This window comes from Chiloscyllium plagiosum, unplaced genomic scaffold (assembly GCF_037043375.1).
Source record: "Chiloscyllium plagiosum isolate Xiang-an unplaced genomic scaffold, Cpla_swu_hap1 HiC_scaffold_37, whole genome shotgun sequence".
Taxonomy (NCBI): Eukaryota; Metazoa; Chordata; class Chondrichthyes; order Orectolobiformes; family Hemiscylliidae; genus Chiloscyllium; species Chiloscyllium plagiosum.
In genome coordinates this window covers 30,743,332-30,887,510 of record NW_028270175.1, presented here as the reverse complement: position 1 = coordinate 30,887,510, position 144,179 = coordinate 30,743,332, and the positions used below count along the sequence as shown (strand labels likewise).

At 43.8% G+C, this 144,179-nt stretch overlaps 2 protein-coding genes across 3 annotated transcripts; one reads left to right on the top strand and one right to left on the bottom strand.

Annotated features, from left to right (window-relative positions):
• The first annotated feature begins 23,763 nt into the window (after positions 1-23,763).
• Positions 23,764-39,303, top strand: svbp (small vasohibin binding protein). 2 transcript variants are annotated; one of them, XM_043675629.2, is made up of 3 exons: positions 23,764-23,872; positions 29,873-29,989; positions 35,071-39,303. In XM_043675629.2, the coding sequence occupies exons 2-3, from the start codon at positions 29,876-29,878 to the stop codon at positions 35,167-35,169; spliced, it is 213 nt and encodes a 70-aa protein (XP_043531564.1). In that variant the 5' UTR covers positions 23,764-23,872; positions 29,873-29,875; the 3' UTR covers positions 35,170-39,303. The 2 variants fall into 2 exon arrangements, with proteins under 2 accessions (XP_043531564.1, XP_087836691.1); XM_087980565.1 differs by lacking the exon at positions 23,764-23,872 and adding an exon at positions 28,501-28,717.
• An 11,267-nt stretch (positions 39,304-50,570) lies between these two features.
• On the bottom strand, positions 50,571-136,776 carry trim62.1 (tripartite motif containing 62, tandem duplicate 1). The gene is made up of 5 exons (XM_043675619.2): positions 136,062-136,776; positions 75,765-75,860; positions 67,041-67,297; positions 58,804-58,919; positions 50,571-57,205 (listed from the first exon to the last, which is right to left on the bottom strand). Exons 1-5 carry the CDS (start codon positions 136,464-136,466, stop codon positions 56,655-56,657), a joined length of 1,425 nt encoding a protein of 474 aa, XP_043531554.1. The 5' UTR covers positions 136,467-136,776; the 3' UTR covers positions 50,571-56,654.
• Positions 136,777-144,179: the final 7,403 nt, after the last annotated feature.

Genomic DNA, 144,179 nt, shown 5'->3' with positions numbered 1-144,179 from the left:
TTGTAGGTGGTACACATTATTTCACCATTTATAACAAGCACAACATTGGATGCTAAAGGAATGGTCACTTTCTCCTTTACTATAACTTATTTTCAGGAGTAAATATTATCTTTAAAAGAACATGAAGCTTTTCTTGGTAGACCTTTCTTTCACCTTCCAACGGTACACGTTGTGGGAACTAACTGGCACAGCACATTGAGAATGTTTATGTTGAATCAGATATAGCAATGCACAAGATTCTTAGAATAAGCTATAATATTGTTGTTCTTGGAACTGCTTTGAAAATTGACTGGAAGGTAGTAAAGGTGCATTTAGCGCAGTTATATATCAATGTTTAACCCAACTTAACAGAAAACAACAGCCGATAGAAATGCTGATAAAAAAAACAGTTATAAATGGGACCATTTGTCTTCCTAGTCTTCCTAATTGGAGATATTTAGTAATGGTGACTATTTAACCAGTCTGAATAAATCACATTGTTCCTAATACTTAGGACTGGTTAGCTCAGTTGGCTGGATGGTTAGTGCATGGTTCAGCATACTGCCAACAGCATTGGATTAAATTCCAGTTCAGGACAAAGTAAAATGGACAATGACCTAAGGTCATAACTTCAAACAGAAGTCACATTACAATAACTCACTCGTCAATGCACACACTGGAGGCACGATGTGTTGAGAAAGCAGACATGTAACCTATCCCAAAACCTCAAACCCAAAATCTTGGTCTTCATTTTTAATTCCTCCAATTCTGTGACTTCCTCACCCATCTCGTCTCCTCCTCTGACTCTCATCTATTCTGTATCCCTTTCTCCAATGGCAGAAAGGTCTTAAGCTGTTTAAAGATTATCTTCTGTAGCTCCTTCATTTTGCCAACTTTTATGTATCCTTCATTAAAATGGACTCCTCAAAATGCATTTGTCAACTCAGCTTTTAGTTACCACTGTTAACATTTCCTTATCTGGCCAGCATCTACGTTCTATGTATTTGCCTGTGCAACTCACTGCACTGTTTTTGTTGGGGGTCTTCCTTCAGTGACACGGTGGCTGAGTGGTTAGCACTGCTGCCTCAGAGCATCAGGGACCTGGATTCAATCCTACCCTTGTGCAACTGTCTGTGTGAAGCTTGCACATTCTCCTTGTGTCTGTGCAGGTTTCCTCCCACAGTCCAAGGATGTGCAGGTTAAGTGGACTGGCCATGCTAAATTGCCCAGGAATGTGTAGGTTAGCTGGATTAGCCACAGGATATGCAGGTTTGGATCTAGGGTTGGATGCTCTTCGGAGAGTAGACTTGATGGCCCGAACGGCCTGCTTTCACACCGTAGGGATTCTGTAAAAAGGGATTTTATTTTTAATCCTCCAAAGCTTTTGGGGGATTGTGTTATAGAGTAAGTTACTGTCACTTTAATTACTGTGTATTAACCAACAGATTCTCTAACGTCAGTGAGGATGCAGGAGGATGTGTTTAATCTAATGACGGTGCTAATTTGCAATGTGGATCAAGCTAGGAAAAATCAATGTGTTTTGAATTCCATACCTTGTCATGAATACTTATGTTCCAGTCAGTTGTTAGACCTGCCATGGCAGATGTTGGAATTTGAATCGACTGGAAGTTTGACATTAAGCGTTTAATTATGACCGAAAACAGAAATTGCTGGAAAAGCTCAGTGGGGCTGGCAGCATCTGTGGAGAGAAATCAGAGTTAACGTTTCGGTCCAGTGACCCTTTCTCAGAACTTTCGGTCTTTATTTAAGAGTTTAATAATGACCATGAAACCATTGTTGATTAAATATCCATTGGGTTCACTAACGCCCATTAAGGAAGGAAGCTGCTGTCCTTACCCAATCAGACTTACATGTAATTCCAGACCCACCAACTCTGGGCAATTAGGGATGGGTTTTAAATGCAGGTTCATCCAGCACTGCTCACTCACTGTAAATGAATAAATTAGGGAAAAACGCAGAAATGTGGGCAATCAACAATGGTCAGTTTTTTTTAAACTTTCCTCCTCCTAATTTTCTGAAGAAATAATTGCCTTGCATAATGTGGCACTGACTACTATAGCTCCCACTCTTAATCTTGATCTGTATTCAATTACAGTAGATCATCTCAACAGCCTCAGTATCTTGGATCAGTAAAGATCGAGTAAGTTGGAAGTTTCCTTTCTAATCATTGTCAGTCATCCTTGTTGGAAAGTGTATATGCAGATGTGGCAGATGGAGTTTAATTTAGATAATGCGAGGTTCTGCATTTTGGGAAAGCAAATCTTAGCAGGACATATACACTTAATGGTAGTGTCCTAGGGAGTGTTGCTGAACATAGAGATCTTGGAGTGCAGGTTCATAGCTCCTTGAAAGTGGAGTCGCAGGTAGATAGGATAGTGAAGAAGGCGTTTGCTATGCTTTCCTTTATTGGTCAGAGTATTGAGTACAGGAGTTGGGAGGTCATGTTACGGCTGTACAGAACATTGGTTAGGCGACTGTTGAAATATTGCATGCAATTCTGGTCTCCTTCCTATCGGAAAGATGTTGTGAAACTTGAAAGGGTTCATAAAAGATTTACAAGGATGTTGCCAGGGTTGGAGGATTTGAGCTATGGGGAGAGGCTGAACAGGCTGGGGCTGTTTTCCCTGGAACGTTGGAGGCTGAGAGGTGACCTTATAGAGGTTTACAAAATCATGAGGGGCATGGATAGGATAAATAGACAAAGTCTTTTCCCTGGGGATGGGGGAGTCCAGAACTAGAGGGCATAGGTTTCGGGTGAGAGGGGAAAGATATAAAAGAGACCTAAGGGGCAATTCTTTCATGTAAAGGGTGGTACGTGTATGGAATGAGCTTCCTGAGGAAGTGGTGGAGGCTGGTACAATTGCAACATTTAAAAGGCATCTGGATGGGTATATGAATAGGAAGGGTTTGGAGGGATCTGGGCCTGGTGCTGGCAGGTGGGACTCGATTGGGTTGGGATATCTGGTCGGCAGACCGAAGGGTCTGTTTCCATGCTGTACATCTCTATGACTGTATGAGGTGTCAGCATTGTATCTGATCAGACCTGGTGTGATACATTCTCTGGTTGAGTGGCCTTCTGACACTCATTTTACAGGTTCACATTGATAAAGTTGACAAAATGTCTACCAATGCCAATGCAATGGAATGTCAGAAGCCGTCCACATCTTCAGGAAAGGTGGGCAAATGAGACGGCATACCTCACCTCTGCTCTCAAAGCTTCTGGAGGACCGCTGCAAAGGTTCGGCCCATTCCAACAATTAGATTCCCTACAGTGTGGAAACAGGCCATTTGGCCCAACAAGTCCACACTGACCCTCTGAAGATCCACCCACCCAGACCCATTTCCCCCGACCAATACCCTAACACTATGGGCAATTTAGCACAGCCAATTCATCTGACCTGCACATCTTTGGATTGTAGGAGGTAATCAGAGCACCTGGAGGAAACCCACACAGACACGGGGAGAATGTGCAAACTCCACACAGATAGTCGCTCAAGATTGGAATCGAACCCAGGTCCCTAGCGCTGTGAGGCAGCAGTGCTAACCACTGAACCACCATGCCCCCCCAATGAGCAAGTTTATTTCAGAATCAGCTCTGGAACTTGGGTCTCAAGAGGTTTCCAGTCAAATTACCAACCACACAGTCAACTGCCTTCAGAGATGCAAGGAAACTACAGCTTATGACAGTGTTAATCAAGGAAATTTGCGTGGGCTGAAGCTACGAATCCTGAAAACCAGCTGGCAATCCAGCAAAAGTACAACTTCATAGAGACAGATTAAAAAGGTGGATTTTCGACAAATTCCCTGTGCTTGCTGTTGCTTGCATTCTTTGGGGTTATTAAGTAGAAAATGTTAGCATTATTTGACATTGTTGTGACAGTATGTACTGAACACTCTGGGTTTCCAGGTGGATGGAAGAATTTCAGCAATTTTACAATTTGTAGAATTAACAGCTTTCAGCAGCTATTTACTCCAAGTACTTGTTGACAAGTGATACTCACGAATAATACAGCGTGTCAGGATCTGCATGGGGGTTAGGTATTCTGCTACAATCTCCAGTCAACTAGACACAAAACTGACAAGGTGATGTGAGAACTGTATAGTATCTCATAAACAAACTGTAAATCAAACTCACTTGGTGCACCAGTAACAGAATTGCCGAAAGCAGAAATAAGACACTGAAGAGTCGTGGCAGTGCCATTCCTGGTATGTGCTAAATTACCTAACTGCAACCACGTACTAGGGAACAAGGAGTGTGTGAGTGTGTATAGGCAGAAGTGGGTACTGCGGATGCTGGACATTAGAGTCAAGCTTAGAGTGGTGCTGGAAAAGCACAGCAGGTCAGGCAGCATCCGAGGAGCAGGAAAATCGACCTTTCAGGCAAAAGCTCTTCATTAGGAATGACAATGTATGTGTCTGTCTGTCCTAAACCATACCCTCGCTCAAAGTACATGTCTGTGGACACTGTCCCAGAGACAAGCTGGCTCCTTGCTTGCATTCTTATAGAATCCCTACAATGTGGAAGCAGGGCATTCAGCCCATTGAGTCTGCACCAACTCTCCAAACAGCATCCCACCCAGAACCCACCTCCCTACTCTGTCTGTGTAACCCTGCATTTCCCATGGCTAATCCTCCTAGCCCCTATATCCATGAACACTATGGGCAATTTCACATGGCCAATCCACCTAATCTTCACATCTTTGGACTGTGGAAGAAAACCACAGCACCCAGAGGAAACCCACACAGACATGGGGAGAATGGGCGAACTCCACACAAATAGTCACCCAAGGGTAGAATCAAACCCAGGTCCTTGGTGCTGTCAGGCAGCAGTGCTAACCACAGAGTCACCGTGCTTACAGTCGAAGGAATGGCCACTTGGTATCTGAGGATTTCTACTGTAGTGGGACCAACTGGGGAGTGGAGGTGGTAAACAATACGTCATCTAGGATTTATCGATGGGCTCAATTACAGCAGTACTACTGCACATGATTTGATTTCTGTAATTGTCCTCCACAGAGCAGGTGGGGGCTATATCTTCTTAATATTATGTGTTGTCTCAGTTTTTCCCCTTTAAGGAACTGAACCTGCTGATTACTGACAGACCATATCCATTTTTCTGTGTTAAATGCACCAAATCAAAATTTGTCTTGTTGTCACATCCTTCCCAGCAACCTTCCATACTTGAGTCAAACCTTTATGCTTACCCAGAGAACAGTAGTGGGTTATAGGACATAGACCACAAGTGTTCTCCTTTGGGTAAAGCATATTGGACTGCAATGAGGCAGAGACTCTGACTGAGGTTTACCTCCCTGGCCAATAGAGGGTCTTTGTAGTCCCTTGGATGAAATGAACGAACATATCACAGCTCAAGACTAGTTTAGATCTGTACAGCTCAATACCAGGCAGAGTAGTGCATTCACTCTCCAGGCCATTGGGAAATTACTTATTCTGGACATTTTCCATATTTCATCAAACAAGGCAGTCCAGCATCCCACCAGCACCAAATTACAACCCATTTCGCTGGTGATTTATTGCTGCAATATCAATATTTCTTCAATTTCCAAAATACTCATAAAACGAGGTGTGAATGAATTAACAGAAAGTTTAAGCCATGGAGTAATACTATAAAGAATTTAAGTGCTGGCAAAAAAAATCTTGGCCAGGAATCAAACTGAGGGGTTTGATGGTACTGTAAACAGAGAGAGCTCCTTGATTCAATTGCATTTACTGCTGGCTATTGAGGATACTTCCAAGAAATATTATTATGAGTGAAACTGGCACTTTCATTACAGTGTTTAGACAGCATGTGGTACATGTAGCTATTTGTGAGATTTGTTGCATGATTTCGCTATACTTATAAAACTCGTAAATTCATGAGCTGCAGATTCAGCTGAGGCCGTATTGAACAAAAGTGACAAAAGGCACTTCTTTTCTTAAAACAAAGTTTTGCTGAGGCGTGCAACTTCTAGTGAGGCAGGGCTCTGTACAGATCGCATAACGCTCAGTCATAGGAGAGACATAAAGAGAGAATTACAACTGCTGTAAGATTGAAATTAGGCTGAACAGACTTGGTCATTCTCATCTCTCACTTCTGGTAAAGAGTCACTATTCAAATTGTATGGATTTTCTGATGTTCACAAAGTTGCTATACCTTTTGTGTTTGAGGTTTTTTTGAAGCATTTATGTATATTTGAATAGCACTGCGATTTGGTTGACCGTGTGTGTGTGTGTGGAGAAGCAGGCTGTCTGTACGGTTGGAGTGGTACCTGCTATATGGAGTTCTTGGAAAAGCAACAAGTTACTGGGGCCTCAATATTCTCTTTATTCCACCCTCCCACAGATGTGGACAATTTGGAGTTTCTCCAGCTTCAGGTGCACTCCATATGTTGCTCATTCAAACTGGCATCTACCACCACACAGCTGTGCTGTTGAGTTTTGGCACGGAGGGGAATGAGCATCAATAACAGGGATATACCTTCCCATATACACAAACAGATTCTGTGCCAACTTTGAGCAGGATTTACATTCCATCATTGGCACAAAAGCCAGGGCTTGGGTCGAGGGAAATACTGAAGTCCCCAGAGTTCTTTCGACCTCTCCAACAACTGTGACCTACACAGCATGTTTAACATCACAAAGCATTCCGAGATGATTTACAAAGGTGTAATCAGAGAGGACAGCTTTCTAGATGGAATTTGTCTGAGAATGATTTTAATAAGCTCTGTCCTTGGGTAGTTATTCTAAATATAGTTTGCTCAGTCCAAAACCAGAGTGTGCGCTCACCCACATTGTTACGACTAGGTGACGAACGGTGACTTTTAAAAGCCTCTCGGTCGATAACAAATGTTTAAAATTGCGTTTTCTTTTAGCCCACGGCTCTCACACTTCAATTAAAGCTCAGTTTGTATCTATCTATCTATCAAACCTGAGTAATGTAAGAAAATGTGACATCAAATGCATACAAACAAATAATAAACTTAGAAAGAAATGGAAGAGTTTATCTGTATAGACAGTAAGGTAAGGGTAATTACCTTACCCTTACCCTACAAAATCTTTGTAGGTGTTGGGTCAAGAGTGAAAATGCTGAATCCCAATGTTTTAGTGGTTATCCTGGGATTTTAGTCTCCTTACTTAAAGATGGAGGCAAATGCATTGGGAATTGTTCAGAGTGGGTTTCTAGATTGATACCTGGAATGAGTGGGCTGTCTTATGGAGGTAAGTTGGACAACAAAACAAAGCCCACAGTCTGTGTTCACTCTCTTTGTCTTAACCTGGGTTCAAACCCTGCTTTGGGACTAAGAAATAGACATTCTCTGCGCTGTACCACATTCTTAAAAATCTTAACCCTTTATGTCCCACTTCTATAATCCATGTACCAGAGGTAGGCAGTTTTTTACAAATTTGATTTTTGGAAGGTTGGTCGATGATAACCTGAGACTTGTCTCCTGCAGTGTGTCAGGACTGCCACAGCACCTGATGCTATATCAACCTGATTTGACTGACTGAACTCTGAGACCTGGCCGTGTTCGTTTGATCTCCCAATGGATAATTCTGCATTTAACCCACTGGTAAGCCCTGGTGAATTCTGCTGTCTGCTGTGTGCTGTGTTCCCTCCCCTTTTACTTGGTTTCGGGAATAGCTTTACCCCTAACATGCCCTGGCATACTATTACCATCAGGTGGATGTTCAACTTCTGCTATACTCCTCTCTATCTCTTCCACTAAGTGAGGCATCACCTTCATGTTCCTCTGACCTTTTCTGCCTTCCATTATGGCTGTGGGCTGGCTCTGACACTGTTAAAGCTCTCCAGATCTGTCTGATCCTTTCTCACTCCTCTGGCTAGACGTTGGCCATGTTTAAATCAAGTGACCGTTTCTTGGTGATTCCACATCTAACCGGTTGTACTGACCCTATAGGGTTTCTGAACCTTTTCCACTTCCTGACTTTTCTACCACTTGCTTCTGGCTTTCACCATTCTCTTCTCACTCTCTGGGAAACCCTTCTCAATTTGAGAGGTACTTTTTGCCACCAACCAAATCATTCCCCCGGTAAAATCACAAATTCACTGCTCAAGGAAACACTAACCAATGGCAGTTCTATGCCCTTTTCTGAGCCCCTCTATCAGCACACTGGAAATTAATTTGTTTGCAGGTGAAAAATTAGTTATTTTCCACACTGACAAGGCCTATGAATACGCAGAACACTGATATTTTTCTCTCTCTCTCTCTCTGAGAGCACTTAAAATAGATCCGACCAACAAAATACTTTTTGAGCTAAATCTGCTTGAGGAGTTAAAAGGCTTTGAATTTGGATTGATCTTGAGGAACAGTATGTAGCAGGGTTTAAACAAGCAGCAACTCCGGCTGCTCACAGACCAGCGAGAGACAGAGCTAGTTCAATACCTCAGAGTCAGGCTATAGAGAATAGGGAGGCCTCTCTCTGAGAGAGAGAGAGTGGTGCTGGAAAAGCACAGCAGGTCACAGTAGGTTAAAATGATGAAAGGCTTATGCCCAAAACAATCGATTCTCCTGCTCCTCGGATGCTGCCTGACTTGCTATGCTTTTCTAACACCACCCTCTTGACTCTGACTCCAGCATCTGCAGTCCTTTCTCCTAGTTGATTTCTCTCTCTGCCTGATTAAAGCAGTCAGTGGTCACTGCTTGTTTTGGTGTGAACTCCTGACAGCTCTCCTGGTCAACAGAGCAATGCAACAGAAACTAGCTTTGGAGCTTTTGGGAAACATGAATCCAAAGATTTTTGTCCTGGTTTCCTGGAGGCAAAGCACTTGGGACAGTTTCCCACCTTTTATCCAGCCAGTTCCAACCTTTTAATGGCCAGAGAGAGTTATGTCCTCTTTCTGGCCTCCCTATTCTGTATAGCCTGACTCTGAGGTATTGAACTAGCTCTGATCCTCTCTGATCTGTGAGCAGCCGGAGTTGCTGCTTGTTTAAACCCTGCTACATACTGTTCCTCAAGATCGATCCAAATTTAAAGCTTTTTAACTCCTCAAGCAGATTTAGCTCAAAAAGGATTTTGTTGGTCGGATCTATATTAAGTGCTCCTGCCCTCGAATCAAACGCCACTTCAGCCGAATATATTCTACTGTTCTGAGGAGGGGGTCATCTGACCCGAAACGTTAACTCTGATTTCTCTCCACAGATGCTGCCAGACCTGCTGAGGTTTTCCAGCAACTTCAGTTTTTGTTTTTGTAGGTTTGTCTGGTCAGGCTGTTTCTGAAGAGTATCGATGCTTGTCTATGTGCCTGATGAGTCCTTAAAATTGCCACGTTTGCTGCTTTATAATCAATGGCACAAAGGATGAGGTGCCTCAGGTTTGGGTAGAGTCATCTCATGAGCTTTCTTGGGCAGTTTGTTCTGACCACTTAGTCTGCTGTGCTCATCTTTAAAAAGGTCAGAAATCACTCGAAACCAGGTTATAGTCCAAAACGTTTATTTGAAAACATAAGCTTTCAGAACGCTGCTCCTTTGTCAGGTACTTCCCTGATGAAGGGCCACTGCTCCGAAAGCTTGTGATTTCAAATAGACCTGTTGGACTATAACCTGGTGTCGTGTGTGATTTCTGGCCTTGTCCATCCCGGTGTGACACTGGCACCTCCACACCATCTTTCAAAAGGAATTGAAAAGGTACCCACTTCTTCCTCATTTAACTTAGGGATTAATGGGCAGAGCTGAATGTTTCAGCCGTTAAGTCTGAGTTAGCTTTCAGTCTCCTTTCTAAGCTCACACTGTTTCTGTGGGACCTCTCCCTTTCACTTTCTTGGAATTCTCTGTCTTCCGTCCTTTCCTGCCTCCCCCACTCTTCTTTCCGTTCCTGGAATTCTCTCGCCTCTTTTTCTCTGTCGGAATTCCAATTCTCATCTCCAGGATTAATTTAGTATTCGAGTACCACCCATGTTCCAATTTCTGCTTTCCAGGTTTTGGGTGGGATTCTAAATGCTTCACTATTGCTTGCAATTCTTCCGAGGATAAAGCCAACATTTTTTCATTGATTATTTCACTCTGTTCTCTGAAAATATGAACATTAAATGTGGGCATTGTAGCTCTTTTAGCCTTAATGACGAAAGACAATCTTCCAGTAGTTTCTTATTTTTAAACAGCTTTTGAAGTAACAATTCACTTCCCCCACTCTAATTCTGTTATTCGTCTGTAGCAAGTCACATTCAGAGCCCTTGAATCGTTATAATCAGTTGAGGAGGGGTAATCAGCTGCCTCATTTTAACCCCCTCTCGCTCAGCAGCAATAATAGTTTATTTTAAAACTCAGTTGATTAGATCAGAATAAAGGAGATACATTTCCAAGATTTTCTTGGAGGTAGGGCGCGTGCGGAAAGGTAGCATTTTACTACCTCATGCATCTGAGAAAAATGGAAAACGTGACATTACCCTCACAAACAGAACATAAAGAATGAGCTGAAACATAAGGGGAACACTGTCTGTGCAGAAAGTAAGGTAAAGGCAGTTCATTTTAAAATGTTTAGAATCACTGAGTTGTGAGACTGAAACCAGAGTCTCAACTGTTTAGCTGCTTCCTTCATTAGTAGCAAAACTTACTGCTAACATTGATTTCTCAGTGAACGGTGGTTTTTCAAGTTGCTTTTTAATTGTCGTTAGTTTCTAAGCTTGAAGTGGGGGTGGGGGGGGAGAGTTTTCAGTGTCTCTACTGTTGTCAGTGTATGTTGCTTTCTCCCTCTTTTGTTACGCAAAGCCAACTACTGCAATATATATTTTTTTAAGTACTCCAAATCTAGCTCCATGATTTTTTGAATGCTCCATGGGTAATCTTCCATCTTAAATGCGTGAATTTATCACACAAGTGTGAGAAGAAAAAATAATGCAAATTTCTTGATCCTCACTTCTTGATGAAAATGGTGGTTCCAATGCAGCCCGTTTTGTATTTCCCATGTGGGTGTCTGGTCAGGTGATCAATGCAGTCATTTGAAGTCAGTAGTATCTATTTAACCACATCCCTGAGATTTATGAATGAGAAGCTGTGAGCATCGTTCGTGACACATAGACTCCTGGAAGTATTGGTCATGGACAATGGGACGTCATTCACCAGCAGGGAATCTGAGTATCTTCAAAAGTCAAATAGCATTCGGCATGTTTGGACAGCTCTATACAATCCATTGTCCAATGGTCTAGCAGAAAAAGTGGTCCAAACTTTAAAGGCAGGCTTAAAGAAACAGCTTACAGCTTCACTCAATACTAAACAGTCCCAGTTCCTGTTACTACCCCTCACACAACTACTGGGATAGCTCCAGCAGAGTTCCTTATGGGGAAGAAGACTCCCCATCAGTTTAAACCTAATCATCAGGAATACCAATGGCAGACACAAGACTCCTCTAAACAAGACAGACAATTTACTTCAGGAGCATACTGTTTTCTCTCGTTGCCACTGAAGTAACTGCACAGAGACTGGCATCCCATCACTAAGTCACCCTTAATTTACATGTGTACAGTACATGGAGTCTGACATGCTAGCTCAGAGCCAGCCCCTTGAGTGAAGACATTCTCTAAGACTCCTGTTTATTTATTTTTAATTTTATGAATTTATTTTAACTTGAATACAATAAAAATAGTCTGTACTTTTGTGCAAGAGTTCCTGTGGGACAACAGCGTGTATAAAGACATAAATTTACTTGAGTTAAAGCAGTTGCATAAATGTTGACCGGTGACTATAATATCAACACTGCATGGCATAAATGCCGTTCCATGAGAATGTCACATTTCATGAGTCATTTGCACGTGCTCGCTTCTCATAATGTTGCAAGAAACATTAAAGTGCAATAGCTTTTAGCACAATTGTGGCCTAAGTGCTTCTTGAGCCCCAATTCTGAATACAAGCCTCGAGTTTTATGGCAACTTTAGTTGGCTAAAACACCACAAAGTAAATTTGGGAGTATCCCTGCTACATATACTAATTCTCCCACCGTTTGCAAATAAAGTTAATTGAATTAAAATTGTGCAATATAGTGAGTGATACAAATCATGTATAACAGCAGTTATACAGAACTTTAAACTTTACACATTTACAATATTAAAAACAGACATCGTTATATACCTACTTTTTTCTCCCTTACCTTAGCACCACAGGATTTTAGTACAAAGTTTTCAAGCCTAAAGCTATATTTACCTGAAATAACCTTTGACTGAACTTTGGAAGAATAAATATTATGGCCATTTACAACACACAATCATTTTAGAAAAGTCAGAAAGATTGAATGCTTTGATTTACAACACTAAATATCAGCCATTTATATAAAAAGCAAACTATACTTATTTAGACTCCTGTTTATATCTATCAGCCAGGTCTCCCTAATTGGCCCAGGTAAACAGCCCCAATCAGGGATCTCATTCTCAACAAGATTTACTTGGCCAACCTCATTCCAATCACTGCACAATGAAAGCCTTAGCACTGCTGCTTCACAGCGCCAGAGACCCGGGTTCAATTCCCACCTCAGGCCACTGACTGTGGAGTTTGTACATTCTCCCCGTGTCTGCGTGGGTTTCCTCCGGGTGCTCCGGTTTCCTCCCACAGTCCAAAAATGTGCAGGTTAGGTAAATTAGCCATGCTAAATTGCCCGTAGTGTTAGTAGAAGGGGTAAATGTGGGGGAGTGGGTCTGGGTGGGTGGTGGGTTGGTGTGGACTTGTTGGGCTGAAGGGCCTGTTTCCACACTGTAAGTAATCTCAATCTAAATCTAAATTCAATGATGGAAGGTGAATATTGATAGTCCATTTTCACTGTGGTCATCACAATATTGATGGTCATATTTATTTCTCATACAGAAAACAGCTTTTTGCCAGCTCGCTTTCAGATTCCAAACATAGAGTACTAAGTGGCTGTTCAAAAAAGGGTTTTGTATTCCAAAAGACCTGCTCATTTCCGCATGGTCTCTTACCATTAGGTAGAAAGCAGACTGGCACAAACCCCTGGAAAAGGGCAGAGATTTGATTACCATGAGAACTAAGTGCTTCCTAGGGTCTGCAATGGACATCAGCAGAATTTCCTTCCATCTCATACAGGACATTCACTCACTGCATCTAGAGCTCCTATAAGAACATAAGAACACAGGGAATAGGAGCAGGAGTAGGTTATCTGGTCCATCCAGCCGGCTCCGCCATTCAATAAGATCATGGCTGGTCTTTTCATGGACTCAGCTGCACTCGTTCTCCTGCTTACCATAAGCCTTAATTCCTTTACTGTTCAAAAATCTTTCTATCTTTACCTTAAAAACATTCAACGAGGTAGGTGCAGCTACTTCACTGGGCAGAGAATTCCACAATTCACAACCCTTTGGGTGAAGATGTTGCTCCTCAACTCAGTCCTAAATCTGGTCCCCCTTATTTTCAGACTATGCCTCTGGGTCTAGTTTCACCCACCAGTGGAAACAACCTCCCTGCTCCTATCTTACCTATTCCCTTCATACTTTTCTATGTTTCTTTAAGATCCCCAGGTCTACTCAACGTCTCCTCATAAGCCAACCCTCTTAACTCCAGAACCTCCCCAGGAGGTTGGCACAGTAGGGATGGGGTGTATTTCTGGAGAATGTAAGACCAAGTCATTTTAGGAGCATGGTCCTCCATGGTGTCCATGGACCCCACAGGTTCTCAGAGACATGGTATTTTTCTTCAACCTGAGGCAGATGACCACCCATTGTGCCACTTGTGCCCAAATGTCTTCTGCAAATTAGCTGCTCTTTCCCAGACCCCACTGTCCCATGGATGAATATACGTATGTTTAGAAAGCAGAACTTGTACAGGCTACCCAATGTGACACTTGGATCATGTCCCATGCATTTTCTTTTGTCCCTAATTCATGTTGTACCTTGCATTAAAGCAAAGCTGCCAATGCAAACTTCCGTTCCATTTTAAATCTCTAGTGTGGGGCCCAGATCTGTGTAAAACCAGGGATTCATGGTGCAACACTGCCACACGCTGGTAACAAAGCAGTATTACTGCAACCAGCAGCAACTGGTGGGAAGAATAGTTTGAAATTCCAACGTCAATGGATTGAGCCAAAAAAAACCTTGGTCTCCTTACGACCAGAAAATTGTACCATCAGGAGAAATTCCACCCTCAAGGTGCTGTTTTGCTTTCTCTCGATTATTCCCAACGTCTTTGTCTATAAGAAAACCAACCAACACAAAAACAGACATTGCTGGAAAAGTTCAGCAGGTTTGGCAGCATCTGTGAAGAGAAATCAAAGTTAATGTTTCAGATCCGGTGATCCTTGCTCCCAACTGATGGTAGTTAGGAAAATGTCATTTTTAATGCAGAAGATTGGGTGGTGGATGGGTCAAGGATAGGTAGGGATAGAGACCAAGGAGAGAGAAGAACAATTGAACAGACAAAAGAATGGATGGCTGGGAGGCTGAACAGCTGTTAACGGAGACTGTTAATGGCTAACAATAGTGTGTAACAGCAGACTACGTGATAGCAAGGCCTGGTGTGTGGGGTAGAGGGTAGGACATGGGGGAGTTCAAGCCCTAAATTTATTGAATTCGTTACGGAGTCCAGAGGACTGCAGGGTCCCCAAGTGGAAAATGAGATGCTGTTCTTCCAGTTTGCACTGAGCTTCACTGGAGCACTGCAGCATGCCTGAGACGGAGATGTTGGCCAGGGAACAAGGTGGGGTGTTAAAGTGGTAGGCAACTGGAAGCTCAGAGTCTTTTTTGTGGGCAGAATGGAAATGTTCTATGAAGTGCTTCATTTCGCCAACGTAGAGGAGACCACACTGTGAGCAGCAAATGCAGTAGGCGAGGATGTAGGAACTACACAATGCGGGCAATCTGAAATAGGAAGAGACAATGATGCAAATACTTAGCAGCTACAGCAGTATCAACAGAGTAGGAATCAGTGTTAATACTTCAGGACAAAGACCTTTCACTGTACTGCTACATGGAGAAAGTGAGGACTGCAGATGCTGGAGATCAGAGCTGAAAAATGTGTTGCTGGAAAAACGCAGCAGGTCAGGCAGCATCCAAGGAGCAGAAGAATCGACGTTTTGGGCATAAGCCCTTCTTCAGGAATGAGGAAGGTGTGCCAAGCAGGCTAAGATAAAAGGTAGGGACGAGGGACTTGAGGGAGGAGCTTTGGGAATGCGATAGGTGGAAGGAGGTTAAGGTGAGGGTGTGGGGGCGGAGAGGTCGGGAAGAAGATTGCAGGTCAAGAAGGCGGTGCTGAGTCCGAGGTTTGGGGCTGAGATAAGGTGACGGGAGGGGAAATGAGGAAGCTGGAGAAATCTGCATTCATCCCTTGTGGTTGGAGGGTTCCTAGGCGGAAGATGAGGCGCTCTTCCTCCAGGCGTCGTGTTGCCATGGTCTGGCGATGGAGGAGTCCAAGGACCTGCATGTCCTTGGTGGAGTGGGAGGGGGAGTTGAAGTGTTGAGCCACGGGGTGGTTGGGTTGGTTGGTCCGGGTGTCCCAAAGGTGTTCTCTGAAACGTTCCGCAAGTAGGCGGCCTGTCTCCCCAATGTAGAGGAGGCCACATCGGGTCCTCACCTACCACCCACCTCCAGATACATTGTATCATCCGTCATCATTTCCGCCAACTCCAAACAGACCCTGCCATCAAGGATATATTTCCCTCCCCTCCCCTATCAGCGTTCTGGAAAGACCACTCCCTCCGCGACTCCCTCGTCAGGTCCACAACCCCCACCAACCCAAACTCCACTCCCGGCACCTTCCCCTGCAACCGCAAGAAATGCAAAACTTGCGCCCACACCTCCCCCCTCACTTCCCTCCAAGGCCCCAAGGGATCCTTCCATATCCATCACAAATTCACCTGCACCTCCAACACACATCATTTACTGCATCCGCTGCACCTGATGTGGCCTCCCCTACATTGGGGAGACAGGCCGCCTACTTGTGGAACGTTTCAGAGAACACCTCTGGGACACCCGCACCAACCAACCCAACCGCCCCGTGGCTGAACACTTTAACTCCCCCTCCCACTGCCAAGGACATGCAGGTCCTTGGCCTCCTCCATCGCCAGACCATGGCCACACGACATCTGGAGGAAGAGGGCCTCATCTTCCGCCTAGGAACCCTCCAACCACAAGGGATGATTGCAGATTTCTCCAGCTTCCTCATTTCCCCTCCTCCCACCTTAACTCAGCCCCAAACCTCGGACTCAGCACCGCCTTCTTGACCTGCAATCTTCTTCCCGACCGCTCCGCCCCCACCCCCTCTCCGGCCTATCGCCCTCACCTCAACCTCCTTCCACCTATTGCATTCCCAACACCCCCTCCCCCAAGTCCCTCCTCCATATCTTTTATCTTAGTCTGCTTGGCACACCTTCCTCATTCCTGAAGAAGGGCTTATGCCCAAAACATCGATTCTCCTGCTCCTTGGATGCTGCCTGACCTGTTGTGCTTTTCCAGCAACACATTTTTCAGCGCTGTACTGCTACATGACTAGTAAAGAGACTATGCTGGGTGCATATCACTTCATAAGACCAGCAGCATTACTGTGAAGTACAGCAAGCCAAGCAAATGCAATGTATTTCTTCTTAATGCAGTTACAACACTGGCATCTATCCAACAATGTGGAAATAGCCTAGGTGTGCCCTGTCCACAAAAAACAGGACAAAACTACCCATCGAATTTGTTTTAATTTGCTGGTGGGGCATGTGCCTAGCTGGCTGGGCCAACATTCATTGCTAATCCCTAGTTGGTGGTGAGTTTCCCTCTTGAACTGCGACAGTCTAATTTTGCCCTATCAGTCTATTCTCGATGGCGAGCAAAGTGCTGGAAGGGATCATGAACAGGGCTATCAGGAGGCACTTGCAAAGTAAAGAGCTCCTCACAGATGCTCACCTGCAGGTCCAACAGAACCACTTGGCTCCTGATCTAATTATACCCTTGGTCCAAACATGGAGTTATAAAGTCATACAGCATGGAAACAGACCCTTCAGTCCAACAAGTCCACATCAACCAAGATCCCAAACTAAACTAGTCCCACCTGCCTGCACTTGACCCATATCCCTCCAAACCTTTTCCATCCAAAAAGCTCAACACCATCCAGGCCAAAGCTGATGGCTTGCTAGGCACCACATCCACCATATTCAAACATTCATCTCTTCACCTTTGATGTACAATGCAACAGTGTGTACTATCCCAAAGATGCACTGCCATAACTCACTTCAACAGCACCTACTAAATCTGTGACGTTCACCATCTCGAAGAGCCAGGGCAGCAGACGCATGGGAACTCCATCACCCGCAAGTTAGGGCGGCACGGTGGCACAGTGGTTAGCACTGCTGCCTCACAGCGCCGGAGACCCGGGTTCAATTCCCGCCTCAGGCAACTGACTGTGTGGAGTTTGCACATTCTCCCCGTGTCTGCGTGGGTTTCCTCCGGGTGCTCCGGTTTCCTCCCACAGTCCAAAAATGTGCAGGTTAGGTGAACTGGCCACGCTAAATTGCGCATAGTGTTAGATGCAGGGGTAAATGTAGGGGAATGGGTATGGGTGGGTGCGCTTCGGCGGGTCGGTGTGGACTTGTTGGGCCGAAGGGCTTGTTTCCACACTGTAAGTAATCTAATCTAATCTAATCTTCCTTCCAAAATACTCACCATCCTACCTTGGAAATATCTCACTGTTCTTAACTGTTATAGAGTCAAAATCATGGAAATCCCTTCTTAAAAGTATTTTGAGAGACTCCACATCCCAAGGAGCCAGCTCACAATCAACTTGCCTAAGGCAATTAGATTTGGGCAATGAATGCTAGCCAAGCCAGTGACATCCACATCCCAAATACCATCGAAACAGAATACTTACATGCAAAAGCCAGTCAAACAAATATTAATGTAATAATATAAATAGTTATTTAAATTAGCTGTTGGTCTTAAATGTATTTTGAAAACATTTTCTGAGCTTCATTAATGATTAAGTTGGTATCATATATAAAATGAACCACACAGACAAGGAGATCTCACATGTGTCACAAGCTGTGTGCATGTGTCACTGGAAAAAGATGACTGGCAGAAGATGGTAAATAAGAAGTTTAATTTTTAATTTTAACCGTAACTTGCATTCGATGTCCACCCTAATTGCTTTTAAACTAAGTTGCTTACCAGACCATTCAGAGTTGACTACACTGCTGTGACTGTGTAGATGAGACTAGACTAGACTGAAGTAATGATGGCATTTTCGTTCTCTGAAAGGCACTAGATTTAAGCCTATGTCCCCAAATAATCAGCCTGCACCTTTGGATTACTAATCCAGTGATACCAACAAAATGCTACCAGCTTCCTCAACTGATGGAAAAAAATCCCTTGTCATTTTCATTTCAAATCCCACTCCATAAAGTAAGCACAAAAATCAAAGATGACAGTGTGAAGGGAGTGCTGCATTGTTGGAGGTGACAACTTTTAAGACCATAAGACATAGGAGTGAAAGTAAGGCCATTCGGCCCATTGAGTCCACTCTGCCATTTAATTATGGTTGATGGGCATTTCAACTCCACCTACCCACACTCTCCCGTATCCCTTAATTCCTTGCGAGATCAAGAATTTATCAATCTCTGCCTTGATGACATTTAATGTCCCAGCCTCCACTGCACTCCTTGGCAAGGAATTCCACAGGCCCACCACTCTCTGGCTGAAGAAATGGCTCCTCAATTCCATTCTAAATTGAAGCCCTCTAATTCTAAGGCTGTGCCCACAGGTCTTAGTCTCCCCGCCTAATAGAAACAAATTCCTAGCGTCCACCCTTTCTAAGTCATGCATTATCTTTTAAGTTTCTATTAGATCTCCCCTCAACCTTCTAAACTCTAATGAATACAATCCCAGGATCCTCAGCTGTTCATCGTATGTTAGGCCTACCATTCCAGAGATCATCCATGTGAATCTCTGCTCCAGTGCCAGTATGTTCTTCCTGAAGTGTGGGGCCCACAATTGGACACAGTACTCTAAATGTGGTGTAACTAGAGCTTTATAAAGTCTCAGAACCACATCACTGCTTTTATATTCCAACCCTCTTGAGATAAATAACAACATTACATTGCTTTCTTAATCACGGACTCAACCTGCAAGTCAATCTTTAAAGAATCCTCACTCCCAGATCCCTTTGTACTTTGGCTTTATGAATTTTCTCACCGTTTAGAAAGTAGTCCATGCCTGTATTCTTTTTTCCAAGGTGCAAGAGCTCGCATTTGCTCACGTTGAATTTCATCAGCCATTTCCTGGACCACTCCCCTAAACTGTCTAAGTCTTTCTACAGCCTCTCCACCTCCTCAGTACTACCTGCCTGTCTGTCTAACTTCGTATCATCGGCAAACGTTGCCAGAATGCCCTCAGTCCCTTCATCCAGATCATTTAAATATAAAGTGAACAGCTGTGGCCCCAACACTGAACCCTGAGTGACCCCCACTTGTCACCAGCTGCCATTCCAACGAAGAACCTTTTATCCTAACTCTCTGCCTTCTGTCAGACAGCCATTACTCAATCCATACCAGTAGCTCACCTTGAACACCATGGGCCCTCACCTTACTCAGATCCTCCCCGTGAGGCACCTTATGAAAGGCCTTTTGGAAGTCTAGATAAATAACATCCACTGGGTATCCCTGGTCTAACCTACTTGTTAGCTCTTCAAAGAATTCTAACAGGTTTGTCAGGCACAACCTCCCCTTACTAAATCCATGCTGACTTATTCTAATCCTTGACGATGGATTCCATAATTTTACCTACAACCGATGTTAGGCTAATCCGCCTATAATTTTCCACGTTTTGTCTTAATCCGTTCTTAAACAAGGGGATTACAACAATGATTTTCTAATCATCTGAGACTTGCCCTGACTCCAGTGATTTTTGGAAGATTACAACCTCAGCCTCCGATATTTCCTCAGCCACCTCCCTCAGAACTCTAGGATGTAGCCCATCGGGACCAGGAGATTTATCAATTTATAGACCTTTTAGCTTTTCTAGCGCTTTCTCTTTTGTAATGGCTACCATACTCAACTCTGCCCCCTGACTCTCCTTCATTGTTGGGATATTACTCATGTCTTCCACTGTGAAGACTGACACAAAGTATTTATTAAGTTCTTCAGCTATTTCCTTATCCCAGCACTAGCCTTCCTGCATCAAATTGGAGCCATCCAATTTCTACTTTTGCCTCTCGTTTGTTACTTATGTATTGAAAAAACTTTTAGTATAATTTGTAAATTTACTGGCCAGCTTACCTTCATATTCAATCCTCTCCTTCCTTATTTCTCTCTTTGTTATCCTCTGTTTGTTTTTTGTAGTCTTCCCAATCTTCTGATTTCCCAGTGATCTTGGCCACTTTATAGGCTCTCTCTTTTTTCTTGATACATTTCCTGACTTCCTTTGTCAACCATGGCTGCCTAATCCCCTCTCCCCTGGATAATCTTTCTTTGAGATGAACCTTTGTGCTGTGTTCTTAATTACGCCCAGAAACTCCTGCCATTGTTGCTCTACTGTTTTCCCCACTAGGCTCTGCTTCTAGTCGATTTTCATCAGTTCCTCTTTCATGCCCATGTAATTACCTTTATTTAACTGTAACACATCCGATTTTGCCTTCTTTTTTTCAAACTGCCTCCTAAGTGTTCCCTTACTTTAAGATCTTTTTATAAAGTCTGTTTCATTACATAGCACTAATCCAGAATAGCCTGCTCCCTTGTGGGTTCCAAAAAGCCATCCTGTAAACATTCCATGAATTCCCTTTCTTTGGATCCACCGGCAACATTATTCACCCAGTCCACCTACATATTGAAGTCCCCCCGTTCACCATGACCTTGCCTTTCTGACATGCCCTATCTACTTCCTTGCATCCCTGGTCCTGACCACTGCTGCGAGGTCTGCACATAGCTCCTATTATGGGTTTTTTGCCTTTGTGCTTCCTCAACTCCACCCACACAGACTCCACACCATCTGACTCTATGTCATTCAGTGCCATAGATTTAATTTCATTCTTAACTAACAAGGCAACCCCGCCCCCTCTGCCCACCTCCCTGTCTTTTCGATAAGTTGTAAATCCTTGGATGTTTAGCTGCCAGTCCTGAACCCCCCGCAACCACGTCTCTGTGATGCTTACCACATCATAATCATTCATGATGATTTATGCCATTAATTCATCTACTTTGTTGTGAATATTACGAGCATTCAGGTAAACCTTAATGCTAATTTTCTTATCCTCATGATTTCCAACATCTCTAGTAATATGTCCTAAGTTATCCTTCCTTTTTGCTTTATTCTTAGTCTGCCTCCAACTTAACCCCTGCACACATGCTAACCTGCTGTTTATCTTTCTACTTGACTCCATACTCCCTGTCACTTTCCCTTTCCCTTCCCCCCGATTCACAAGTTTAAAGTCCTAGTGTCCACCCTATTTATCCTTTTCGCCAGAACACTAGTTCCAGATTGGTTCAGGTGGAGACTGTCCCATTGGTACAGATCGCCCCGGTTCCAAACCTGATGCCAATGTCCTTCTTTCCCACAGCAATCTTTTAGCCATGTGCTTACTTCCCTAATTTTCTTATTCCTATGCCAATTAGCAGGTGGCTCTGGCAGTAATCCGGAGATTATGACCCTCGAAGATCTGTTCTTCAATTTCCTTCCTAGTGCTTGATACTTCCCAAACATTTCCCCCTTCTTCGCCTTGTCTATGTTGTTTGTGCCAACATGGACCACAACAACTGGATCTTCTCCCTCCCGCTCCAATATCCTTTTAAGCCAGTCGGAGATGTCCTGCACTGTTTTAAAAAATTCTCAAGGTCAAGGACCAGGCTCGCAGGAAAGTAGTCTGACACAGAACAAACAGCCAAGAGGCGAGTCTGCTAGAATATAGTTTTATTCCCCGCAGTGTCCCCACAACCAGTCTCGTACTTACAACGGGTCTGGCTTATACTCACTCTACATGTTACCAAAACTGGGAGCCGTCAGTTCTCGTAGAGCGGTTGCCAACAACCCACGCTCGGCGGTTAAACGTAACCCCGGAGCAGACTCTACCGAACTGGAGACTTCTCCAGCTGATATACCCTTTTCCAGATATAAACATTCATGTGAACAGCAGAGCAAGGCTAAAAAACACATTCCATTCTGGTTACATACAGATAAGAAGATTCACACGGGAAGGTGTATAACAAGATTCACACGGGACCAAGCGACACCTTCCATTTTCGGTTAGATTCACACATGTATTGGGACACAATTTTAACCCTTTCACCACATTCCACTGCTTGGCCCAATACATGTGTTGCATAATGATTCACACATGTATTGGGACATAATTTTACACCACATGCACCCTGGCACCTGACAGGCAACACACCATGTGGGACTCCTGATCCGGCTCGCAAAGGACACTATCTGTCCCCCTAATTATAGAATCCCCTATAACAACCACTTGTCTTTTTGCTCCCCCCTCTTGAATGGCCTTCTGCACCATTCTGTGGCTCATCCTGTCCACAGCCCTTTTCCTCATCCATACAGGGAGCAAGAATCTCATACCTGTTGGACAAGGTCAAGGGCTGAGGCTCCTCCACTCCTTAACTCAGAATCCCCCTACCTCCCTCACTTACAGTCACACCCTGTTGTTCCTGATCACTGACTGAATTTGAATTACTTAATATGCCGGGTGTGACTGCCTCCTGAAACAAAGCGTCCAGGTAACTCTCCCTCTCCCGGATGTGCCGCAGCGTTCGAAGCTCAGATTCCAGATCATCAACTCTGATCCGGAGTTCTTCCAGCAACCAACACTTGCTGTAGATGTGGTCACTGCCGTTCACAATGGGATCAGCCAGCTCCCACACCATATAGCTACAACAGATCACCTGTCCTGCCATCTCTACTTATTTAATTAATTTATACAAATTTGTGAGTTAAATGATTTCTAATACTCCTCCTTTTCAACTAACCAACTAATAGTAAATGTTTAATCAATTACATGATACACAAGAAATATCAATTGAAATGCCTTACCTTAGCAACACACGAGTCCTTTTCTTGGTTAGAGGAGGAGGGCAGGTAGGAGACACAACACGTGTAGTGTCTTGGGATTCAGTCGCTTCCCAAATATATACCCAGCAGTCCTTTTCAATATCAACCCTAAACTCCTGTCCACTTTCTCAGTCTAGTGGGCGTTGAAGAACCCTTACCTCTGTCCTATCCTGCCTGAAATCTGTCCCACAATCAACACCACAAGACAGTGTTAACTGACAGTTGACACTTCTGAGATCTTACTATGTAAAAGTTGGCTGCTGTGTTTTTAGTAACCCTTTGAAAATAAATCACCTCCTTGGTCTGGAGCAATGTGAGATCTCTTTTGGTTGTGAAAGGTGCTATATTAATGCAAATTTATTTTATAGGGGGGTTGAACTTGTGATTCCTAAACTTTCACACATAATTGATTTATGTTTTTCAATATGGTGTGATATTTTTGTTTTAAAATAAGGGTCCCTTTTCCCCAGTTCTCTCTCTAAGGGTAAAATCTGAGAGAATTGCAGACACCCTCCCTGCAGTGAATTATCTAACCACACCAGGCTGCTGCCACTATTCCTCCCAGCCGCTGGTGTCGCTGCAATGAATGAGGAACAGCTCCCCTCTCCCCAACCACCCATTTGTCATAACTCCTCCTAGCTCCTGGTGTCGCTGCAGACACACTCCTGCGGTGACAAGCTGCCACTCAGACCCCCTTTCCATTGTCATGACTCTTCCCGGCCGCTAGCGTCGCTACAGCTCCGTCTCCATGGAAACCATCCACCCAACCCTCCCGGATGATTATAAGTGGTTGCGTCGCTGTGTCCGCCGATAAATTGGGCTCGGCCGCTGTCAACGGCACGGAGTGACGAGTGAAGGTTCCGCCGGGTTAATCGCTGCTGTTTATCTCGGTTTCGGGTGAGTGTGTTAGGCGCTGCCGCGGGGCGGAGGCGGAGCAAAAGGTTTTGCTTTTGTATCAAGAGTGTGTCAGACGCCCTGTTCTTTTTAAATGTAGATGCAGGAGGTGGCTGAAGCTGTTGTCTACGTTAAATGTCTCCACCCCATGCCCACTCCCATTCAGCTCCTAGTCTGGGCAAGGCCCTCAGTTTCCAGCCTTCATTCACTCCTGAGTAGACAGACAGACAGGCAGGAGGCTGGAAGATCACAGCAAGCCAGGTGGCATCAGGAGGTGGAGAAGTCGACGTTTTGGGGAGCTGCAGGTAAAGGAGGTGGCGGGGGCAGGGTGGTGAAGTGGGGATAGGTAGAGGGTATGGTTGAAACTTTATTGCTGGAACAGCACAGCAGGTCAGGCAGCATCCAGGGAACAGGAGATTCGACGTTTCGGGCACAGGCCCTTCTTCAGGAATGAGCAGAGAGTGTTCAGCAGGAGAAGATAAAAGGTAGGGAGGAGGGACTTGGAGGAGGGGCGTTGGAAATGTGATAGGTGGAAAGAGGTCAAGGTGAGGGTGATAGGTCGGAGTAGGATGGAGGTGGAGAGGTCAAGAAGAAGACTGCAGGTCAGGAAGGCGGTGCCGGGCTGGAGGGATCCGGCTGAGACAAGGTGGGGGGAGGGGGGATGAAGAAACTGGTGAAGTCCAAGTTCATCCCCTGCGGTTGGAGGGTTCCCAGTCGGAAGATAAGACGCTCCTCCTCCGACTGTTGGGTTGTTGTGGTTTGGCGGTGGATGAGTCCAATGACCTGCATATCCTCGGTGGAGTGGGAGGGGGAGTTGAAATGCTGTGCTACAGGTTGGTTGGGTTGGTTCGTCCGGGTGGCCCAGAGGTGCTCTCTGAATCGCTCCGCAAGTAGGCGGCCTGTCTCCCCAATATAGAGGAGGCCACACCGGCTGCAGCGGATGCAGTAGATGATGTGGGTGGAGGTGCAGGTGAATCTGTGGCGGATATGGAAGTTTCCTTTGGGGCCTTGGAGAGAAGTGAGGGGGGAGGTGTGGGCGCAAGTGTTGCACCTCCTGCGGTTGCAAGGGAAGGTGCTGGGAGTGGAGGTTGGGTCGGTGGGGGGTGTGGATCTGACAAGGGAGTCGCGGAGGGAGTGGTCTCTACGGAAAGCTGATAGGGGAGGGGAGGGAAATATATCCTTGGTGCTGGGGTCTGTTTGGAGGTGGCGGAAGTGACGGCGGATGATGCGCTGTACATGGAGATTGGTGGGGTGGTAGGTGAGGACCAGTGGGGTTCTGTCCTGGTGGTGGTTGGAGGGGCGGGGCTCAAGGGCGGAGGAGCGGGAAGTGGAGGAGATGCGGTGGAGGGCACCGTCGACCACGTCGGGGGGGAAATTGCGGTCCTTGAAGAAGGAGGCCATCTGTGTTGTACGTATTTTGAACTGGTCCTCCTGGGAGCAGATGCGGCGGAGACGAAGGAGACGCATTCTCCCAATTCCTTCGTCTCCGCCGCATCTGCTACATTCTCCCAATTCCTTCGTCTCCGCCGCATCTGCTCCCAGGAAGACCAGTTCAAAATACGTACAACACAGATGGCCTCCTTCTTCAAGGACCGCAATTTCCCCCCCGACGTGGTCGACGGTGCCCTCCACCGCATCTCCTCCACTTCCCGCTCCTCCGCCCTTGAGCCCCGCCCCTCCAACCGCCACCAGGACAGAACCCCACTGGTCCTCACCTACCACCCCACCAATCTCCATGTACAGCGCATCATCCGCCGTCACTTCCGTCACCTCCAAACAGACCCCAGCACCAAGGATATATTTCCCTCCCCTCCCCTATCAGCTTTCCGTAGAGACCACTCTCTCCGCGACTCCCTTGTCAGATCCACACCCCCACCGACCCAACCTCCACTCCCGGCACCTTCCCTTGCAACCGCAGGAGGTGCAACACTTGCGCCCACACCTCCCCCCTCACTTCTCTCCAAGGCCCCAAAGGAAACTTCCATATCCGCCACAGATTCACCTGCACCTCCACCCACATCATCTACTGCATCCGCTGCAGCCGGTGTGGCCTCCTCTATATTGGGGAGACAGGCCGCCTACTTGCGGAGCGATTCAGAGAGCACCTCTGGGCCACCCGGACGAACCAACCCAACCAACCTGTAGCACAGCATTTCAACTCCCCCTCCCACTCCACCGAGGATATGCAGGTCATTGGACTCATCCACCGCCAAACCACAACAACCCAACGGTCGGAGGAGGAGCGTCTTATCTTCCGACTGGGAACCCTCCAACTGCAGGGGATGAACTTGGACTTCACCAGTTTCTTCATCCCCCCCCCCCTCCCCCCACCTTGTCTCAGCCGGATCCCTCCAGCCCGGCACCGCCTTCCTGACCTGCAGTCTTCTTCTTGACCTCTCCGCCTCCATCCTACTCCGACCTATCACCCTCACCTTGACCTCTTTCCACCTATTACATTTCCAACGCCCCTCCTCCAAGTCCCTCCTCCCTACCTTTTATCTTCTCCTGCTGAACACTCTCTGCTCATTCCTGAAGAAGGGCCTGTGCCCGAAACGTCGAATCTCCTGTTCCCTGGATGCTGCCTGACCTGCTGTGCTGTTCCAGCAATAAAGTTTCAACTTTGATCTCCAGCATCTGCAGACCTCACTTTCTCCCCATAGGTAGAGGGTATGACCTGGTTGGTCAATGGGGTGGTGGGGGAATTAATCTAGTTAGTGTCTGGGAGGATTGGTGGGGAGGGGCTGGGTAGGGAGTCAGGGAATGGGGAGGGAAGTTATTTGAAATTGGAGAACTCAATGTTGAGTCCTTGGGCTGTCGGCTGCCCAGGGGCAAGATGAGGTGTTCCTCCAATTTGGGACTTGATTCATTGTGGCAATGGAGGAGGCCAAAGCTGGCCCTGTTGGAAAGGGAGTGGTTGGGCAGAATTAAAATGGGTGGTGACTGGGAGGTCTGGTCAGTCTCTGTGGGCCCAGGTGAGATGCTCGGCAAAATGTTCCCTAAGTTTATGTCTGGTCTGCCTGATATAGAGAATACCACGTTGGGAGCACTGGATACAGTAAGTTAGGTTGGAAGAGAGACAGATTGCACCTGGAAGGATTGTTTGGGGCCCTGCATGGAGGGGGGGGGGGGGGGGGGGGGAGAGGGGAAGGTCGTGTGCCAGTAGGTTTTGTATTTTCTCTTGATGCAGGGGAAAGGTACCTGGAGCTTGGGGAGATTGGTGGGGAGAATGGTGCAAACCAAGGACTGTTGAAGGGAATGGTTTTTGTGGAAGGCAGAGAGGGGTGGGGAGGAGATGATGTTCTTGTTAGTTGGGTCTAGTTGGAATTGGTGGAAGTGTTTGAGGATGATGTGTTGGATGTGGAGACTGGTGGGGTGGTAGGGGAGGACAACAAGGGGTATTCTGTCTTTATTGTATTTGGAGGGGGCTTTAGAGCTGTAGAACGGGGAATGGAGGTGGTGTGGTGGAAGGCTATCTGGATGACCGAGGGAGGAAAAGCATGTTGTTTGAAATAGGTGGACATCTGGGATGCTTGAGTGGAATGTGAGCAGATGTGGCAGAGGAGGTGGAATTGGGAGAATGGAATGGATTTGGGTGACATATTCTTCGAAGGGTCGGTGTGGACTTTTTGGGCCAAAGGGCCTGTTTCCACACTGTAGGGATTCTAGGATTCTTGCAGGAAACTGGGTGAGAGGAGGTATAGTCTGGGTAGATATGGGAGTTTGTAGTAAAAATCTGTCTGGAGCCTGTCACCAGGGATGGAAATGGAGAGGTCAAGAAAGGGGACAGTGGTGTCTGAGATGGACTAAGAGAATTTGAGGGAAGGGTGAAAGTTGTGGGTGAAGCCGATTGAACTGCTCCGGTAAGAGACAGGCATAGCTCTGATCAATCCAGGTGCCCATGGCCACCCCTGGGATTTGGAGAAAATGGGAGGAATTGAAGGAAAACGTTTTGAGTGAGGAACAGTCTGGCAAGGTGGAGGAGGGTATTGGTGGAGGGGGATTGGATGGGTCTTTTGAAGAGGAAGAAATGGAGAGCCTGGAGGCCATACTTGTGGAGTATGGACATGTAGAAGGACTGCACATCCATAGTGAAAATAAAGCGCTTTGGGCTGGAGAACTGGAAGTTTCTGAAGAGGTAGAAGATATGGTTGATGTCACAGATATAGGTGGGAAGTGCCTAAACCAAGGGGGAGAGGATGGATTTGACGTAGTACGAGATGAGAGACAATGGATCGGCCGGGGTAGTTGGGCTTGTGGATCTTGGGAGTAGGTAGAACCGGACAGTACAGGGGGCATATGAGTTTGGAGGCAGCGGAGGTGCGATCACAAATGCAATAAAGGCATGCACAGTGTGAGTAACTTTTGGTATGGTGGTCATGGGCAAGGGGGAGGTAGGACATGATGTTGGAGAGTTGTTCCTGAGCAGTGAAAGCTGTTTCTCTGCCACAGCAGCATCTCAATTGACCCCCTCAGTTTCTGTAGAAGGGACAACAAAGAACAAAGAAAATTTACAGCCCAGGAGCAGGTCCTTTGGCCCTCCAAGCCTGAGCCGATCCAAATCTACTGTTTAAACCTGTTGCCCAACTCCTAAACATCTGTATCCCTCTGCTCCCCATCTACTTGTGCATCTATCCAGGTGCATACTAATATCACAGCAGGTTTCCACCCCCTCCGCTCTCTCCATTGTGTGTGGTTTTTAAGGCTGGACAGAGTGAGGAATGGCTGCAATGTCACATGCTCAAATAGCCTTGTGAACGCTTGTTGCTCAGCCCCACACAAGAGGATACTCGCATGGAATGGCGACCTCTCATGAAATTGTTCCCCTGTAAGAAAACACTGCTGTCACAGGTAGAGAACAATTTAGCATTTTACAAATGGATTGTAGCTCACTGGGGTCTTGTATCCCAGAGTTCTGTGTTTTAGCATTGAAATAATTTTCTTTCTTCATTTTCTGCCATTATAGATGAGGTGACGGCCTATTGGTGTTATCGCTGAACTATCAAGCCAGAGACCCAGATAATGTTCTGGGGTCCTGGGTTTGAATCCTGCCATGGCAGATGGCAGAATTTGAATTTAATTAAAAAGGAAATCTGGAATTAAGAGTTTAATGATGGCCATGAATCCATTGTTGATTAGCAGGTTTTGAGAAGATTTGTAGCTCAGGTTGAGGTTCTCTATGAAGGTTTACTCGCTGAGCTGGAAGGTTCATGTTCAGACGTTTTGTCACCATACTAGGTAACATCTTCAGTGAGCCTCTGGATGAAGCATTGCTGATGATTCCTGCTTTCTATTCATATGTTGTGGTTCCTTTGGGTTGGTGATGTCCTTTCCTGTTCTTTTTCTCAGTGGGTGGTAAATTGGGTCCAAGTAAAGAGAATTCCTAGAAGCATGGTATTCCAACCTGAACTCTGTCAACAAACACATTGACTTGGACCCCATTTACCACCCTCTGAGAAAAAGAACAGAAAATGACATTACCAACCCAAATAAACCCCAACATATAAATAGAAAGCAGGAATCATCAGCAATGTTTCGTCCAGAGGCTCACTGAAGATGGTGATGGAATGTCAGAACACGAACCTTCCAGCTCAGTGAGCAAACCTACATCCAGATCCATTGTTGATTGTTGGACTAACCCATCTGATACACTAATGACCTTTAGGGAAGCAAACTGCCATCCTTGCCTCGTCTGACCTATATGTGACTCCAGACCCACAGCAATGTGTTTGACTTTCAGGCAATTAGGGATGAACAATAGATACTGCCTAGCCATCCATGAATGAATAAAGAAAAATTTTTTTTTTGTGTGTTTTATGATTATACTGGAGAATGATGATAGTATACAACACTTTTCACTATATTTTTGTAACAGGATACACCTGACAATAAATAAATTAAATCAAATATAAGCACTCATTGTATGACCACTGAGGGCTTGGTTGTATCAATCCATTTCAAACTGCATTTGGATCTATCTTCCCTTTCAAATTGTTACCTTTGCAGGACATGGAACCATCCTGTCGTAAAGAGAAGCCAAAGCCAAAGGAGCCACCCTACCGAGGGGATAAAGCCAAACAGAAATCTGCTTTGCAAGAACTCAAACAGAGGCAACGGGCTGAGGTATAGGTTCTGCTGATACCTGAATTAAGCATTGTGAACTATAAAGCAAGAACATAAATGCAAGAATCTGTAGATGTCCAATCTTCTCCAGTGTCTGTTGGCGAGGTTTTAAGCTAGTATAGGAGGATTGGGAACCAAAGCATAGGTTTAGATGGGTCAGATTCAGTTCAGGAAACAAAAAGTTGAGCATTAGTTAGTGATGGAGTCTGCACGTGAGGAAGTCAAAAATCAGGATTTAAAAAGCATGAAGAATGTGGTTCTGTTTGAAAAAGAACAAAGAGGGCAGACCATGGACGTGATTTATATGAATTTCAGAAAGATTTTCGACCAGGTTCCTCATGGTAGACCGGTTAACAAGGTTAAATCATGTGGAATACAGGGACAACTAGCCATTTGGATTCTGAACTGGCTCAAAGGTAGAAGACAGAGTGGTGGTGGTGGAGGGTTACTTTTCAGACTGGAGGCCTGTGACCGGTGGTGTGTCACAAGGATCGGTATTGGGTCCACTGCTTTTCATTATTTATATAAATGATTTGGATGTGAACATATGATGTATAGTTAGTAAGCTTGCAGATGACATCAAAATTAGCGGTGTAGTGGATAACGAAGAAGGTTACCTCTGAGTACAACAGGATCAGATGGGCCAATGGGCCGAGGAGTGGCAGATGGAGTTTAAATTTGATAAATGTCAGGTGCTGCAATTTAGAAAGGCAAATAGGGTAGGGTTTATATATTTAATGGTAAGATCCTGGGGAGTGTTGCTGAGCAAAAAGCCTTGGAGTGCAGGTTCATGGTTCCTTGAAAGTGGAATTGCAGATAGATAGGATAGTGAAGAAGGCATTTGGTATGCCTTCCATTATTGGTCAGAGCATTGAGTAAAGATTGGCAGGTCATGTTGTGGCTGTACAGGACATTGGTTAGGCCATGTTTGGAATATTGTGTGCAATTCTGGTCTCCTTCCTATAGGAAGGCTGTTGAGAAACTTGATAGGGTTCGGAAAATATTTCCAAGGATGTTGCTAGGGTTGGAGGGTTTGAGCTTGTACGGAGAGGCTGAATAGGCTGGGGCTATTTTCCCTGGATCATTGGAGGTTGAGGGGTGTCCATACAAAGGATTATAACATCATGAGGGCATGGATAGGGTAAATAGACAAGGTTTTTACCCTGGGGTAGGGGAGTCCAGAACTAGAGGACATAGGTTTTGGGTGAGAGGGGAAAGATATAAAAGGGACCTAAAGGGCAACTTTTTCATGCAGAAAGTGGTGTGTGTATGGAATGAGCTGCCAGAGGAAGTGGTGGAGGCTGGTACAATTACAACATTTAATAGGCATCTGGATGGGTATATGAATAGGAAGGGTTTAGAGGGATATGGGCCAAGTGCTACAAATGGGACCAGATTAATTTAGGATATCTGGTCGGCATGGACGAGAAGGATCTGTTTGTGTGCTGTACATCTCTCTGACTCTGTTGTTTAAAACAGTACAAAGGAAATGCCAAGCAATTATTGGCCAGTTAATCTTTCTTCACTCATGGGCAAATAGTTAGAATCAATCCTGAGGGATCGGATAAATTGTCACTTAAAGGCATGGAATTGTCAGGGATAGTTAGCGTGGCATTTTTAAGGGAAGGTCACACCTTAGAAATTCTTTGAGGAAGTGACGAGGAAGATTGATAGTAGTGCAATGGATGTTGTTTATGTGGAAATAAGACATTTGACAAGGTCCCAAATGCAGACTGTTCAAAAAATAAAAGCCCATGGGATACAGGGTTATGTCGAATTGGATGCAAAGGTGACTTAGTAACAAAAGGTAATGGTCATTGGCAGTCCTTTCAACTGGAAAGCTGTTTCAAGTGGAGTACCCTCGGGGTTAGTGTTGGGACCCGTGCTGTTTGTTTTTTTACAATTGTTTCCCATTTACAATTGGGACTTGAATGTGAGGGGCACAATTGAGAAATTTATGGATGAGAAAAAAATTGGCTGTATAGTAGATAGTGTAGAGGATAGCTGTAAGCTCCAAAATGATAGAGATGGGTTGGTGGAGTGGGCAGGAGAATGGCAGATGGAGTTCAACTGTAAGGTAATGCATTTAGGGAGATCAAACAGTAAACTGGAATACACACTAAACAGGAATATACTGAGAGGGGTGAAGTGAGAGATCTTGGCATGTGAGTGCACAGGTTCCTGAAGGTAGCAGTACAGGTAGATAAGATTTTAAAGAAGGCGTATGGAATTCCCTCCTTTGTTAACAGAGGTAACAAATACAAAAAGTAGGGATATAATGATGAAACTGTGTAAGACACTGATAAGGCCCACAACTGGAGGTTTCTATGCAGTACTGGTCCCCACATTACAGGAAAGGTATAATTGCTCAATAAAGGGTGTAGGGAAGATTTACTAGAATTTTGCCAAGGCTGGAGAACTGTAGCTATGAGGAGAGATTGGATTTGTGTTCCTTGGAACAGAGAAGGCCAAGGGGTGACTTGATTTGTGGTACACAAAATTGAGGGGGACAGATAGAGTAGACCTGTTTCCTTTGGCAGACAGTTCAAAAACCAGGAATCATAGATTCAAACTAAATGGCAAAAGAATGAGAGGAGGTGTGAAGAAAGTTTTTTTTTGTGTAGAGAGTGGTGAGTACCTGGAAGTTGCAGCCTGATTTGGTGATGGAGGCGGAGACCATAAACCTTTTTTTTAAAAAAGATACCTGGATCTGCACCTTAAGTGCTGTAGAGTCAGAGTTGTATAGCACAATAAACAGAACCTTTGGCCCAACGTATCCATGCTGAACAGATATCCTTAATTAATCTAGTCCCATTTGCCAGCATTTGGCTTCTATCGTTCTCAACCTTTCCTATTCATATACCCATCCAGGTGTCTTTTAAATGTTGTAATTGTATCCACCTCTACCACTTTGTCTGGCAGCTCATTCCACACACACGCCACCCTCTGTGTGAAAAAGTTGCCCATTAGGTCCCTTTTATATTTTCCCCTCTCACCTTAAACCTATGCCCTGTAGTTTTGGGCTCCCCTAAGCTGCAGGACAATGGGCTGTGTTCAGGAAAGTGGGATTGGAAAGGACATTTGGGCGTCTTTGGGTTGACTTGGAGAAGGTGAGCCGACTGTGCACACGCATACTCCATGCTGTATCATTTCTATGGTTCTACTGCAAGAATGGAGCTCAGTAGTTTATGGTCTGTCATCAAATGCATAATTGAATTACCATCTTTGGTAATGGTTATCCTTGCAGCTTGACCACAACTAACAGAGTAACTGATTATATTAAAACAAAATATTGTGGTTACTGCTGCAATTAAAAAATAAAGACAGAAATTGCAAGAATTTTGCTGCAGATAAGGCAGCTATGGTGGAGAGAAAAAATGTTGATGTTTCAGATGTGGAACAGTTCAGAGACACATGCACTAAACAACCTCACCGCCCTGTGGCTGAGCACTTCAACTCCCCCTCCCAAGAATATGCATGTCCTGGGCCACCTCCACCACCAAACTCTCTAGTCACCCGATTCCTGGAGGAAGAACACCACCTCTTCCACCTTGGGACCCTCTGACCACATAGTTTCAATGTGGATTTCACTAGTTTTCCCCATTTCCCCTCCCACCCCCAATTATCGCCGATCCAACCTTCCAACTCGGCACCCCCTCTTGAACTGTCTACCTGTCCATCTTCTTCCCATCTAACTTCTCCGCCCTCCTAACCTATCACCTTCATCAACCTATCGCATTCCCAGCTACCTTCCCCGTGCACCCCCTCTCATTTACCTCTCAGTTCCCTTGGGCCCCCCCCCCCCCCACCCATTCCTGATGAAGAGCTTCTGCTCAAAACGTTGATGCTCCTACTCCTCGGATACTGCCTGACTGTGCTGCTCCAGCACCACACTGTTTGACTCTGATCTCCAGCTTCTTTGGTCCTCACTTTCTCAGAGTATTTTCAGTAATTTGTCTTCCCAGATTTTGACAGCTTGGCTGTGGATTATCCTCTCATTGTCATAGGAGAGTCTTCTCCCAGTTAGTAATTGTTGATGGGTTTGCCAGTTTGGATAGGAGCATCTGGTTTCTCAAAATGTGAAAGAAATTGAGTCAGGCTGTTAATTTTCACGTTGTCCTTTAACCACCTTTTCTACCCGGGTAAACTCCAGTGATTTATTGGAATTTTAAACCAGATGGAGTGAGACAATCTTTCCAAGACAGTGTGTCTCAGACCCACCACACTCCTGAGTCACATCAGAATTGCATTACCTTTTTGTAACAAAAACTAAAATTGCTGGAGAAACTCAAGGTCTGGCAACATCTGTGGAGAGAGAAACAGAGTTATTGTTTTGGGTCCAATAACCCTTCTTCAGAACTCCATTTTTCTGTTGCTTTGGAAACTGTTTCCCAACACAAGTCAGTAGTGATCAAATCTTGGATACTCAGTGAGAGTTATAGCATATTTAGAATCCCTTTTGGAAGATGGCATTTTCATTTGAAATGCCTGTGCATTTTTAGCTAGTGCCAATTACTAATGAAGTTACACAAGTTTAGCTTTATCTCAGTCAACATTCATTATGAGATCTGGCAAAATATAAATGCTGAAACAGATAGGATGAAATTCTCTCCCGTGTGCTGGTGTATGGCCATAACTTTCTAACTATTTTCAAAGTCTTGACCCACTTCTCCCTAGCATTTATGTACCCTAGTTTGTAAATTCCTGCATGGGTTTCCTCCCACAGTGCAGGTCAGGTGAATTGGCCATGCCAAATTGCCCATAGTGCTAAGTGCATTAGTCAGAGGGAAATGGGTCTGGGTGGGTTACTCTTTGGAGGGTCAGTGTGGACTTGGGCCAAAGGGCATGTTTCCGCACAGTAGGGAATCTAAAAAAAAATTTGACAAAGGATTTGTTTGATCAGTTCTTTGCTCTCCGTGGAGAGCCTATAATAACATCCAAACATGTCAGAAGTGGTGCTACAGTATCATTATCTCCAAGAGGTCTGCAGAATTTCTGAAGTTACTCTTGTCTGCCTAGTATTGCGTTGTTTTCATTGATACAGTGTTGAACTTGGTGCTGTTTCCACCTCTCCAAAACAGATTTATGCCTTAAACAAAGTAATGACCGAGCTGGAACAACAACAGTTTGAAGCTTTCTGCAAACAAATGCAGTCGCAGAATGACTGTGGACAACACTGACAACGTGACACTACGGCTTGGAACAGGGAGATTTTATTTTGAAAACACTAAATGCTTATGCAGAGCAACGCATTTCCAAAAAAAAAGTCCTGGTCTTTGCCTGGAAATCAACTTCAATATATAAGGCAAAAAAAATTAACTCCTCTCAGATTGCAATTTATTTTGGAAAGAGAATAGAAACACATTGTTACTTTGTCTCCACATACAATTGTTCATCCTGGAAGAGAATTTCATAGAAAGCAGTGGAAGCAAGGTTATTGATTATTTTTAAGGCAAAACTAGATAGATTGGCTCTCAATTGAAAGAGTATATAGTTTGGTAGGACAGTAGAGTTGACCCCTCAATGAGAGCAGCCATGATCTTGTTGAATGGGTCAAATAGCCTTTGCCTACTCCTAATTGACATTCCCTCAAGTTAAAACTTTTCCGGTTAATACAAAGCTTCGGTCAACATGGGTGCTGGTGTAAACATAAGCACTACTGCCTAACTGCAGTAGTGTGGGGGTTTAGAAGAAAAAAATATATAAAGTTCAGGCAGCAATCAATCGAGGTTGTGCACCTGGTGTCTGGTGTCTTGCTTTGCTTCTGTATGGACATGCCAATACTGGATGAGGACCAGATGGACGTCAGCTGCCATGTCCTACTGAAATAGCCTTCCATTGGCTTGGTACTCAAGCTGAATGAAGAATGAATGGCCTCTGAGAGAGGTACCAAGGAAATGTGGTCCTCTCTTGAATCTAGATTTTAAACGGAGCCTCAATACTGATCATCTTCTAGCTCTGTGAGAGTGATGCCAACATTTGCCATTTTATCAAGTGAGCTGAGATGAATAGTCCTTACATGCTCTCCCTCTATTTAAATATCTTGCTGTAGACATTTTGTATAGAAGAATAAGAGGCCATTTAAACTATTGAGGCTGCTGCGCTCAGTATCCAATTAATATTTTAATATATTATGGACTTTGTCCTACACTGCTATTTCCTGCTGACTCCTCAATAACTAACAAAAAAATTCATCCCTCTCTCCCCTGAAATGTACCAAGCAATGCTTAATCCTTCTAACCCACAAGCTCCCTCCCCTATGACAGAAAACTCAACAGAGCACTGTCTTAGTCAGCACTTGAATGTCCTTCATTCAGGAATCTCTTCCAGTTATGCAATTACCTGTAGGGGGAGAAAATGCTTTCTCTGATCTGTGAAGTTTACAATTGTGTCCTTGTATTTTATACTTGTTTTCAACAAAAGTATCTTGCTCTTGTTCTCTGTCTCTCGCTCTGTCTCGCTCTCGGCTCTAACTAAAAGAAATAACAACAAACTTCAGCTTGCACCCAAAATTGGGAAACTTCTGAGCCTAGCAGGGAGACTACATTCTCCACCTTTACAGTGCCAATCAAATTAGCTTTTAAATCCATCTTTTTGAGTTTCTGGGGTCATTAAATTTAAAGAATGTTTGTTTGAAATCTCTATTTGAATGTTTCCATTATCAATGAATTGGTTTAGAAGAGAGGAGTTTTATTTAGCTTAAATGTTGATAGAATACGATCCCTGGATGCTATCATTCAGTCTAGCTTAACTGCCAATTGAGAAAGCCAGGAATGTCCTCCCCCAGCCCTCTCCCTTTGCTTTGGACAGAGTCTTGAAGCAATGTATTCAGGATAAGTACCTGTTATAACGAGAGCTGGGATCAGTACAATTTTACTGGATAGATCTCAAGAAATGTAAGCTGTAACAATTAGAGTCTTCCTTGGAAACTGCCATTCAGAATTATAGTGCAGAAATAATGAGCTGTTGGGATAAATACTTGCATGGTGCTAATGTCACTGGACTAGTAATCCACAGGCCCAGTCTAATGGATTGGGGAACAAGGGTTCAAAACATAACACAGCAGCTGATGGGGTTTGAATTTGATAATAAATATAAAAAGAGTCTTGGTTAAGAGAGATACATGAATAGAAAAGGTATGGAGGGGTATGAGCCAAATACTGGCAGGCATACTAGTTTTGTTTGGAATTATAGTCTGCATTATGGTTAGACGTATGTGACCTTGACAACCATCATCAACTCTTACAAAGTCCCATCTGGTTCACTAATATCATTTTGGGAAGAGAATCTGCCATCCTTGTCCCTGTATGTGACTCTAGAATGTGATTAACTCTTAACTGCCTTTTGTCTAGAAGGCCACTTGGTTCAAGGGCAATTAGGGATGGGTAAGGAAATACTGGAATTGCCAGCAAAGCTTGTATCCCAAGAAAGCATTTTTTAAAATCACCTTTTACCTTCATACTTCAACTAACAAGATTTTTTCATTGTGCATCATTCAAAAAAATGTGTATTTATAAATATTTTTAGTCACCTCATTCAGACATTTTATAACATATCTCTGGAGCAGGTGGATCTTGAACCCAGGTCTCCTGGCCAAGAGATAGAGACACTACCATTGCACCATGAGAACTGATGTGTATTTATGTACTGGTATTTATGTGTTTGATTTATTTATTGTGATTATATTGTGTAATTTGTACATTGTGAAGTTTCAACACACTGGAGAGAAAGGACAGCTTCCACTTTAAATGACCATGAAGAAAGAACTTCAGCTGGGAGTGAAAGCCTGGGGTGGGATATTTAATTCATAAATTGCCCATTTTTAAAAAACATTATGAAGTACTGTGAAAATGATTGTGGAATTTTAATACAATTATGTTCAGTGCATTTTGAGTTGCACCAGTTTGAAGAGGCACTCTTCCAGGAGCTGGCCCTATTCACAAAACTAAACCATGTGTCCAAGGTGAAAGAATCATTGGCAAGTTCAGCTAAAGCAGCAGATACTTAACTAGTTCTCTCAGGTGCAAAGGCGCCAACTGAAAAGCATTTCAACACTTTTTTAAAGTCACTTTTTAAAAAAGAAAATCTGTGAAACAGACTACTTTATCTCAAAATAAATGGTTCATTCGTTTTTTTAATGTTATTTTTAGAATTTGTTGGCTACATAGATATGCTGTTGGGGGTGGGGGGAGGTTTGAACTGAGTTACTCTTGCTGGTACAGACATAATAAGCCAGATAGCCTCTTAATGTGTTCTAACAGCTCATGTGTGCTAATTTTAAAATCAGCAAATGCAAGAGGTGGATTGACACTAATTAAAGCCTTTTTCTTTTGTGATTAAATAATTTCAACAGTGTTGATCAAGCTACTAAAGAGGTTTTTAAAATAATATCTTAAATACTGCCTAATGTCACTAGCCCGAAGCAGATTTTGTTGGGAATTGCAATTGCGTAGAAAATCAAGAAATAAAACCACCTTTTTCAAAACTTAGGTCACAGTCTGTGCCTGGATCACCAATGCATTCAAAGCAGAAACTCTATCCTATCATGTTTAAACCAGTTATGATTCATGCTTAATGGAAACCAGCTGTCATTCCAGAGCCATGTTACTGATGATCATGTGCTTTATGCATCCCACTGTAGCTTCATTTATTTTGACAAGAACAAAGGTTTTCTTCCATTTCCCACCTTGCAAAAACACTCCATTTGATAGATAATACTTTCACGCTTGCTGTATTTCCTTAGTACTGCCCTGGAGTGGCAGTGTAGATTATGTGCTGAACTCTCTCAAATGAGTCTTGAACCTACCAGTGCCTGAGTAGAGGCAAGGAGCATTTTCAGCGTCTCTGTGCCCAGTCCAGAAAGCATGAAATCGAAAAAGACTCATCTCAGCATGTCTTCCCTTGAAAACGGAAGTCTTTTGACTTGTTGTTTCATTCAGACTTTTATTTTCCCCTGTTCCTCTCTTCAGTGCTTCTCAAACACTGCTCTAGCTCCAGCGACATGCTAGGGTTGCTGCGTCTAGCTGATGTGTTGTACTGGAATCAGGAGTGTGTACTGCAGCACAACAAAAACAACTTGTCGCTATTGGTTCCTCATTTTTGGTTGAAACAGAACTGGTGCTTGCATTGATGAATTTGTTGAAGAAAGAAGTCAGACGGTTTACAGATGATGCTGAATATTCAGCTGGAGCCTGCTATCATTCAATGTGGTTATTTATAGAATCTATTAAGTAGTATCATGTAACATGCTGTAAAATGTATTGTCACACGTCTTTGTGAGCCTCTACTTATTAAAGATTGCCTGTGAATGTTGACACAGTGTTTGTGTAATCATTTCTGCCACTAACATACTGTCACCATTGACTTTGGTTCCCCACCACAAATTCTGTTCCCTAGTTACTGACTCTGTTTGCCCTCCCTACTTACTGTTTGAGACTGAACCAGATGGTTTGCAACCCCATGCTCACATTTGCTCCTGAGCTGAACCCATTTTCATCAACAACTGCCTACTTCCACCTGTCTCAGCTGATCTGCTGCTGAAATTCTTGTTCATGGCTTAGTTCCTTCTAGACCGGACAATTCCCACATCTCCTGCTGGCTTCTCAGCATTCCATAACTTTCACTAAGTCTGACCACCTATCACTCTTCTCCTTAATGGTCTACATTAACTAGTTCATCAACTTCTTTTATTCTAAAATGTTTCGCGATTCACTGACATGCCAAACCAGCACAATTCAAATTCACAGCTTGCTGTAAAATAAATTGGAGACATCAAATCATCACTTTGTGTTGTGATACATGTCTGAGGACCAGGTTGTCAATTATAGGCTGAAAGTACTAACTGTCTAAACCTTGGAAGACATTAATTTCACAAACTTGATATTTCATTTGTTTACCTTCTTAAAAAAAAGTTTTGTGTGCAGCAAGTATGTGATATCAGGATTGTTGTGAATACATACTTATAGTTGAGGACTATCTGAAATTAACTGCAAGATAGCCTGCAGCCTTTTTTTTTCTCCCCTGGAACATCGGAGGCTGAGGGGTGCCCTTGTAGAGGTTTATAAAATTATGAGGGGCATGGGTAGGGTAAATAGACAAGGAGAAAGTGAGGTCTGCAGATGCTGGAGATCAAAGTTGAAACTTTATTGCTGGAACAGCACAGCAGGTTAGGCAGCATCCAGGGAACAGGAGATTCGACGTTTCGGGCACAGGCCCTTCTTCAGGAATGAGCAGAGAGTGTTCAGCAGGAGAAGATAAAAGGTAGGGAGGAGGGACTTGGAGGAGGGGCGTTGGAAATGTGATAGGTGGAAAGAGGTCAAGGTGAGGGTGATAGGTCGGAGTAGGATGGAGGCGGAGAGGTCAAGAAGAAGACTGCAGGTCAGGAAGGCGGTGCCGGGCTGGAGGGATCCGGCTGAGACAAGGTGGGGGGAGGGGGGATGAAGAAACTGGTGAAGTCCAAGTTCATCCCCTGCGGTTGGAGGGTTCCCAGTCGGAAGATAAGACGCTCCTCCTCCGACCGTCGGGTTGTTGTGGTTTGGCGGTGGATGAGTCCAATGACCTGCATATCCTCGGTGGAGTGGGAGGGGGAGTTGAAATGCTGTGCTACAGGTTGGTTGGGTTGGTTCGTCCGGGTGGCCCAGAGGTGCTCTCTGAATCGCTCCGCAAGTAGGCGGCCTGTTTCCCCAATATAGAGGAGGCCACACCGGCTGCAGCGGATGCAGTAGATGATGTGGGTGGAGGTGCAGGTGAATCTGTGGCGGATATGGAAGTTTCAACTTCCATATATAGACAAGGTCTTTTTCCCAGGGGAAGGGAGTCCAAAACTAGAGAGCATAGGTTTAAGATGAGAAGGGAAAGAATTAAAAAGGGCCTGAGGGGGCAATACTTTCACACAGAGGGTGGTGTGTGATTGGATCGAGCTGCTAGAAGAAGTGGAGGAGGCAGATACAACATTGAAAAGGCATCTGGATGGGTATATGAATAGGAGAGGGTTTAGAGGGATATGGGCCAAATGCTGGCAAATGAGACTAGGCCAGATTGGGATGTCAGGTTGCCATGGATGAGTTGGACGGAAGGGATTGTTTCTGTGTTCTGTATTCAACTATTAGGATATTGGCTGGAAAATTGATTTTTAAAATTCGCTCTTGGGAGTTAATGGCTGGTCAGCATTAGTTGCCCTTGAGATAATGGTGGTAGATGCCTTCTTGAATTGCTGCAGTTCATGTGCTGTAGGTTGACCCACAATGCCTTTAGGGAGGGAATTCTAGGATTTTTTACCACGTGATGACTTGGAAATTAAACTGATAATTTAATGTAGGCTGTGGTTAATCTTTCTACTGGAAATCCAGTGACTTTGGAGAAACAGCTAAACAAAGCCTTGAAGGTGGTAAGAAATAGGGTTTATTGTCATAATTACGCATGAGATCTGGCTTTGAGAGAACTAGTGGCCCCCATACTAATGATTGCCTCCCTGAATGTAAAGTTCTGATCTATAGTTCTAGCAAGGATATTTCTGCAACACCCAAGTCCCTCTCCTGAAATCCTGTACTCAGTACCAGTCCCTGGGAACTAGTTTCCAATTACTCAAATCCAGGTTGATTGGAATCTGAGCTAGAAATTGGTGTGCAGCTGTCAAAATTCAGATTCATCAACAGGAAAAGCTGGACATGAGAAGCCTTCATATTTGATCCTTTGTTTCTAGACTTTTGGCTTGCAGGGTATTTCACCCACCTCCCACCACATCCCCTGCCTTTTTGCTTCTTTATAAAAACATCTCGGCAGAGCCTTGTCTTTTTTGTGTTGTGCACTTGATCCCAGGTATGGAGGGATGAGGGGTGAGTCGGTTGGGTCTGTACGCATTAGAGTTTAAAAGAATGAGAGACAATCTTTTTGAAGCATATTTGGGGATTACAGTCAGTTCTGCTATAATGTGTTTCTTCAATGTGAATTGGCTTCAAGGTGATTAAACAATTTAGACTATTATTTGTAGAACACAAACTTTCCTTACTTACATTGGCTATAATGCCATTCCAGTCCCATGGGTTGAAATGGTGCTGTTATTATGCAATTTTCTTATAATGCGGGATCACATGGGAATGGAATGATCACTTTATATCAGAAAAGACTATTTCCTCTTGTGGACGAGACCAAAACCAAAGGACATAATCTCAAGAGTGAGGGATTACCCAGTACCTGACAGAGGAGCAGTGCTCCGAAAGTTTGTGATTTAAAATCTGTCAAGCCTGATGAAGGGCTTATCCCCGAAACATCGATTCTCTTGCTCCTCAGATGCTGCCTGACCTGCTGTGCTTTTCCAGCACCACACTCTCGATTCTATTCTTGACCAGATGGGCCAATGGGCTGAAAAGTGACAGATGGAGTTTAATTCAGATAAATGCGAGGTGCTGCATTTTGGGAAAGCATTTCTTAGCAGGACTTATACACTTAATGGTAAGGTGCTAGGGTGTGTTGCTGAACAAAGAGACCTTGGAGTGCAGGTTCATTGCTCCTTGAAAGTGGAGGGTAATGAGAGGTAGATAGGATAGTGAAGGAGGCATTTGGTATGCTTTCCTTTATTGCTGAAAAATGTGTTGCTGGAAAAGCGCAGCAGGTCAGGCAGCATCCAAGGAGCAGGAGAATCGACGTTTCGGGCATAAGCCCTTCTTAAGGAATGATCAGGCAGAAGGGCTTATGCCCGAAACGTCGATTCTCCTGCTCCTTGGATGCTGCCTGACCTGCTGCGCTTTTTCAGCAACACATTTTTCAGCTCTGATCGCCAGCATCTGCAGTCCTCACTTTCTCCTGCTTTCCTTTATTGGTCAGAGTGTTGAGTACAGGAGTTGGGAGGTCATGTTGCGGCTGTACAAGACATTGGTTAGGCCACTGTTGGAATATTGCCTGCAATTCTGGTCTCCTTCCTATCGGAAAGATGTTGTAAAACTTTAAAAGCGTTCTTAAAAAATTTACAAGGATGTTGCCAGGGTAGGAGGATTTGAGCTATAGGGAGAGGCTGAACAGGCTGGGGCTGTTTTCTCAGAGGCTGAGGGGTGACCTTATAAAGGTTTACAAAATTATGAGGGGCATGGATAGGCTAAATAGGCAAAGTCTTTTCCCTGGGGTTGGGGAGTCCAGAACTAGAGGGCATAGATTTAGGGTGAGAGGGGAAAGATATAAAAGAGATATAAGGGGAAACTTTTTCACGCAGAGGGTGGTACATGTATGGAATGAGCTGCCAGCGGAAGTGGTGGAGGCTGGTACAGTTGCAACATTTAAGAGGCATTTGGATGGGTATATGAATAGGAAGGGTTTGAAGGGATATGGCCCAGGTGCTGGCAAGTGGGACTAGATTGGGTTGGGATATCTGGTCGGCATGGACGGGTTGGACCGAAGGGTCTGTTTCTGCTATACGTCTCTATGACTCTATCTGCAGTCCTCACTTTCTCCTATAGGGCAAATCAGGGCAGGACTTATAGACTTAATGGTAAGATCCTGGGGAGCATTGCTGAATAAAGAGGCCTTGGAGTGCAGATTTATAGTTCTTTGAAAATGGAGTTGCAGGTAGATAGGATAGTGAAGAAGGCTTGGTTTGTTTGCCTTTATTGGCCAGTGCATTAAATAAGGAGTGGGAGGTTGTGTTGTGGCTGTACAGGGCATTGGTTAAGTCACTGTGCTCAGTTCAGGTCTCCATGCTACAAAAAGGATGTTGTGAAACTTGAAAGGATTCAGAAAAGATTTACAAGAATGTTGCCAAGGTTAGAGAATTTGAGCTACAAAGGGAGAGGCTGAACAGGCTGGGGCTGTTTTCCCTGGAGCGTCAGAGGCTGAGGGGTGACCTTATACAGGTTTATAACATCATGAGGGGCATGGATAGGAAAAATAGACAAGGTCTTTTCTCCAGGGTGGGGGGAGTCCAGAACTAGAGGGTGTAAGTTTAAAGTAAGAGGGTAAAGATTTAAAAGAGACCTAAGGACAATGCAAGGGTGGTGCGTGTATGGAATGAGCTGCCAGAGGAAATGATGGAGGCTGTTATAATTACAACATTTAAAAGGCATCTATCTGAATAGGAAGAGTTTAGAGGAATATGGACCAAATGCTGGCAAATGGGACTAGATTATTTTAGGATGTCTGGTTGACATGGACAAGTTGGACCAAATGGTCTGTTTCCATACTGTACAGCTCTATGACTCTATAACCGGTATTGTGTGACTTCTGACTTTGCCTGGTTAAGACAAAAAATGAGAAAGGATTTCTCATGAGAGGGTAATGAATCCAGGTGTTGTTTTAATTGCAGATGGCTGTAGAGGCTGGTCATAAACTATATACATGGCTCATAGATTTTTAATCAGTTAAGGAATCGAGTTGTGAGAAAAGGCAGGAAAGTGGAGTTGAGGATTATTTGAGCAAGCATGATCTCATTGAATGATGGAACAGACTCGATGGGCAGAGTGGCCTATTTTTGCTGCTACATCTTATGATCCTAAGGAGAAATAGTTTTAATTCAGGGTCATTGCTTAGGTTTTAACTAGAGTTTCCCACTTGCTTTAAGCATTTATTTTTCATAATGTACAGATAATTTTGTGTTCATTAAGGAGGGGTGGACGATGTTTCTATTATGGACAGTAATAGCAGTAAAGAAAAGCAATTGGCCTTGTTTGGTAATTGAATCAAGAAATTGGAGACACTGGTGGAATAATGGGCCTTGATTATAAATGCATTCTTCCCTTTGCAATCATAATATTAAAAAATACATTTATTTCAAATGCCTGGTATCATCAAACACTGTGAGAAATGTCGCAGTGCGGTCCGTAAAAGAACATTCCAAACTTCAGAAAGCTGTTAGTTTACCATTTCCTACAGCCTGCAGCTTCAATAAGTGACAATCGGAGAATCTCTATAGTATGGAAGCAGGCCATTTGGCCCATCAAGTCCACACCAACCCTCCAAGGAGTACTCCACCTATACCCGCCACTCCTATCCCTGTAATCCTGCATTTCCCATGGCTAATCCATCCAGCCTGCAAACCCCTGGACACTACAGGCAATTTAGCATAGCCAATCAACCTAAACTGCACATCTTTGGACTGAGGGAGGACACCGCAATACCCAGAGGAAACCCATGCAGACACGGGGAGAACATGCAAACCCCACACTGACAGTCACCCAAGGGTGGAATCAAACCTGTGTCCCTGCCACAGTAAGGCAGTGCTAACCACTGAGCCCCTGTGCCACCCTACTGCCAGTCTAATTTGTCACTGTGGACCCATATCTCACTAACATTTGGGTTGCAACTACTCAAACTAATTTCAACTTTACAACCCAAGAGATAGTTGGGTCATCCCATCAGACTAGACACCACCCACACCCTCCACCTCCTCCATGATTTTCGCTTCCCCGGTCCCCAACGCCTTATCTTCACCATGGACATCCAGTCCCTGTACACCCCATCCCCCATCACGAAGGACTCTTAGCCCTCCGCTTCTTCCTTTCCCGCCGTACCGACCAGTACCCTTCCACTGACACCCTCCTTCGACTGACTGAACTGGTCCTCACACTGAACAACTTCTCTTTCCAATCCTCCCACTTCCTCCAAACCAAAGGAGTAGCCATGGGCACCCGCATGGGCCCCAGCTATGCCTGCCTCTTCGTAGGATATGTGGAACAGTCCATTTTCCGCAGTTACACTGGCACCAACCCCACCTTTTCCTCCGCTACATCGATGCCTGTATCGGCGCTGCCTCGTGCTCCCACGAGGAAGTTGAACAGTTCATCCACTTTACCAACACCTTCCACCCCGACCTCAAATTCACCTGGACCGTCTCAGACTCCTCCCTCCCTTTCCTAGACCTTTCCATTTCTATCTCGGGCGACCGAATCAACACGGACATTTACTATAAACCGACCGACTCCCACAGCTACCTAGACTACACCTCCTCCCACCCTGACCCCTGTAAAAACGCCATCCCATATTCCCAATTCCTTCGTCTCCGCCGCATCTGCTCCCAGGAGGACCAGTTCCAAATCCGTACAACCCAGATGGCCTCCTTCTTCAAGGACCGCAATTTACCCCCAGACGTGGTCGACGATGCCCTCCACCGCATCTCTTCCACTTCCCGCTCCTCCGCCCTTGAGCCCCGCCCCTCCAACCGCCACCAGGAGAGAACCCCACTGGTCCTCACCTACCACCCCACCAACCTCCACTTACAGCGGATCATCCGCCGTCATTTCCGCCACCTCCAAACGGACCCCACCACCAGGGATATATTTCCCTCCCCTTCCCTATCAGCGTTCCAAAAAGACCACTCCCTCCATGACTCCCTCATCAGGTCCACACCCCCCACCAACCCAACCTCCACTCCAGGCACCTTCCCCTGCAACCGCAAGAAATGCAAAACTTGCGCCCACACCTCCCCCCCTTACTTCCCTCCAAGGCACCAAGGGATACTTCCATATCTGCCACAAATTCACCTGCACCTCCACACACATCATCTATTGCATCCGCTGCACCCGATGTGGCCTCCTCTATATTGGGGAGACAGGCCGCCTTCTTGCGGAATGGTTCAGAGAACACCTCTGGGACACCCGGACAAACCAACCCAACCACCCCGTGGCTCAACACTTCAACTCCCCCTCCCACTCCACCAAGGACATGCAGGTCCTTGGACTCCTCCATCGCCAGACCATAGCAACACGACGGTTGGAGGAAGAATGCCTCATCTTCTGCCTAGGAACCCTCCAAACACAAGGGATGAACTCAGATTTCTCCAGTTTCCTCATTTCCCCTCCCCCCACCTTGTCTCAGTCAAATCCCTCGAACTCAGCACCGCCTTCCTAACCTGCAATCTTCTTCCTGACCTCTCCGCCCCCACCCCACCCGGCCTATCACCCTCACCTTGACCTCCTTCCTCCTATCGCATTTCCGACGCCCCTCCCCCAAGTCCCTCCTCCCTACCTTTTATCTTAGCCCGCTGGGCACACTTTCCTCATTCCTGAAGAAGGGCTTATGCCCGAAACGTCGATTCTCCTGTTCCTTGGATGCTGCCTGACCTGCTGCGCTTTTCCAGCAACACATTTTCAGCTAGTCTAAATTTAATGCCAGCGTCCTGAAGAGAATGTCAAGTGCCAAGCTCACTATAATAAATTGACCTCCCCTCACTCTACTAAGATCCATCCCACCCTGGCAATGTTTCTCTACAACCTCTACTATCGGGGAGAAGGTACAGAAGCCTGAACACACGCAGCAGCTGGTTTTGAAACAGTTTTTACCCTATTGTTGTTAAAATACTGAATAGACTTACAAACTCTTAGCATTTGCCAGCACCTGTGGTTTTATTTTTGTTTTTGCCGCTGTTTACCTACTATTTACTTATCTATGCTATTTAACTCTGTGGTCTGCCTGTATTGCTCTCAAGACAAAGTTTTTCACTGTGCCTTGGCACACATGACAATCAATTCAATTCAATTCAATTCAATAAAGTTTATCCTCTTCCCATCTTCCTCACTTGGAATCATTTATACCCAAGTCATTTCAAGTTCTGCGGTTTTTGAAACATACCGTAATCAAAGTACAAGTATTAACATTGAAGTGTTAATTATAAAAGAAAGCTAGTTGAATGGTGACCGTATTACCATTTTTGATTATCCTAAAATCCCATCTGGAAGGAAATCTGCCATCTTTATCTGGTCTGGCCCACAAACCCACGTCAATGAAGGTGACTCTTACTACACCCTAGGCAATTAGGGATGGGTAGTAAATGCTGGTCTAGCCAATGACGCCCATACACTATGAATCTTAACTATTGGTGAAGATGTTTGTGGGCACTGATAGTGCAATCCATTCCACATCATTTTGTTTTTCCTTTTGAAAGCAAAAGCCAAGATCTATTATTTTACCTCTGCAATTTTTTTTGGCCTTCTGGCCAGAATGTGCTGGACGGAGTCATAGAGTTGCAGCCTCCATTCCTGCCCAAGTGGTCCTTTTGTGTGTCTCACCAGCTGCAGGTGTGTCATTGCTGAGCCCCATTGTGTTCTCACCAGTCTCTCACACACACACACTTTCTCCAGTAAAGGTCACTAGATAGTAACCAAAAGCACAATTCATTTCTTTTTAACATCTTCATAAACACACACGTCCACACTCTCCAATTACTAGACCAGAGACACTCTAGTCTCAACTAGCTAACTTGGCACAAATCATTCTTCAGTCATAGAAATCTGTCAATGAAGCCTTATCGTTTTAATCGAAATCCTTACTTGCTCTAGTTATCTAGTTACAAATCACAGAAAATCAGGTTATAGTCCAACAGGTTTATTTGGAAGCATGAGCCTTTGGAGCGTTGTTCCTTCATCAGGTGGTTGTAGAGAAAAACCACCTGCTGAAGGAGCAGTGCCCTGAAAGCTAGTGCTTACAAATAAACCTGTTGGACTCTAACCTGGTGTTCTGTGATTTTTAACTTTGTACATCCCAGTCCAATACTGGTGTCTCTAAATCCAGTTATCTATGCATTCCCAAGTGCCTCAATCATAAGGATTTAGGTTTCTCCAAGTCCTTCAGTTGACAGTTTTTAGTTGCTTCAATTCTGCTCTCTGGAATTCCCACCTTAAAATCTCTCTCCACCTTTACAAACCTTCCTAAGATCCACTTATTGAACAAAATCCGTGGTCAGCCTTCTCAATTTCTCTCTTCCTGGCTCTCCATCAGTTTTCCTCAGAATTTTCTTAAATATTTCATGTTAAAGCTCCATATAAGTGCAAGCGAGTTCCACTACGGAACCTATATGCTATTGCTGAAGATTGCCACACTGTTTCAAATCACTAAGATTAAAATGCTGGTTTCAGCTCACCCTGGGTATTCTGTTATTAATCAATGTCAGTAAAGCAATTCACAGCAAGTAAATGTACAATGGTATTTTTAAATGGTGCAATGTTTTTTTAAATAAAAGACAAGTGCTGATGCTGAACTCCCACAATTAATTGGAAATATATAGCGAAAAAGAATGAACGAGGATATATAAGCATTCCTCCCCTACCCGACCCTGAATGCACTAAATTATACCGGGTACAATTTCACAAGTGTCATCAAACTCCTTGGACTGTTGTGGAGAGAATAATCTCCGGGCTTTTCAGTATTAGGCCACAAACATCACAGAAAATGGTAGCCATTCCTGTAATGGCCAAATACAAATTTAGAATTCCTACAGTGTTGAAGCAGACCATTTGGCCCATCGAGTCCACACTGACCCTAGACACTACAGGGCAATTTAGCATGGCCAATCTGCCTAACCTTTCGACTGTGGGAGGAAAGTGGAACACATGAAGGAAGCCCACGCAGACACAGGGAGAATGTGCAGACTCCAAACAGACAATCGCCCGAGGCTGGAATCGAACCTGATCCCTGGTGCTGTGAGTCAGCTGTGCTAATGGCATTTTCCTAAAACTTAGCATTAATTGGCAAAGATTAGCACCAATAATGTGGCTGGATTTGCCTATTTTCTTTGGATTCATGGATCGGAGTCTAAGCATAGCACTTTTATACAGTAGATCTCCTGTATTCGCAAAATCACAAATACGCTAATCTGCACTAAAAGAAATGAACAAAATTACATCCAGGGGCAAAAAATCACACATCTGTGACTTTTTTTAAACAAGCTCCACACTCACCAATTTCAACCTTTGCAGGAAATCTCAGGAATTATTGCAATTCCGGGGAAATTACTTGGAGATATTTTTAATAAAGCTGTCAGACATGTCTGAGATAGGCAGGACTTGAACCTAGACCTTCTGACCCAGAGTTAAGGATGTTATCACTGTGCCAAAACAGTCCTATAGAACTGGTGAAGTCTTGATGAGAATTTAGACACCATCATCTTTCAAATTTCATTGAAGGATAATTTAGAAGCTTGGCTGGTATCAAATGATTTATCTAGATTATCACTGGAAATCAGAGTGATAGAGTTCTCTTTGAAAGTTTTATTATTCAGGAGGCCAGTATTTGCACCACACGTTGAACATATGGGGCCAAAAAAGACAAGGAAGACTTCAGCCCAGACCCCATTTTAAGTGGAGTTTCTCTATCTCAACTCTGATACAATGGGAGTAACATTTTACCCTTGGCTCCCTTTGAGCTGTTTCTTCGCTACCGTGTGACACTTGCTGGGTGGTGTGTCTCTGCCATATTAGGCAAGGTCAACCGTGATACCTCACATGGTTGAATATACAGGTGACTCTCACTGTTTAAACAGCTTTTCTCTCAGGAGCCAAAAGACGGTTAGCCACCAGAAACAGTACCTTAACAAGCAACATGTTTTGGGTGGGAAGGACAGAACATTAAAGAGGACGGGCTGTGAGTTTCATTGTCTTTAAGGTCTTCTGTTTTAAATTGTCCATAGAGTTAGGTGCATTAGTCAGAGGGAATGGGTCTGGGTGGGTTACTCTTCAGAGGGTCAGTGTGGACTAGTTGGGTCGAAGGGCCTGCTTCCACACTGTAGGGAATCTAGTCTAATCCTGTGCAGGCATTTTAAACCCAAAGAGCTCAAACAAAACAAATTGGTATTAATGCCTCGCATTAAAAAAAAGTACCACAAATGTAAGCAGCATCCCACAATTTTATTAAAGGTATAATCAAGGAAGAAACAAATTATTTATGTTACATTTTGGAGGTTTGAAACCAACATGGCAGGATTCTTATTAAACATCTCCCAATGCCCAACAATCCCACCAGAACCAACCTGAAAACTTTCAAAAGTCCTTGAGGCAGCCTGAATATTTCAAGGGCCGAATGATTTTTTTTTAATGCAAAGTTTGAGAAAGAAGGACCTTTGAAAGGATATCTCTTGGCTAGACTGGTTGTATAGGTTGTAATGATGTGGGCTAGCATGGTATCCAACTTCACAACAATGTAAACCATCACACCTTTAGGACACAGTATCACAATGCTTAGATTGCACGCAGGCTGCAGGAGAGTGGGAACCTCAAATTTTAGAAGTTCCTTTGGGTGGAATGGGAACTTTTTGAAACATTTCATTTGCTTTCATTCCAGTAGAGAGCTCACATCGTCACAAACATCAAAAAGGTGGTGGAATGCTTCAATCAGCTCATCCCGGAGAGGGGGGTGGGGGGGGGTTGGAGCTGCCTGTCCCTAAGTGACTGAGTGGGATCATTGCACCCAATTCTACAACATTCACTACTGCAAGCACAGCCTTAATAACCACTCAGGGACTGAAGGACAGAACATACTGAGAAGGCTATACAAATTCTAGAGTAGAATCTCAGCATAGAAGGACTTTCTCAGCCAGTCTTGTCCATGCTGGCTCTCTGAGGGACCAATCTCACCCAGTGCCCCATCTCCCACCTTTTCCCTGCCATCCTGCACAGTCTTCCTTCTCTGAAAATCAGCCAACCCTCTTCTAAAGGCCATGATGGAACCTGCCTCCACCACACTCAGGCTGTGCATGCCAGAAACTGGCCACTCAGTGTGGAAGCACATATCCTCATTATGCCTCTCTATATAATGAAGTTAATAAAATAATATACCAATATAAGAAATCCTTACGCTCCAATTAGACGTGTTTTTAAGAGCTGCTTTAATCACCCAAATCGCCCATTTTGTGGTGTTACTTAGGAGATCTCTACTCATGGACATGAATTTTCTGTATTTGCATAACACTTGCTCTTCAGCAAACCTCAATGGACATAAAATGTTTCTCTTTAATTCGACTGAAGAGCTGTTTGGCTCAGATGGGGTCTAGAACAAGAACTGCCATTGGTCCCTCAAGTGGTGGCATCACCCAGTGGAGGACCATGCCAGAGGGACTGAAAGGTGCAGGATTCAATATCTGATTTGTGCTGAGTCCATCAATAGGACACTCAATGTAACATGCTGAGGGAGTAGAGGTTGTAGTGGTTTGAGAGATTTCATTTTTATTTATTCATTAAATGTGGATGACACTGGCTAGACCAGCATTTATTGACCGTCCCTAATTGCCAAGAGGGCAGTTAAGAATCAACCACGTTGCGATGTGTCTGAAGTCAAATGTACTGCAGACCAGTTAAAGGTTTCTTTCCCTAAAGAGCATTAGTGGCCCATTTGGCTATTATTTGACTCTTAATTCTGGACATTTATTAAATTCAGATTCTAGCACCTGGGATTTGAATCCAGGTCCCTAGAACATTACTCGAGTCTCTGGATTAATACTCTCGTGATAATGCCACTAGGTTATCAGCTCCCCACTACTGGTCTGATCAGTGGATGATGCATCCTTTTGGTTAAGTGTGTGTGTGTGTGTGTGTGGTCCAAGGTCCATTTGCAATGCACCCTGCAGTCTAAATAGCCTTCCAGCTTTCATTGTCTGGGTTCACAGAACATTGAGTGAGGTACTGGATTGCAACGGGCACCCATAGGGAAAAAAGGAGCAGGGAGCCAAAACCATTAGGGGGAATGAGTAAACCAACAAGATACATATCGACAGGCATTACAAACTGAGCCAAGTTTCAAAATTCGATGAACAGGCAGGAAACTGCAGGAAAAGGGTCAGCATCCAGTATGGGAAGGCTCTCAGATTCTCAGGTTTTAATACCATTTTGCCCTTAGCAGCAGTGAAATGAGCAGTTAAACATGCTTTGCCAGCTCTAAAATGAGGAGATGTCCGTCAGTAGAGAAAAAAAATCCACCTTGCATCAGCGAAACAACCTGACAAGGAACAAATAAAAGACTCCAGATTAATGAACCCTGAATTGTCCTCAGAGTGTAACGCTTAAAAGGAGTCGACACATCATTAGCTGCATCTCCAGCTGCTTCTGTTCCATCGAGTCAGGTCCTGCTGTCTTTGTGTGGCACATCTGATTGAAGACACTGTCTCTGTACCAACACACAGAACATGAGGCACACCCTGCACTAAGCAGGGATCTCACATCACCCTGGAACTGCAACGTGCCGGAACTAAGCATTGCGGGATTGAGGAAGAGTAATCCCCAGATACACCAGGACAAATCAGAGTTTTAAAATTAAACATAACTCCAAGAAAAAGTCAATTTAATGTCACATAGCAGCTAACATTTTAAGTTCCAGCTTCCTTTGAGCCAGCAGTGTAGAAGTCAAAGCAATAACATGTATAATTGTACCTTTTAAAAATAAATACTCAAGTGAAAAAGGGAAGAAGGTGAATGATGGGCCTAATAAATCATGGTAACCCCAGGTTACAAGAACAAAGCCGACTGTTAAATTGGATAAAACAAAACTTGACAGCAAGCTTCCCCAATGGTTCAGTCAGTTTGTTCATTAGATGACTGAACCAAACCAACCAGCAAGGTCTCCGATCTAATCTCGGTTTGTGCTGAATGTGGAACTTTTATTCTTGACGTGTTTCAGTGAGCGTAGGTGTTAGGGGCAGAAAACCAAAAGAAACCGCTCATGGTGCCTCTATCATATGACCATCCAAGAACCTCTGCTGCAATTGGGCATAGGCGGAAAGTGAAGCCTTCCGCAATTAAATAACCCAATACCCACAGCTGGAGTTCATGCCGGAAGGTGTCACAAGGGAGCGGACTGGGTTTAGAATCTGTGCAACTCTCCCCAATTAGGACTCAGCTCCTGGAAAGAATTCTTTTTAAAAAACAAAAATCATTCATGGGATGAGGGCATCGCTGGCTAGGCCAGCATTTATGGCCCATCTCCAATCATCCAAAGAGCAGCACAGAGTCAACAGCATTGCTGTGGGTCTGGAATCATATAGAAGCCAGAACAGGTAAGGAGAGCAGTTTCCTTCCGAAAAGGGGCAAAGTGAACCAGATGGGTTTTTGTAACAACCAATTCATGATCATCATTAGACTCTTCATTCCAGATTTATTTGTAAATTGAATTGCAAATTTCACCATCTGCCATGGCAAGATTCAAACCCAGGTCCCCAGAACAGAACTAGAGTTTCTGGATTAACAATAATACCACTAGACCATATTCCCCCCTATAGAATTGACTAGAAAAGGACTGATTTGGGGGGGGGGGGGGGGGGCGCAGAATTGGAAGTGGTTAATCTATTCAAAAGAAGTAATGTTTATGATGGGGAGAACTTCTCCCAATGCCCGTTCTTGACCTTCTACTTTGGAAAATACCGTGCAGATATACAGCACGGTGAAAGACAAAAAGCAGAACAGGAAGACTGAAAGGAATTGGCTTGTTGCAGCTGTTTCACGCAGGGAGCTCAGTGGCGAGTCTCACTCTGCCGTAACCCTGCAAACTCCATTCCACAGTCTCCATAACAACTGCAACACATCGCACCATTTTCTTTCTCTACATAATTGCTTATGGTGGATGATGTCAGTGCTGAAGGGGAGAGGGGACAAAGCACAGTCTGTCTTACAGGACCAAGCCCTCCCCAGGGCAGGAACTGCACGTGCTGAAGGCACCTTGGCTCTGTCCCAGCTTTAGAACTGAGACCTTGCTGTGTTGATGCACATTTGCATGCCCCATTCTTGTCAAAACACTTGGCCCAAATTCACACCATTTCGGGACCGTTTTGCAATTTCTCACCATGTCCAAGTGAAAATGTGGACCAAGACCACTCAAAATCACTCAGAGGGAGAAAAGACCCTCACCACCGCCCCCCCCCCCCCCCCCCCCCGAGGCCCATTTGGATTTGAACCAGTCTCGGGTGCTGGTTTATGTGTCAACATTCTGACGCGGGTCAATGATTATAGACTGAAATTCCAAAGTCAAAGCTCAATCAGACTCCAAAGCAGTTCCAGCACAAGGTAACTGCTTCACATCTGCATTAAAACCGAGTCTAAAATAATTCCTGGCAGATAAGAGCAGTCCGCATTCACCACCTAATCCCGAGGCAAAATAAAACATTCATAAATAATGTGTTTCATTAAAGACGCACTGAACAGGTATTGAAGCAGTATCCCAAAGCCTTTTTACAAATGTCCCTCAGAAGCCATGGCCCCTTGCCTTCACTGCTTCATCCATCAAGCAAGATTCATATTCGAAAACAACAATGCAAAACTCGAGAAACAGAGTCCCAAATCATCCTCTAATGTATGTGCTGAGACGCTGTAGTCATTGTGAAAACCCCTCCCCAGGTTTGTTGCTTCACAAAGTTCTATTTCTCAGTTCAGCTGAAATTTCCCAAATCAGTTTGGAGTCCATTTCACCTTCAATTGCTTTCCCATCAATTTGTGTCCATTTTAAACTTCCATTAATGCATCCTGGCACAGACAGCTAACCTGGAAGAAAGTACGAAGGTGCAGGGCGTGCGCATGCACACACACACACATACACACACAAAAAACAGAATCTGGGTAAAAGCCATCTGCTGCGCTTTCTACATGGTTTAACCTCATGCTGGTGACTGGACTGTTCAGTCGAGATGCAACAAGTTTCAGGCACAGTGCCCAATAGGAATGGGGCAGGATAGAAAAAGACAGAGAGACAGAGAAATAGGGAGATGGGAGTAGTGGTGGTGGTGGGGGAAGAAAGAAAGAGAAAAAAAGGTAGTGAAGAGGGGAGGGCTGGGGAATGCCAGAGACAAAGTGAGGGAAAAGGAGATGGGAAGAGACAGAGAGATAGAGGGAGCGTGAGAGAGAGCGAGCAAGAAATACAGCGCGAGGGGGAGAGAGAGCGCGAGTGAAAGAGCACGAGAGAGAGAGAGTGTGTGAGAGTGTGTGAGAGTGTGTGAGAGTGTGTGAGAGTGTGTGAGAGTGTGTGAGAGTGTGAGAGAGTGTGAGAGAGTGTGAGAGAGTGTGAGAGAGTGTGAGAGAGTGTGAGAGAGTGTGAGAGAGTGTGAGAGAGTGTGAGAGAGTGTGAGAGAGTGTGAGAGAGTGTGTGAGAGTGTGTGAGAGTGTGTGAGAGTGTGTGAGAGTGTGTGTGAGTGTGTGTGAGACAGACAGAGAGAGACACAGAGAGACACAGAGAGAGACAGAGAGACAGAGAGACAGAGAGACAGAGAGACAGAGACACAGACAGAGAGAGAGAGACAGAGAGAGAGACAGAGAGAGAGACAGAGAGAGAGACAGAGACAGAGAGAGAGACAGAGAGAGAGACAGAGAGAGAGAGACAGAGAGAGAGAGACAGAGAGAGAGAGACAGAGAGAGAGAGACAGAGAGAGACAGTGTGAGAGAGAGAGAGACAGTGTGAGAGAGAGAGAGACAGTGAGACAGAGAGAGAGACAGAGACAGAGACAGAGACAGAGACAGAGACAGAGACAGAGACAGAGACAGAGAAAGAAAGAAAATACATAAGTATTCAAATATAAAATCAAATGAGGTGGCACAATGCAATGGAAAGAAATGGACACTTCTGCCCATCCCAATAAGTTTCTGATCACCATCCTGTCATTCTAAGGAAGGAGGGAGGGAGAGGGAGAGAGAGAGAGGGGAATCTATTTTTCCCCAATAAATTTGGAAGAGGAGGGGTAAGGGAATTAGAGGGGGAGACTCCACAGGACCATAATGATGTCATCCCTGGAGGGCCAATGGGAATGGTGCAGTGATAAACACTGACAGCAGGTGGCACTCCTGTGCCCTCTTGACAGTTTCTGTCATGACCTAAGATGACCAGAGGCTGAGAAGACAAATGATGGGCTCAGTCATAAATTAAAATCAGGGAAGCAGGTTGGATAAGAGAAAAGAATCAATAAGGGAGCTCTGATTTCTTCCCAGAAGATTTCCTCGCGTGTTTAGATCCGGACGGTGTTGATTCGCAGTGGCTGAACATTTTTCCCATTTGCGTGACTTTGCCCTGGGCTGAAGTATGGGAAAAACTTGCCAGTGAATTTCTCTCGGAAAGTGTAAAGCCAGGACATGTCATCAGCATTGTAGAAGGTCAGGAGGCTTTTATCGTAGTCAAAATAGACGCCGACCTTCTCCAACTTGGACTTGACGTTCAGCCGGGTCCAGGGCTCGGTGCAGGCGCTGTACTGGTTCCCATCATGCATCACAATGCAATAGAAGCCTCTTGAAGGCTGGATTTGGATGCTTCCTTTCCGGTTGACAGACTCCAGTGCCACGCCAATCATCCACTGCGTTTTCTCGGACACCATCACCTCCCAGTAGTGGACACCACTGTCGAAGCCGTCCGAACCTAGAACGGACACCTCCACATCGAAGCGCTTGGGCGAGTCTTGCAAAGGCTGCGGGTGGAGATTCCCATAAGCCACAATGGTGCAGTCATCGGACAGGATGAGGCGCTGGTGAGCCGTTATCGGATCCAGAGTCAGGGCTGCTGGCACTGCAAAGAGGAGGAATTAAAATCGTCAAATCCTTTCAAAATGCCAGAGCACCGACTACAAAATCACTGGACTCTGTGAAGTAACCCTCATCTTATATTCATTGGGTACGTGCTCATCTCCACTGTGTTCTGCCCTTTCTTCAAAAAGAGCAGAAAGAAGCTTGCATTCGCATTGCGCCCTTCACAACACCCCCAAAGTTTCTTTTCAGTGAATTAAGTCCTTTTGAAGTGTGCTCACTGTTGTGATGTAGGAAGCACACCAAACAATTTGAACATAGCAAGCTCCCACAAACAGCAAAGTGCTGACAAACAGATATCTTAAAAAGAATGCTCGCTGGGGAATAAGGTTTGATCAGGGCAACCGGAACACCTCCCCTCTCCTCTTTGAAGTAAGTGAAGCCAGTTCACGATGGCTTCAGTTTAGCATCTCAGCTGAAAACCAGCCCATCAGTGCTGCACTCCCTCAGTACTACAATAGAGATTTAGCTTTGATCATGTGCCCAGCATGGAGACTTTGACCTAGAGCTTTCTTGATTAAAAGGAGAGAGTCCGACCTCTGAATCGTGGCTGACAGTTTGGTATTTTGACAGTATTCAATCCTACAGCTACTTCTGACCACTCTCCGCTTGTAAGCATATAAACTGTTACAAGGATGTGATGATACCATCATCAGATAGTTTATAGTACAGGCCTGAGCTCATCGTCTCTGTGTTAGCTCTTCAAAAGGAACATTTCACTAAGTTCTGATTCCCCACTTTCTCCCAGTGAACCTATACCTTCTTCATTTTCAGATTATGATCCAATTCTCTTTGAATGCCTCTTTTGACTCTGCCTCCACCACACCCTCAGACCCTATTCACTCAGTGTAAAAACTTTTGTCCTCATGTTACTAGTTCCTCTTTTGTCAATTGCCTTAAATCGGCGTCCACTTCTTCCCAAACCTCTCACCAATAGAAACAGCTTTCCCCCTTTCTGGTTCTGCCTGTAGACGCCTGCCCTGCTGCCTCTCTTGTGACCGTCAAGTCTTCACACGACTATGTTGACCATTCCTCGCCGAGCTCTAAGATTTGGTGGCTAACTGCCTCCAGTTTCCCCCGTAAAACAATGCAGGAGGCTTTGCGGCATTAAAAGCACCAGGTAACAGTGCACTGGGTCAGGAATACCATTTAAGGTTGATAGTGACTACCTTATATGGGAGTTTGTAGCTGTGGGGTTTTGAGTTTGCTTAGCATGGAGGTTTAAAAAAACTAAATGCATGGTGGAATTTAGCTTGTCCAAACATCCATTAAATAAAACAAAAACTCTCAAAGGCCCAATTGTGAAAAGGCACTACACTACCAGCCAGGAAAGTCTTTGGTTCAATCCCGATATCTCAACCAGTGGCTGGCTAAAGCATTATTCCTCTCTGTTCTGAGTGAAATAGCCCTGTCACATTCCACATCTTGGCTTAGACTTGCAAAGAGAGTCACGTGGAACAGGTACTGGACTGTCACTACCTAATAACCTCCATCCTACCAAGGAGTTTGGCATTTTTCAGGATTGAGCACACAAAGAGATATCACCCAGAGTTGGGCAAACCTCATTTATCAGTAACTCACCTGGCTGAATGTCCTGAAACAAGGATTTCCAAATGGTGTACTGCAGGGGACCCATATACTTGGAGGTTGGGAAATCCTCGTAAGTTAAATTGGTCTCATGGATCTTTCCCTTTAACCTGGAAGAGAAAGGTTTTGTTTAGCAGACAGTAAATAAATATCTCATAAAACTGAACCAAAGCAGACATAACCCAACAGATAGCAAAAAAACTGCTTCTCGGTCGTGCATTATTCTATATCCAGAAAAGTATGAAGAGGTTTTGTAGGCCATATACTGCACAGACATTAACAATCCCTTTATGTATAACTGGATATGTTCATGCTACTGCAGAATTCATTAAATGCTAACTTTGAGTAAAGCATTGTGAAATGGTTATCATAGCTCCTTTGCTGAGATCTCAACATTTTTGGTCTCTGCACTTAGTAAGTGCACTTGTGTGATATTGAGTGAAATAATCTTTGACGAAGAAGAGAAGGAAAGGAAAACCTGCTCAAATGAACAGAAATAGATGATGCCAAATCAGGTCACTTTAGATTTCAGTTCAGATGAATCAGGATAAACTCTGACCTTGTGCCTATCAGATATGGCATGGATTATTGAGCACTATGTGAAAACGTGCTCCAACAACATCCAAGCAGCGGTCGCTCAAATTGAACTTTAACTTCAGAACATGCAGTCTAGGGAAATAATGTACAAAACTGAGGCACCGTTGACTCTGTGGAAAGTCTTGTCAACACTCATTGATTAGAGCTCTCTAGTTCTTATAAAGCGAGGTCCTGTTGAGTCAGACCTACTGACCTACAAGTGTACACGCAAAGCAGAAAGTCATGGGTTTTAAACTTCCCCCTGAAAGGAAGTGGAATTCGCAGCAGCACTGATCTCCAACTCTAACCAGACACCAGTGTCTGAAGACAATGATCATGACAGCACAGAAAATGCTGTGTGCTATAGCCGGGGTCTCGTGTCGTAGCCCTCACGCTCCCCCTCCCCACCTCAAATCTCACTGGTTATTGTCTGCTGCTCTTAATCCAGTCAGTTTTAGACACCCATATTTTGTTTAGGCTTCCTGCCTCTATTTCTGAAGGGCTTTTGCCCGAAACATTGATTTTCCTTCTCCTCAGATGCTGCCTGGCCTGCTGTGCTTTTCCAGCACCACTCTGATCTAAACCCATATTTTGTTTGTTGACTAATAATTTGAATCAAGTGATGTGACGCACATAGCAAAGCGGGACAGGTTTTGCTAAATTATTGAATGAAACGACTTTGAACTTGAAGGAGTGGGCAACCCTGAAGGTCACTGAGGGCTGGCACGTCCCAAGAAGCACTGAATGGGAGCTAGTAGGAATTGGAACAATGGAAGGAGGCACCAGAGAGTCTTCATCAAATACAGTGACAAATCTCTGGAGGTGTTCCTAGAGTCCCTACACTGCTGTTAGCAGCCATTTGACCCATCAAGTCCACATCGATACTCTGAAGAGCATCCCACCCTATCCTCGCAGCCCTACCATGGCAAATCCACTTCACGTGCACATCCCTGGAGCAATTTAGCATGGAAAATCCACCTAAGCTGAACTGCGGGAGGAAACCAGAACACGCGGCAGAAACCCACAAGGGCAATGTGCAAGCTCCACCCGCACAGTCACCCAAGGCTGAAATCGAACCCAGGTCCCTGAGGCTGTGAGGCAGCAGTGCTACCTTCTCCATCACCATGCTACCTCTAAAACATTACACCATTAGACTGTCTCTGAACTGGACTGGTGGGTCAGCAACCTCAGGAAGTGAGGAAGCAATGGTCCTTTGAAAATAAAAATCCATTTATCACTGAGGATTAATTCTAATTAGATGGGCGTAAATGAAGGAGGATGAATAATGTTTTCAGGGCAAAATTCTACCTTTCCAGGTATTGTTTATTTGGACCTTGAGAAATGTACCACCAATTTTCCAACTGGTACATCTGGATTCCCGCCTTCCAACTTTCATGGACTTAAAACATTTTTTTTAGATTAGAATCCCTACAGTCTGGAAACAGCCCCTTCAGCCCAAACTGTCCACACCAACCCTCCGAAGAGAACCCACCCAGACCCATTTCCCTCTGACTAATGCACCTAACACTATGGGCAATTTGGCATGGCCAATTCACCTGACTTGCACATCTTTGGACTGTGGGAGGAAACCAGAGCACCTGGAGGAAACCCACGCAGATACGGGGAGAATGTGCAAACTCCACACAGACAGTAGCCTGAGGTTGGAATCGAACCTGGGATCCTGGTGCTGTGAGGCAGCAGTGCTAACCACTGAGCCACCATTTTCTCTCATTTCAGTTACAGGTGAAGAAATAGTGTGAAAACTGACAGAGTGTTATTATCATTTCTATACTTCACTGTCAAGTTTTGGGCTTTTTGTAAGCAGTTAGTCAAATTATTGCCCGTTTTCTGAGTTAGCAAATGTTTTATGTAAAAGAGTTCACTTTAGGACTCTATGGGCTGTGTATACAATGTTAAGACTCTGCCTGACAGTTAGTCGGATGTGGGTGTGCAAGCTGCACACATAGAAACAGGTTAGTTTGCTGTCATTGCCGTTTCATGATTTGTAATTTTTTTTTATTGTGTTTAACAAACTAAATCAACCACCCTTCTTCATTCCTGAAGAAGGGCTAATGCCTGAAACGTCGATTCTCCTGTTCCCTAGATGCTGCCTGACCTGCTGCGCTTTTCCAGCAACACATTTCCATCTCTAAATCAACCACCAACAAGCCATTGATTATTCAACCATTAACATTTACATGAGCAGATGAATAGCCATGGAAAACATTGTGCTGATGAGGCCTTTCATGCTTCAACAGTAAACAAGTCAATCAACAAATGAAACATATGGACAGTATTAAATCATGTTAAAGAGACAGGTGGCCCCCAATATCTTTATTCATTACATCATTGGACAGCATTGAAAACACAGCTTGTTGTCAAGAGGCCCATTTAATTCACTTGAGAAAGGCAAGTGACCAGAGTGTGACTGGACTAATAACAAACGAGGAAAGGTCAAAGGTAAATTGTCAGAATGTCCACAAAATTCCTTATTTTAAATTGGTCACAGCAGACTTCCTATCAGAATGTAAAGCTTTAAATAGCATTCAGAGCAATTGTTTCTAGATTCAGCTGTGTCCAGTGCAGAAAAGCAAGCCATTCAGATCTGCTTAGTAATTGGGAACTAAGGTCTATACAGGTTTAACATGTCAGGATTAACAATTGAAGAGCTAAAGGTCCCCAAAAGTTATGGATCGCATTAGAATACCAATTCAGAATCACATTGAACCCTTCTGTTCACCGACTATAATTTATGTAGTGTACAGAACCTTTATAGACTGCAAAGACGACATTGTAAGCAGGTACGGTGAAGAGGCCGTATGATGGGATTTTTCAGATGGGATGCACAAAAACAATGGTTGAGTTAGTGGCTGCATCTGCCCCTTGCAAGCTTTCCAGAAAGACTCCCTACACAAATGGAAGACTTAGTACATCAAAGAACTACTGAGGAATTGAAGTAATTACAAAGCGATCCTCGCAGATCAACAAAAAACTTAAAGTCCCCAAGTACAAAGTCAACAATTGACACAATCATTGGAACCAAGAGTGTGGTGCTGGAAAAGTACAGCAGGTCTGGCAGCATCTGAGGAGCAGGAGAATCGATGTTTCAGGCATAAGCTCTTCTGATCTCCAGCATCTGCAGTCCTCACTTTCTCCTACAATCATTGGAATGCCTAAACATAGCAAAACATGTGGAAGGGGAGGCTTTCTGCATGCCCACCTCTCAATCAATTTTTCAAGGAATGTTGCAGTAAAGGCCATCGGCAGAGGCAGTACTCTATAGAATAAAGTAGGATGCAGCTATCAAAAGCCATGCACTGACCCAAACAGACAATGCACAATGATACCTTTAAACTACAATAAAGGCAATTTGTCATCCTGACAGAGGTTGTTTATGAAGTGATTCACAAACCAGAACCTGGTGATATATGCTAATGATCTAAAGAGTGGTGAATATAACTAACACTGGCAGACTGTTCACAATAAATTCCTGATTCACAATTCCTGATGAAGGGCTTCTGCCTAAAACGTCGATTATCCTGCTCCTTGGATGCTGCCTGACCGGATATGTTAGGTATAGACGACTGGGATCAACTGAATCTCTTAAAGAGTATTCAAGGTCGAGGGGCATTCTTAAGGGGGAAATCAAGAGGGGGAAAAAAAAAAGGGATAGAAGATAGTCTTGGCAGATAAGGTTAAGGATAATCCAAAAAGAGATTTTAAAAGTACATTAAGGGCAAAAGAGCAACTAGGGAGAGAATAGGGCCCCTTAAAGATCAACAAGATGGTCTGTGTGTGTGGAACCTCAGGAGATGAGAGATACTAAATGAATATTTGTGTAAGTATTCATTGTGGAGAAAGACATGGGGCTAGGGAACTCTGGGAAATAAATCTCGGATGTCTTGAAACAGTCCATGTTAGAGAGAGGAGGTGCTGGAGGCCTTAAAAACATAAAAGGTGAATTAATCTCTGGGATCAAATTAAGTGTATCCCAGGACACTGTGGAAAGTTAGGGAGGAAATTGGGAGGCCCCTGGCAGAGATATTTGTATCATCTACAGTCTTGGGTGAGGTGCTAGAGGAATGGAGGGTGGCTAATATTGTGCCTTTATTTAAGAAAGGCTGTAAGGAGAAGCCGAGGAACTACAGACTGATGAGTCTGACATCAGTAGGGGGGGTAAGTTGTTGGAGTAAACTCAGAGATAGTATTTACGTGCATTTGGAACAACAAAGACTGATTAGAGATAGTCAGCATGGTTTTGTGCGTGGTAAATCATATCTCACAAATTTGATTGAGTTTCTTGAGAATGTAGCTAATAACATAGATGAGGGCAAGGGGTTGGCGTTGTCAACATGGACTTTAGTAAAGCGTTTGACAAGCTTCCACATAGTAGACTAATTAGTAAAGCTAGATGACATGGGATTCACGGAGAGCTTGGCAATTGGATACAACATTGGGTTGACGGTAGGAGACAGAGGGTAGTGGTGGAGGGCTGTTTGTCAGACTGGAGGCCTCTGACCAGCAGTGTTCTTTAGGGATCGGTGTTAGGTCCACTGTTGTTTGTCATTTATACAAACAATTTGGTGAAAATTTAAGAGGCACGATTGGTAAGTTTGCGGATTACGCCAAAATTGGTTGTATACTCGACAATGGAGAAAGTAATCAAAGATTACCAAGGGATCTTGATCAATTGGACCAATTGGGCTGAGGGGTGGCAGATGAGTTTAATTGGGATAAACGTGAGGTATTGTGTTTTGGTAAAATGGATAAGGGCAGGACTTTACAGTTAATGGTAAGACCCTGGGTAATGTGTCGAACAGAAAGACCAAGAGGTTCCGGTATATAGTTCCTTGAAAGTTCAACGCTACTTAAGAAACACTTGCAGGTCTAAATATAAAGGAAGAAAACACTCTCTTCTGAATTAGTGGAGATAAAACCATGGCTCTCTGCTGTGGAGAGAAAAGTGAAATTCAAGAGGGACAGGCCGGAAAATCAGCACAAGCCAAATTCAAATTTAAGAACAATCACTGAGTTGAACTCTTTAGTGATAACCTCCATTCAGCTGAAAAAGATAAATTAAAAGCAGCAGGAAAGAACAGATGCAGAAAGAACTTCAGGCTCAGTGCAAATCAATTCAATGAAAAGGTTGCCAGTTTATAGGAAAATATGAAAAAATAAATGCCCAACAGGGGGAACTACAAGCACATCAGCTCGGGCTCACAGCAATGCTAGAGAAAATGACTAGACCTTCAAAACAGGTGAAGATACACAGCACACACACACACAACAATGACGTGCAAATTTCTCATGAGACAGGCCGCTCAGAAATAAACTCCCGCAATAATGCTTTAGGGAAAGAACTTGAACAGCAGACCGGAGAAAACCAAACAACCACTGAAGCAGAAAGTGGAAGAGATCCACACTTCAAAGAAAATAAAAAGAAACAAATACTGGGGAGACTGGACAGTTATTCAAGCAGATTGCGAAGACTGGACTAATAGAAGGCTCAAGTTTTGACTGAAATTAGAAAAATCCAGGGAATAAAACCAGAAGATTCAAACTGAGTCACTGAACGAAACAGTAAATGCCAGGAAGGTTTGATGTATTTGGAATTAGACCTGTTCGTGGCTAACCTGGGAGTAAACATAACTGCAATGCAGCAAGATAAACAAATTCTGGGACAGTAACTGCAGCCCATGAAAGAAAAACTTGACAATGTAAATTGAAATGACAGGCCATATCAATGATGACCAGAAGTCAAAGGGACTGCCAAACAAAGTCACCATTATGAGGTCTAGACAGATCAGCAAATTAACAATTTACAGGCTCACTTGTAATTGTAAATATTTAAGTTTTCAATGGGAAAGAAGGGCATTGTATAAGTGTACCTTGCCTTTAAAAGAATTCACCTTTGAGGTCTCCTTGTGCTGTATATTTGCAACTCTGCCTGGCAGTTAATATTACATAGGCCCAAATCAAGTGGTTTGCTGCTACAAGCTTCATAAACTTGTAATTTTGTTTACATGCTTTAAGTAAACTACTGCACAGAGTTAACCGACCTCAATGACTGATGGATTATAAGAGCAATATCATTAACATAATGGTAAACAAGGTTTTCTCAGTGTCTACAGATAGAGTCATAGAATCCATACAATGTGGAAGCAGGCCATTTGGCCCATTGAGTCCACACTGAACTGCTGGCACAGTAATAATATCACTAGACCAGTAATCACAAGGCCCAGGTTAATGCCCTAAAAGCATGCCTTTGTGACAATGCTGTTCCTTTAACAAGGTTATTCTGTCCTTGGTTTTGTTTCATATGGGGTCATAAAGGCAGAGGTTCCGATATGTCTGGTTCCGATATATATACACACGAGAAGGCTTTTAAGCCTTTCTTTTAAAACACTTGTACAATGAAAGAGGAGTGGCCAGTTCTCCCAGTTCAGAGTTTGGTTTGGTTTTAGCAAGCAGTCTGTTTGAAGATTCAACAGAGGTTTTCTGGCTGACTCTCTCTCTGCAATCGCTCTCCTACAAGAACCTGCGTTTGGTTTTACCTTTTGTTTTGCCAAGGGGGTGTTTCTGGGGATGTTTCAAGTATTTGAAACAGCTCTTGGTGAAGTCACGTTTTCAGGTGGGTTGAGTCTTCAAATAATTATGTTATTTAAATTTGGTTTTCTTTTATCCGTGCGTAAATAAATTCTGTTTTGTTTGAAACCAAGTGGTTTAACCAGCTGCATTGCTGCTGGAATATTCACCTTACATCTGCTTCAAACAACTAGAAAATGTAGGGTCTGGGCTATCTTCTTAAAATGTTTGGGGGCGTGGGGGCAGGGTGTCTGGCCAGGTCCATAACTGGGATTAAATCCCAGTTTGGCATTTAGAATCTAAATTCAATTAATCACCCATACATATTGCTAGCTAGGCTAGGACCTTCTTCACTGGAGCATAGGAGGTTGAGAGGTGACCTTGTAGAGGTTTATAAAATAGTGAGGGGTATGGATAAAGGTGAATGGCAGGTGTATTTTCCCTAGAGTAGGGGATTTCAAGACTAGGGGGCACACTTTTAAGGCAAGAGGAGAAAGATTTTAAAAAGACATGTTGGGCAACTATTTTTTTGAGAAAACACAGTGTGTTTCATGTCTGAACTGAACTTCCAGAGGAAGTGGTGAATGCTGGTACTGTTATAAAATCTAAAAGACATTTAGGCAAGTACATGAATGAGAAATGTTTGGAGGGATATGGGCCAAGCACAGGCAAGTGGGATGAGTTTAGTTTGGGATGATGGTCCGCATGAACTGGTTGAACTGAAGGGTCTGTTTCCGTGCTGCATGACCTCGACAATGCAATGGGAGTGTAAGCAACAAGCAGCTGAAAATGTGTTGCTGGAAAAGTGCAGCAGGTCAGGCAGCATCCAGGGAACAGGAGAATCGACATTTCGGGCATAAGCCCTTCTTCAGGAATGAGGAAAGTTTGTCCAGCAGGCTAAGATAAAAGGTAGGGAGGAGGGACTTGGGGGAGGGGCGTCGGAAATGTGATAGGTGGAAAGAGGTCAAGGTGAGGGTGATAGGTCAGACTGGAGTGGGGGCGGAGAAATTCTTTAGTAGATCAAGTAAACACAAATATGCCACACAATAAATGGTTAGTGTATGCTCTACCTCTCCAAAGTGGTGTTGATTCCTTCCAGGAAAATCAGCTTGTCTGCCTCAACAAGTTTCTCTTGCAGGATCTGCATCCCCTCCTGCACCTCACGCAATTGGTGGCTGTATCTCTGGATCTTCTGCTCGATGTCATTCAGGGTGCGGGCTGTGTCGGTCTCCAACTCTTCCAGCATAGACTTCTGTTTCTCCTTCAAGAAACGGTGCAGGCGGTCAAAGGCTTCTGCAATGGTTGCTCGAAGACTCTTCGCAGAAGACTGAGCAAAATAGGAGCAAACAGAAGAGAAGTCTGAAGCAAGGAAACATCACCAACTCTTCACACTCACAAAACAGAATATAATTGGTTCTCTCATTTTGCTATCATTTGAGTGATTCTTTGGGGGAAGTCTAACAATTATTTCTGTTGGCTTTTAAAAAAAGTTAATTCCTAGGATATAGGGTGTCACTGGCTAAGTTGACATTTTATTCACCAACTGTAATTATCCCAGGAATGTGGGTCTGGAGTCACATGGTGACCTGACCAGTAAAGGTCAACAGATTCACTTCCTTAAAAAGGATATTAGGGAACCAGATGGGTTTTTACAACAATGGTCACATTAGGCCCAGTTTTTAAATCTGGGTCTTTTATTATTGAATTCAAATTCACCTTCTGCCATAGTGGGATTCGAACCCTTGCCCCTAGAAATTAGCCTGGGGTTTGGATCATTCGTCCAATTATGTTACCACTCCACCTCCTCCCTGATATTTCCTGAAAGTGCCTATCCACAATTTCCTTGTGAAATCCTTTTCATCTTCTCCACTTTGACCACCCTCGTAGGCATTGAGCTCCTAATCATTCACTGCATTAAAAAAAAGTTTTCCCTATACATCCACGGTCTCCTATACATTTGTGTCCCCTAACTCTTGTGCCATCACCCGATAGCAGTTTTATTTTCTTTACCTTACCTAAACCAGATAGAATCTTGTACACTTATCAAATCTCCCCTCAACCTCCTGTGCCCCAAGGAGAAACAATACCTGTTATTTATGACATGACACACTCAAAAACTGCTCAACTACTGCACAATTGCCAATCTGGTGAGAGACAGGAACAGAGTCAGATTCCTTCTTTTGACAAATGGCAATCTGAACAGTAAGGGTCTGCCAAGCAAAACCCATTATCTGTTCCAGTGGGATTGTGAGTGAAAGAAAATAACAGGCCAATTTCCTTTAAACTCCTAGCAACCAGTTTCAGGAGACATCTGCAACAGTTTTGTGTCGGTCAAACAAAGAAACCAACTTTCTGTGGATAGCTATGGTGAAAATATTACACGCTCACTCACACACACACACACACACACACGCACGCACGCACACGAGCTTAAAAGGTGTTAAACTGTTAAAATGTGTAGGAATCCAACCTGCTATTCCAAGTCTCTGCGACCACTTACAAAGACTTGTCCCAACAAGAGGTAGACAGCAGTGGCACAAAAAGACGCAGAACTCTTACTGGCTCATCTACAAAACCAGACATCCTGGTTCAGCCAACTGCATGTGAGTCACAGACACCTGGAAATCCCAACTTTAATCCCTGGTTTGTACAGAGTCAGCCGATTTCAGCTGGAGCTGGCGGAACACTACAACTAGCCTCCGTTCACCTACACTAGGAAGTAAAGGGCCAGCAGTGGAAGCCCACACAGGCTTCTGATTGCTATGCAGCGATTCCCACTGGACAGTAGGTGTTGCAATCTTTGGTTAAAGATATGAGGATTCATTTGTGATTAGTCTGCTCTATCAACTGGCCATTAGGCAAAGGTGACACGAATTACTCATTCAACTACGTTCAGGAAAGTAATAAATTGAAAGGCCAGGAAGACACAAAAAAAGTAACTCTAGAATTAAAAAAAACCTGTTCCCAGAACTCCATTTCTCTTTCAGTTGAATCCGTACCATACTATCCAAATTGCTTAAAATCCAATTCAACTTCTACTGACTGATGTTTTGAATTAAACATATGTTGCACTTGGTGTACTATCGCAGACAAACTCTGTATAGTCACCATTTCCTCATTGCTACATTTTTTTCTAGTCATTTTCGCGACAGCACTGAATCAGAATATAACAGTGGTCCATTGTAGTAAATCAAGTCTGATTGTACCTCATCTCCAGTAACCACCCTTTGCTCCATATGACTCATTTAATGAGAATCTATCAACTCTTGTAGCGATCCACAAACACTAATCATCTTGCACGACTGCATTCTTCATGTACAAGGTTGGTTGGTTATTTTAGACAAGAATTTTTGACAGAACAAGCAGGTTGTCTTATGAGGAAAGATTGGACAGGCTAAGCTCATATCCACTGGGGGTTAGATGTGTAAGAGGTGAGATGTGGCCCAGTGGTCAAGATTACTGCCTCGCAGCACCACGGACCTAGGTTCGATTCTCCCTGGAGGCAACTGTCTGTGTAAAGTTTTCATGTTTTCCCCAGTGTCTATGCGGGATTCCTCCCACAGCCCAAAGACATGCAGGTTAGGTGGAATGGAGTGGTGTTAGAAAAGCACAGCAGGTCAGGCAGCATCCGAGGAGCAGGAAAATCGACATTTCAGGATGAAGGGCTTTTGCCCGAAACATCGATTTTCCTGCTCATCGGATGCTGCCTGACCTGCTGTGCTTTTCCAGCACCACTCTAATCTTGACCCTGATCTCCAGCATCTGCAGTACTCACTTCCGCCAGGTTAGGTGGATTGGCATGGGAAATACAGGAACAGGGAGTCTGGTTGGAATGCTCTTCAGGGGGTTGGTATAAACTTGATGAACTGAATAGCCTGCTGCCACAGTGTAAGGATTCTATGATTCGCTCTATCATATGACTGAAACATATGTGCCCTTGGCGGGGGAGGTGGAGGGGTTCCTCTTGGTAGTGAATCTAAAACTACAGGCCACTGTTTTAAAATAAGGGATCACCCCATTTAAGACAGATGAGAAGAATCCCTTTCTCGGAGGGTCATAAAAGTCTTTCAAATTCACTTCCTAAAAAGGCAGTGGAATTTGAACATTTTTAAGAGAAGGGGTGAACACACTATCAACAAGCAGAAGGGTAAAAGGTCATTGGAGTAGGCAGGAACCTGGAATAATTAAACCAGCAGTGATCGAGGGACCCAGTGGCCTACTCCTGCTCCATATGTTCAGATGACTACATGGAGACACAGAGTGGTCACAGCACAGAAAGAGGTCATAAAAGTAAGGATATTGTCTTTCAGCCATACAGGGCTTTAACGAGACCATTTATTCAATAGTGTTCAGTTTAGGTCTCCTTACTAAAGGCAGCATATAAATATGTCGGACATGGTTCAGAGGATGTTTATCAGATTGATACCTGGAATGAGTGGGTTTCTTATGGTACAAACTGTGCTTGTTTAGAAGAATGATGGTTGACTTGGTGCATGTTTGTAGGTTCTTGACGATTTTGACAAAAAGGATGTGCAAATGATTCTTCCTCTTGAGGGGGAGTCTAGAACCAAGGGCTACTATTATTCAAATTAGGGCTCACCCTTTCAGGATAGAGATGAGGAGAATTTTTTTCTTCTCAAAATGGCTGTGCAACTTTCGAACTCTTCACCTCAAAAAGGTGATGGAGCCAGCCATCTATTTAGGACAGGTGAATAGAGTCTTGTCAGACCGGCAAATCAAGGGTTGTCAAGTGTATATAGGAATCAGGAATTCAAAACACATCATCTTACTGAACCCAGAAGGCTTGAGGAAACAAATGGCCTATTTCCATTCTGTATGTTCATTCAGCCCGTCATGATCATACTAGCATCAAGACCAACTCAGCCAGTCCCATTCCATGCTTTTCCCCTGTGGTCCTGCAATTGTTCTCTCCTCAGATGATTGTCCAGTTTATTTTGAAAGCCACGGCCTAATCTGCCTCCACCTCCATCTCAAGCCGAGCCTTCTTGTTCCTAAGCTCTCACTGCCCGCTGGAGAAGGGCCCGAGTGGAGAGAAGCAATCTAGGCTGTGATGCTGTCCCATCACATTCAGACACCCAGCAGTGGACCACTGCTCTTTACATCCAGGCCCAGACAAACACTTGGAGCTACCATTTGGAAACCAGAGTTTTTAGACTGCCACTCATTGTAGAGTCACCATCTTCAGAAGAGGAGTAAGATAATTTGCAGGAAAGTGTTGTGCATACGCCATGTTTTACAGAGAGCACACAGGACAGTATTCACCTCAAACACCTACTTGAAGCATTCTAAATTGTAAATAACGAATAGTGAAGAAACTGACCTGGTCCAAAGTCCTAATGTTGACTGTTATTGAAGAGATAAAAATTATTAAAACACTGGCTTAAATAATTACTCTTTCACAAGAAGAACTTTGTCTCTGAAGAACTTTCTTCCCAGAAGATTCTTGCTCTTTTTTGTTTTATGGTTCTGAAGATGCTGGGAGTCATCCAAACCTAACATGGCATTCTTCATTTGAGAATTTAATAATGAAAAGGAGTTTTGGCAGGCTACTTGATTACATGAAGAAACCAAATTTTCTCCTCAGTCAAAGTCCACACACATGCTCTCTTCAGCAAGGGCCACTCGATCATGATCAAGTGAAGAAATTGGCCAAATTCGTCCTCTCTACTCCAAATTGCTAAGGTTAACTGTAGAATGCCAGGCACCATCCCAGGAGATACAATGATCTGACATGGTCAAAGGATTGAACCCAGGAACCTCTCAGTCAACTCCACATTCATCAAATGAGTCTCAGACAAACTGAAATCCTTTGGTAGTTAAATATATCTTATTAATGTCACAATGGCATCAAACTTCTGCAACAACCAGAATCAAGATCACATTTCTGCTTCGCTTCAGCTCTGAGGAAGAACTGTAGTGGAGCCAAAACTTTAACTCAGTTTCTCTCTCCACTGAGTTTCTCCAGCCCTCTCTGTCTGTATTTCAGATTTCCAGCATCTGCAGTATTTTGCTTTTATTCTACCTGACCCTTCAAAAGACAAAGTTGGTAAAATATTATTTGAAAGGCTTGCAGTGTGAAAAAGATGAACAGAGTACATGTGAATCGTACAATGATGTAAATCAAGGGAGTTCAAGATTTCCAGGCAAACGATGAACAAATTATTATGATATCAGAGGGAAAGAATGCTTTGAAATTGATGAGCACAGGAAAAGCTCCAGGCTTGGATGAAGTAACAACAGAACATCTAAAAGGATTTGGAGGAACAATGTTAGACGTGTTAATAAAATTTGTGATCAAATGTATACCAAAGGATATATTCCAAGTAATTTGAGACATTTATTATTTTAGTCCCAAAGAACCCTAAAGCAATGGAATGCAATCATTTTACAACAAAAAGCTTAAATGAGTCATCTCAATCAAATGATCTTGAAACTCATAACAGCAAAAAGTAATAACATATTGGAAGCAGAAATTAGTGAAGTGCACCCTGGATTTAGCCCTGGTGTAGGGAAAGAGAACAATTTAAATAAACAACAATCTGGGGGGCATGGCAGCTCAGTGGTTAGCACTGCTGCCCGATTGTGCCAGGGACCTGGTTTGACTGACTGTGTGGGGTTTGCACATTCTCTCCATGTCTGCATGGGTTTCCTCAGAGTGCTCCCACAGTCCAAAGACGTGCAGGTTAGGTGGATTGGCCATAGTATATTGTTCCATAGTATCCAGGAATGTGCAGATTAGGTGGATTACCCATGGGAAATGCAGGTTACAGGGATAGGGTGGGAGGGTGGTGGAGTCTTGATGGGATGCTATTCAGAGGGTTAGTGTGGACACAATGGGCTGGATGGTCTGCTTCCACACTGTAGGGATTCTAAGAATAAACTTGGAGAAGTAAATAAAGATATTTAGAGATATTTCAGAGCCCCTGAAAATTGGGTTAATTGTTATGATATTGAAATCTGATGTTGACAGAACCAAATGTGAAACTTATGCTGGACCCAAATATTAAGCTGGAGGTCAGTTTCTGCTGAAGCAAAGAGTACAACATGGCTGTGTACCTTTGCCAAAATTGTTCATCTTGTACACAGAACAAATATTCAGAAATTAGATGAATATCGAGGTGAAAATTAGAGACAAGAACATATCCTTAGAGTAAGCTAAAGCCACAGCACTATTCACTGACTCAGGAGAGATCCCATAATATTGATCAGTTAAAATCTAGCATAGGTCAAGTAAGAACACCAAAAACACAAAAAAAAAAAGTTGGAAGTAATATATTAGAAGAAACTAGAGTAAAGACTGCACATTAGAACAAGTAGATAAGTTTGCCGTTTAGGACAAATGGTAACAGAAGATGTAATGCAGAAATTAGAGATAGCTAGCAAGATGGTTTCTCAAGGGCAATATGGAGAGCAGCAGAAAAAGGAGTTGGCCTGGATCGAACTTGGTGAAGGATATCACAGTGTGGGTTACAGAGGAGTCCCATTCGACGTGTGAGGATAGCTCAAGACAGATGAAATGACATACTGCGATAGCAGAGTGTCCAGAACTAGAGGGCGTAGGTTTAGGGTGACAGGGGAAAGATATAAAAGAAACCTAAGGGGTAACATTTTCATGCAGAGGGTGGTATGTGTATGGAATGAGGCGCCAGAGGAAGTGGTGGTGGCTAGTACAATTACAACATTTAAAAACGTATCTGGATGGATATAGGAGTAGGAAGGGTTTGGAGGGATATGGGCCAGTTGCTGGCAGGTGGGACTAGATTGGGATATCTGGTCAGCGTGGACGAGTTGAACCAAAGGGTCTGTTTCTGTACTGTACATCTCTATGACTATCTCTCTGGCAGAAGAAGTTACCTGAAGCAGCAAAAGGACCCTATTTATTACACATCGATACAAGTCCTTGTGCCCATCCCTTATCCCAGGCACCATAATCACTTATTTGTTACATGGGGTTAAAACTATGGTTTCAAATTGTCACCCCAGGTGTCCTAGGTTTCATTCTAATGGAGGGTGATGAGATGTCATCTCAAAAAAAGATGTCAACTAGGTGGGTTAACCATGGGAAATGTGAGATTACAGGGATTGCAAATCCACTGCAGGCCTACAGGACAGCATGGTGGCTCAGTGGGTAGCATCGAACCCTCACAGAGGCAAGGACCAGGGTTCAATTCCAGCCTCGGGTGCAGTTTGCACATTCTCCCAGTGTCTGTAAGGGTTTCCTCCAGATACTCTGGTTTCCTCCTAAAGTCCGAGGATGTGCACATTAGGTGAATTGGCCATGTTAAAATGTCCAGGGATGTACAAGCTGGATAGATTAGCAATGCTAAATGGAGGGATAGTTTAGGGGGTTGGGATGCTCTTCACAGGGCTGGTGTGGACTTGATGGGTTGAAAGGCCTGTTGCCATGCTGTAAGGATTCTAGGGTACAGTACGTAATCTAGATGGACTCCCCAGTGAATTACCTGAGAGATGATAAACTGTCTTTCAAGTGTGAAGTTAAATATTCCTTTCAAATGGATATTAAAACATGAAAATATTTGATTTCTCTCAGTGTCTTGACTAATAGGATCCCTCTAGCCGCAGTACAATAAAACATCTCTTTCATCTCCAACCAACTGGGCTGATCAGCATTTTTTTTTGCCAATACAAGATAATGATTGGGTCCCACTGTGACCTCAGGAAAAGCAATACTCTAGAGGGGGATTGAAACCACGTAGCAAAGTCCCACAAATGGCAAAAAGATAATGATCAGATCATCTTTTTCAGGGTAAAATGAGCAAACGATAGCCAACCGAACCAAGGAGCACTCCAGAGAAGCAGCATCAGGGATTACTATGGCCATCTGATAGGGCTTCAGGTGAACAGTTCATCTGAAAGACAGTATCTCCAGCAGTGCGATAAGCATTACACTACAGTTTCAGATGAGGTTTTGGGCTCTGGTGTGGGACTGTGACCAACAACTTTCTGATTTGCAGTTAAGTGTAAACCACAGAGGCAGAAGTGACACTTAGTTAAGGATCTCAGTCAAATGACATATGGCAAAGACAAAGAATTGGGAGGATGGATCCGCCAATGATCTAAACAAGTGTCTGAACTGATCAGACAGGCTGAATGGCCTCCACCTGTTCTTATTTGAATTGTTATCTGCAAATGTTTGTGACCACAGGTTAGCTGTTGAGATTGCCTGCAAACCAGCAATTACTGCCCATCATAAAGAGTAGTGCATATGGAGCTCAGTACTTTGCAATGGCTTGTGCATGTAATAAGGTGCTGTACAAATATAAGTGCCCTCTTTACACGAAATGAATTTACAAGACACTTATAGAATCTTTGCAGGTCAGGTACAGGTCATTCAACCCATCAAGTCTGCACCAAGTCACAGAACAGCATTCCACCCAGATCCAGCACCGCCACACAATCCCTGTAATCTCACATTTCCCATGGCTAACCCACCTAGTCTACACATCCCTGGACACTGGGGAAATTCAGCATGGCCAATCCTCCTAACCTGCACATCTTGAGACTGTGGGAGGAAACCAACACAGACAGGGGCAGAATGAGCAAACTCCATACAGACAATCATCCGGAGGCTGGAATTGAACCCAAGTCCCTGATGCTGTGAGGCAGCAGTGCTAAGCACTGAGCCACTCCATCCAAAAACTCTGCAATATATTGCCTCATGTTTAAGAGGGCAGTTGTGATTGCAGAGGTCTGGAGCCTCGGGAAATGACGGAAGAAAACTGAAAATGAAAATGTGCTTTTTCCACGTTTACCTTTGTCTCAGAGAGCTGCCGCTTGAGTAGTTGTAAAGCCTTCACATGTCCACGCTCACTGTCCTGCAAAACCTCGTATTGATCCTTCAATTCCCTCTGCAATTAAAAAATAATGCAAATATGTTTGATTGGCACACAGACAATATCATCGGCGCAAGTTAGACTAGTAGTTTCTGATCCTGACATAATGCTGCCAAATTGAGATAAAGGCAACCAAAGTGACCATGATTCCATCATCCTGTTGGAAACCCTTAACTGGTCAGCTTAAAGACTGGCTCCTCCTCTCTCTCAGTAATTGACTATCCAAAAGTCTTGGAAAAGAACATTTAAGGTTGAATATTCCGGAATTTGATAACTGCGCTGAAACGTATGTACATCAAATCATTACATGGAGGTGGCAAAGTCTATAATCCAGACAACCAGCTTCTCCTTGCATTTCAAGGCTTTGTAAAAAGGGTGAGAAAAGCATCAAAGCGGACAGGGCAGGCGTTAAGCAGCAAGTGCTGAGAGCTGCAGACGGCAGAGCAAGCAATGCCAGGTTTGCTGGCCTGGTGCTGGGCTCAGAAGAGATCGCACAGGGAGTGGAGGAGCTGGAGAGTGAGGCTGTTCCAACTGAGGAGAAATGCAGAGATGGGAGGAAGTGGCTGAATGTAACATCCAGCATCCAAAAGGAGCAAGAGGGACATTTAAAACAAAAAAGAATTGTTAACCTTCAAGACCTTGGATAACTAAACTAGTTGCTTTGTTACAGATCAGTCACCAATCTTTATGCAAATGCTAAAAACCAGTTCTACGCTTTAATGGTTTAATCATTTAAGGGTGAATGCCATTCTTAAAAAAAACTAGGTTACCCAGCTACAGTCCTGCAGTGGCACAGCCAAGTTTGTATATACTTTGACTAACTGCGGACATGCAAATATGCTGACAACTACAATGTGGAGATTAGTACAGCAGCAACTAGGCCTCACACAAGGAATACATAATCTTATATAATTCAGTTTGAAAAAGTAATGGCTTATTGTTATTTAGCACCTTTCATAATCTTGGGGCAATCCAAACTGCTTTCAATTCATGAGATGCTTTGAAGTAACTGTTACAATATAGGAAACACAGTAACTAATTTGTACATTGCAAGTTCCCCCAAACAGAATAGTGTGTCACTGATCAGATAACCTTTTATTGTTGGTCAAAGGATAACTATTATCCAGGATATTAAAGAAAGCTTCTCTGCTCTTTCTTGTCTACCTGGAAGGGCAGATAAGACCCTTGATTTAACATCTCAATCACAAGATGACACCTCTAACAGAGCAGCACCATTTCAGTACTGCACTAAAGTGTCAACCTAGAATTTGTGCTGATATCTCTGGCATATGTCCTCATTTTACATCTTGCAGTATATGTACCTGAAATTGCATGGCATTGGCATGGATTCCATATAGTTTCAACCCCATCCTATTCTGCAAGACTGAATACCACCACCAATAGTACCATTACCATCACTGACACCACCACCCTTTTCCAGAAAATATTTGCCAGGATGTGGCTGGGACTGTAAGGTTTGAGGGATAACAATAGGCTGGAAAGGCTGGGACTGTCTTTCACTGGAGCGTATGTGGTGAGGGGTGACCTTACTGAAGTTTGTAAAATCACAAGGGGCATGAATAAGGTGAATGACAAGGGTCTTTTCCCTAGGGTGGGGATTTCAAAACTAAGGTGCATATTTTCAAGTTGAGAGGACAAAGATTTAAAAAAGACATTAAGGACAATTTTTTTTATACAGAGAGTGGTCCCCATGTGCAATGAACTGCTAGGGAAAGTAGTGGATGCAGGTACAGTTACAACATTTAAAAGATATTTGGATAAGTACAAGTAGGAAACGTTTGAAGGGATATTGGCCAAGCGCAGGCAGGTGGAACTAGTTTAGTTTGAGCTTATGGTCGGCGTGGAGTGGTTGAACCGAAGGGTCTGTTTCCACGCTGTATAACTCCAAACAAAATTTCAGTTGCGAATAACAAACATGAAGGTGGAGGCAGTCCACAGCAATTTAAATTACTAGTTTACCTTAAAATGTCTTGATGACATTTCAACTTTTCATTTTTAAGAAAACGTCGAGACCTTGAAGTTTACATCCCCAGCAACATAATCTCCAGACAGGTCAAGTCCCACCTAATAGAAACAATTCTGAAAGATGATGATATGAAATTGACTGTATGGTCCTTTTTTGGCTTTTTGAAGAATGAAAGGACAGATTGTGACTACAGTGCTGACCCTGAGCAAACCAGCATCAATACCACTTCCTGTGTGACGATCAGGATTAAGCATCAGAGTAGGTTAACAAAGTCTGGGCTCGTCATGTGGGGAGATTGAACACTGAGGGGACAGTGTAATCCAAGTGAGAATGGACTTGTCTACTGGCTGTTAAGCCAATGAGAGGGCTTCAGTCATCTCCTCTGGAGAAGGCCTACTGTATCAAGTGTCTGTCAGGATCAGGGGCCCCAGGAGGTAGAGATCCCAACCTTCTCAGAGCTGTTGGCCAGTCAGAGGTCAGCAGCACTACAATAGGAATGGTGCTATCTGCCTGTAATGCACCCACCAGAGGCCCAGTATCAGCAAAGGGCCCTGGCGATAGTTGGTGGGGTGGTGTCATGGAAATTTGGGCAGGAGGGGGAAATTGTTGGCTAGTGATAGCCAGCAGTGAACCCTTCCTGATGCCAGCTTCTTTGATCTGCTCCTGAGCCAACGAGTGATTTTTTTAAATCCCTTCATTGTGACTGCCGCAACGTCGCTAGTTGAATATAAGTGGTGACAGAATGAGATCCTGGAGTGGGCATTAATGAAGAGCCTCAGTTGGCACAGAACATGGAGGCCAGCCACAAACATTCCCACCCTGAACTTAAGCTGGAAGATGTGGGAAGGTAGAAGGGCTACCCCAACCATGCCACCCAATGAAATGGTCCCAAGCTCAAGACATTTCTCAGGAGACCATTTTTAAGTTCCACTAAAGTGTGTCATGGAGAATGGGCAAGGAGCAAAATAATGGGGTGATGGTTTGTTCCTGTAAAGGAATAGAGATAGTCACAGTACTGTAAAGGCATTGTGTTTCCTTCTTATTCCTGGATAACTTTGGTCACTGTTTCCATGAACCAATTCCCTGTTATATTAGCAATCTTCTTCTCCCTCCACCCCCGGTCCACATTGACACTCCTCGGCTCCCTTTTATGATGCAGACATTTCTCCCCTTCCCTACTCCCATGACCTTGTGCTACCGCCTGCTATTTGTGGTTTCCACCTGCATCTGTTCCTTATGGATAGAACTCTGTTGCGTGTTGTTGAGCTGAAATTCCTTATGCTGCAAAACCATTTGCAAAAATTTCAACCCCACTGCCAGAGCACTTGCCATTCCATGGAGCAGAAACATCACAGCAGGAGCCAATTTTTATCTACAAACACAGAATATGCAAATACTTCAAAATACAGATTATAATATGAATTTGTGAGATTTATCAAGCAATATACAAATGTGACTTTTAACCACAATGTGTGCACAGGGATAGCTACATATGCCTGTGATATAATCACGACATGACATATGTACAGATGCACAGACAGCCTGACCTACCAACTCCCACACACAGCTGGATACTGCTGTGTTGTCACATGGGGAAGATAAGGTTGGCATTCCTCAAAAGGGAGAGATTAGAAGGAATCATCCTTGCTGGTTCAGAAAGGAATTTGATTAATTATGGACAGAGTGGGAAAACCTATATAAGATCATATAATGTTTTCTTAAAAAAAAAAGAGGAAAACACGTTAACAATTAAATTTTCTAACACATTCTTCAACCCTCAAGAATACAGTGGAATGGCGAAGGTCAAGATATTTGGCTTCTCAGCCTCCATTCTCTGGAGGTAAACACTGTCCTAAATCTACTAGGGAGAAAGTGAGGACTGCAGATGCTGGAGATCAGAGCTGAAAAATGTGTTGCTGGAAAAGCGCAGGTCAGGCAGCATCCTCCTTGGACACTGCCTGACCTGCTGCGTTTTTCCAGCAACACATTTTTCAGCACTTTCCTAAATCTCCAATATAACAGGAGGGAAGCAAGTCTTCATGGCAAGCCAGAAACGCTCAGCCTGTCTTGTTGACAGCGGCACAAATATAATCATGTTTACACTGGAACCAGAAAGGGAGGGTGATGGCCTAGCGGAAACAATGCTGGAGCAGATCTTGAAATCCAGAGATCCAGGTATGCACTGGGGACACTCTCAAATTTAATTCAATGATAGTCTGTGAATTAAAAAGTTGGATGATGATCACGAAACCACCGTCGGTTTTCATAAAAATCCAAATGGTTCACTAATGACTTTTAGCAAAACTTGCTTTCCTTATATGTGACACAGTAACATTATTGACGCTTAAACAAAGGGCTGTTGTGTTACAGTGGTAGTGTCCCTACCTCTAGGCTGGAAGGCCTGGACTCATTGCTCCAGGGTTATGTCATAACACGTTTGAAAAGTCTGAACAAAAACATCTACACCGACAACAAGCATGGTGGCTCAGTGGTTAGCACTGCTGCCTCACAGCACCAGGGACCCGGTTCAATTCCAGCCTCGAGCGACTGCCTGTGTGGAGTTTGCACATTCTCCGTCTCTGTATGGCTTTTCTACAGGTACTTTGGTTTCCTCCTGCAGCCCAAAGATGTGCAGGTTAGGTGAATAAACTGAATAAGCCATGCTAAATTGCTCAAACTGTCCAGGGATGTGCAGACCAGGCGGGTTAACCATTGGGAAATGAGAGATTCCAGTATGGACCAAATGGTCTGTTCCTGCACTGTCGGAATTCTATGATTCTAAGAACAGATTTGGATTTGCCCATGATGTCCCCATTGAATGGATGAATGAACTTATTGCTTGGGTTCTCGCAAAAAAAAATACTTAAGGTTATGCTAACTGGAAGCTACCTGCATTCCCTCCTGGGGACTCTTTCTCTACAAACGGAAAGGAACACAGTGAGGGCTTTTGCCTTTTTTGAATTACCCAGGAGCTCAGGAAGCCTGTAAATTCCCAAAGCTTTCTCCATGGCAACACCTCAGCGAATTAAACTTGTCAACCAATCAGCACTCTTTTCTCCTGCAGTATGAACTGTTTTGACTATTTACCAGTTGGTTTTTAATTCAACTGCTTTCAGCCTTGGGGTGGTTTGATAAAAGACTGGAGGAGTTCAAGATGGCGGCTCATTAGTGCCTTCTCCGGGGCACTGAGAAATGGGATATAAGCGTTGGACAAACCAGCGATACCCAATCGCCATGAATGAATAAATAATTATCTTGCATTTGTCTTGCTGAATGCAAGATGAAAAGCCTGGACGATATTCTGGGTATTTAAGTGTGGAATTGGAAGGCAACCAGCATTCACAGAACTAGCTAGAGGGAGCACAAAATATCAAAATCAAAACTACATAGAAAATCAGCATGTTCAAGTAACGTGGAGACCCTTTCCTAGTAGTTTAGTTGGGAACTGTACAATCCAACATGGAATTAATCCACACTGATTGCAGTTAAACTAGGTTCAATTTTCACTTTAACCCCATCAAAGACTTGGCAGCACAGTTGTCAAGTAAAGCAGACAATATGCGACATATTCCATGTCACTGTCTGTCTCTCTGCTGCTGATTGCAATTTATCCAGAATCTTTCAAAACAGGAACACGATTGTTTTTGTTACAACATGACAGCTGATTAAAATATTCTGTAAACAAATGCTTGGGCAGAGAGATTTAAAAAAATAACGTTGCTGACCAATTCTAGGAATTTGGCAGCACCCTATCCCTGTGCATTATTTTTGTAAAGTGGTCACAGCTGAATGCACACTCGGCAACTTGCTTATTTAAACAGTACTTCTCCAAAAGAGCACTTCAATAAAAGAATTATTCTGGTCCCACACCTACCTCTGGTGTGCGCACAGCATTTTAAGAGGGAGTTCAGTTTCTTAGTTGTTCTGTCTAGGTTGGGAGTGAGATATGACTGGAATTTCTTTTTCTTTCGATGGTTATTTCTCCCCGACCCAACGTGCTTCCTTCTACTTGGTGTGGTTTTCATTAATGTTTGGGTACAGTTCTGGAGGGCATGGTCTGTTAAGTCTCCCAAGAGCTTGTTCTTCATTCGTGAACCTCAATAAATGCAGGTCAAGAGGCTCTTCAATCATACGTTGGCCCAGCTGATCCTCAATTGAACTTTATAAATTAGCACTTTCTGGCAAGGAACACAAGATAATAAATCAGCAGAAGGAACAATGGTGGCTATTTCCTCCACCAGTAAGTGTCAGGCCTACATTTAGCAGACCAGCTATTGCTCTGCAAAGGAGTGTATGGCCTCCTTTTCTGATCTGGTTCAATTCCTTTACTTCCTTCCAAAAATTAAAGGAATCCTATTCATTTTTCTTTCTCTAGGATCTCATCCAAGATTGTTTGGGCCTCGTTCTTCTTCAGTATCAAGTCATGAAATACTTTACCTCCGGCAGGCTCCCTGCCTTCCATAATCTTCAGGCTTTTTAATCCATGCACATTGAACATAGATCAAATGTTGCTATCATTGGCAATACAACTAACCTGGGACCTTCTGAAATTGAACAATTCTCTACCTTTAAACCACTGGCAGTAGGACATGTGACATTCTGTCTCTGTAGAATAGTAGGTATAGGAGAGAGTGAGGACTGCAGATGGAGTATCAGAGTCAGGAGTGCTGGAAAAGCACAGCAAGTCAGGCAGCATCCGAGGAGCTGGAGAGTCGACATCTTGGGCATAATCCCTTCATCAGGCATAGTCAGTATTGACTGTCAGGTGTCTCTGACTGTCTGTGCATGTCATGTATAGTGACATAACTATGGATAGAGCCCAGGCTGTTTGCAAGTCTTTAGAAATCATAGGCTTGTAAATTATGTCATCAACAAAGTTATATAACTCAGCAAGAACCCAACTCTCTGTGGTATATATCATGCAGTCAAGCCACAAACCACATCAACTATCTTGAGGAATCAATGCAAAAGCCTTAGCACAATTTCTAATCTTTTTTTTTTAAAAAAGGTGACTTCGTCTCTTAATGACTTCCTTTTTGCAGTCTCATGCACAAACACACTTGCCATCTCATTTAAACGGACATAATTCGCTTGTGCAACATGATCGAATTAGCATGGTCTGGACCATAAAGAGGGATAACACAGTCAAATCCCATCCAATATTGTCACAATGTTCACATTGACACTTGCAGTGTGAGGAATTCACAATGTAATCATCAGCGACACTGGAAAGTCTTCCATTTTACTATCCATCCATCCAGCTGGGTAAGGCCGTCCAAGGCAGCACACCTCAGGGATCTACGTTATGGTGATTTTACACCAGAGGAAGGGGCAAATTATGCTAAGGAGGAAAGTATCCTTTTGAAAGACTACTTGCATTAATTATCACCATGGTCCCCATCTCTCTCATTTGCTAAAAAGTTACACGTCTAATCCTTTATACTCCAAACACAAATAGGAACAGGGAAAAGGAGTTATATCCAAAAGCTTTTATTAATATTGGCAGATCTTTTAATGCGTTACAGCAAATTAATTGGTACAATCTTAGAGTAAAATTATAACATAACCCAAAATGTATATTTCTGCTACTAAGTTGGAGCTGCATTTTTCTTTGAGACAGTAAAATCAAACTCGTGTTAATAGGGAGGAAGTTACCTTAAAAGGTTAATTGATGTTTAGATGGAGGTTCAGAATGTTGGCTTTGATCGGGGAGCTGGGGAGGCTATGGCATCACTTCAGAGGCTGTCCATTTTCTGGCACTAGTAGCTTCAATGTTTCTCAACATTCAAAGAGGTTGCTAAGCACTTTACCAAAGTTAACCACTATGTGGCTAACCAGTAGCATTACCACATGGATGCAGGATGTAACAAACTTGGGTCTTACATTTCAGGATGTCCACATTCACGTTTTGTGTATGTCTATACGATTAGATTCTCCCATCCTGGTGCATTAATTCAGTGTTAAATTACAGTGCTCAACAATAATTCATGCTTAGTAGAAAATAAGAGTGAAAGTGGGTCTTTAGCTTCCTTCCTCATTCAGGTAAGATACGTCAGCCACCAGTGACATATTCCATATCCTCCATGTTGTTTCATTCACTCCTGGGATGTGGGCTTCTCCATCATTTATTGCCCATCCCTAATTGCCCAGAGGGCAGTTAAGACTCAACCACATTGCTGTGGGTCTGGAGTCACATGTAGGCCTGACCCAGTAAGGATGGTAAATGTCGTGAGCCAGATGAGTTTGTTTCCCAACAATTGACCATGATTCCAAAGTCATCGGTAGACGGATTCTACATTTAATTTCATTCCCTGCCTGCCGTGGTAGGATACAAACCTGGATCCTCAGAACATCAGTGGAGTTTCTGGATTAACTCAGTCTAGTGGTACTACCATAACCTGGAGTGTGAACTCTGTAAAAATACGTTTCCAAAAATAAACTGTTTCCTACGTTAGCCTTCACACAAGAGCCAATTTGACCCGTGGCCAGAGTTATGGAGAGACTCCTCAGAAATTCTTACCTTTCCTGTCCTGCAAAGCTTTGAAAGTTCTCAGATGTATAATTGGTAGGTAGCAAAGAGCCTTTCTGATTGGCCCCACCAGTGGTTGACAGCTTGCATACAGATGATACTCTTCCAGTGACTTACAAATTCACAATGTGGAATTTCACAATGATGGTTACGAGGAGCTGCAGTTTGTTTACTTGGGTTTGTAACCAGTGTCATACATTTCTAAAATTAAGCATTCCCAGAAACTCCTGCCCATCCCTAAATCTGATCCCCGTTTCTGTTATCTATCATAAATCCTAGAGGAGCCAGGATATATGAGGCAGTGTGTGTCACTGAGTCATTGACAGGAGAGAAGGAGCCCGTCAAATCTATACCATAAGTAATCCAGTAAGTTCCTCCCCCTGCTCCTTTCCCATAGTCCTGCAAGTTTATTCCCCTCAAGTGGTTCTCCCCCCCCCCCCCCAATTCTTCCCCTCCACTACCTTCATAGTTTGAGAGTTCCAGTTCGTTAATATTTACTTTGTAAGAAATTTCTTCCTCACATTCACACGCTTGTCCAAAATCCTGAATCTGTGCCAATAGCTAATGGAAACAGTGTTTTTCTTAGCTTCCATACCCAAAAATAAGGCCGGTTCTCGAGTTCTGCATTCTCAGGGTGGAATTTAGTGCAGACTCATCCTTCAACGGTAGGCCTGCATCATCTCTTTTCAAAATTCCCAGCACTAGGTGCCAATCATTTACCCCAGGGGGAAAACGTTGCAGGCATTGCTGCCAGGAAGCGATTGTGAGTAATGTATCTACCCAAGGTCTAGAACTACTAAGTGATGGTAATATGGGGCTTACCGGAGTGGCACTGAGAGAGGGCATCCCCAGCTAGGGTGGGTGCTGGCTCTCAGTGGGCAGCCCTCCATATTGATGTCAGGCCACTCAATCAGACACTGGGGTCTTCGAGTGAAGAGCCCCCTTTTGCTCCCTGTCCCAGAAGCCCACAGACAAACACAGTGGAGTTTGCTTTTTGGGTTTTCATCACAGCAGTCCCTCACCCTTTCCCTTGGGTGGGCAGGGGAGGGGTTACCAACAGCAGTGGCAATGAGAAGCCCTTAAGGGGGAAATAATTTACCCTTTGAGGACCTCTGTTAGCAGTTGGTGTCAGGATGACCTTCTTGCTCCATGAATCCAGTTGCGGCAGAGGTGGGAAAGTGACAGGCTCTGTACCCACAACCCCTCTTCCCCCCCCCCCTCTATTAAACACTCCGCAAGGGAGGATATTAAATTCCACCCACTATTTCACATTTTTTTGGGTCTGCAGAACGTCAATTTTCCTGGCATCTCTGTTTGCTAGTGTTACAGTGGGGATCAATTAAACTGTCCGTTCTGTGCTGCATTCACTGTACACCTGTCGTTTGCATGGTCATTCGATTGCTTAATTGTTATTTTGGTGATTTGTCTCAGTTTGTCGCTGACCACCTAAGCCCGGTTTTGTCTAAACGTGGAAGGCAAGAAAACAACATTTCTGCACCACACGCTGTAATTTGCTGCCATTTAAACCCTCTGCATTCTCAGTAACAGGCATAAAGCAAGCAAAGTTAGACAGCAAAAAACCTGCAGCAAGAGTTAGCCTTACCCGTGCATCATCTCATCCCAAAGATGAAATCCAACTTGAAATGAGCTCTTGATCAAAAAAAGGTCTTGAAGTTCTTTGCAGACACAAATGCCCTCAAGCACTTGCTGTGCACAAGAACTGTGCGAGTTTTAAATTAATTACAGGCCCTTTGAGCTTTCACCCTCCAAGCTCCCCCTATTTTCAACTGAAGAGTAGGAGCAGAGTTTAGAAAGCAGCAATCAGTCTCCAACAAGGAGGAAAGACCAAGGTTAAACAGGCCACATGAGAGAAGTGTACAACAATATGACAAACTTCTCTGACATGTATATGATCATGGGGAGGACAAGCAACATTTCCCCACATCCAGAGGTAGAGCCGGAAGCCAGGAAACAAAGGAGGATTGCAAAGATGAGAGAAGTGAGGGATTGCAACAAAATGTGACTGGGTTAAATAGTGGCTTTTTTATCCTGTAGTTAGAGTCACGACTCGAACAGCGTTCTGATCATTCAATGAGTAAATGAACCACGCGGACCTGGGGACGGTCTCTGGTTCAGTCAGAAGTCTGTGATGAATGAGTTGGCTCAAGATCATGGCTCTCCCTCCCTCACAGTATTGTGCATGTGGGGTACTCTGTGGCCCACTGCAGTGTTCAAGAAGGCTGTTCAACACCACCTTCTCAGGGTAATTAGGAATGGGCAATAACGCTGGTCTAGCCAGCAAAGCAAATCGGATCTTGTCTGGGTTGATAACAGGACTATACAATCACCTCTTGTGCCCTCAGGAAAAGAAGGAAGCCAAGATTTTATTCCAAATCACAATTCAACAACCTCCCTCCACACTGTCCAATTGGGAAGTCTGGGGAACATATAATTAGTGGGCGGCACGGTGGCAGTGGTTAGCATTGCTGCCTCACAGCGCTAGAGACCCGGGTTCAATTCCCGCCTCAGGCGACTGACTGTGTGGAGTTTGCACGTTCTCCCCGTGTCTGCGTGGGTTTCCTCCGGGTGCTCCGGTTACCTCCCACAGTCCAAAGATGTGCAGGGTCAGGTGAATTGGCCATACTAAATTGCCCGTAATGTTAGGTAAGGGGTAAATGTAGGAGTATGGGTGGGTTTCGCTTCGGCGGGTCGGTGTGGACTTGTTGGGCCGAAAGGCCTGTTTCCACACTGTAATGTAATCTAATCTAATGTAATTAGGTGAAAGCGAGGACTGCAGACGCTGGAGATCAGAGTCAAGATTTCTGATGAAGGGCTCCTGCCTGAAACATCGATTTTGCTGCTCCTTCGATGCTGCCTGATCTGCTGTGCTTTTCCAGCACCACTCTAATCTGAACATATAATTAGGTTTGGCTATGATTCTGTCCATGTCAGGAATAGTGTTAGAAACTTACCATCCATGGAAAAAGTGCTAACAGACCAGCTTTATCTGTGTAACATTACCCTAGCAAGATTCAGTGCCATTGGAAAGTGCAGGAAGAGGACAAACACCAATTTGCCCTTAGCCACTGTAACAAGGACAATCATTGGTTAGCATTAACTGAGAGTCCTGAAAGTCGCTATATAAATGTATCTCTATCTTTTACATCTGCAATGTCTAGTTGAGGGCCACTGTTCTCTTCATTTGCCACCATGGCAAGCAGGAGAAGTGACCCTGCGCCTGTCTTCGTCAACCACTCGCGCATCATTCCAGGAGCAATGGCCGAGTGCGGCAAATGCTGGCTCATTGCTTTTTAATATCAAACCTCTTTCTTGCCCAGAAGATGCTGTCAACTGTAGAGTTCTGCCTAGGCTGAGACCTGGCTAGGTGTGTATACAGTTAACACACATTACCGACTCTGGGTATATAGAGAGTGGTGCCCATAGTCCACGCCATACAAAGCATGGTCAGTGGATGGGAATGTTATAAAGACATCTATACATTCTGACCAAGTAAAACAGGCCCAGCAGCACAATTTATGTGACCAGTGTCTGAGCAATTTGTCAGTTAGGTGAGGTTATTGATGGTGGCTCATTTCCTTTCAAAAGACATAGAATCAATTGTATTGAATCAGCAATGTTTGGTTTGAGCTGATGATGCTCTCAGATCAATAACAATATAGCCAACAGCAAAATCACATCCAAAACCTGGAGTTTGGATTGAGCAGGGAAGAAAGGAGAGCAGGGTATTTAGTTACTTGGATTTTTCTTTTAAAAAGTTTCATAAGTCAATTACTTGCCCCTCATCTTGGCTCCAGTGCGCAGTTATTTCCAGTTTTTGCAGCTGCTTTGTTTGGATTTCAAGCAGAGACTTATGCCCCGTCAATAATTCAAGGCTTGACAGATATTCTATGCTGCAGCAAGTCTCAGAGGCTCTTAGATGATTAACTCACCCTGGTTTCCAGAACAGAAGGCAATCTGTGTGCAGCTCGATTGCTGCTGATACTTGCCACAGAGAATGCAGATGAGAGGTCAATTCCTTCACAGTAATAACACAGCCGTCCTTTAATATATGCTAGTGCTGCCAATGCTGGACAAGTCCCAGGGATGAGATCTGTTGCACGCTTTATTCCTCACATCACACATGTACAAATTGTTAAAGGCAGCAGACTGGGGCTGATGGAAAGGCAAAGTGACTTTCTTTCCCCAACAGGAGGAGTCATTGTATAAAATCAAGTGGCATCAGAGGAGGTCATTCAGCCCATCGTGACGGTCACTGTTTTTTGACTGGGGCTTTTTAATTAATCCCATACCCCTGATCTTTCCCCACACTCTGAAATCCTCTTCTTTCTGGCATACTATCCCTGTTCTATACACCTATTAGTGTATTCTTTATCCATTTGTGGAATGTGATTTTATTGCCCGTCCCTAATTGCCCCTTAAGAAGGTGATGGTGAGCTGCCTTCTTGAACCGCTGCAGTCCACCTGCTGTGGGTTGACCCACAATGCCCTCAGGGAGGGAATTCCAAGATCTTGACCCAGCAACAGTGAAGGAACTGCAATTTATTTCCAAGGCAGGAAGGTGAGTGGATTGGAGGGGAACTTGAAGGTGGTGGTATTCCCATAATTTGCTGCCCTTGCCCTTATAGATGGAAGTGACCATGGATTTGGAAGGTGCTAAATGTGGACCTTTGGCGAATTTCTGCAGTGCGTCTTGTAAATGGTACATACTACTGCTACTGAGCAGTGGTGGAAGGAGTGGATGTTTGTGGATGAAGTGCCAATCAAGCAGGCTGCTTTGTCCTGGATGGTGTTAAGCTTCTCACGTATGTCATTTTGGGATGGTGGGGGGGGGGGGGGGGAGGGAAAGAAAATGGAGGGGTAATGCACTTTTCCAATGAAACAGAGCAGCAATACGCTGCATGTAGGAACTAACATTAAAAAAAAAACGAAATTAACATTGTACACTTTGCATCAAGTTGAAAATCACAACACCCAGTTATCGTCCAACAGGTTTATTTCGAAGCACTAACTCTTGGAGCACTGCTCCTTCATCAGGTGGTTGTAGAGACAGATTGTGGACACCATCAGGTCTCCACAACCACCTGATGAAGGAGCAGTGCTCCAAGAGTTAGTGCTTCGAAATAAACCTGTTGGACTATAACCGGGTGTTGTGTGATTTTTAACTTTGTACACCCCAGCCCAACACTGGCACCTCCAAATCATAAACAGAACGCAGTTTTACTTACCAAAAGAGGAATATAAATAACAAAAAGAATGCTTGCAATCAGCTGCATCTCTCTCTCAAGGCTTCATGCTGTGAAAGTCCTGCTGGGTAATCAGGACACCCTGCAGTGCCTGATATAGATTATTCATCATACAGCACTTTGCCAAGTGATTGAGCGCATGGCTTCTGAAGGCTGATATTTTACTCCTAAGCGCCTGCTACAGTTTAACTAGAATATTCTGGTTAATTATTGTCCCAGATTCTAGGAAAAAGCTTTGTCATTATTTTGGTTGACTGAGTATCACTACCAACTCAGTTCTCAAATGAGCCAAGGATCATGGGCCCTACCTGAATATTGCCCTCATCCTACTCCATGTCTGCTAACAGAGCAGAGGGAGCACTTGAAATCTGGGTATCTATTGATCGGAATTGGTGCTTTGGGATAGCTTTGAGCTCTGTAGGATAGATCTTAAAATGACTCTCTTCCCCAATCCAAGCCAATAAAAGCAGAGGTGGTGGTGGTGGAGCAGAGGGGAGGTTGCAATTGGTTACTGGTCAATGATCCATACTGGGAGCCCGGGTTGATATTCTTGCTGGACTTACTTAACCCAGTTGGCCTGATGTCAATTAGCCTAACACAATCACAAAATGTCATTGCTTTCTTCACAATAGTCAAAAAGGACAATTTAGAAGAATTTTCTTTTGAACCATTCGCTCCTTGTTGCAAGTACACCTGGTACAGTTTTCTATAATTCAATCTCTCCTGTCTTCCACCAGAGCAGAGACCTTAATTTTGTCCTTATCTCAACCACCTCTTGTTCAAAGCCTTCAACACCATGATTCCATCAAACTCATCTCCAATCTTCGAGACCTAGGACTCTGCTCCCCACCCCTGCAACTGGATCAACCAGTTAGGATGGGGGCAACACCTCCTCCACAATAATCCTCAACACTAGTGCCCCGCAAGCCTGTGTATTCAACTCCTTACTATAAGCTTTATACACTCATGACTGTGTGGCCAAATTCATCTCTAACTCCATTTACAAATTTGCTGATGACACCACCTGTAGTGGGTTGGACCTTAAACAACAAAGAGGAAAGAGATAGCAAGTTTAGTGCCAGGGTATAAAAAACTCTTCCTCAATATCAGTAAAATGAAGTAGTTAGTCATTGCCTTCAGGAAGCAGAGTGGAAGACATGCTCCTGTCTGTATCAATAGTGCTGAGGTGGTGATGGTCAAGGGCTTCAAGCTCCTATGGGTTAAATATCACCAAACTGACCTTGTCCATCCACATCAATGCCACGGTCAAGAAAGCACAACAATGTCTCTACTTCTTCAGAGGCTGAAGGAAATTTGGCACGTCCACAATGACCCTTACCAATCTTCATAGACGCACCATAGAAAGCTTCTTATCCAGATGCATCACCGCTTGGTATGGCAAATGCTCTACCTCAGACTGCAATAAATTAGAGAGTTGTCCAATCCATCACAAAGCCCAGCCATGAACTCAGTCTACACTTCCCGCTGCCTTGGGAAAGCAGCCAATGTAAATCAAAGATCCCTCCCCCACCCTAGGTATACTCTCTTCCATCGGGCAGGAGGTACAAATGTTTGAAAACATGTAACGGATTCAAGAATAGCTTCTTCCCTGTGTAATCAGACTTTTGAACAGACTTCTCATGTATTAAGGTTAGTTTCCCTGTACTTTCTCTGAAGCTGTAACACTACATTACCCTGATGTATTATGTAAGGTATGATTTCCCTGGTTAGCACACAAAACAATACTTTTCACTGTATCTCGGTACATGTGACAATAATAAAATCAAATCAATTCCAACTTTCCGCATTTCTGATGCAAGGTTATCAACTTCAAACATTAGCTCTGTTTCAGCCATCTGACAAGCTGAATATTTCTGGTACTTTTTATTTTAACAGAGTTTTGGACCCTTTACATAAACCTGTCAATGGAAGGACTGTAATATAGGCTCATCAGACAGACACCTGGAAGAGCTCTACTCGGTGGAGAGATCAAGTGAATGCAGAAATAATTTAAAAGAGGAGGGTAGATGCTGGAAGGATGTTACCCTGTCTCAAAGCCTAGAACTGAGAGTGTACAAGCCAGTCTTTGAATAAATGTGGCAGCCATTTAACACCAAGAGAAAGGGAAATTTCTTCACTTATAGAACCGTTGATGTCAGAAATTCTCCAACACAGAGGCTTTTCAATGTTAAGAAAATTAAGGAATACAGGAATAGAGTGGTAAGGTGGAATTGTGATAGGAAATCAGCAAAGATTGTATTGATGTGTCAAGTAGTTTATTCCTGCTTCAATTTCTCATTATATTCTTTCAGGATTATTGAGGGAGAGAGTCTGATGTCCGTTAAACATGGATAAATATTTCAAAATTATAAAAGCAACATGAGAAAGCAAATCCACACAACAGAAGGTATTAACATTAAGGAAATTGCAGTAGGTCAAGATACATCACATCTCTGCTCAGTTTAGACTTCTGACATTGACTTTCATTTTTACGCTGCACCCCAGGGCTCAATGAATAAACTAGGCCAACATTGCAGTTCACTGCTGACAACTCCTGCACAAACTGACATAAAAGAATTAATAAGACAGTTTAAATGGGAGCTTTCTTAGCAACCTGACCAATATCCTCCTTCTACCCTAAAAAGACCCGAACAAATTTGCTGTCTGCAGACCTTGCTTTGTGTAATTGTTTATCTTTAACAGTAGCTTCTCTTCCAAATGCATTCATTGGCTGTGAAGTGCTTTGGGCATTTGAAATGTGACAGGATGGTATATAAATGCAAATTATTTCTTTGCTAACTAGCACAACTTCCTCTTTCCCTGTTCCAATTTCAATGCACTGTTATCCTTGTTTAGATGAACTAACAGTGCAGCCATCCTGTTTGGAGCACAGCCAATGGCACATGATACCTTTCAATATTCAAACTGTAGCAGGCCGATTAGAATTGATAATCTTTTCTCTTTTGTAATGGAAGTTTTTTTCTTCAGAGGTTTGACTGATGAGACAGAAAAGGTCCTCCTACTGGTCGACCACAAGTTACCTGTTATTAGGGACGGCAAAATTGCCCCAGGTCGATTCTTCATTTAACGGAGCTGAAATATTCTGTTTGTCAGAGACGCGCACAGTTCCAACACAAATGCCTGACACAAGCAGGAGCAAGTTAATTAATAGAAGTAATCCTTTATTCATTAATCCAGGGACATTATACATTTTCTTTAAAGAGGTCATTCCAGTTCAATTATTGTCAATCAAAAAGAAAGCCCCATCTCTGGCTTCCTCTGATTGGCTAAGTCTCAGCCTGGGAGCTGTAAGAGAGAACTCCATCTGGCTTTAGCACATTTGAACCAGGGATCATAAAAGTCAGATTAGCTGGCTTCCCTTTTCCCTCCGATTCCTGCTGGCAAGTCAAAATTGGGCAGTGAGTGAGGGCAGACTGCCCAGCAACTGGAGGGCTTCCTGACTTGAGTTGAGTTGTGTGTCCATGATCCCTGATTAGACATTAATGTGAAGAATACCCATCCTCATTCAGCTGCCTCTTGATGTAAGAGCACATGAAGCCATGATCCCAAACATGGCGTCCATAGTGAAGCAGTTGGAATAAATGAGACGGAGGCGAAAGTATTACAAACTCCAGGCTAATTACTCCATTCTCTCTTCAAAAGGGTCATAGTTCCTTGAAGGTGGAGTCGCAGGTAGACAGTAGAAAAGATGGTGTTTGGTACGCTTTCCTTTATTGTTCAGAGTTAAAAATCACAACACCAGGTTATAGTCCAATAGGTTTATTTGGAAGCATGAGCTTTCAGAGCGCTGTTCCTCAAAATCATTTATTGGTCAGGCTATTGAGTATAGAGTTTGGATGTCATGGAATACTGCATCCAGTTCTGGTCTCCCTCCTATCAGAGAAATGTTGTGAAACTTGCAAGTGTTCAGAAAAGATTTGCAAGAATTTTGCCACGATTGGAGAGTTTGAGCTATAAGGAGAGGCTGAATAGGCTGGGGCTGTTTTCCCTGGAGTGTCAGAAGCTGAGAGCCGACCTTATAGAGGTTTATAAAATTGAGAGGCTTGGATAGGGTGAATAGCCAAGGTCTTTTTCCCAAGTTAGTTGAGCCCAAACCTAGAGGGCTAGGTTTAAGATGAGAGCAGGAAGATTTAAAAGTGACCCAAAGGATGAATTTTTCATGCACACAGTGGTGTGAGTATGGAATGAGCTGCCAGAGGAAGTGGTAGAGGCAGATACAACAATATTTAAAAGGCATTTGGCTGGATATATGAATAGGAACGGTTTAGTAGGATATGGGCTAAATGCTAGCAAATGGGACTAGGTTAATTTAAAATATCTGGTCAGCATGAACGAGTTGGACCAAAGGGTCTGTTTCCACACTGTACACCCCTATGATTCTAAAAACAAAAACATTTTTGGCATGTATTAAAAGGTTGTCTTTGATATTAGGCAACTATACTTCAGCAAGCACATAAGACGTAAGAAAGTCTTGTATTAGTAGACCTACTTTGGGGTTACTCGTAATAAGTCAAATGATATGATGATATGAATGAGAACATTACACCACATAATATATACTGTTGTATTCTCCTGTTAAGATGAAAGCATCTCCCCTAAAATCATAAAAGTCGAGCTGTTAATGAAACAGACTGAGGTCAATTAGGATGGAATTTTTAAAAATTGGTTCATAAAACCACAAAACAAAAGGATTACATGTTCACGTCCATAACTTTAGATTCAAAGACAAGAGTGGTCCAGGAGTAGGCAAGATTATTAATTATTTTTCAGGCTTCAGCTTCTTTACCAGACACATTGAACATAATACAATATTGCAATACACTGTATTCAAAGATATACCAGGCTCTAATCCAGCATGATTGATAAACTGTTACACAGTCTCAGCCACCTAGTGCCTGTCAGTCTACTTCACATGCTTCTCTAACCATTTCTAATATTTACCTTGCTGGACTTCGGGGTTCTGTCCAGCTCTCCATGTGTTTCCCTCTTCCTCTTAATTCCACCCACACGATGCTATTTATACCCAGGAAGGAGCACTCCAATGCAAGGTAGTTCTTGGGCTTTTACACAACATTAAACATGGTCAGGGCTCAGCAGGTATTCATACAAAGCTGGAACAAGAACCCTAGCCAATTCTGCTCTCCCTAATCCAGGGGAACCAAGGATACCTGTGATACTTTCCAAACTGAGACCAGCTAATTTAGTACAGACGAGTGGTTAAGCCTAGGGGTTTCCTAGTCTACATGGCCCAGCATTCACCAAACCTGCAGAGCCACTGGATGAGCTTTGATATCAGAACGCTTATTATCCAGTCTCTTCTCTTGAATATTTGGGTTTTGTTAGTTCTCCAATGACACTGGGCACAGTTCTACATGCAGGAGGGAATCTTTTGCCCTCCCTAAGTGTTGCATTTGGAAGCAGCAAGCATGTTTAGTTGGCAGTAGGTACAGTAGTGAATATCCTGTCATTTTCCTGACCCACTCTGGGCAAAGTTCAGGGCAGGGAGATTCCTAGCAAACCTTGCTATCCTGTCACCAATTGAGGCTTTAAGCAGACAATTAATGATCACTTAAGGACTTCATCCCACCGCCACAGATTGTAACTTAATAGGACAGGGAGCCTGGTCAACATGCAGAGAGCACACATGAGCCTTTTCATCCCAACCCAATGGGGATTATGGAGTCACAAGACCATAGAACATAGCATTGAGGATGGCAGTGGGGCAGTTGGCACAGAGAGCAACGCCCAAGCACCTGCAGTTGACCCCCTCTGCATCTCCTTGTCCCCTGCAAAAACCCCTCCTGCCATCATTGGCCAATCCTGAGCCACTACTGGTTACCATTCTGGTGGCACTGCCCCCTGGTGAAACTGTTGGGCTAAAGAACACCTGCTTCCAATTGGTCAGCAGCACTTGGTGGGGGGCACTGCTGTCCTCAGGGTTATGAGAACAGCCATTATCTTCTAAACTGTCTAAGAGGCTGATGATTGCCTCCTTTTGAGAAATACCCACTCAATCTTGGTCTTTCACTGTCTCTTCAGCTAGAAGGCCACACCCATCACCCTCCATAAGCTTCTCTTGGTGCAAAGATCCACATCCCTGGGCAGAAAGGGAAACGCAGCAGGCAGAATTTCAATCGCACTGTGCCTACCTCCTATGTTTGGTATAACTAGCAACAAAAAAAAAGTTAAATGTGTTTTCATCAGGAATATTTGCAAAGAAATTAATAGCCTTTCAAATTGGAATGTGCTTATCTGATTTGCAAATAGTTAGAGTTGGAATGCTGTAACACTGTAGGCAAAATCTAGCTCTGTCCCTCAGTTCATCTGCAGTATGTCTGTATTTCAGGTCATCTTAATGGAGGATACCTTGCCCCCTTATCGCATAGGGCCACTCATGAATATGAAAGACACTTCAGCATACCATCTCCAAGCCTCAAGCATAAGAGCCACCTCCTCCCGATCTTCAACCCAACACCACCTCAGGCTCCCCTTTCGATGAGGCAAAGCCACCAAATCATCAAAACGTAGACTTGAATTGGCCATTTGGCCCTTCAAGCCTGCTTCACCATGCAATATGGTCATGGTTGATCATCCAACTTTGTACCCTATTCCCACTTTCTCCCATACCCTCCAATCCCCTTTAGCCTGAAGAACTTACTTTTTAAAAGTATTCAAATTTTTTTTATTAGATTCCCCTACACTGTGCAAACAGGCCCTTCAGCCCAAAAAGTCCACACTGACTCTCCAAAGAGTAACCCATCCAAACTCATTTCCCTCTGACTAATGCACCTAACACTACAGGCAATTTAGCATGGCCAATTCACCTGAACTGCATATCTTTGGACTGGGAGAGGAAACCGGAGCATCCGGATGAATCCCATGCAGACATGGAAAGAATGTGCAAACTCCACATAGACATTCACCTGAGGCTAGAATTGAACCTGGGTTCCTGGTACTGTGAGGCAGCAGTGCTAACCACTGAGCCACTGTGCCATCCCCTGTTTTGGCCTCAACTACTTCCTGTGGCAGAGAATTCCACAGGCTTACCTCTCTCTGGATGAAGAAATTTCTCCTCATGTCAGTCCTAAATGGCCCTCCCCATATCCTTAGTCTGCAACTCCTGGTTCTAGACTCCCTGTTCATCGGGAACATCTTCCTGCGTTTAGCCTGTCTACTCTGATTAGAATTTAATAAGTTTTTATAAGGTGCCTAAATTGACACTGCTCCTGTGGGTCTTGTGGTACTATAATCACAGCTTACTGCAAAAGAGGCAGAGGAGGATTTGTCAGGATTTATCCGGGAGGCCTCATCACTCAATCTTCTGCCTCCAGCCATCATTGGCCACACCTCTTCAAGTACCATAGAATCATACAACCTCCGTAGTGTGGAAGCAGGCCATTCAACTCATCAATTCCACATCGGCCCTTCAAAGAGTATCCCACCCATACCCATCCCCACCTTATCCCTGTAACCCTGCATTTCCCATGGCTAATTCCCCCTAACCTGCACATCTTTGTACTGTGGGAGGAAACCCACGCAGACATAAGAACATGCAAACTTCAGAGAGAGTGACAGAGACAGAGACAGAGACAGTCACCAAGGGTGAAATAGACCCTTGTTTCCCGGTGCTGAGGCAGCAGTGCTAACCATTGGGCCACCATGCCACCAATCCAAATCAATTCTAGTTTCCTGACTACACTTGACCATCAAGTCAAGCAACTCAGCTTTCTTCTCTCTGAACTTGAATAAGGACAACCAGCTGTTGTCCCTATGCATGGTTCTGATTGGTCAAGTGGATTGATTGATTGGTGGGTGGTGCCAGCTCAGGCAGAGGGACATGGGTGAAAATTAGACACAGACATCTGCCAAGGTTTGTGCAGAAAGAGCAGTTGCCCAAAGTTGACCTGGCACTCAGGGAATGGAGGGGTGGAGGAGCATACATGCGGTGGCATGATGGCAATGGTACTGAAAGTTGATTTGAGATGGGGATGATATGGGAAGGATGATGGGAATGACAGGATAGCACAGAATGGACAGTGATTGAAAGAAAGAATTGTGGCAGCACATATGCTAATTTCACTGAATATTTTGTGGAATTCTGCTAGCATTTTATTGCTAATAATAAATCAAAGAAAAATACAATGACAAATACAATAATTTTGATATAATTATGAATTTCCTTCTGGGGCTTTGTAGCAGGTAAATTGGAATGTAGCTTTCAATTCCTAGAGAGTTGAGGATATTCCGATTGACAACCAGAGGTGCAAGAGGATGGAGTCAGACGGTGCTGAGGGTGGAGTCAGAAATGGTGAAGTGCTGATTTTCAAACAGGAACTCTCAGGACTCTGAATACCCATAGAAAATGTTTGTTGACTATGTGAGGTTTCAGGATTTTGGTCTGGGTGGCACGGTGGCTCAGTGGTTAGCACTGCTGCCTCACAGCACCAGGGACCCAGGTTCAATTCCCACCTCGGGCAACTGTCTGTGTGGAGTTTGTACATTCTCATGTCTGCATGGGTGTGCTCTGGTTTCCTCCCACAGTCCAAAAGATGTGCAGGTTAGGGTGGATTGGCCATGCTAAATTGCCTGTAGTATTAGTGGATTAGTCAGGGGTAAATATAGGGGGGGTGGGTTTCTCTTCGGAGGGTCGGTGTGGACTTGTTGGGCCAAAGGGTATGTTTCCACACTGTAGGTAATCTAGAATGTGGGCATTACTGAATAAGCAGCGTTAAATGCTCATCCTTCATTGCTCAAAAATGATAGTTAAGAGTTTACTACATCACTGTTGATCTGGAGTCACATTTGGTCAGACTGGAGAAGGATGGCAGATTTTCTTCCTAAAAGACCATCAGTATAGGTTTTCCAAATTTCACCCTCTGCCACGGTGGGATTCAAACCGATGTCCTCCAGAATACTGGTCTGAGGTTCTGTGTTATAGTCCAATGATATTACCACAAAGACATCACCTCCCAAACTGGCAGATTATAGTATCATAAAATAGTGACAGCATGTAAAAGAGGCCATTTGGACCATCAAGCCTGATCCACTTCTCTGTAAAAGCAAACCCATTACATAGTGTCTCCAATAAAATTGATTTTTTAATATATTTAAGGTTAACTAGCATAATATCTCTGCATCAACGAGATCACTATAAAGGTAAATATTCCAGCCATGTAGCTTCACATTATTACAGAACAGTATAAACAGCCTCATGAACAACAAAAAGGCAGTACCTGCACCATTTCCTGATCAGCACACCCTGTGCACAAGGATCTGTACTAGAAAATTGACCATTGCTTGCTGTAGATTATGACAAGTGGATTACCCCCCACCCTGAGGAATCTCTCAATATTTGCTCATAGTTCCCAAGAAGATACAAAAAGTTGCATTGGATCTGATGAGATTACACTAATAATTGCACAGGGATCATTTGCGGCCAGCTCAATCTGGGGGCTTCCAGGATTCCAATAGCCGCATGGGAAACGCACATACTAAATTGAAAATTCACTGTTCCATAAAGCCACTACAGAAGGTTAAACATTACTCTTTAACTTTAGTGAGCGCAAACCAAAAACAAAAACTGTGATTACAGATATTTCTCGTCGAGAGTATGGTGCCAGAAAAGTACAGCAGGTCAGGCAGCATCCAGTGAGCAGGAGAATCGAAGTTTCAGGCAAGAGCCCTTCATCAGCAATGAGGCTTGTAAGCTGAGGGGGTGGAAAGATAAATGGGAGGGGGTTGGGGCTGGGGAGAAGGTAGCTGAGAGAGTGCAATAGGTAGATGGAGGTACAGGTAAAAAAGGTGATAGGTTGGAGAGGAGGGTGGAGCAGGTAGGTGGGAAGGAAGATGGACAGGTAGGACAGGCTTTTGCCTGAAACGTTGATTTTCCTGCTCCTCGGATGCTGCCTGACCTGCTGTGCTTTTCCAGCACCACACTGGACTCTGAGCTCTAGAATCTGCAGTCCTCACTTTTGCCAGGTAGGAGAGGTCATGAAGGCACTGCCAAGTTGGAAGGTTGGAACTGGGTAAGGTGATGGAGGGAGGGAAAATGAGGAAACTGGTGAAGTCCACATTGATGCAGTGTGGATGGAGGATCCCAATGTGAAAGAGGAGGCATTCTTCCTCCAGGTATCAGGTGGTTAGGGTTTGGCAATGGAGGCAGCCCAGGACTAGTATGTCCTTGGTGGAGTGGGAGGGGGAGTTGAAGTGTTTGGCTATGGGTTGGTGGGGTTGGTTGGTGACCCGGAGATGTTCTCTGAAGCGCTCTGCAGGTAGGCATCCTGTCTCCCCAATGTAGAGCAACAAATACAGTAAATGGCATGTGTAGAAATGCAGATAAAACTCTGATGGATGTGGAAGGTTCTTGTAGGGTCTTAAACAGAGGTGAGAGAGGAGGTGTGGGCACAAGTTTTGCTATTCCTGCGGTGGCAGGGGAAGGTGCTGGGGCGGGGGGGGGCAGGGGGGGCTTGGTGGCATGGACCTGACAAGAGTGGTGGAGGGAATGGTCTTTACGGAAAGTGGATAGAGGTGGGGAGGGAAATCTCTCTCTGGTGGTGGGGTCTGTTTGTAAGTAGCAGAAATGGCGAAGGATGATGCGATGTATACGGAGGTTGGTGGAGTGGAAGGTGAGGACTAGGGGGGTTTTGTCCTTGTTGTGTTGGAGGAGTGGGGTTCAAGGGCAGAGGAGATGTGCTGGAGGGTATCATTGACCATATGGGAGGAGAAATTGCAGATTTTGAGGAAGGAGGCTATCTGGTGTGTTCCGTCATGGAACTGGTCCTCCTGGGAGCAATTGTAGCAGAGGCAGAGGAATTGGGAATAAGGGATAGCATTTTTACAGGAAAGGCGGCTGGGAAGAGGTGTAGTCCAGGTAGCTGTGGGAATCTGTAGGTTTGTAGAAGATGTCCATGTTGAGTTGGTCACTGTTGATGGAGATGGAAAGGTCCAGGAAGGAGAGGGAGGTGTCTGAGATGGTCCAGGTGAATTTAAGATCAGGGTGGAATGTGTTGGCGAAGTTGAGGAACTGTTCAACCATGGGAGCACGAGGTGGCACCCATAAAGTCAATGTAGCGGAGAAAAAAGGTAGGGAATGGTGCCAGTGTAACTGCAGATGGACTGTTCCATGTAACAGACAAAGAGACAGGCATAGCTGGGGCCCATGACCATCCCTTTCGTCTGGAGGAAGTGGAAGGATCCAAAGGAGAAATGGAGCGTGAGGACCAGTTCAGCCAAACGAATGAGAGAGTGTGTCAGTGGAAGATCATGGTCAAGGGGCAGGAGGAGGAGCTATCTTCAAGCTGGCACCTGGCTCCAGTGGTGTACAGGTCAGTGCGCCAAATTCACAACCACCTCCCTCACCCACTCCAACCTCTCACCCTCAACACGTAACCCTCCACTCCCTCTGCTCCAATCCCAACCTCACCATCAAACCAGCAGACAAGGCGGGGGTGCAGTGGTAGTCTGGCGCACGGACCTCTATGCTGCTGAAGCCAGCTGCTAACCCGAAAACACCTCTTCCTACTGCCTCCTTGACCATGATCTCACCCTCTATCACCAAACCATCATCTCCCAGACCATACACATCCCCATCATCTCAGGGGATCTCCCACCCACAGCTTCCAACCTCAGTTCGGGAACCCCACACCGCCCGGTTCTACCTCCTACCCACAATCCACAAGCCTGACCACCCTGGCCGACACATCATCTCAGCCTGCTCCTGCCTCACTGAACTTATTTCCACATACCTTGATACTGTCCTATTCCCCCCCAGTTCAGGAACTCCCCACATATGTTCGGGACACCATCCATGCCCTCCACCTCCTCTAAGACTTTTGTTTCCCTGGCCCCCAACACCTCATCTTCATCATGGACATCCAGTCCCTATATACCTCCATCCGTGATGACGAGGGCCTCCAAGCCCTCAGTTTCTTCTTCTCCCGATGTCCCCACTGACACATTGGTTTGGCTGAACTGGTCCTCACCCTCCATAATTTCTCCTATGAATCCTCCCACTTCCTCCAGATGAAGGGGATAGCCATGGGCACCTGTTTTAAAAAATTCTCAAGGTCAGGTTCGTAGGAGAGTAGTCTGACACAGAACAAACGACCAAGAGACGAGTCTGCTAGAATATGGGCATTTTATTCCCCGCAGCGTCGCCACAATCAGGTCTCATACAACGGGTCTGGCTTATACTCACTCTACATGTTACCGGAACTGGGAGCCGTCAGTTCTCGTAGAGCGGTTGCCAACAACCCACGCTCGGCGGTTAAACGTAACCCCGGAGCAGACTCCCCGAACTGGAGACTTTTCCAGCTGATATACTCTTTTCCAGATATAAACATTCATGTGAACAGCAGAGCAAGGCTAAAAAACACATTCCATTCTGGTTACATACAGATAAGAAGATTCACACGGGGAGGTGTGTAATAAGATTCACACGGGACTAAGCAACACCTCCATTCCGGTTAGATTCACACATGTATTGGGACATAATTTTTAACCGTTTCACCACAGCACCCGCATGGGCCCCAGCTATGCCTGTCTTTTTGTCGGTTATGTGGAACAGTCCACCTTCCGCAATTACACTGGCATCATTCCCCACCTTTTTCTCCATTAAATTGATGACAGCATCAGCGCTACTTCATGCTCCCATGAGGTTGAACAGTTCATCAACTTCACTAACACATTCCATCCCAACTTTAGGTTCGCCTGGACCATCTCAGCCACCTTCCTCCCCATCTCCATCACCAGTGACCGACTCAACACAGACATCTTCTGCAAACCACTCAACGCCTGGAGGAAGAACAACTCATCTCCCACCCTTGGGACCCTCCAACCACATGGGATCAATGTGGATTTCACCAGTTTCCTCATTTCCCCTCCCCCAACTTTATCCCAGTTCCAACCTTCCAATTCAGCAATGCCCACATGACCTGTCCATCCTCCTTCCCACTGATCCGTTGCATCCTCCTCTCAGATCTATCACCTTTACCCCCACCTCCATCTAGGAATTGCACGCTTAGCTACCTTCCCCCCCAGCTTCACCCCCTTCCCATTTATCTCTCCACACCCTCTGCTCACAGTCTCATTCCTGATGAAAGGCTTATGCCTGAAACTTTGATTCTCCTGCTCCTCGGATGCTGGCTGACCAACACCACAATCTCAACTCTGATCTCCAGCATCTGCAGTCCTCACTTTCTCCTACAGATATTTCTAATCAATCAATCTGTTCAGATCTGTTGTGATATGGAGGTGGGACCTGAATCCAGCCCTCCTGGCCCAGAGGCAGGGACACTACGACTATACCACAAGAGCCCCTGACCCCAAACTCTGATTATAATCTGGTGTGCTACTGAGATTCACCTGGTAGTCTTGGAGTCAGATGATCACTGATTCAAGTATCATTTCAGGACTTAAAGACAAAACAAAAACATACCAAGGCTCTGTCATGTTGTAGCAATCTCTCTTGGATAAGACAATTAAACCAATGTTTGGTCTGCCCGGTCAGTTGGAGGATATAAAATTCCAAGGCACCATTTTGGAAAACAGCAGGGATGGTATTCCTGATATCCTGTTTAGTAGTTAATAACGAGATGTTTTCGGGAGTATCATGTGACTCCACTTCAAAGTAATTTCATTAGCTGTAAAGTGCTATGTCATATCTTACAATCTGAGAGGTGCTACATAAATGCAAGTCCTTCTTTTCATTTACTCAGATTTGAGTTAATGGCTTTATGAAGCTTCTTTAAAATGGCACAATTGGTTTAAGGAGAAGATGACTGTAATTTTTCATATCAAGGGCAGTGGTAATCTGGAATCCTCACCCTTGCCCCACAAAAGGCTGTGAATGTTCACAAGAAGGGGAAAAACAAAGACACTTTCAAATGGAGAGAGACTACTTTTAAGATTAGGAATTTGCAAAATTGTGGTAAATGGAGTTGCGATGCAGATCAGCTATGATCTAATTAACTGTAGAGCAGAGGAAGTGACTAAATGGAATGGTCCTAATGTTAATGCAATTCAGTGTGTGTGTGTGTGTGAGAGAAATATACTCCGCCCACTGAACACACTAACGAACCACCCCATTCCCCAGTGCTGTTCTTTTGTGGTGGCAGCACCTTCTTTCAATGTCCCCACACGTGTTACATTCACATCTGCACCTTCTTTACCCTCTCTGTGCCTTCAAAATTCTCCCCCTAAACAAGCCTGTTTCTTGTCATCTCCCCTAACCTCTCGCTTACCCTGTGTTCAAACTTCAAGCTTTTCCCTTTATACCTTAGGACGTTTTATTAGATTCAAAACATTATACAAATAGACCTCGATATAAAATATTTAGAGTCTCGTTTTTTGAGAATCCCATTAAATTGTTTTTGTTTCAACTTGTACAAGAGCCAAGCAGCATTTTTGTTATGATATTTGCATGTGTTACCATTTTAGGATTGTTAGCTCTCTATACTTGTCTATTTTGAAGTAAACCAGGCAGCAAGTCTCCTGCTTTTTGCCAAGATTTTTTTCCACATATCTGGTACTATGGAACTTTACAATAAAAAAATCAACAACAGTCTAAACGGAGTTGTCCACGTGGCTACAAATACATTAGGGTATCAAAACTATTCGACACCAGCAGAGTAACAAATGACCAGTTAATAGCACTGCCTCTATAGATCTAGGGTGAGCCTTTGAGAAAGGAATGTAAGCTCAAAGCCAAAGAGTTCAAATCTCACTCCAGGCTATTCCAGAGTGAGGATTAGAAATTCTGTTTCATATCCTAGTTTGACACGCAGAAGTAGGTGCAGAAGCTTCAACCTTTTCATTCTATGGGCTGAGCGCCCTTAGGAAACCACCAACCCTATCAGACTGGTACAATTGCAATATTTAAAAGGCATTTTGATGGGTATATGAATAGGAAGGGTTTGGAGGAATATGGGCCAGGTGAGACTAGATTGGGTTGGGATATCTGGTCGGCATGGACGGGTTGAACCGAAGAGTCTGTTTCCATGCTGTACATCTCTATGACTCTACGACTATGTATCAACCCAATCATCCACTGTAAATACAGCCACTATTCTGAAAGGAGTGTTCACACTGCAGTCTGCAAATCCTTCCACTGCATCCAACTAATCCTCCAAGGACAACTGCAAAAATGGAAGAAAAAAAGCAGAGCTGGGAAACTGGCACAAAATCCTTCAGCGGCAGACCGACATAAGATATACATAGCAGATATACAAAGAGGGGTGGAGAGAAGGACAAAGGCAAGGTAAAATGACACACACACACACACACAGAGAGAGGGGACCAATAGTAACAGAAATGTAATAAAAAGAGGTAGGTGGTCAAAGACAGATACAGGCATGCATACAGTGGAAGAGAGATGAATGGAAAGCAGAGTGTGCACTGTGCTCCAGTACCAACTGAAGGTGTCCCTCCAGTCTGCTCTGCCATTGTAAAAGGTCATGGCTGATCGGATTGTGGCCTCCACTGCACTTTCCTGCCTGCCTCCATACTCTTTGACCCCTTCATTAGAGATTCAGTCCTTGAACTAATTTTTAAAAGAAAGTTTGGAATAAATGTTTTCTTCAGCTGTGCCCCTGGCCTTCCTTCTGTCATATTTCATGTTTGGCTGAAGGTGGTGACTTTATGCCCCACGTAGTTCCAGTTCAGTAAACACAAGCATTTTGTAACAACAAAAAAAAAGAGAGAGTTGGCTGTTGCTTTATTCTGAAATAGGTGTTTCTCGAGTAACTGCAAGATGGCAATGATAATACCCGCTTCTCAGCCACAGCCAAGGGCAGAGGTGCGACTGAACAAAATCGCTAGTGTCCAACAATGGCTGAAGGGACTGAGAAAAAGGCTAGGGTTTAGAATTAGAATTTGATAGCTCAAAAAAAGGATGGATTGAAAATGACAGATATCAAACTGAATTACCTGACTGCAACACTTTATAATATTTGCACAGAGCAACAGATTGATTTGAGGTGGATCAGAGGGGAAAAAAATTGAGAAACTGGAGCAAGTCAAGGCATGAGAATAAAAAAAAGGGATTGTTAGAGATGACAAGGAAAGCAATGATCATCAACACTCACATAAGATTACAAGATATAAACACAGCACAGAAAAGGTCAATTCGCTCGCCTTTGCTCATCTTCTGTTACATAGCATTCTTCATGTGAAAGAAAAGAAGTCACAGAACACGAAGACAGAAGAGAAATGGTGAGAAAGATGATTTTAGCAGAATTTAGAAGGAGGCATAAATACAAAATTGTTCGAGAAGGTGCTTCAAAAGGCAGGAGTGTATATTATTCCCTGCTCTATATTTATGGTGAAATGATGAAAGTGATCTAAACAAACTGTGCAGCACACCTCAAGAAACTAGTAAAACCTGATAACCCCACTTAGCTTAAAAAAAACACTGACAACCAAACAGACCTGAATGTGATCCTGTTGACACACAAAAACAGAATGTTAGTATGCAAATACAGTGGAACACAGGCTGCTATTCCACAGAATCCCTACAGTTTGGAAACAGGCCCTTCAGCCCAACAGGTCCACACCTATCCTCCAAAGAGTAACCCACCCAGACCCATTCCCCTCCTTATATTTACCCCTGACTAATGCACCTAACGTACGCATCCTGAACACTATGGGCAATTTGGCCAATTCACCAAACCTGCACATCTTTGGACTGTAGGAGGAAAACTGGAGCACCTGGAGGAAACCCACACAGACAGTCACCTGAGTGTGGAATTGAACCTGGGTCCCTGGTGCTGTGAGGCAGCAGTGCTAACCACTGAGCCACTATGCCATCCTAAATTAGTAGTGCTAATTTAAAAGGAGAAAGTGAGGTCTGCAGATGCTGGAGATCAGAGCTGAAGAAGGGCTTATGCCCGAAACGTCGATTCTCCTGTTCCCTGGATGCTGCCTGACCTGCTGCGCTGTTCCAGCAACACATTTTCAGCTAGTGCTAATTTAAGTAGTACTCAATATTCCATTTCTTGTTGCGGCTGGTAGTGAGGGGTATGGGGAAGAGAGCATGCAAAGTCATGGCCTAACAACAGTGGTGTCTTCAAAATAGTTTTTTTTTCTTAAAAGGAGTTTTAAATACTTGACATTTTGAACCCTGGGAGCATGCTCTGGTACTCCAAACTGTTTGATTCTTTGTCACATTATTTTACACTGTAGGTTATAAAATGCTAGAAACCTTAATTCAATCTTTCCAGTCAAAAACACTTCACCCTGAAATGACGTCCACCAGGTTTGTAATCATATTCCCACCTAACACAGAATTGCATTAAAACTGGCCTCCGGTGATTGGCAGACACTGCAACCTATGAGGAAGAGTTGGCAGCTCTACAAATGTAGGGAAACAAAAACCAGACTCCAAAGCAGTGACTCTATAAAAATATAAGACCGCCACATTGTGGGAAGTGGTCTAAAGTACCGATCATATACAAAGAAGCTTTGGCCCAGTTTGTTTCCCAGCTCAAACTGTGGGACAAAAAGATCGGAAAAACTGCAGATGCTGGAAATCAGAAATAATAAAAAAACAAATTGATGGAAAATCTGTATTCCTGATGAAGGGCCTTTGCCCGAAACGTCGATTTTACTGCTCCTCGGATGCTGCTTGAACTGCTATGCTTTTCCAGCACCACTCTAATCTAGCATCTGTGGAGAGAAGTCAAAAGGTTAACATTTCACGTCCAGTGACCCTTCCTCAGACCCTTTTTAGTCTAAAGGAGGAAGGGTAACTGGATCCGAAACGTTAACTTTGATTTCTTTCCACAGATTCTGCAGTCCTGAAGAAGGGTTCCATCAGAAATGTCGACTTCTCCACCTCCTGATGCTGCCTGGCTTGCTGTGTTCTTCCAGCCTCCTGCTTGTCTACCTTGGATTCTGGCATCTGCAGTTTTCTTTGTCTGTAGCTAGAGCCTGCTGAGTTTTTCCAGCAATTTCTGTTTTCGATATGTAAGATGGTGGAGTTGAACCTGTTTTTCAAATGATAGTGTAAAACAGGTACTAGGGGAGACTGGAGCTTTGCATTTGCCAGAATTCTTATTTCCATTGATGTCAATGGATCAGGTGAGATTCCAATGGGTGATCATCAGTTTTGCACCATTGTTCAGATGAAAGCTTTATCGGTCAGCAAAGCAGGACCAACATTCGTTCTAATTTGATTACCCTTGGATATGATGTTTACAGCAAAGGATTACTGACTGACAGCTCTTTGCTTGCAGGAGAAAGCAGAGCTGTTACAAGAATATGAGGAGTAGCGGAGATGGTTGTTCCAAAACAGAGGTCTCTAAGACTTTGGAGATCCAGGTATCAGAGTTACTGGCTGTCAGTGTCTGTGCAGTCTGCATAAGCACAGGCGACTGGGAGACAGACAGCAACAAATTGCAAAGATGTGACTCATGCTGACTCATGGGACAATTGCCAAGGAGTGGAGGAAGGTGTTGCTTTGATAAGGAATTCAAGCATTTCACGTTCAAAATTCAGCCAGCAAGCCCAGTGCAGGGGGAGGCAGCCTGTAACTCCAGGTGATTTACAGTAAAAACCATCTGTTCCTGGACCAGCATTTTACCATTAGTCAACCCGAAATTCTTTAGCTGTTGCGCCATTTCAGATTGTGGCAGGATTGTGATATGATGTAAGTTCTGGTATCCATGTGAAGCCAAACCTGGCTTTCAATGGATTAAACACATAGGGCAACAGGGCAGACAAGAGCAGATCATGTTTCACAGGGTATTTGAACCCAGCATGCTGCAGCCACTGAAAGACAGCCTGGCCTTCCTGTGATCTTTCACACTCATCATCACTGCAGCATCTCAATTCACTTGAACCCAACAGGGGTCATTGTCAAGTTATGCCAGCAGCTTCCATTCTGGGAAGGAGGGGTTTGGCAGTAGGTTTCACTAAAAAGAGACAATGCATCTGGCCTTTGTGTGGAAAAAAAATGCACGACAAGTGCAATAGCAGGAGACACAGTCAGACAGCAAAGGACTGCTAGAGAGATGCAGCAGGGAGGAACTAAGTTAGAAAGGTAATTCTAGATCCAGTAAAAGGTGACCTACTGTAATGGGATGGTGTGGCATTCACTATTTTTATATTACACAGGCAAATTGCATTGATAGAAGTAAGAATATTCGATTATGACTACAGCAAATTAAGTAGCACCTCTCCTTATCTTCCTCCAACACCTTCAAAAGGGTACGAAGTGTACACATGAAAGACACAAATGGCGGATGAACATCACAGAGAGATGCTATTGTTATATCTATATTGTCAAAGTTGCTAGAACTCAGATTAATTAACCCCCTTAACGATGGTCAGACCACAAACATCAGTGAAGCTTTCATTTTCCAGCCTCAAATTAACAATGCCAGAAATACAGTACCCAACACTGTGGCCAAATGGGTTGCTCAAAATGATAAGGTTTATGATGGATTTGATGAATAAGGAATGAAGCATGCTGGGAAATGGAAACCAGCCTTGACAAAGTGACTGCTAATAAACATGCTGCAGAATCCACAGGCTACAGCTACCAACAGATAGTTTGCCACAAACCTGGAAGCTGCAGACCCTACAATACACACCCAAATTTGGGTTTGAATGGAGTGAGCAGAATGTCATCCTCAGGGCGATCGGAAACAGACACAGGGAAGCCTCACACCCTTATTTGGAGGAGGCTACATGCGCCCAACACCTCCAGGAATGGAGGCCTAAGGATAACCCTGCCATCAACATGCCAACACCTGGTTGGGTCCAATCGATCAAGGTGAACATTGAAGGCCCTCCCAAAAAGGCACAAAAACCCAAGTATAAGAATCGCTGCAACGCCATGCTCAGTGCAGTAACTCAAGACCAACCACAGAGAAGAAAGGGCACCCCCGAGACCATCAGGAGAAAATGACCAGACAATATCACCACGTGGAGCACTGCCAATTTCTAGTGTGGTGGTATTGGATCATCCAGATTGAAGTTAAGGCACAAGATAGCATTTGTCATGTAAATTGTTCATTTATAGTGTATTTTGTTGTGATAGTATTGTGTCAAATAAGTGAACATTATTGTTTAATATTATTTTAAAAAGAGTCGACTCACAGTTCTTTTGCTCAATATTAAAAAGAGTTAAAGCACCCCGTGGGTGATTCAACAACATGATCAGAAAATCATTGAAAATTCAAATGTTGAGAAAATTAGAACATTTCTGGATTAAAAATTGTTGCTACTGCATTGCCTTGACTGGAAGTAATCTATTTACCCAAAATCTTGATGTTTGGAGGAGTTCGGTTCTCTCAAGTGGGTAAAGCTACTGTCTAACATGTTGTCTGTTATTAAACATGACACTTGTGAGATAGCACCAGATGGAGAGTCATGCTAACTCATATTGTAAGCCCATAACAGCGTGGGGAGTTTACGTACAGCATGAAATGATACACTTCCACGGAAAATATGGTTTCAGCATAATTGCAACTGTCAAAGCATCGATATTACTCTGCAAAGCCAATCACTGCCCCCTGATGTTTACACGTGTCCCATTCAATGTGGAAATATAGAAATTGCTGTCAGTAATTCTCTGCCAAGCTAACACACCATTCAAGCTTTGCAGACAATGTGACCAACCATCTGGGGTTTCATGCATCATTGAGATGTGGCCTGATGTTTCGCATATGTCCTCGATTTCCCTCCTCTCAACACTGTCTGATCATGATTAGTGTCTGCAGACACCGACAAAAAGAGAGCAGCCAAAAGTATAGCGTTTGGCACAATCCTATCTGCTGGTTTTAATGCCTCAGCTACTGTCTTAATCTTAAAATGTTTTTGTTCTCTGAAATTATTAAAAGGTGGAGGATAATAAATACTTTTTAACTTCATGGTTTGCGGTCTGTGAGAATACTTAGCTGTGATTGGCTACTTGATGTCAGCCCTAATGTTAGATGGCACAGATCCCTAATCATCATAGAATCCCTACAGTGTGGAAATAGGCCATTTGGACCAACAAGTCCACACTAACCTTCCGAAAAGTATCCCAGCCAGACTCATTCCCCTACTCCTATTACTGAACATTTCCCCAAGCATACCTATCCCTGAACACTATGGGCAATTTAGCTTGGCAAATTCACCTAACCAGCACATCTTTGGATTGTGGGCACCAAATTGGTATGTCAGAGATACTAGGTTTCCATAGGTGTAGTTCTTCAAGGCCAGCTCCGAAAGCCATCACGTTGCCGTTGACAACACAAAGTCAGGACGATAAAGGACAGCACCGCTCAGAAAGAAGATAGCCTTCGTGAAGAGGTTGAAATTATCAGCTGGGAACAGTATGGGGATTTTTTAAATGGAAATTTAATTCAGAGAAGGAAGACAGCACAGAATTAATCAGCTGAGGAACAGAAATTTGATATGCAGCTTGCTGGGTACCACGTTACCACAAATGAAATTAAAATAAAACTATTAGACTTTCAAAAGAATCTAGGGCATAAATCCAACCAGCAGCTTTAAGTAATAAAATTAAATAAATGAAAATTGACATCAGCAGGAGATGTCACAGGTAAAATAAATTAAGCAATGAGATTAAAGAAATCAAATTAGCAATTAAATTATGATCACAGATGGGTTTAAAGGTGGATCAAGTTAACTCTCAAAATAGATAGATAATTGTTGCATAATAAATATAGAATGGATAATTATAGCACCACCTTGGTTATATTTGGGTTGAGTTCTGAAGGGTCACTAGACCCGAAAATGTTAACTCTGCTTTATCTCCACAGATGCTACTAGACCTGCTGAGTTTCATCTGTAATTCCAGTCATTGTTTCAGATTTCCAGCATCCATAGTTTTTTTTTACATATTTGCGCTGAATCACTTCATATGTTACTTATCTGATTCATCTCAGAACAAAGCAGAGATGCTTCAAATTCTAAATCTAGACAATTTTCAAAACTTTTAACACCTTTAAACTTAATTTTCAATCATGTGTCTTTGAAGGATCCCCAAGGAATCTAAACTGGTCCCAATGGCTTAAGTAATCAAGAGATATGCTAGAATCGGAGATCAGACTACCATGTAGATTAAAAAAAATTATTAAATACTACAATCAGGACTGCAGAAGGTGAGAATGGACAGGAATTACGATGGCCTCAGATGATCAAACCTTGATAGAATCATAGAATCCCTACAGCGTGAAAGCAGGCCATTCGGTCCATTGAGTCCACACTGATCCACCCAGACCCACCCCATGACTTTATCCCTTTCCCATGATTAATCCACCTAACCTACACATCCCTGGACAATTTAGCATGGCTAGTCCACCTAATCTGCTCATCTTTAGACTGTGGGAGAAAACCGGAGCACATGGAGGAATCCCACGCAGACACGGGGAGAATGTGCTAACTCCACAGAGACAGAGACATTCTCCACAGGGTGGAATCAAAGCTGGTTCTGTGGCACTGTGAGACAGCAGTGCTAACCATTGAGTCACTATGCACCCCCCCCAAGAATGTCTGTGTCATATCTAACCCAAAAAGTGGTCAGACTCAAGCACCAGTTAAAAGGCACTGCTACATGTAATAGATAAAGTAGAATATCTGGATGTATTGGCCCCAGAGTACCGTTAGACCACACAGGGACAGGTTCAGTACACGAACAGCTGTCTGTCAGCAAGCTACAGACAAGCTGGTGGAGATAGGACGTACTTACCTGTGAGGATTGGGAAGAAAATGTAAGTGGGGTGGGCAGGGCTTGAGGGTGTGAGGGTCTGTGTGTCAGCAAGGGAATAGCCTGACATTTTAATCAAGATCTGTGGAGCAGAAGGCACTCCAAGGATGGGAGCAGCACAATAGAGGTGCCATACAGAAGGATTTCATAATTAAGAAATAGACTAGAGTTTAGGTTTAATTTATTATTGTCACATGTATCGAGATACAGTGAAAAAAAGTGTTGTTTTGTGTGCTATACAGGCAAATCATACCATGCAAAGTACATCATGGTAGCAGAACAGAGAGCAGAGTACAGTGTTACAGCCACAGAGAAGGTGCAGAAAGTTGAGTCAAGTATTGTGTCAGGTAATTGTTGCTAATGGTATCTCCAATCTGCAGGAAGAGGGCAAACAAGTCATCAGAATTACTGTTGGAACTCATCAGCAAAGCAGAGTACAGAAGGAAGACTTGTTAAGGGAATAGCAGCAACAAGGCAGTAATATTAGAAAGTAGGGTGTTAATCTGTAGAAGGACACAAAGCCACATGCTAATTGGCATAGGGGATAAACAGATTGTGAATGTAATGGTGTGTAAGCAAGTACAAAGCAAGGAGAAGAGTATTTATTTCACGAAACAAGGCATCGATGCTGGTGCAGGAAACAGCCATAACATGGGGAGGGACTGCACTTGAACCTATGACTTGGGAGGGCATGGAATGGAAGTGACTATGATCTATAGCTAAGAAAAGGCAGGGTAAGAGAGAAGCAAAAATTAACAGAAAAGTGATCAAGACAATGTTAATCCATGGGCAGCATATAAAAGTTATTTTCTTGCTTTCTATAGGTTGAGAACAGTTTAAAATTACTTATAACAGAATACACAAAGTATCAGCAAATGCGAAAGAACAAAACATAGGAGAAAATCATCATCAGTCGAAATGGTCAAGGTGGCTACAGTTTGCTAAAGTTCAAGAGTCATAGAGATGTACAGCATGTAAAACAGACCCTTCAGTCCAACCCGTCCATGCCAACCAGATATCCCAACCCAATCTAGTGCTACCTGTCAGCACCCGGCCCATATCCCTCCAAACCTTTCCTATTCATATACCCATCCGAATGTCTTTTAAGTGTTGCAATTGTACCAGCTTCAACCACTTTCTCTGGCAGCTCATTCCATACACATACCACTCTCTGTATGAAAAGGTTGCCCCTTAGGTCTCTTTTATATCTTTCCTCTCTCATCCTAAATCTATGCCCTCTAATTCTGGACTCCCGCACCCCAAGGAAAAGACTTTGTCTATTTATCCTATCCATGCCCCTCAATTTTGTAAACCGCTATAAAGGTCACCTCTCAGGGAAAAGAGCCCCAGCATGTTCAGCCTCTCCCCATAGCTCAAATCCTCCAACCCTGGCAGCATCCTTGTAAATCTTTTCTGAACCCTTTCAAGTTTCACAACATCCATCATATAGGAAGGAGACCAGAGAAAAGCAACTTCAGTTTAAATGAAAATGCAGTACAAGAGGACAACAAGTCAGGCATTATTGCAGGCCTAATACTCCAAGCTATAAGAACTTTGTAACCAGGTGCAGCATGATGGCTCAGTGGTTAGCACTGCTGCCTCACAGCACCAGGGACCCGGGTTCTATTCCACCCGTGGGCAACTGTGTGTAGAGTTTGCACATTCTCCCAGTGTCTGTGTGGGTTTCCTCTGGGTGCTCCTGTTTCTTCCCACAGCCTAAAGATGTGCAGGTTAGGTAGTTTGGCCATGCTAAATTGCACAGTGTCCAGGGATGAGGATGAGCCATGGGAAATGCAAGGTTACAGGAATAGGATAGGAGTGGAACTGGTTGGGGTGGAGGATTGTGTGGACTCGATGGGCTGAATGGCCTGTTTCCACACTGTATGGATTCCACGTAAATATATGGAAGGGAGAAATAGCAATATTGATTAAAAGCTGAAATTAGAGACAACCCTGTGACATGGATTGAAGGGGAGCAGACAGAGTGCAGGATAAAAGAACTGTACTTTGATTGATTGGATTTGTCAAATGGTGTTCCTTAGGGGATCTGCAGTGCCTTTTCACCATATACAGCATTTTAATGAAGGGGAGCTGTATTTCTAAGTTGTCAGGTGGCAATATGCTCAGAGGTGCAATATTGCATAGATGAAATGTTAAGATACAAAGCGAAATAAAGAAATTGTCTCGGTAAAACTGTGACAAATAGCATCCAGGAAAAAGAAAAAAAAAAAAAAAAAATGGGCAAGAGACTAGCATTTGGAGATGAGCAAAGTGATGGGACGTCCGTATGTACTACTTGAGGAAAATTCTAACAGGTTTCTGGCCTTTATCAAGATAATTGGAATACAAAGAGGTGGAAGTCATGGTTAGTTGTTCAGAGCCTTGGCCACACTGACATACTAAATTCAATTTGCCCCCACATCACAGCATGTATATAATGGCCTTGTAGAGGAAGTGGATCTGCCAGACTGATATCAGGGTGGTGTGTGTGGTTGGTGCTGGAAAAGCACAGCAGGTCATGCAGCATTCAAGGAGCAGGAAAAAAACGACATTTCAAGCATAACCTCTGACATTCCTGATGGCGTATGGCCAAAATGTCAACTCTCCTGCTCCTCGGATGCTGCCTGACCTGCTGTGCTTTTCTAGCACTACACTCTCAATCCTGATCTCCAGCATCAGCAGTCCTCATTTTCTCCCAATATCAGGGTTGCCAGGGTTATGTCACAAAGCCACATAAGCTTGATTTGTATTCTCCAGTGCAAAGAAAGGTGACAGGTCATCTTACGAATATAAAGGCTGAGATACAAAGGAATTTATTCCTATGGTGGCAGAATCCAGAACAAGGACAGCTCAGTCTTAATACAAATAAGCCATACAAAAAGCGAAAATAAAAAAGGAAACAGCTTGAACCCTGCACCACCTTTATACACACACATGTACAGTAACAGAAATCTGGGACTGCAAATAGCTATTGGTGCTGAGTCTATTGAAGCTTTAGATTTTTTTTAAGATATGGGTATCAAAAGGGAAACAGAAAAAAATGGTTTAAAAATCACCATGGGAACATAAAGGGGCTGAATGGCCTTGCTCCAGGTCTCATACACTAACTTGTGATTATAAAGGCCAATTTGTACATTCCACTTTAACTACGATACAACTATCTTAGGGATAAGGTGGTTAAGAAATGATATCAGTGATCTGGTAATGAAGGCATGGGAGATGGAAATGGTGGAACAAGAAAAAAAAAATTAATTAGTGATCCCGAGCTTGATCCCACCAGCCCCTCTATCATTTCCTAAACGTATGGCTGGGATTTTGACCCACCACCAGGCCTGGAAATCATCGGGGATTCAGGCCAGGGTCAATGGTGGTCGGCTGAACCCAATTACATGGCTGCAAGCTCATGAATGGGGATGCCACCAGATGATGTGTCTGGGGAGGGGGCATTTCTGGCTTTGATTCCAAGATGCCCATATGCCATAGCCAAGCCGCTGGCATCTTCCAAGGGCAGCCAGCAGAGAGAGTAGGAAATCATCTTGCAGGCTTTACGAGAAAGCTCTGCAGTTCAAATTTCTAGCATCTGAATTTCTGTTACATTAGTAACATGTCCAGGGAGAAGATTCCTCTGCCTTTGCACAATGTTATTCAGTGCCCTCGGTGGGTTCAATTGAGCCTCGGCTGTCACAGTCCAGCTGCTGCATCCTCTCCAGGCCTTGGAGGAGAGGGCGGATGATTCCCCTACTGCCTGTTCCTCTCCCTTCCCTTTCAGACAGCCTCCAATGTGCCCTCCCCTTTCTCTAATTGATTATAATAAAAAGGAGTCTTCTCAGAAAGAATTCCACCCCACATCACAAGTGTGTAAAAATACAGAAAGTGCTGGGAAAGACTGGTTCAATTTCCACATTTTATTGATGGAATATGGGCATCACTGTCTATGCCAGCATTTATTGCCCGCCCCTAATTGTCCTGCCTTCTTAAACCGCTGAAGTCCTTGGTGTGCTCATGTTAAGGAGTTCCAAGATTTCAAGCCAGTGACAGTGAAGAAAAGAGTGACACAGTTCCAAGTCAGGATGGTGAGTGGTTTGATGGGGAATGGGGGGGGGGGGGGGGGGGAATGGATTCAGACCGGTGCGGGACGGTCCATCTGCACTTCAGCTGGTCGCTGCTCTTTTAAAATGTTTAAAGGGACGTGTGCAAGTTTCACTAAACTTAACCCTCCCCCTACCCTATTATTATGTCCAATTGCATTTAAATTAAATGCAGGTAGGATTATTAAGCATATCAACAAGCTGTCTTGTGGTAGTGTCTCTACCTGTGAGGCAGGAGGCCCATCTGCTCCAGAATGTTTACTAACATCTCTAACAGCTTGATTAGGAAAATATCCTCGCAATGAGCTCCCTACCTCTAATATCCCATGTTGGATATCGTCCCTGTTTCTGGGAATCTGATCCCTTGTAACTTTCTATGCCCACAGTCACTACTTAGCCTGCTGGAACAGACTCCTCAAAATCCAGTCCTGTGTGCGCGTGTGTTGTGATTGCCCGCATAAGTCAGAAATAAGGTGCGACTGATTCCTCGCACCGAGAGATTAGGAAGGAGAATTAAAAAAAGGTGACTTTTCAGAAGGAATTCCACCCCAATACCGCAGATTTCTGTGCCCAGAATAGAAAGAGCTGGGAAGGACTGTTTTCATTTCCTTATTTGATTCAGTCATGCATTGCATTCCTGCTGTCCATTCTAAAATAATGTTGGTTTATTTACTTACTGACTGTGGCAAACAACTGTCCTTCAGTTCAGGAATGTCAGCAGTACATCAAGTTGCTGCACTAAATACCAACATAACTGGCATTTTCTCCAAAATAGAGACATATTTTTTGAAACCACAAAGATGACCCACCTGCACAACACACCCTTTAACCGTGCTTTAAAATAGAGAGATGACAAACCCTGGACCAGATCCAAATTGAAATAAGATTAATCTAATTTCATTGACATACCGCCAGCATTCTTCATTTTATGCTTTTGAAAGCTGTGCATAAATAATTCTGCTTCGTTTTGGTTTTCCATTTCATTCCGTGGGGTCAGCCAACTAACCAGATACAAGCTTTTAGTGAGAATGTTACTTAAACACAGCACGGTGGCTCAGTGGTTGGCACTGCTACCACACAGCATCAGGGACCCAGGTTCTATTCTAGCCTTGGGCAACTGTTTTGTGTAGAGTTTGCATATTTTCCCAGTGTCTGCGTGGGCTTCCTCCAGGTGATCTGGTTTCTTCACACAGTCCAAAGTGGTGTGTGTTAGGTGAATTGGCCATTCTAAATTGCCCATAGTTTTCAGCGGTGTAGGTTAGGTGCATTAGTCAGGGGTAAATGCAGAATAATAGGGGACTGGTTCTGGGTGAGAGATTCTGAGGGCTGGTGTGGACTTGTTGGGCTGAATGGCCTGTTTCCACACTGTAGCGATGCTATGATTAATCAATTTCTAGATATTTTGTAATCAATAAATTCAGAGATACATTTTTGGAACGGGTGGGACTTGAACCCAAGTTTCCTGACCCAGAGGTATGGACACTAGTCAATTTCTACCCTTTATCCTGACAGGGTTGTCTCTTGCTTGGTTGTGGCACTAATACAGAATGCAATCCTGGAATATCTTCTTCCCATTATTGATGGGTCAGTGTAAGCAACTGACTTCAATCAGTGGGAGTGGATACCTTCAGGAACCATTCATATCTGTGGAGGTTGAGAAAAGGGGGGCAAAATGGAATAAGAAATCTCAAAATTGCAAAATGTCCAGATTACAGGAGGAGGAAGTGCTGGATGTCTTGAAATAGTTAAAAGTGGATAAATCCCCAGGACCTGATCAGGTGTACCCGAGAACTCTGTGGGAAGCTAGAGAAGTGATTGCTGGGCCTCTTGCTGAGATATTTGTATCATCGATAGTCACAGGTGAGGTGCCGGAAGACTGGAGGTTGGCAAACGTGGTGCCACTGTTTAAGGAGGGCAGTAAAGACAAGCCAGGGAACTATAGACTGGTGAGCCTGACCTTGGTGGTGGGCATGTTGTTGGAGGGAATCCTATTTGGAAAGGCAAGGACTGATTCGGGATAGTGAACATGGCTTTGTGCGTGGGAAATCATGTCTCTCAAACTTGAGTTTTTTGAAGAAGTAACAAAGATGATTGAGGGGGGCAGAGCAGTAGATATGGTCTATATGGACTTCAGTAAGGCATTCGGCAAGGTTCCCCATGGGAGACTGATGGAATACAGGGAGAACTAGCCATTTGGATACAGAACTGGCTCAAAGGTAGAAGACAGAGGGTGGTGATGGAGGGTTGTTTTTCACACTGGAGGCCTGTGACCAGTGGAGTGCCACAAGGATTGGTGCTGGCCTCTCTACTTTTTGTCATTTACATAAATGATTTGGATGCGAGCAGAAGAGGTACAGTTAGTAAGTTTGCAGATGCCACCAAAATTGGAGGTGTAGTGGACAGTGAAGAGGGTTACCTCAGATTACAACAGGATCTGGACCAGATGGGCCAATGGGCTGAGAAGTGGCAGATGGAGTTTAATTCAGATAATGCGAGGTGCTGCATTTTGGGAAAGTAAATCTTAGCAAGACTTAATGGTAAGGTCCTAGGGAGTGTTGCTGAACAAAGAAACCTTGGAGTGCAGGTTCACAGCTCCTTGAAAGTGGAGTTGCAGGTAGATAGGATAGTGATGAAGACGTTTGGTATGCTTTCCTTTATTGGTCAGAGTATTGAGTACAGGAGTTGGGAGGTCATGTTCGGCTGTACAGGACATTGGTTAGGCCACTGTTGGAATATTGCGTGCAATTCTGGTCTCCTCCCTATCGGAAAGATGTTGTGAAACTTGAAGGGGTTCAGAAAAGATTTACAAGGATGTTGCCAGGGTTGGAGGATCTGAGCTACAGAGAGAGGCTGAACAGGCTGGGGCTGTTTTCCCTGGAGCGTCGGAGACTGAGGGATGACCTTATAGAGGTTTACAAAATCATGAGGGTAATGGATAGGATAAATAGACAAAGTCTTTTCCCTGGGGTCGAAGAGTCCAGAACTAGAGGGCATAGGTTTAGGGTGAGAATGGAAGGATATAAAAGAAACCTGAGGGGCAACTTTTTCCACACAGAGGGTAGTACGTGTATGAAATGAGCTGCCAGAGGATGTGGTGGAGGCTGGTACAATTGCAACATTTAAGAGACATTTGGATGGGTATATGAATAGGAAGGGTTTGGAGGGATATGGGCTGGATGCTGACAGGTGGGACTAGATTGGGTTGGGATATCTGGTCGGCATGGACGGGTTGGATCAAAGGGTCGGTCTCCATGCTGTACATCTATGATTCTATGACTCTATGAATATATTGTAAAAACTGAAACACATTGGCAGAATGCAGCCTCGTTGCAGGCTTAGCAATTATAGGATTCAGCTGCAGAGACCAGAATGTGAACACTGGATGGAATCTGAAACCTCCCCCCCACCCCCAAGGCACAATTCATGTTATTGAGCTTGGCCTTGAGACAGAGCCTCATCCACAGAAATACTCCGCAGATGCAAGGACTGCAGCAGTCTTATTTCTCACAAGCAGGAACCTTCACTGCATAAAGGCTGAAGTTGTTTACTACACCAGACAGTAGTTTGACCAACTGATCACAGCCTATGTGAAACAGAAAACATTCAGACAAAAACGATTTATTTTCCATCTTTCTCCATGACCAAAGGCTCTCAGCTGATTCAAAAACATGGCTGTTGCAAAAAAAAATAATGATGCAGTGTTGCAGTCCAGTGTGATTGATAGTGTTACACTGTTTATTGGCAAATATTTAAGAAACAAATTTTCATTAAGAAAATAGCCTACTCAAATGGATCAAAGTTGATTATGCTATTGACAAAGCACACAATGACTTGAAAGAAAATGAAAATTAAAGGGACAGATCATAAAATCCCTACAGTGTGGAAGTAAGCCATTTGGCCCATCCAGTTCACACCAGCTCTCTGAAGACCATTCCACCTAGAGCCCCCCACCCTATCCCCATAACGCCACATTTCCCATGGGTAACCCATCTCACCTATACATCCCTGGACACAATGAGCAATTTAGCATTGTCAATCCACTTAACCTGCACAGCTTTGGACCGTGGGAGGAAACCAGAGCACCTGGAGGAAACCCACGCAGATAGCAAAGGCAGAAAGCAATAAGCTATAGCATCTCACCTAATACTATAGGTAACCAACACCTATCTCTGATTAAAGATGTTTTTGCCTGTTCTCATATTGCAAAAAATTGCTAATTCAGACAGGGGTATACAGCTCGCCGGTAACCAGTCCAAGTGACCATGCCACATAAGACTAAATGAATGTCAGAGAGCTGTTCAACCATGGGGAATAGCATAGCTCAACCTTAACCTTTTCTTGATTATTATTCTCCGATTCCTTACTGGCATATAAGTAATCAAGAAGCCTGACCAATTTCCCTTATTGCACTCTCTCATTACTTTTACCCAGAGACAAAATCCTGTGGTAGCAAATCAATTTTTCCCCCACAAGCCAAAAGAGCAGGTCACATAACATGAACTATGGACTGAAGCTAGGACCTTAATGCTCAGGAAGGCTCACTATTTGCTTGACAATGCAAACTAAAATACTGTTGATGAGCACAACATCCTTGAACCAACTGATGGTTTTCTGTTGTGATTATAGATGTCACTGGTACACTTGATTTGCTGACAAAGCAATAGCGCTGTATTGCGTTAAATCTTCTTCCCGGTGTCCTTTTCACAGAAGATAATTTAGTGAAGTCATTCGGGTGTGAGACCTTATACTTGATTAAAGGAAGCATCTCCCCCCCCCCGCAAAACACTGAGCAATAATGTAGAGTGCACTTTACGCCAAACTGGTCAACTTAATGAGGAGGAAAAAAAGCTTTGGGATCTTAGCTAATGCAACCTTAAAACGTCTGCCCTGGTGCACTAAAGGTCACAGTACGAAGTTTATAGCTGGAGTTGGCATTATTCATGGTGGCCAAGCTATCGATCATGTGAATCCATTAGACTTAGTGTAAACTCGCGGACTTAATTGATTTCTCTAGGGCAAGACCAGGAAGAAAGCATAAAAGACAATTGCACAACAATGATGATTAGAACTAACCCCCTCAAAGCCTAATAAGAAAATGGAAGCACTTTTAAGAAGGAAAAGCATTGTGCAATATAGTCCTGCTGATCTAAAGGTCTTGCCTTTGATTCCCAGGCTGTACAGTATTATCTGATCTATAGTTGAGAATTATAATTGGTGTCTGCCCTCTGAACTGAAGAGGAAACAAATCAGCCAAGATTTTCTTTTGCTAGAAAGCTAATGGTTGTGAATAGAACCATAAGAGCATACAAATTAGGACGTGGCGAAGGCCATTTAGCCCCTTGAACCTGTTCCACCATTTACTATCATAGCTGATCTGATCATGGCCTTACTTCCATATTCAAGCCTACCCCGATAACCTTTGATGCCCCTTAGTCACAAATCTACCTTTGACAGAAAAGGTATTCTATAACCTCACTGTACTAGAATTCCCTTCCTCAAAAGAGCAAAGACGCATGACACTCAAAAAATACTTCCTCATCTGGATCTTAAATGGGAGAGCCTTTATTTTTAAATGGTGGGACCTCTCTTTCTCACAAGGGGGAGCATGCACTCAGCATCCTCCCTGTAAAAGTTAATCAGGATGTTATATTTCAGTAAGGTCATCTCTCAATCCGCTAAGTTCAATGGATATAGGTCCCTTCGGTGCAATCTTTCCTCATAAGATAACCTCTCCATTCCAAGAAGCACTCAAGTGAACCATCTCTGGAGTTGTTTCTAATACACTTACATCATTTCTTTGATAAAGACACCAAAACTATATACGACACTCCAGCTGTAGCCTCACCAATGCTCCATATAACTGCAGCAAAACATTCCTACTTTTATATTCCATCCCCGTTGCAATAAGTGGTAACATTCCATTTGCCTTCTGAATTGCCTGCATATGAATATTTGTTGATTGATGTACCAGGAAAGCCAGATCGTTTCGTACCTCAGGGCTTTACAGTCCCTCGCTATTTAACTAATATGCTGATTTTCTACTCTCCTAGCTAAAGATGACAAACTCAATCTCGATATTATATTGCAACTGCCAAATTTTTGCCCACTCACATAACCTATATATAGCACTTTAAAAGATTTCTTATGACGTTTTCAAAACTTACATTCCTACCTTTGCTTGCATCAACACCAAATTTAGCAATCATATATTCACTCCTTTCTTCCAAGTCATAGAATCCTTACAATGTGGAAGCTGGCCATTTGGCCCATCACATCCACACCAACTGTCCAAAGAGCATCCCACACAGACCCACCCCACTGACCTTAACCCTGTAATCCTACATTTCCTATGACTAATCTACCCAGCCTGCACATCCCTGGACAATGTGGGGCTATTTAGCATGGCCAAACCACCTGACCTGCACATCATTGGCATGTGGGAGGAAACTGGAGCTCCCATAGGAAACTCACAGAGAATGTGCAAACGCCACACAGTCACCCAAGGATAGAATTGAACCTGGGTCCCTGGCGCTGTGAGGCAGCAGTGCTAACCACTGGTCACATACAGATTTAAATATTGAAGCCCTAGTACTGATCCCATGGCAGACCACAGATTACATTTTACTGACCCAAAAGTGACCAGCTATGTCCTTCAACTGCTTCCTATTAGCTAACTGCTCTGTTATCAGTGACAGTATACTATCCCTCCACTATGAGCAAGAATAGGAGTTAACTCGGCTGCAATGCTCAAAATAATGGAAGGCCGTGCTGCGGACTGCTGCCTACAGGCAGATACTTGAAGGAAATGGTGAAGAACCTCATCAATGCCTTTCACCAGACAATGGTAATCTCTGAGACAGAAGCTAACCACCTCCACTTGTTACTCAAAGGGATTACCATCTCCTGCTATTAACATCCTGCTGGTCACCATTAACTGGACCAGCCATATAAATATTGTGGCTACAAAAGCAGGTCAGAGGCTGGGAATTCTTTAGTGGGTTACTCATCTTCTGACTCCACCATCTACAAGCCACAAGTCAGGAGTGTGATGTACTAGTTTGGTGAGTACAGCTCCAGCAATCCTCAAGAAGCCTTACACCATTTAGGGACAAAGCAGCCCTCTTGATTGGCACCACATTCAAACATTCACTTCTTCGACCACTATCAGGGGTGGCAACAAGATGCACAGCAGCAATTTGCCAAGTTTCCTTCGATAGCAGCTTCAAAATCTACCACCTCTAATGCGCAGAAGGATCCCAGATACATGGGAACACTACCATCTACATGTTCCCCACGAAGCCACACAGCATCCTGATCTATAACTTTATCACCGCTCCTTCACTGTTGCTGTGTCAATGCGACAATAAAAATCAAGTCTAAAATCCACCCCCTAACAACACTTGGATGCATCAATACTATATGGACGGTAGAGACTTGAGAAAGTTGCTCATCACTATCCTTCAAGGGCAATTAGGAATGGGCAACAAAAAGATCTTGACAATGCAGCCACATCCCATTAACCAAAAAGAACCTGCACCTGAGTAGCAACCTGAATTTTCTACTCAATCTGCCGACTGACCCCAGTTTCCTGATTACTGGTGGCTTGGGCCAACAGAGTTGTGGCTAGCTTCATACATTTACACTGCCTCCAGTACCCCTTGCAAGTGGGCTTTCTCCATATACAAGCAGAGAATGCATACCAAGCATCCATTCTTGAATTCAGTGGTCTTCCTTACAGGCCCATTTTACATTTGTAGATGGCACTAACCCCCACCAGGGTCCCTCTGTCCTCAAGACTCCAAACAGAATCCCATTCCTCCTGGGAATAATGTCAGCTGCAACATTCATACGTGGTCAGTATTGAGGGGGATGGTGAAACAAAACCAAAAAAAGAAAGAGAAGGTAAATTGAAATGAGGATAATAGGAGTGATGATACCAATAAAGGTTTTAGGGGGAAAGGGAGGGAAGAAACTGAGGAAGTCACTTTGGATAGGATCAGACGTGGAAGGTGATCAGAGACCGGTTTTATAGGAATGATGTGTGTGTGTGTGGGGGGGGGGGGGGGGGTGGGGAAGAAGACCATAGTAAATTAGGATTGAAGGTTGTGAAGAGTACAATTTGGAGTTGAAGCGCAGAAGAATAGAGCACAGACTGGCAGACTGACAGTGTGTGTCTGTGAGCTGGATTGAAGCAGTCAACATGTCAGAGAAACACGGAGGTAACCTTTAAAGAAATTATACTGTACAAAAAACCCAAATGCATTCAAGATATAAATCTAAGAAAAACAAGCACAGAGTACATCTTTTTCAAATCGATATGAAGCAGAGTGAAAAACTTGCAATTTAAAAAACAGACCCTCTAGTCCTTAGAGCAATTTTGCACTGTATCCTTGACTAACTTTATTATAGAGCACTGTGCTCTTCTTTATGTAGTATATTGACTTCTATGCATTTGTTTAATAACTTAATTGGGTAATGATTGTACTGCCCAGGCTGCTTACAATGCTAAGATAAAGACTGTTACTGCAGCTTTTTGAGGTTTCCAGCTTTTGCATGGTCACAGTTGCTGGAATCCTCATGCAATGCTGGTAACCTCAACGCTCTTATCATACCATCCAGCTCCACCATTGTGACCTATAATTAATGAAGAATCAAACTCACCACTGGACCAGTTTGTTGTCCAGCTACAAATACAGTGCTGGGAACTAAACATCACGCTTCAGCTACTCTTAATACTCTAATCATCAACTCAGGTTAATTCTCACTGTCAGCAGCAGACCTGCAACCATCAGTGCTGCACATCAAAATGAGCTCTCCTAATGCAAATGTGGTTACAATCTGACTGCCATGACTTCTTGGCCACTGTTGCCTTTGCAGCTTTGTCAAATCCTCCTCCTCTACCATAGCAATTCACAGACCTCTGAACCATTTGTTGTTTCTCTCATTTCGATTATCATTGCTTCCTTTGGTCCTACACTAACAGCGCTCATTTAATAATCTCCTGTCCTGCACCTAATCAAACATTATTTGTCGTTTTTTTTAATTCCCTGCTTCTGTTCTTCAGAAGCTGTTCACTTGTGACATCCTCCTTTCCAGACAAAATATAAAGCGCCACACTCTCTGCTCTGATCTCCAGCATCTACAGTCCTCACTTTCTCCTGAAAAAAAAAAGCACTGTCTAAAACATTAAGTTTCTCCTTTCTGATAGCATCTGTGCAGAGTGGAAGACTGCAAGCAATAGATATATGAGAGAGAGAGAGAGAGAGAGAGAGAGAGAGAGAGAGAGAGAGAGAGAGAGAGAGAGAGAGAGAGAGAGAGAGAGAGAGAGAGAGAGATCAGCACTAATCTAAGTGAGTCATGAAATAGGGAATGTCCTACACTTGAACCAATGTTTACATGCGACTCTAGCATTGTCCGGAGGTTTCTTTTGTTTGCTGTTTCAAGCATCTGTATTATTTATAATTGCACAGCTTTCACACTTTATTGAATTCCTAGTGAGTGATCTCTGCCTATAAGGTCTCACCGTATGCTACAGCAAATCTTGGAGAAACGCAGAGTAAAAACACCTCGGGTTTTTGACTTTCGTCCCATCTCTTTCAGCCTGACATCATTCACACTCAAGAGAGAGGAGACCGACCAGGCCAACTTTTGCACACAGGCAAGTCTTGGTTGAATTGCTCTCTGCAGTTCCATTTCTTCCCTGAATTACATTACCTCACATCAATTCCACTGGGGGCTACACCTCCACTGTAAGAATTAAATTGAATTGAATCGAATTAAATTTGCTTCATTGCCTCATATACTCAAATGGGCACAGTGAAAAGTTTACAAGTTGCTAAGGAGGTGGATTCTCAAACATAAACACCCAGTCAATGATCCAATGGGAAAGGTAGCTGGCCAAATTGTTCCTTCAGATTTACTGTGTATAGGCTCCACAGTAAACTCGCTAGCCCCTCACATTCATGTCATTCTTCAGCACCAATCTGGATGCAAAGGTACACTCACCACAAGCATTACTACCTCTGATCCTGTCCTCATCCATCCCACAGGTTATAGAAGGATTCACTTTATAAATCTTGACAAGACAGAATGACAATGGGCAGCACAGTGGCTCAGTGGTTAGCACTGCTGCCTCACAGTGCCAGGGGTCTGGGTTTGATTTCAGCCTAGGGTGACAGTGTGGAGTTTGCACATTCTGCCTGTGTCTGCACGGGTTTCTTCCGGGACCGCTGGTTTCCTCGGTCAGTCCAAAGATGCTAAATTGCCCTGTAATGTGCAGGCTGGGTGGATTAGCCATGGGAAAAGTAAGGTTACAGAGATAGGGTAGCAGGGTCAGTCTGATTGGACTGGATGGGCTGAATGGTCTGTTCCCGCAGTATAGGGATTCAATGAATAACTATGTCCCAAAAGCCCTCAATGCCCAATATCTTGCCAGCACTCAACATGCATAAAGCCATGAGGGTGGGATGTCAGAGGACAGAAAACGAAGTCCACATCCCTGTCCCTGGACCCCAAATCACAAGCCTGTACTGCCTTCGAGGAGGAGACAAAAAACCCAGTAGAATCAAATCCTTCCTTCAGAAAATAGCATTTCAACATCAGTTTGCTTAACCATTTGCCCACATTGGTGAATGCTCCTCATTTAGTAATTTAATACTTGGAGCACTGTATCCAACACTGAGCACACACAGGGAATGCCTGCTTGAGTGATAGAGAAAAGGCCCCAATTTAAATCGCTGGGTTGCAAAAGAAGCCATTATTTCACTCAAGCTGCACAATCATGGTTTATGGATGTCAGCTGGCTCCCTCAGTTTTAATTACTGCTTTTATTCTAAGCCACACTCTTTGCAAAATATGGTAACAGACAGTGGCAGTTGTTCCCTCAGCATTGCAGCTGAGTTTTGCAATTAATTTTTAATTTATCTAACAAGGGTATTGCATTTTGAGAAAAATAGAAGTCCCTTTCGCTACAGAAGACACAGGAATTCTCCAGAATAGGAGCGAGACATTCGACCTAAGATACCTGTCTCATTTTCATGAGTCTATTCAGGTTATTGGCCAATAACTCAACGTAATTGTGAGGGAGGATTGTGATGTCAGAGGTCCCATCGTTTCGATGATGTCTAGTTTGTCCAATATTAGTGGATGCAAAGTATGTTTTGGAATGAAAACAGGACATTCTCACAGGTTGACATTCAATACTGCAAAAAACAAACCCGTAAGACCATAAAATATAGACGCAGAATTAGGCTGTTTGGCCCATTGAGTCTGCTTCACCACACAGGTCATGCTTCCCTCTCCTGCCCTTGCTGCTACTGTATTTACATAGAGAATCGGTGAGTTAATTTGACTGGACGGCTACTGGGTGTTCTGAGTAAAAGGTAAAGTCACTATAGAACACAGGGTTGCTCTCCCATGAGTGAGAAACACTGGTAGCTGAGGATCACCATACTTCAGGCAAGGGGAGAGGTTCAGAAGGAGAGTTCCTCATGGTAATTGCAGCCAGTACAGGAATTGAACCCATGCTGTTAGCATCATTCTACACTAGGTCAGCTGTCCAGCTAACCAATGTAAACCAACAGCATGAGGTCGATTTCTGTTCTGGCTGATGGCAGGTTACCTTCTGATTTGCCCAACCCACTGTCTGACAGAGAGACATACACAGAGAGGGTCCCTCATTGGATTAGGACTCATTATCCACCTTCCAACATAGACACAAATAACTCCTAAAAGTAGCCTGTCAACTGCATGCTGCAGTATACAACAGGATGCTACTAATGTAAGCTCTATCTTTCAGTGATCACCTTCTCTGCTATCCTTCAGACCCAACAGTTTGTGTTGAAGCTGTAGCTACATTTAACTGGCTACCAGTGAGTTCCCACTGACGGTCCCATTTCCTATCTCCCCTTTTTGATGCAGTAGGATTGTGCTGTGCCTTACACAGTCAATATCACTGCCATAATTCACCATATGACCCCTTGGCAGAGGTAATAAAACAACTATGGGTCACTGTGGAAACATTTCCACAAGAAAAATTCAGTGGCATCAGGACAGAAGCAGAGAAAATTAGAAATAAATAATTAGGAGGGGGGGAAATAAAGAGAGAGACTGGGGAATATCCTGTTCTGTCAGCTCTCCCAGATTGGTGCACAAGAACGAACAAGGGTGCATTCCAAAACGCCTGCTGTTTTCATAAGTGACTGTGCAGGATGAAGCACAGCCTTTGCAAATAAAAAAAATTAAACAAACAAATCTTGCTGAGCCAGCCAGTTCTCCCCCTCCTTCCCTCCCACATTTCTTCCAGATCCTGTGGCCTTGCTAGAGCTTTGGTAGAGCAGACTGGCAAAAGCAAGAGATATTCTGCACCAAAACAACTCTGCAAAAAGTCACCATAAACATCTTCATTTAAAAAAAAAAAGACAGCATTTTTATTAATTGTAAAATAAAGCTCCTGATGTAACCCTGAACCACAGTTTCCAGGATTCTTCCCTCAACAGCTCAGCAGCACACAGGAAGAGTCCACCAACAGCAATGATTTGTTAATCCATTCTCCATGATCTTGTTCAAGGGATGAATGTGAGACAGGACATCAGAAATTTCTCCCAGCTCCATAAACAGTACCAGTAGATCCTTAATGTTCCCTTTACCTGGCAACCAGAGTCTCTTTTTAGCAGTTCCCCTAAAGAACACTTTTTCCATCAATGCATCACACCCTCCAAATGACACTGCAATGGAAGCAAGATTACACACTCAAATCCTAAATATGAAGCTTAACCCAAAAACATTGTGTTTTGCCTACCTGTAATAGTCAATCATGTTGCAAAATATTTTTAAAGCACTTTGAGGCAGTGGAGCTAGGTTTTAGGAAGAAAATTTCTTTTAAAGTGATTTTAATCTACAGAGAGAAACAGTTACTTTAGTTACAGGGGTCGAGTAATTAAAAAGAACAAATGAGAAAAAAAAAAGTTTATGGCTTTCTAAAAGAAATTATAGGCTTCACCCTCCATTCCTAATAAATTTAACAATAGGGTATTGAAACTGTCATGTAGCACTGACAATAAAACACATCATGACTTTTTTGTTAATAGAAGCACTGTATATCAGGATAGCTCAGAAGCACCCTCCAGTAACAGCTGGGATCAATCCACAATCACAGACCAAGTACATCAACATCTCAACACTATTTTGGTTTGAAAACACACACTCCTTCGATATGTTCTTCCTGTGGATTTTGAATTAAAACCAAATTACAAACAGGGGAAGTGGATGAATTTGTCAGTTCTGGGACAGGTGCGCTGAAGTGGCATTTCACAGAGAGGGAAAGGAATTGTCTCGCCCATTATCATCCCTTTTCTTCTCCTCAATATGTTGGGTCTCAGTGCATCTGGAACCAGAACCCAAAGTCTTGGTGCAAATGGTACTGTCCATATGATTGCAGTCCTGTAGATCTCAAGAGGACACCATACCAATGTCCTGGTCAAAACATCCATTCAGGTATACCATCCATAAAGATTACTAGATACAGATCACCAGATAAAGGTGCCATTAGAACTTTGATTTAATTCTCATAACATTTTAGCAAATGTCAAATAGTCAGGCCTTGGTGCAGTATTGCAGTCTACATTTCCCTTGGAACCCAGTCACTCCCAAATACCCTACGAAGTATTTGAGGCAGCTTAACTGTTTACCCACTGTATTTCAATGGGAAGCCTTTCTGCATTCCAGCCCAAGCAATGGAGATGGGCAACAGCCTGATTAGCCTTGACTGAATGCACCTTGTTTGTAGTCATAAGACCAGAGTAAATAAGCATTTGTTTCTCAGAGTTATTTGTAGCATGGGCATAGTAGTAATGCTGGAAACGTAGCAGTTAATTTGTACTCAGCTCACTTGCAAAAAATGAAATATTCAAGAGATAATCTGTTTTAGGGTTTTTGATTTCAGCAATAAATATTGACTAGGACATGAAGGATAACTTTTTTGCTTATCTTTATAAGGGCACCATATGATCTTTTCTAAACTACCTGACAGCAGATGGTTGCAGCTGAAAACCAACCAAATCCACTCCTGGTGTCCAGTGCTCACAGCCAAGAGACATTGATTTGATGCAGAATCAGCTGGTCATAAATGAGCAGATTTGAACTTGTGTCCATGGGTGCTGGTACATGCATCCAGCCTTTCTGTAATGAACATGCAGACAGTTCATCAGCTAAGTAGAAGAGGACTGAATGATAGACATGTTAATAATGAGAATCTACACTTAGGATGTTTCACCATAAGCGGTTAGCCATTTAGGACTCACTGGTTGCAATTCTCTCACCTTAAGCCTATGGATGTCCTACCATTATGTATGATCGAGGACAAGATCAATGAGATTTTGGACTTGGGGAAATCAGGTAAGAAAATGGAAGATATTTTTGAATGGTGGAACAAGCTTGAGGGGTTGTCTGTAGTATTGCTCACTGCAAGCTGGAGGGCTTTCTTTTAAAAGTATATAATGGCTAGAGAATTATAAATATTAGTTTAATGGCATTTTGCTAAAGTACAGCCACATCTCAAGTAAACTGTCCCATTAAAGTCATCAATTTGACTATGAGCCAGATTTCAACTGGAAGCCAGTGATCAGCTTTGCTTTCTCAACTGGCATATTTTACTCAAATAAAGAAGCGACAACAGTTGGGATTTCCGAAAGTCCTGTGTCAAGTGTGGATACCTCGAGTGTAGAAATAGACTGGAGGGGAGTGTCCCTTTCTCAGATGGAGGATCTGAGTCATGTTAACTCTTGAAAAAGACTGCAAGCCAAGCTAAAGATCAGCACTTTTATTTTTTTTTTAAATTGGCAGATCAAACAAATGAAATTGGGGGAAAAGACACCTGAACTACACAATAAATTTGCCCAGCTTGTCGGTGGTTTTTCCTGCTTTACTTTTATTTCAGAGGAGAGTTGTGGGGGAAAGGTTACTCTTGACATTAAATCATAAAGACATTTGAGATATATGCCCATTAATCTCATCACTTTTTATCTGGCGTCCCAATCTCTGAAGAAGGGTTCCACCTGAAATGTCAACTTCACCTGATGCAGCCTGGCTTGCTGTGATCTTCCAGCCTCCTGCCTATCTATTTTGGATTCCAGCATCTGCAATCTTTTTGTCTCGCCCCAATCTCTCTAACCCTCAGACCTTTGCTATTGCAAAAACAGAAGCATTCACCTCTCTGTGGTGAAATATTATTGTTGAGGATTCATCAGCGATGATTCATGGCCATTATTTCTGACCACCAGAATTCTGATAATTGCAGTGCAAGGGGTGGATCTTCAGAGCTATCCGAGCTTCTGTAAATGCACAATTTTATTAGAAGCAATTCAGAATGTAGCAAGATTACACAACTTGTTGATAAAGGTTAATCACTCATTAATACAGCAGTGCCCCAAATGTAACACAAACACCAGCATCTTGCTAGTTCTCTTCAACCATTCAGAAAAGTCCAGTGAGTAGATGTGGCAGAAGTCTACATTTTGCAATTGTGTCCAGGCAGGACTCCTTGAAGATTTTGGCTCCAGCACACAAGTGAAGGCATTACCTTTGCAGCAAAAGTGCCTCCTCAGTCTAGCAAATAAGCTAGTTCAAATTGCCATATCATCCCAAAACAGATTTTTAACATGAGACTCTCCATGGTGAGAGCACCCCAGGATTATCAGCATTAAGATGGAACATAAGCTAGACAAACAACAGAGCTTGGGTACAAATAGTCTGCTTATAATCAGCACTTCTGTAAAACAGAAGAAGATGGATTGAGGCAGTCAACTGTCAACTCTACTGATATGCTCAAATGGTCAATAGATTTTGCCAAACCCATCACTATCTGTGGAATTGTGAATTTTGGTTAAGACATTGACCATATCAGTAGGGTTGACAGTTGGCCGAGAAGTGAATGGCTGACATCTATTCAAGTTTTGAGGCATGACCCACGAATGTACATGTTCCAGCCATCGGCAAAGAACAGGTCCCCATACATATAATATGTAGCTTCAAGCACACGTACCATGATGCAGGCCCGAGTGGCAATTCTAATTTGGTCATCAGGAGAATTCTTTGCATACTCAGGATTATCCAGCAAATATTGTCCAAACATTGGACATTCCACCTCCTGATCAATAACCACAGCTCCATTTGTTGGAAAGCAAGGAATCAGGCTTGTAATTAAATGTCCCACTGCCATATGATCTACTAGCACTCATTATTTAGGCTGGCATATGAAAAATGGACTATTGGATATACAGTTCACACTTCTGTAACTGAACAAGTTAGGGCCTTTAAACAATGAAGTTGAAAAAGACATATGCTAAGCAATAATAAAGGAACTGTATTTATCTGATGGACAGTACAATAAAAGTTCAGATTTTACATAGCCTACAGAACAAAAGAGATGCTCAGACTGGGGAGGATGGTGTTAAAGCTTGCACTCCACATGGTACAGTAAGCATAGATGATCCTGGTGGTCATTTGCTGTTCTATTCAAATGGGCTTTGGTAAACTGGGAGAGATGTATCACAGCTGAAAAATGTGTTGCTGGAAAAGCGCAGCAGGTCAGGCAGCATCCAAGGAGCAGGAGAATCGATGTTTCGGGCATAAGCCCTTTTTCAGGGCTTCCTGAAGGGCTTATGCCCGAGACATCGATTCTCCTGCTCCTTGGATGCTGCCTGACCTGCTGCGCTTTTCCAGCAACACATTTTTCAGCTCTGATCTCCAGTCCTCACTTTATCCCAGAGATGTATCACAGTCTAAGCAAGCAACAGCCTGACACACTCACAGCATCATACCTTACACACAATGTCCCTTCAGAATGGTGAATGGATCAGTTCTCCTATGTTAACCACCTGGAGGTAGGCAAAGGCACACATTGTACTCTGGCTGTAAGGACTTCAGTGTCCATCAGAGTGGCTCAGCAACACCACTACGGGTGTGGGCTACAGAGCTATTCAGAGGATAGGAATCCTGCATGAATTTGCTACCTCTCACCTCCCCAAAGCCTGAAAACCATCTTAAAGGTATAAGTCAGGAGGGCAATGGAGTATAGCCCATTTGCCTGAATAAGTGCAGCTCCAACAATGCTCAAGTAGTCTAGGACAAAGCAGCTCACTTGATTGGCACCATATTCACGCAGTCCACCAGTGACAGTGTCGATTGTGCCACCTACATGCTCTATAGCAGAAATCAGCCAAAAACCAGAGACAGAACCTTCCAAACATCTTGAAGAAGGAAAGCAGCAGATACATGGGAACATGTAACCTACTGGCATCGTGATTCTAACAACTGGACTGCAGTGGTTCCTGAAGGCAGCTCACCACCACCTCCTTCTCAGGACAGCTACGGACAGGCAATTAATGCTGACCCAGCCAGCAATGCCAACATCACATGATGGACTAATAAAGCAAACCAAACCAGACTGGAAGAAATTGTTTAAACTACTTCATGAGTCAGTTACCAGAGTTAAAGTATTTGGCAAAAGAACCCCCAGCCCCATTATCTACAAATGCATCCTGCGGTCTGTCATAGCCTAGTTGATATCATAGGCTGCATCGCTGTGTAAAGGGCCATTTTGAAGTGATGGATAATCCCTCCATTGGTCCCTTGCTTTAGGAAATATGAAGGGAAAATAAAATTGTACATTAAATATCATTTAGTCTTGCCCACAGCAGGTACTGACAGGCAATTCATTCCACTTTACAGACAAAATAAAATTTTGATGGAGGCAGAAATATAATTGATAATTTCATCAGCCATGACCCAATCTCAATCCATTAACCACTTACTATTTTTAACCAATAGTGGGAAACAATCAGGAAATGAGTAGGAAAAGAGACTGTGTAGAACTGTACCAAGAGGCTCAGAAATTTCCTCAGCTTCATTTCCAGTCTGTGCTGAACTACAATAACACAGAAAATAAGACCAAGAATACACCAAATAGCCCACTGAATATGTTCTGCCATGTATTACAATTATGGCTTATCCGTAACCCAACTCCACTTTCCTGCCTGCTCTCCATATCCCTCGATTCCCATCAATAACTGAGAATTTGTCCATCCCAATGGACTCCATTATTCAATCATGGAGTATCCACAAGTTAAATTTATCAGTTGTAACTTAGTGGCATTGCATTTTGCTTTGGAGGTTGCGGATTCATGTTCCATTCTACAGCCTGAAGTACCATGTTTGGACTAATGCTGATCGAGTCCTGAACAGTCAGAGGGGTCATCTTTTGGAGGAGACTGTAAATTGCACCTCCACCATTCTCTCAGGCACATATTGCCACAGAGCGCAGTCGAGGCCAGGATGTTAAATATCTTCAAGGCAGAGATTGAAGGAATTAAGGGCTATGGGGAGAGTGTGATGAAGTGCACTTGAAATGCCCATCAGCCAAGATTAAGTGGTGGAGTGGATTTGATGGGCTGTATGGCCTTACTTCCACTCCTATGTAAGGCATCTCATGGCATTCAGTCAAAAAGAAACTAGGGTAGAGCTCCCTGGAGTCCTGAGCAATGTTTAATCCCTTGGCTAGTATCACAATAAAACAATTAGCTGCTCATTACCACAACGCTGTTTATGTGCACACATTGCCTGTCTCATTTCCTACGTGACAACCAAGACCACACTTCCAAATAGAGGTGCCTTATAAAACACTTTAAAACGTCCTGAGGCTGTGAAAGCAGTTGAACAAATGCTGACTGATAGCAATTGGATTCTGCTTGCCTCGACTCAGGGAAAAGACGGAACCTCTAAAGGTCAATGGGCAGTGATCCCTGATGGAGGTACCTGGATATGACCACAAGAACGAGAATGGGCTCCAGCACTTCCATTTTAAAGTCACTTCCCGACACAGTTGGTCAAGACTCAGCCTTGAAGAAAAGAAATAGATCAGCCAGCAAACCAAGGCACCAGGTAAGGATTTCCCCACCTGTGCCTCCCAGCTGCCTCCTTCCTTCCAAAAAGCACCCTAGCAAGTTACCAGCTGAGGAAGATGGAGATTTTATTGTTAAGTTCAGAAATCAAAGCACTTTGTGAAAAATTGTGTCTCAAAGTTGGTGCAGTGTCACTCTGTCAGGTAATCATCCTGCTCCACATACCTTACCTGGTCTGAAATCAGAAAATCTTCTTCCCACCCACCCCTCCATGGAAGGGAGGATTTGGCAAATACTTTTTTTTCCCCTCATTAATACTCTTTCCAAGTGTTGTGAGCTGGATTCTGCAATGTTCCTTTAACCCCTGGCTGGAAAACATTTGTCTGGCAGGATATATTTAGGTTATGGTGGAGTAATGTCCTCATCTCCCACCCTCACCACCCCCACCCATAGTTCAGAGCATCAGACTAACCGGACACTCTGTGCATTGACTGCCACATTCATCTGGAAAGACAGTTTTCCAGACTCTCTCTTCAGTTGGCCAGGTTTCTTTCTCTTTGTTAAGTAAATATTGCACACTCAGCTGGTACAAATGTCATTTACAAACAACACGCCACTTGCATGTGACATACTGGTCTTTCTTCGGATTAGAGTCCCATTTAGATTAGTGCGCTGTCAATTATGAGGGAAGATAGCGCGCCAGTCGCAGACAGGTACCTGGATTTCTTCAAAGGATTCCTCGATGTTGGTGACATGGTGCTGTTCGTGCAGAGCAGGCTCGTCGCAAAAGAAGCACACCAGGCATTTGTCGTTCAAGCAAAACAGCTTGACTTTGTCGTGGTCCTTACAAGGGAAGGAGTTCCTCTGGGCTTGCAGGATGGCGTCTAGGGGGAAAGCGCTGTACCTCTCCACGATATTAGACAACTTAAGGCTGGGGGAGAGCAAGGGGTCTCTGAACGTCCTCCTGCACTCGGGGCAGTCCCTGGAGCTGTGGTCCTGTCTGTTCCAATGTTCAGTGATACACTTCCTACAGAAATAATGTTCACAACCAAAGCTCACGGGGTCCTGGTAGATGCTGAGGCAGATAGAGCACAGCAACTCATCTTTGAGACCGCAAGCCATAAGAGCACAAAGAGTGGCGGGGGTTCGCACAGATCCGCTTGTAAACGAGGACCTGCCTGCTCTCTCTCTCTCTGGCCCGGTCTGATCCCAATGTCTCTGTGCGATCCTCCTTATTGCTGATCAATTTCATTCCAGGAAGTGTTCCTGCGGCCAGCACCAAACCGCCACCTCAGACAGAGGGGCGGCCGGCGTTTCGAGTAGGGGGGGGGGTTAAGAATCCACGGATTTCTTGCGATTTAGCCCCTTCAAGACATCCCTTCGCGTCATGTGCAGCTCAGATTGCGAAGGGAGCCCAGTCAGCTCCAATTCCCCCCAATGAAATGAGCGAAGAGTTCAGCTGCTGTGGACCTTTAAGGTGCGGGTTCCCCCTCTCCGAGGAAGTGGTTGTGCCTCGATTGTGTTATTGTGTTACATTCATGTTGCAATTCGCTACCTCCCCCCCCCCCAAAAAAAGGATAACGCAAATTCTTAATACCTGGTGCAGAGTGAGAATGTGAGGTTCGCAATGCCAGAGTATCCCCCCGGGAAAACGGTGCAAGACCCTTTGAACTTCACCGATTTTCTCCTCTCGCCTCAGGAGATTAATTAAAGAAAAAGCTCGAGCCAAGAGTCTGTCCATCCTTCTGCTTCCGAACCCCAAGGGGCAGTCTTCCTGCTGGTAGCAGATTGGGATGACTAACTTGCAGTTCGACTGTGAAGGCATCGCAGCCCAGCGCAATCAGGCAGCACGTGTCACTGAATCGAGCATTTCACCCTGGGTCTGCATTTTACTGAAAGTATTTAATGCCAACAAAGTAGACTTAAACGCAAGAAGCTGGCAATAACAAACAAAGGGGGGCGGGTAAAACCCTAAATAGCAATTATCACGTCCAATTTGACGAGGAATTACCTGACGTGGTTCTAAATTTACCTCCTACAAGTTAAAATCTGATTTCTTCATTTGAAGATTTAATTTGAGTTAATAGTCTCAGTTTAATGTTCTCTGTTCCCGTAAGCATCTTTCACACCTACCTTGGGAACACCACCCCCTGCAAGTTCCGCCCCCAAGCTACTCGCCATCCTGACTTGGAGATATATGGCCATTCCTTCAGTGTCACTGGGTCAAAACCCTGGGATACTTTCCCTAATGGTCAAAAATCACACAACACCAGGTTATAGTCCAGTAGGTTTATTTGAAAACACTAGTTTTTGCAGTGCTGCTCCTTCATCGCGTATAAAAAGCAGCACTCTGAAAGTTAGTGTTTTCAAATAAACCTGTTGGACAATAACCTGGTGTCATGTGATCTTTGACCTAGTCCAACACCTGCATCTCCACAGCATGGCTTCTTTAATGTTATTATGCATCTACCTACAGCACATGGACTGCAGCAGTTCGAGAAAGCAGTTCGTTACCACCTTCTCATGGGCAACAAGAGACAGCACAATAAATATTGGCCCAGCCAACAACACCCACATTTTGGGAATGAATAAATTAAACTCTTCGGTGCTGCCATTCCAGACTGAGTAGTCCAAGTTTAGAGTCATAGAGATGTACAGCATGGAAACAGACCCTTCGGTCCAACCCGTCCATGCCGACCAGATATCCCAACCCAATCTAGTCCCACCTGCCAGCACCCGGCCCATATCCCTCCAAACCCTTCCTATTCATATACCCATCCAAATGGCTCTTAAATGTTGCAATTGTACCAGCCTCCACCACATTCTTTGGCAGTTCATTCCATACACGTACCACCCTCTGCATGAAAACGTTGCCTCTTAGGTCTCTTTTATATCTTTCCCCTCTCACCCTAAACCTATGCCCTCTAGTTCTGGACTCCCCGACCCCAGGGAAAATACTTTGTCTATTTATCCTATCCATGCCCCTTATAATTTTGTAAACCTCTAAAAGGTCACCCCTCAGCCTTCAATGCTCCAGGGAAAACAGCCCCAGCCTGTTCAGCCTCTCCCTGTAGCTCAGGTCCTCCAACCCTGGCAACATCCTTGTAAATCTTTTCTGAACCCTTTCAAGTTTCACAATATCTTTCCGATAGGAAGGAGACCAGAATTGCACACAATATTCCAACAGTGGCCTAACCAATGTCCTGTACAGTCGCAACATGACCTCCAAACTCCATACTCAATACTCTGACCAATAAAGGAAAGCATACCAAACGCCTTCTTCACTCTCCTATCTACCTGCGACTCCACTTTCTTACTTCTTTCATTGTAACTCAGAATGCAGAGAAAAATCTTATCACACTTGATAGTCTCCCCGGTTTCTTGCTGATCAGAAGTCGTCATGCTAGCCAATCCCACAGTCCAAAGATGTGCAGGTTAGGTGAATTGGCCATCCTAGTGTTCAGGAGTGTGTAGATTAGGTGCATTAGTCAGGGGTACATTTTATTTAGATTAGATTAAATTCCCTACAGTAAGGAAACAGGCCCTTCGGCCCAACAAGTTCACACCGACCCTCTAAAGAGTAACCCACCCAGACCCATTCCCCTCCCCCTCCCTTATATTTACCCCTGATTAGTGCACCTAACATTTAGCATGGCCAATTCACCTGACCTGCACATCTTTGTACGTGGGAGGAAACTGGAGCACCCGGAGGAAACCCATGCAGACACAGGGAGAATGTGTAAACTCCACACAGACAGTTGCCCAAGGCTGGAATTGAACCCAGGTCCCCGGCAGTGTGAAAGAGCAGTGCTAATCACTGAGCCTAATGTGTGACAATAGAGTAGGTGTATGGGTCTGGGTGGGTTACTCTTCGGAGGGTTGGTATGGACTTATTGGGCCGAAGAGCCTGTTTCCACACTGTAGGGGTTCTAAAAAAAAGTATTGTGTCCAGGCACACTGGCTCAGCTGATTAATATTTTATTTCAATATTTTCATGCTCCATTGTTTGGCAGTTGCTGATTGATGTTCAGCAAAAAAGGATGAGGGTTGGATAGTGCAATTTTGTTGTGGAACCTCATGACCTTTCTTATCTAGAAGGCACATTTTATAAGCTGTAAACCTTAATTAGTTGGCCCAACAGGATTCCTTGCCATAGAAAGCGATAAATATTTTTCTAGCTTATAGCAGACAATAAACTATAGCAGACAATAAACAATCAGGAAGCCTGTGTTGCTTCGGTAACATGCACATGCATGTTGTAGTCCGAAACTATGGATAGATTAAATACAGAAAGGATGTTCCCAATGACTGGGGAATCCAGAACCAAAGGGTTACAGACCAAAGGTACAGGGTTTACCATTTAAAACTGGGTTAAGGAGAAAGTGATGACCCTGTGAATTCTCTGTCACAGAAAGTAATTGAGGCCAAACTATTGAATGATTTCAAAAAGGAGTTAAATATAGTTCTTAGAGCTGAAGGGATCAATGGGTGTGGGCAGAGAGGGGGAACAGTGTACTGAGTTGCATGATCAGCCAAGATCATATTGAATGTGAAGAGACAGTGTTCCCTTTTCTCTTCCTTCACCAAACATTTTCAAGTTGGTGTGGGACAGAAATAAGTAAATGTTTCCCCACAATATGCATTAAACATAAATTGGTCAACTGTGGGTGTGAAGTATAATATATTGTGATGCATAATGCTGTTGGATGGAGCAATTTATCTTTTCCTGTCCGTTATTTTTCATGTGACCATGTGTAACATTCAAGGGTCAGATATTGCATAATCTAAATGCAAAGTGAATTTCCTCAGCTCATCCCAAACAAATCATCTTAAAAGGCCTTAGCTACTGTACAATTTTGCACAATCTTCACTCTTGTAATATTGCTGAATGGATCAAATTCATTTTAATCATTCAAGGGATGTATATGTTACTGGCTAGGCCAATACTTATTCTCCATCTCTAATTATTCTGATGAAGGTGATGGTGAGTTGTCTTCATGAACTGCTGCAGTCATTGACATGTAATGGCAAATTATGGGCATTTTTCATGCTGTAGGTCTGTAGTCATGAGAAACTGCACTGTGGGTACAGGACACACACACAAAATGACCCCACCGCCCGTGGCTGAACGTTTTAACTCCCCCCTCCCTTTCTCCCAAACACATGCAGATCCTGGGCCTCCTCCATCACCAAATCCTTGCCACCTGATGACTGGAGGAAGAATGCCTCATCTTCCAACTTAGGACACTCCAACCACATGGGCTCAATGTGAATTTCACCAGTTTCCTCATTTCCCCTCCTCTCACTTTATCCCAGATCCAACCTTCCAACTCAGCACTGCTCTCTTGAACTCTCCTACCTGTCCATCTTCCTTCCCACCTATCTGCTCCACCCTCATCTCTGACCTATCACCTTCACCTCCACCATCATCTAACTATCGCATTCCACCTTCCCCCCACAGGCCAGCCCCCTCCCATTTATTTCTCAGCTCCCTTGGTTGACAAGCCTCAATCCTGATGAAGGGCTTATGCTTGAAACGTTGATTCTCCTGCTCCTTGGATGCTGCCTGACTGGCTGTGATTTTCCAGCATCACTCTCTTGACCCCGTAAGTTATACCAGTTAGGCTGCAGCAGTTCTACATGGCAGCTCACCACCATTTTGTGAAGGCCAATTAGACACGGGAAAAGAATATTTGCCTTACAAGTGATACTCACATCAATTAATGTTTACAAAATGTCCACTTGTAAAAGTCAAATTAGTTTAATTTAGGAAGAATATTGCTTGCTATTCTACGTATCTCTAACTCTTTACATTAATCATCAAAGCTAATACATTTCAGACATAAATCATTGCTGAGTATTAATATTTCATAAATAATCCTAGTCAGTCCACCTCCCCAGACAAGTCAGCAAAGTAGCATGACTGGGAGATGAAGTTGCCAGAGTGGTCTTTGCTGGATTGTTCTGGGATTCTCAAAAGATTGAGTGAAATGACTTTCTCATGACAGTAGACATTATGACTCAGTGATAAAGTGAGAAAGAACTGGGAATAGCTTTGGACTGGTTTCTGTAAAAATTCCAATTCTGTGAAGTATGAATATAATGTATAAACACAGCATTGGCTGTGTTACAAAATAAAGAGCAATGATGGAGGGTTGGTTTTGGAAATGAAAGCCTGTGCCACAGGGATCGGTGCTGGTATCCTTGCTGTTTGTTATGTACATTAACTACTCGGATTTTTGTTATGCATATTAATGACTCGGATGTGAATGTAGAAGTTATAATTAATAAGTTTGCAGATAACGCAAAACTCTGTGGTGTTGTTGATAGTGAGGAGGATGTTCTCAGACTACAGTCTGATGTTGATCAGCTGGTAAACTGAGCAGAGCAGTGGCAGATAGAATTTAATCCCAATAAGTGTGAAGTGATGAATTTTGGGAGGTATAGTAAGGAAACGATATACACAATGAATGGTACATCCCTATTGAGTACAGAAGAACAAAGGGACCTTGGTGTACAAGTCAATAGATCTGTGAAGGTGTCAGCACAGGTAGACGGGGTGGTGAAGAAGGTGCATAGGATGTTTGCCATCATTAGCTGGGGTTTAGAATATAGGGGCAAGGACATTTTGTTTCAACTTTATAAAGCATTAGGCCGCAGCTGGAATACTGTGTACAATTCTGGTCGCCACACTATTGGAAGGGCATGATTGCCCTGGAGAGTGGGCAGAGGAGACTCACCAGGATGTTGCCTGAGATGAAAAGTCTCAGTTATGAGGAGAGACTGGATAGGCTAAATTTGCTTTCCTTGGAGCAGAGGAGGCTCGGGGAGGTAGACAGAAATATGAGAGGCATAGAAAGAGTCAATCGAGAGAATCTCTTCCCCAAAGCAAACGTGTCTAAGACCAGATTGCATAAGTTTAAGGTGAGGTGCAAGTGCTTTAGAGAAGATCTGAGAAATTTTCTTTCAACCAGAGGATGGTGCGAATGTGCTGCCTGGAAGGATGGTGGAGGCAAGTACTATCAGAACATTTAAGAAGCATCTGGAGGAGTACTTAAAATGCCAAGGCATATTAGACCATGAACAAGTGCAGGTAAATGGGCATAGTGTAGTTTGGTGCTTGTTGTTGGCATAGACACGGTGGGCCCAAGGGGCTGTTTCTGTGCTATATGATTCTATGAGTCTGTTATTTAATATAATCATTGCTGACTAAATTATGTTTAGTTGACATGACCTGGAGGAGCTGCTATTGGACTGGTGGGGACAAAGTTAAAAATCACACAATGCCAGGTTATAGTCCAACAGGATTATTTGGAAGCTCTAGCTTTTGGAGCACCGTTCCTTCATCAGGTGGTTGTGCAGGTTAAGATCATTCTCACAGAATCTATAGCCAAAGGAGTCCAGTGCCTTGGAGATGTGATAGAATAAACAATCTTAGATGAAAACTTTTCTAATGGGATATGCTGGTTTAGTTGAAGTTGAGTTTAGTTTGTTACAGTAAAAATCTTCAAACGTTATCTGTTGTGTGAACAGTCACTAGAAATTCAACTGTCTTTTAAATGTTACTACTGTTAATGGATATTGCACTGAAGCTTATACAAAGAGTCAGATAAAATTATATGGTTCAAGGTTAACATTAGAACCTAAGGAACAGAAGCTAGAGAGATGCTTTGACCTGTCCAGCCACTCCCATCTTTTGTACAGTCAAACATTTAATATTAACTGCACTTTCCTGTCTGCTTCCCCCATAAAAGCTTAACTCCCTGGTCAACTGTAGGAAAAATAAAAATGTTTTAAATTAAACTTATTGCAAAATCAGATTCTGTAGAGTACGTGTAAGGATTTAAGCTTCATAAATAAAACACATTTTTGTAAGAAGCTGATGGACAAGGTCTGGCCTTGAGGAGCACAAGATAACATATCTGTGTATGTAATGCATAAATAAGAGGGCTGCTGGAATAGCCCCAGGGCTTGTGTGATCTACTATTCACTTCGCTGTTAATACTTAGCTATTTAGGAATATATTCCATCTCAGCAATCCATTTTCAGTGCCATGGGTAGCTAGAAAATGCCATACAATTAGCTTAGCAGTTTGATTAAACCATTAAACTGGAGTCACTTTGATTACTCAGTGAGTAAATGCAGTGCCAAATGTTTGAACTGTTCAGAACCATCTACAACACATTGGCCCACATTCACCACTCTGACTTGGGGGTGGCAACGCTTGCACAATATTGTTGGCCTTCGTGTGGCAACATCAGAGTGGGTAAATGTCTTGATCCTTTTCAACATCCAGTAACCTCTGCTGAATTAGCCCAGTTTGTAGGCAGCAGCAAGGCCAGGTGTGGGTATGACTGCAATGCAGTTCCTCACATTGTGCTCTTGAAGAAGGGCTTATGCCCGAAACGTCGATTCTCCTGTTCCTTGGATGCTGCCTGACCTGCTGCGATTTTCCAGCAACACATTTTCAGCTCTGATGTTGGGGTGACCCAACCACCCTCAGTGAGCCCCCTCCCCACTCCTACCCCACCAATGGGCCTAGTCAAAAGTGAGTTAACTGCTCACAGTTGAAAGGAAGAGATGTGAGGCGTCACAGTGTAGTGGACCATGAGTGCAAATTGGCCTTATCATTAAGTTCCAACATCAGCTGCAGCCACTATCCCAGAAGGAAAATTTGGTACAAATACAATGGCTGTGAACATACTGATGTGCTGTTTTGAAGTATTCAAGGTGAACTAGATCAGAATGCATCATTCACAAGCCTTACTAGTTTTCCCCTTCTGCAATGGCCATGCTTGGAGCCTGTCCTGGATGTGAAAGCAAAACAAGAAAGCC

Bases quoted from the DNA above. Each gene is read 5' to 3' on its own strand.
- svbp (XM_087980565.1), top strand. From the start codon at position 28,661: ATGGAATGGCGACCTCTCATGAAATTGTTCCCCTGTAAGAAAACACTG. The intron at 28,718-29,872 runs GTAGAGAACAAT...TTACCTTTGCAG, and splicing joins AGAAAACACTGCTGTCACAG to GACATGGAACCATCCTGTCG. The intron at 29,990-35,070 runs GTATAGGTTCTG...TCTCCAAAACAG, and splicing joins AACAGAGGCAACGGGCTGAG to ATTTATGCCTTAAACAAAGT.
- trim62.1 (XM_043675619.2), bottom strand. From the start codon at position 136,466: ATGGCTTGCGGTCTCAAAGATGAGTTGCTGTGCTCTATCTGCCTCAGC. The intron at 75,861-136,061 runs GTACCTGTCTGC...TTTTAATTGCAG, and splicing joins AATCCTTTGAAGAAATCCAG to AGGGAATTGAAGGATCAATA. The intron at 57,206-58,803 runs GTGAGTTACTGA...TCCTCTTTGCAG, and splicing joins GTTTCAGGACATTCAGCCAG to TGCCAGCAGCCCTGACTCTG.